Here is a 107,125-nt window from a genome sequence, read left to right as displayed (position 1 = left end):
GTATGGATTTCTTGGTCTATTCATGGAATATACTCGGTTATTAAGCAACATTTTAATGGATACCCGTACCCAATCGTAGGTTCTAGTCACACACGCAGTCATATTTACTTTTATACTAACATGGTATTTAGTATAAATTTAGTTTCGGGGAGAACTTAGCTGGTCGAGGGAGTATTTGCGTTCTGAATTTGTTTGAAAAAAAGTGTTTTAAAATTACTAAAAATTCTAAAATTTGAAGGGACAGTTTTAAAACAGGCAAGCATTTTTATTAGTGGAAGACCTTGTCGTGTTGGAAATTTCAACTTGAACCAAAACCCCACAAAATGCACAGAAACATTCGAAAAGAGTGGGGAGACATTTCATCTTCGAATTGTCAGGTTTGTTTTTATTTTCGGTTTGGCAGAACACCCACCCCGAATCTCGCTTGCATTTTCGCCACTGTTACTCATCCTCGGGCGACCGGTGAGCCGCCTACAACGATAGACTGGAAAATTAGCTCATAGAACTGTGTTTTCAGGGCGTTCGTGACACCGATTATCTGTTACTTAACCCAATTGAGATAAAGTAATCAAGTTATTTTTGAGTCATGTGGAAAACATCCATGGATCATAGATACATCAGATAACGTTGTGCATTCAAATGTTAGGAAATATGACTTTGTATGACATTTGTTTGAAATGAAATGAACATGGTTTTGGCGAGATAATATCACCACTAAAATTTCGTTCGGGGTGTTTGTTATTTAGTTGTTCGTTATTTTAAGGAATTATTAGAAATTATAATATTTAATGATATTTAGTAGCTTCAGAAATCATAAAATAATTATTATAATGTATATGATTGTTGCTTCCTCGGCGGTAGCCGGTAAATTCGACCATGACGAGTCTAAATAGCGCTACTGCGCATCTCTACACGGACTGCATTGCTACTGCGCAACCCACGAAGGTGCCAGAATAAAAACAACAAGTGCAGTGTTCATTATTCAATGTTTTGTCTGTACAAACTTTGAACAAATTGGTTAAAAGAGAACATGGAGAAATTATTATATGTGATCTTCATAGCTATACTTGAAAGGGGTGAACAGGAGACTAGACCATCGGCAACTTATACTGACTTCTGGGCTGACCCTCTTTAAATCAAATCTCACCGATTCACATGGTCTTATGCTACGTTTCTTGTCAATCAATTTGTTGGAGTAAATATATTATGAGCTATACCACACGTCATTCTGATTTTTTTCGATTAGCAAACGGGAATACTCAACAACCACACACTGCCACAATTATCGCGCTGCCGTTGATATAGGCTTATATAACTAATGGGTTTTCAAAAGGTGACAATGTTCACGTATGAATAGATTGTTATATGAAAATGCTAAACAAAGTCTTCATGTGCACTGATTGTTTTGTACGTACAATAACAAACACTGCATATACGCATATTGGTTACTAGTATTTTACTTTAACGAATATTGTGTGTGTACGATCTTAAGCTGGTGTTGATAAATGATTTCAGTTGTATGTGCGTCGCAAAATTATCATTACGACCGAGTGTGTAATACGAAAATAGCGCATATATTATCCTATTCACCGTGTAGAATACACTTTTGAATTATCACATAAAAGTCACTACTTAGACATCTATGCAGCAACAGTGATTCGTGTCTTGGGGATGGGCATGCTCATATACATATATCCCACAATACTGAGTGGTAATGACGTCATTGTAAAGGTTTGTCCTCTCCTCTAATTTAAAATTCTGCATCTGCCCCTGTTTTTTAAACACCTATGCGGGTAGAGAAAGGTTCGTGACTAAAACGATTTATTCATACTCAGTTTTACAAAAAGTGCAGGATGATAGCAAAGAATTGTTTCTATAAAAAAAACTAAATTCGGATTTTCAAATTAAATATCAATGGCCAAATGGCCAATATCGTACAGTTAAACCCGTAAAATTGATGGCCTGTGGAGCTTTAAGAAATTGCCATCTATATACAAGTGGGTAGTTAGTTGATTCATGAATAAACATAGGACAACAATTTGAGAGCGATTGTATCCCGAAAAGTGAGAGTAAATAACAATTCTTTTCTTAGATTAATTTTAAAATACCAGTGTAGCTGCTAATGCAAAACACTATCCACATTTTGGCCTTGGTACAGATTCACCAAACCAGCGTGAGTGCCAAAAAGTGCGTCACATTAGACAGGTGGCGTTCATATACATGTAAATATTGGGACTGCACAAAATTGATCAAGGGTGAACAGGTGGTCTTTATATAAAGATGGTCAAGAACACAGATTTGACTGTGATTGTAACGCCGAGGACCAAGCTCGAGAGGACTAGTAAATTAAATAATGACATCAAATGTCATATGTTTTTTGTTGGTTGAGAAAAGACTTGAAGACTATGTATAGCGATGGATATTCGTTGTAAGCAATGTACCCAAATACGTTTGAATTAAAAATAGTCATAAGATTGCCATCACCTGCACTATACTATGCTATTAATTGGTCAAGAGCTTCAGTTTGTATATATTGTGTCCAGTGCATTTTACTATTTGAAAGTTCAATTTGCGTCATGTGAATGCGAGAAAGCTAAAAGAAGAGTAAATACAATCTACACGTACTACACGTGTGTTAGAATGTATTTGACAGAAATCTTTGAGGCAGACCAGGTTTCTGCTATGGAACAGAAAGGGCAGTGACTGAGGGCAGTGATTTGGCTAATATTCTGGACCGCGGGGCAACAATATGTTAGTGGCGATATTGTCGCCGAAATCACATTTATTTCAGGCCACACATTTTTTTAGCAATATAAATAAATATTAGTGTTTTTATTCTAACATTTTAATGCAGGACATTACCGAAACGAAAGTAAATTAACCACCCATGTTTTACCAGTGTGTTTCAGACTCATGGACTTGCAAGGCGCGATCGTGAATATTCGATTGAGTGGGATGACACCATTTCAATATAATAACTAGTACATTTACGCTATTCAACTCACCGCTGCAGTCGTCACGTAAATAATGCGACATTGTAAATTTCAGATATGTAACTACAAATGTACAGGTTGGTCCTGGTAATGTTACTGCTATTTTCAATTACATTTCTTTAGAACCTCGGCAAGGTGCATTGGTGTACTTAGTTGCTGGAAATAAACATTAAAAATAACTTTGCTGGTTCTGTGTAAGTTTCAGAGCAACTAATCAGCGAGTACTACAATTCATAGCTAAACAATTCTTTATAATAATTACTCAAAAGTGCACATCAGGCCGAAGACGAGTCACATGAAAACAATTCAATGGTAATATTATGTATATTTTATGATAACAGCAATTGTGAAACTCTCTTGACTATTTTATAAATACATTCTGAAAATAATATGTTCGCATAAAACTGATGCATTTCATTTATTATCGTGGTAGCTGCTATTCTCTGTAGTGAACTTATTCATGCTATTTTTGCTGCGTGTCGGGGGATGTGTTGTTAACATTCGATACGTGAATAATGGAGCCGAGCATGCGTGGGTTAATTCATGTTTGTGGGCGGTTCTCCCCTGAACCAATTGAAATGCTTCCAAATGGAGGGATTAGACGGAAAACAGCACGTCAGCAAACAAAATCTTTATAATCAAACGAACTGGTCATATCTGTCAGTAGAACGATCACTTCACTCAAGGCTCTGCATACTATTTCACGTTGAAGAGTATTACACCGAAGACGACAACGATGTTGCATTTACTAGTCATCCTTGCGGCTACCAGTTTTACCCTAACAGCCTCACAATTGGTAAGTTTATTTACTTCTTAGTACTGTTCCTACTAGTAGGAACCTCATATATATTTCTGTTGACGCGTTAGCGGCTTTGGTACAGTAAGGTGTATCACATAAACAGTTATGTGATGATGCTCTTTGTGTTAACTGTTCTAGTTATAATGGTTCCCAAAAAATACCATGTGAAAAGAAAAGAGAACCAAAATCAAATGGGAGAGAAAATAACATCAGCGGAGACGGTGCTGCCTCCCACTCAGTTAATTTACCAAAATAACGGTTCCTGGTCAATTTGCAAGTACTGCAAAAATCGATATTTCGACTCTGTACAGTCTCTTACTCATGTTCAATTCTAGATACTACGTTTCACTTTGAGAGGGAACTTAGAAAAGTAAGAGGTTGGTTATTAGTTTCAAATTTCGTTTGTTTTTGCTAAGGCAGCTTCATGCTGGCTCTCCACTACCTAGCATAATATTCTATCGAACTGAATCAAATAATTATAGAGTAATTAATCTATTACAATCTGTCGCCCGTTTTCTATAAAATACGCACTTAATGTTTATGACAACATACATATGTCATCGTTATGTGTAGGCGAAGTTTACATTAATGCATTGTAGTTTGTAGTCATTGTTAATATAAAGGAGCTGAGTGCGTTACATGATGAATGATATGCAGTTAATTTTACCTGATCACATATAGCATATTATTAGCATCTAGTGCGCATATAGATGTTTCACGCCGAGTCCGAGTTAAAATAATTAAATAAGACTCGGACGTGGCGTTGTTATTTAAGCAATTAACAGAGAAAAAACGTTACCACATAATAGTGTCCTAGATCTGCGTTCATAAACAGCACTGCTGTAACCTTTAATGCCGTTCTCTGGGCAACTATAATAAATTAATTTCAGCTGTTTTTATGTTTCATTCTTCAACTAGACAATTGATGCTGCCCCGATTGCGAAAAATAGTGTTATTCGTCGGTTGATGCAAATCGTTTGCTGCGTTCTTATTTGTCTTCTGTGAGCGTCCCGATTCTGAATGAAAGTCGTTTCTATCATGGCATAAAGTCATAGAATCGGGATGGCCATTGGGTTTCTAGTAGGTGTTGTCATCTAGAGTCAGAACAGAATCTCAAATATAGTGGGAATATATTAATTCTCAAATAATTAGGAAATCTGATCCATTCGTCTCTCAACAAACCGGGCCGAATTTGTGTACGGCCCAACCGTATAAATGTAGAAGACATATTCTTCTGTTGCTGTTGCCGTGTAAACATAGTAATTAACAAAAATCTCATTTTGAAATACACGTGGTACTGTTTAATCACACTACTCACATTATGAATTCTCTCTACGGAAATTTATCTGACCCAATCTTTTGTGGTTCGTTGACAGATAGCAATTTCAGGTAAGTACAAATTATATATATATATATATATTGATATGCATTGAGTAGATACATTTTGGGCTGTAAATCACGTGACAGGTCGATTGATTTGTGGGTTGAATTTAGACCGGCCACTCTTACGTTGACATCTGATTTAGCTCCAAGAATTATAGTTCCTAACAGCTGCTAAATTCCAACAGTATAACGTCTAATCATGTGCAAAACTTGTTTTTATAACTGTGAATGGCACTGAAATCAGACATATGTATGTATATCCTAACAAATGTTGACATAAGTCTATAAACAAACTAATAACACATAAATAATACACAATATTTCACTATTTCAGCTTCGTTCAATACATGTACCATTGCAAAGCCAATCGTGACGACGCATAAAAGACAGAAAAAACCACCCCAGTATTTATCGCACTTTTTTTAGCAATAGACTAATATAGATATATATATTTTTAAATTAGCTCCAACATATACGATTTTAAGTGGTGATTTCACATGGCATGAGGCAAAAGGAAAGTGTGAACAGATGGGTGGATTTCTGGCGGAGCCACGCACGAAGACGGAAAATGACAAAATTGCGAATTTATGTGGGAAAGGTAATTTGAAAATGCTGTTGTAATTGTAAAGTAATCTGAAAATGTAACATATAAATACATGTATAGTTATGTATAGTTATTTATTAATTTTACTTATCTGATTAACATATATCGCTAGAAACATATTGGATTGGCATTACCGATTTAAACCATGAAGATACATTCACTTACGCCAGAGATGATTCGACAATTATATACAGTAACTGGTCTCCCAGTGAGCCAAGCATCTCACTAGGCGAACACTGTACACAGATGTGAGTAGTGTTTAATTTATATATACGTATATTTGTCTCATTTTCTTTGAAAAGGTCGTGTTCCTTCTGTGTTGTTGAGTTGTATTTGTAGATATCGAGCATTTGTTGTGCTTAATATTGTGCGGAATATTAATAAATACTATTCAATATTTGTTTTCTGAGGAAAGGGAGTATCCTAACTCAAATAAATTAATTGGCGTGTATGCACCTCTTGGACTATGGAGTCTGAGGAATGTGGTTAAAAACCAGAACATGTCAAAAGTCAAAGTCTGCAAACTATGCAGAAATCTTTCAACATATTTACTCAGTGGAACTAGCGAGCTGAATATGGCTATTGGGGAAATCATTGTTTAAATTCTTGTTGTTTATGTTGCATTTTACTAAATCAATTAAAATAAACAGGTATGTCGATGGTACATGGAATGATCAGAACTGTAACGACCACATGGGTGCAATCTGCCAATTCGGTGAGTTCGGTACTTAAACTCTATCTATATCGATAACATTTTCTGGAGTTATTTCTGCATAAACATCAATGTTGTCAGATGGCACATGTTTAAAAAAAGAAATATTTAACAGCATATCATCAGGAGTTCATGAATTTACATACACCAAATTTTATAGATGGTCTAAAATAGCAAGCCGGTAACCATGACAACGTTATACAGATTTTACAGATAATTGATAGTTATCGTACACTTGCGTTAACACAATTTAACGGCTACTTTTAGTGAAAGGTCTAGTGAAAGGCGCAAAACTATCTGACTAAGGCTATGAAAGTGGCCGTTAATTACCGGTAATCTACTTGTGGAGCTAGGTGACGTAGTTAAACTGCGAGTTCAGCAATGGATGTTTTTTCTCGTAACAGTGAAATATGGAGATTTTCATCGGAAGTGTTGAATATTCGCTGGTTAAAAACATTATATAGTCAGAATGAAGATTCAAACAAACGTCAACTGTTTAAATAATGAGTGATACTACACCTGGATCGCGTGTGAACAAACTTGTTTAGAAAAACAATCGTTTACTAGTGAATGTGGACAGTTTTTCAACGACGGAAACAGTTTTTTACTTGTAAATAAGCATTGTTTAAAACCAAGATCGGGAGATGGGTTATGATTGTTTTGGGAAGATATACATAGAACAATTATAAATATAAATCTTGATGTTTTACAATAGATGCTGGTTGTCATGGTGATCCACATTTGAAAACATTTGATGGTCGTGCATATACATTCCAAGGCACATGCTGGTACACACTGTTCAAGGACTGCGCCGACAAGTCTCGTTTTGAAGTCACAACTAAGTTTGAACCAAGAGAAGATAGTTCTCCAGACCAAGTCAGAACGAGAATTGTCGCTTTCAAAGTTACTGTTGGAGATGAATACTCTATAATTGATGGACTGGACATTACTACAGTAAGTTTTCAGTGTGTAGTATAATTGTATTGCTAAAAGTCATATTAAATTTAATGGTTTGTTTTCATAGAATCGACATACATTCTTTTCACAGGGACGTACTGGTGGACAGAAGACTGCAGCAAGAGTTATCACTGTCAAGGAGGAAGATAAGAATATTATTCTGAACTTCACTTCGAAAAACACAACATTTACTCTGAAGTGGACTCTGAGAAAGCATGCATTAAGTGTTACTTACGATGGCTCTTTTTATCACGGAAAACTATGCGGTCTGATGGGTAATGCTGATGGTGTTGCTGCCAATGATTTTCAAAAACCAGATGGTAGTGATGCAAAAGATGCTGATGACTTTGGAGAAAGCTGGAAAGTAAACGAAATGAAGTAAGTTGCTTATTTACTTTTAGATTATTTATTTAAGGTAGAGATGCAGTTTACCTGACAGGTATTTTAATTAGTTAATTAGGAAACCAAGATGACTCCCCCCTTGTCCACAAAACTATATATTTTCGGAAAGCTTATTGTATGAATTTTAAAATTTTGTTAGTATTTTTTTATGGACACTTTAGTTTGAAATATGCACAAAAATGTGTTTTTTTGGTCAAAAGTGATTTAAAAAAAATTATCTCCTAAACCATACTTCTGTTTCCTGTCAAAATTGGTTTATGGTACATCTGTTTATTATGAAGAAAGCGCCGTCTTGAAAACTGTCTACCAGTTGTCAGTTTTGCAGGGCAGCAGCCCAAATTTCACTTCTTCAAGTTTATGCATAAATTAACACCCAGGCTAGTTGTCTGTACGATTGTAACACTGTTCAACCAAACACAATGCCCCGACGGCGTTTTGAAGGTACACACATTGTCAATTATTTGTGAATTTTTTTTTAAAAGTTCTGGAATGTGCACTAAAAAGAAGCTGAGATAATTGCTAATTTGCATAACAATTCACTCAGTAAGAAGTTTGCTAATGCTCATAATTAAAATGGCTGTAACAGTTCCAAATGTATTATCTAATCGTTTTGTTAAAGGTTAAATGTAGTGCATATAGTCATTTCTTCTTTTTTTACCATGTTTCTTTTTTATTATTTATGTACAGCATTCAAAAGAGAGAATGTTTGCACCTGTTATCTATATTTTAAAATCGTTTTTTGAGTATGTTCCACTATTCACAATTCTACAAAATTTTAACAGTCTATAGCCAAGACTGTTTGGATAATAAAAAGCAAAAAACAATTCACTCCCAAGTGCCCACGAACCTGCATCTATACTTTAATATAGATAATCAATGAAACACAAGATTCTGCAAACATGAATTGAACATATTATATTCGATCCTTGTTTTTTAAATATTCCACAAAAACTAATAATTTTGTTCTTGTTCTTGTTATAGATGCTACTAGGAATATCCTGATGACTAAAATATGAACGCGACAACAACGTGTTCAATTCTGAATATTTTCAGCTGCACTAATGAACGGTAACGAATGGGAATAGTGTGTCTCTAGATTCAACTTGGGAAAAACTGAGGACTATACTACAATTATAATATTTCAATTTGAACTGAATGTTTACGATTTACGTAATGGTTAGTACAGTGCATCAGTGGAATAGTTAAATAAAATGTTCGCAAAATGGGAATTTTGTGTTTCTTTTGAATATTTTAAATCTCTTTAGAAATCGTCTGAAAAGTTGTAGTGATATCGGGGGAAAAGTTAGAATGTCTTTTATGACGTCAACAATCTTGCTTTTGCCAGATAGAAACAGTCACAAAAATTGAGAAATCAAGAAAGCCGTCTGTCAAATCAAAAAAATGTATTCGAAGGCATTTTAGTTTGAACTGTCCGGTAGTTTGTGTTGACTGGAAAGCTGAAAGGTAACGGTATTTTAAAAACCCACAATTTGTCTGCAAAGTCTAAATATACTACTTTGTAATGCGGGAAAGTTGTCTTACTTGTCGGACAGGTAGTTCCAGAACCCAAGAAGAAGTTCGTTCACGATGTTAGAAATGTTAATTTGGAATTCAGGAATGTTGTCTGAAAAATCTAAACACGAATCTCAGTATATGATTAAGACGTCTAAATAGTTGACAGGTTGCTTTGGAAAGCTAGATAAATGTATGAATAGTCCCAAAAATAGACAATGGACCATATGAACCATGGAAAATTATCTGTCAAATAAGAAATATTGCCTCAAGAAAAGGTAAAGTTCTGTCAAATGTTCTAAACGTTAAACTGAAACGGAGAAAATGGAAATGTCGCCATGGTAAGCTACATATTGTCTAAATAGTCACAATACCTATATCGAGTGATGTGCGTGTCACGGTGAGATACACTCACATTTGAGCAACATGTAAATAACACCAGTTCTAACAGAATATAGGTCGATTATTCTGAGTCGGGTGACTTGAAACGTCTGTTATGTGAGAGTGAACGGGGACTTGCTCACTCTACTCGGCTTCTTGCGGTATCGGAGTCAGTAAGACACATTTTTTATTTAAATTTCGCGCCTTTGACTACTCGTTTTCTTGGAAGAGTGGACCATAAAGAACACATATTATCAAGTTTACCGTACTGGGTTGAGTTAGATACGAAATGTGCCCCTTGTGGCTTGTCGCCGCGATCAACTGTGTACTGTACAATCCGAGTCACTTGTATTGTGGTCGATGAAGTCGGTTGAAGTGCTGACATCCATTGTACATGATCTTTATGTCCATTTCGATTGATTTTCCAAGTTTGTCAAAGTCGAGTTTGACGTCGATCTGGCTTGTCTTCTAGTTATTTGTCAGGTTACCGGGTATGTTCATACACCGATGTATTCCATCGATTGTCTGAGAGAGAAAAAAAAATCAAAATTAAAATGAAAGCATTCTAAACATTGAACTATAGCGATCAATGAAATAGAACAATAATTCAAAATGATATAATGAGTCAATGATTCATAAATCACAGTTACAAAATGATAGCCGCGTGCAAGTGAATCTTGTTCAAATAGGGGAACACGTCGCGTCACGGAGTGGAAAAGTGCGTGAATGGCGGCGTTTGAATGGATAATAAAAATAATTGGGAGCGAAATACAGCAAAAATTCTGAGAGTGATTCGAGTTATCGTGATTGTAATTTTTACGACATCACATTAAAAAGTATGTGGTCGTAATATATTGACAGCGCACTAATTACGCAGATAAGATAAGTTCACAGAAGTGTAAAGTCAAAGCCAATCGCAAAATAATTTATAAACTTTTAGACAGCGTAATTTAAAACAATTGTCAACGTCTGAGTGCTGCGTAATTTCCTGTTCGGCCGACGCTTCGGTTCGCGTCAAGTCATTTCTACCTCTGACATAACATAACTATATTAGTTTCTACAAAACGTTATTCTAGTTCTTTAAAAAAAAGTGTTAGTACTGTCAGTGCCAGATTTAAGTTTTCGGCACTTGTCTTTAAATCCACGTTGGTCTTTTATAAATAAGTAAATTCGTAAATTCCCACACTGTTTACACATTCCTGAGTCCTTCAAGAACACGTTAGTTAGTAGTATTGTTAAATGACGCAGTATTATAAAAGTATAACGCAAGATTATGGCTTCCTCTCATAAGACGTTTGGAAGCGCCCTTTTTCTTCGGCTAGAGACGGAAAGCCGGAAACTTCGACTGTTTCAGGATTGGTGGGTGTGGCTACAACATGAGAAATATCTCAAATTTTCAACCAAAAAATCAATAACTGTCTATTTTAGTGGAACACAAATCCAAAATTGGAAATGTGTGAGTGGGCATTTAACAGGAACTTTAAATATCACAAGCAAGCGTTATGCATGGGAAATCTAACAATGAGATGTGATGGTGATTCGCCGCAGTTCGTAATCTTCGTCAAGTCTAGCTTTATGGTATCTGCCATGCAAATAATTTTCCCAATTTTGTGATGGTCGAATCAGATCGAAGAAAGGCGATTCATATGTGAAATGCCGAAACCCGATGTGATTTCCATGGATATCTTGAAATTTTAATTGCTTGACAACGTTTACATGACTTCACATGATCATAAGAATGTCTGGCCCTATAGTATATTTCCCTCAGCAGTATGTAGTATAGCCCATTTTTCTGATTTTCAGTGTTAGTGATTGGTATGCTGCAGATACATACTAGTATATATTCATGGACATGTTTAGCCTTACTTCCTTTCGCGAGTTTAGCTAATTGTGAAGTGCGCCCTCAATGATGACAAAGTGGTCAGTTTGACGATCGTCCCCAGAAAAAAAACACTTTTTACATCAACTTCAAACCATATTTCAATATTGTATATTAATTTATTGTTTTTCTTACACCTTACTAGCTACAGGTTATAAATATGACGTAACTTTGTCAGGTTGGCATACTGAATATTTGTATATTTTTTAGTAGTGTGTTTGTGTGATATTTTTAGAATTATTATCAACACCTTGTTGTCAAGTGGCTGTTGTAAGAACTAAGTCACTAAATCATTTGAAACATTAGATTTCAATTGTGCGAATACTTTGTGGGAATGTAGGAAGTCTTGACCAAAAATGATGGTTTGTTTTAAATGTAGTACGATGATAAAATTGAGTTTGAACTTTTGATTGCTTATGTATGCTATAATGCTTAGAATATCCTCGACTGTGAATCTTCCTCATTTGCTGTGACTACATTGGAATGTTTGGTGGGCGTAATTTTAAAGAACGTGAAGCTGGGACTTGATTAAATAATAAATATATCACTGCCCCTGAATAAATGACATTTAACATTGTGTGTCCCACTATCCGTATAAAAAGAAGATTGTCAAAATGTATTTCACAAGATTCTTCGAGTGCGATTGAGTTTATGGGTTTTAGAAGAGTATTAGCCTGGTACCGCCCTAACGTCGGGAATGGCTATTGGAGTTTAAAGGTGGCGGTTGCTTGTTCGTTGCTTCTCTATAGCGACATTGTGATCCACAACGGTCACAAATTTGGCAATATATACCACAGCGGTAGTTTTACAGCGCTATCTGTATGTCCTTCAGACCTACATGATGCGCAGTATGGCGGCCTAAAGATCGATGTCGGATAAAAAACTTGATTCATTTAGTTTTTTTCATAAATATTTTTTGATAAATATTGGTCATGGCGTCAGACTATATTCACCATTAAATACAAATGGATAATCGGACAGTAGTATGGCATAGCAGTTGGTTGTCGGGTGGGTGTACAAAGACTTTGCAAATGCACCTCATTTGACACATATTTACACTCGTACCAAACAATTTTCTCGTCTTGGATGTGTTTTTTTTTTCATTTTCTGTTATTTCTGTCGATGATTGGATAGAAAAAAAATGAACTACAAATACTCCAAGATTTTTTTTGACTTCATTAAAAAATAATTCGTTTTTATAGGATGGAAACTTTTTGAGGTAATAATAATAATTTATTAAATTATTATTATTCTAACTTTTTGAGGTCAAACCAACCCCACCCCCACCCCCCACCCCCACCCCCAAACTAAAGCAAATAAGTTTTTTATCCGACATCGATCTGTTGACGTCGTCCCTAACACATACTCATTTGAATGAATATTGAATTTGCAGTCAAATGTTCTAGAAAATCTGTGGTGGAAGCCGAATTTAGTTGATCCTGTAATTCCTGATTTTCAGACAACATAGTTTTTATAACTTGACACATGGTAGGGTATAAGGTGTGATGAATTATTTGTATCTAATTCTTCCTGGAAGTCTTTTCTGTCAAAAAGTCCATTGTAAAGGGGTGAAATTGTTTTCTGGTGTTGATTATTCTGAGTCACATACATCCGAGTGATGAAGTTGTACGTATGAAGTTCCCGCAAGTCATACGGGTGTTAAAACCCTCCGCCAAATATAATTTGTATTAGAACACAGGCTTGCGAGGTTATTGTGAAAAAGAATGTTTTATAAGGAAGCGTTGTAAGTCGTATATGACGTGAAAGGTGGCAAATTGTGATTTGTGAAAATTGCGAAGCTATTCAAAACACATCATGGCAGGCTTAAATGGAAGTCAAGGCAAATAACATAATGCTCTCTAAAGAAATGTAGGAGAATGCAATTTACAGTTTTTTTATAGCACTTTTCGTTCTCCAGATTCTTTTTATCAGTTTTATGTAGTCCGCCATGTTGATTCTCCAGCAAAGGATTGTGGGTAGTGTGACATCAGATTTTCAGTATGCGTATTAATCATGTATATAATTATCGTAATGAAAATTAGAATGTTACAAATACACATAAAGTGAAGATATTGCCCAAAGCATTTGAGCATTTGAATACATACAAAAATAGTTGTCAAGACAACTATTTTTATATGCATGTTTGGCACAGGAGCATGCATGCTACCAAGTTCTAAACTTTCAGCCAATTTGAAGTTCGACTGAATTTGAAGTTATAGATGAAATCATTTTCTCAATGTCTGACAACAGTGGATATGATGTCATACTTTACCCATATCCCTTTGCTGAAGAATCAAGATGGTGGACTGCAGAAATAAATAAAAATTTGAATATCTTTTTTGAAAATTTGAAAAAACTGTAAATTGCATGTTCTTACATTTGGCGAGCTCTTCCATCTAGGAGTATTGTGTTGTTAGACTTGACTTTTCTTATAAGAACAAACATATATAAATAACTGATATAAGCAACAATTGATCTATGCGATATCTTTTGATTTGTTTCCGCAATCTTACCAGTGAAAACAGTTTAAATGTTCTTTCTTCTGTTGTCCACTAGATCACTCGGGGTTGTACTCTCCATTTTGTCATTACTGGAGATCTTTCTCATACTCGCAACAAGATTGATTCAGTTCAATGCTACGGACAAAACTAGGAACCAAAGCTCCCAGAATGCCCAGCACTGAATCTAATTTAATTTCAACAACTCAGCTCAAAGCATACAAGATTATTCTGATACAAACTTTTAAAAAAGCACTAGCCAACCAAATGGGAGTGTGTTCATCATATTCGGGCATTAAGCCGATATATACACTTCCGTTAGTACATGATGTCACCATTCAGGGTTTGGTTTGTATCCATCATTGGCGACCTCTGGAGTTCAGTTTGTGAAATTCTATATGTCAAGATAAGTTATTAATGGCGGACAGTTTCACAAATGGTGTCGCTTGCATTGTATATAACCATCAAAACAATATGTCGCACCTGTGTTATGTATTACCATTGTTGCAAAATGACGTTCTAACTTGTACAGTGAAAGTGAAGTTAGTTACGTCCCTGACACTCAGTACCAGTCTTCATGTGTTTTCTGACGTACTCTTGTGTGTTGATTGTAGTTTTAACCCTTTTCTTGTGGTCGCTGTTTCTCAAACTTGGAAAATTGAAAATCCAAATTTATACCAACTTAAAAATTATTTTGTTAGCTAAATTGTAGAAATGATTGGAGAGGTGGTGGAGTAGGTGCACCTGTGATATTTTGAATATCTACTTTTATGTATTACCATTGTTGCAAAATGACGTTCTAACTTGTGCAGTGGAAGTGAAGATAGTTACGTCCCTGACACTCAGTACCAGTCTTCATGTGTTTTCTGACGTACTCTTGTGTGTTACAACAAAACTGTCGATGGAGAGTATATTGACAAATTAAATTTTGTACTTGGAATAGCGGCACGTAACTCATGAGTAAAGTATAGCAACCTGTATCAGTTATATTTAGCACTATGACCAAAAGCGAAATTCACCTGCTACATACATCGTTTTTTTGTGGCAAACGACATTTCTCAGTTGCCCACGAAAAATTCTATTTTTTTAACATCGTTGGTCCCAAAATGTTTTATTTCCTGTAAAATGTATTGATGCATGAGAAACCAGTAGATACCACATACAATGAATTGCCGAAACTCGTAGTTATTGCTGAATGTCAACATTCACTGTTGTGGACTTACGAGGCCACGTTGAAGAAATTAGGCACTACGTGTGATTTTGTTTATAGAGTCAAATGCACTGTCAATGAACAAGGCTATGAAACTACGAACCGGTATCATCAGAAGCATAAATAAAGTAGTATCGTCGGAAACTGACAACAATAAAGGAAAATTAAACAATTCAGGTAAATATGTGAAACCGGAATGGAGGATGCATGGTGAATAAAATAGAAAGGGAACCTTTTGGCGATGTGGACAACATAATCACAATGCTTGTAGATTTAAAGATAGTAAATGTCATAAATGTTCTGAAATCGAAAAATTGCTACAGCTGTAAATATACCTTTAAGGCACACCATGTTGATACATGTACTATATCTGGTGAATCTTAATTGGACGATGTGCCTTACGGTATTTATAGTTGTTAATGTTGAAGGTTGTATAGAAATTAATATACAAGTTTTTGTAGGTATGTTTATGCTTGTGGGCGTCGTGAGCAATACTTTTCACACTTGCTCTCTTTCTCATGACTACTGTTGCGATTTATGGAACATTTGCATATATTATGAAGAGGTGGCTAATAATATTTTTTTCTAGGTATTGCTTTTCCTAATACAACACGTTAACTGTGGATCTAATCATGAATACCTTTAAAATATACTGTGAATGTAAAGCGAGAAGCAGAATATATATAAGTCAACACATAACTGTCTCCGGATCATCCATCATATGGAATTTATTAAAATGAAATTCACATTTTATAAACAAAATTAGTGTAAATACAAAGGAAATACAGCTTTTTAAGACTGCTCAGTGAACAAGCCGACTTAACTCGTTTTCAGGGGGTTCAATTTTGATTCAAAATCCCCACAAAAGCGGTTCTACTAGAGAGCACATTGGTGCCGAGTACCATAGAGATTCACCAGATTATTCTTGGGTGTACTTAGAATGGCTAGATTCCATGATAATACTTTATATGCAGTAAACAGGACTGACAATGCAAACCTTCTTGGGAACATACAGTGACCAGAAACATGTTTGTTTGCACTTTTTCATTATTACATCATTGACAATTTGTTTCACTTAATTACTAAGATAACAATTACAAGTCATTCCATTGTTATACTGCCTGCTACTTAGTGGCAGTTGATGTGTGTGTGTGAAGTAGAAACATTGTTTTAATTTGTAATTCGACGCTAAATGGCACTATCGCTAAATGGCACTATCGTTTACTCTATACCTAACTGTTAGGTAATCACACAAAATTGGCACCATACATAATAAGCAATGATTAAGCAAAGTTGTATTTTGTATTGTACAAAAATGCATGCCAACATAAAACAAAAAAGGATACCATCTGTTCACGGCGAGATCGTGCATAATGCGTGAAGTATGCGTAACAAAAGTTTTTTTACAAAAATTTAATGATTTGGTTTAAAACTGTAATTTCTCATTTTTTATAGCTCAATGTCGTAATACCGATCTTTGTGAACGGAATATTACATTGAGATATCATTACATCAACGGACATACACAAAAAATACTTGTCGAAAACCGTTTTGACGTCAGTGTAAGCATAACACGGGATCTCGAGTTAGACGGAAAATGAGTATATTCATAAATAATAAAGTGTATTATCTTATTATCTAGGACCAAACTACTTTTGTGTTGAATCCTGCTAAATGGCAATTAAGTTATAGCACCACTTACATTGAAAAGCAAAATAATGATCTATCACTCATGATCAAACATGGCAACTCTTATAACAAAAATCTACCGTGGTGTTGTGGTGCACATCGTCCTCAACCCTTTGAATGCCAGATATTTTTCCAGTCCTAAAGTTACATTTTGTAAAATTATACTAAATATCATAATTTTGTTACCATAAAGACAGTTTTGAATATTACTTTCAGTTGTTGATCAAAAGGTTTGTCAAATTTTATCAACATTTATGTGAAGAGAAGCAGATTATAAAATTGTGTAAATGGTGACGATAGTGTAACATGGCGATCAAAAGAAGTTTATTTGTATTTGTTCAGCCATATTGAATGTGGCATCTTGGGAAATAAATATCTAGACATATATTTCAACATAGATGGCGCTATATATCCCAGTTACCATAAAGTAAGATACAAGACTGCAGCATGTGCTATGTACTCTACCATCAACATATGCTGCAATAAATTGGTATTATATCTAAAAATGAGTTCAAACATTTTAAAATTTATTTTCAAACTACTCTGTGTATCAGAAATTTAATATATAACAGGCAAAATGCCTGGTCTGTTTAAAGATTTACTAAAAATATTTATATTATGTCATACATGATTATTAATAAAAACTAGAACACAATGTGTAAAATAATTGTAAAAACTAGTGTTTTAAAAACATTTGTACATCAAACATGTGTCTTACTTGAGCATTCCATTAAAACAAAAACAATTATAAAGAATGTAAAATACTGGTTAATGTTGCACTTCCAATTTTCCAATCATTACACGGACATAGGTTGAGCTTGAAGATGAGGAATAAAAAATTAACTGTAGAATATGAATTTAAGTGGGTTTCCTAAAATAAACTAGATTTGTAAGCAACAGACACTCACATAGTTTGGCTTTCTTTGTCCATGAATGTCAGTATACTGTGAGTATGTTTGTCTTAAAGGAAAAAAACCCTTGACAAATAATATATAATTTTTTTAGCTGAACGGCATCATTTGAACACATACATATTTTTATCATGTTGTGAAGTTTCACATAGTGGAAATGCAACTGTAAATAAGAATCTTAGTAATTCCCAAATATTTGTTTTTAAACACAGAAACTATCTATCACAAATAACATGTATTTTATTATCCTGACAAGTTGGCGTAGGTGGCGCTCTGGACTGCTGCGATATAAACACATATAAGTAGAATAAAAAATAAAAACTTACTGGATTACAAATTCCTATTCAATATGTAAATAAGGTAATGATGTCCCCTTCCTTTTCAAGATAGTTCCTATCTCTTATAATCATTTATGATTTAATTGATAGCCACTGAAATGTGTCAGAAACTATAAACTGTTTCATTTTTGCAGCTAACAATTTTCACGAATGAATTGTTTGAGGGCATTCATGGTAAAATTGTTTATGAAAGTCGCTGTGACTCCCTAGGACCCCAGTGAAAATCACTGCAACTCCCTAGGATTCCGGGGAAAGTCACTGTGACTCCCTACAACCCCAGTGAAAGTCACTGTACCTCCCTAGGACCACGGTGAAAGTCATTGCAACTCCCTAGGACCACAGTGAAAGTCGCTGCAACTCCCTAGGACCACAGTGAAAGTCACTGCAACTCCCTAGGACCCCAGTCAAAGTCACTGCAACTTCCTGAGACCCCAGTGAAAGTTACTGCAACTCCATAGGACACAGTAAAATTCACTGCAGCTCCCTAGGACCACAGTAAAAGTCACTGCAACTCCCTAGGACCCTGGTGAAAGTCACTGCAACTCCCTAGAACCCCAGTAAAAGTCACTGCAACTCCCTGGGTCCCAAGTGAAAGTCCCTGCAACTCCCTAGGACCCCAGCGAAAGTCGCTGCAACACCCTGGGACCCCAGTAAAAGTCATTGCAACTCCCTGGTACCCCAATGAAAGTCACTGCAACTCCCTAAGACCCCAGTGAAAGTTGCTGCAACACCCTGGGACCCCAGTAAAAGTCACTGCAACTCCCTGGGTCCCAAGTGAAAGTCACTGCAACTCCCTAGGACCCCAGTGAAAGTCGCTGCAACACTCTGGGACCCCAGTAAAAGTCACTGCAACTCCCTAGAACCACAGTGAAAGTCACTGCAACACCCTACAACCCCAGTGAAAGTCACTGCAACTCCCTAGGACCCTAGTGAAAGTCACTGCAACTCCCTAGGACCCCAGTGAAAGTCACAGCAACTCCCTGGGACCCCAGTAAAAGTCACTGCAACTCCCTGGGACCCCAGTAAAAGTCACTGCAACTCCCGAGGACCCTAGTGAAAGTCACTGCAACTCCCTAGGACCCTAGTGAAAGTTACTGCAACTCCCTGGGACCCCAGTAAAAGTCACTGCAACTCCATGGGACACCAGTGAAGTCACTGCAACTCCATGGGACACCAGTGAAGTCACTGCAACTCCCTAGAACCACAGTGAAAGTCACTGCAACACCCTACAACCCCAGTGAAAGTCACTGCAACTCCCTGGGACCCCAGTGAAAGTCACCGCAACTCCCTAGGACCCAGGTGAAAGTTACTGCAACTCCCTGGGACCCAAGTAAAAGTCACTGCAACTCCCTGGGACCCCAGTGAAGTCACTGTCACTCCCTAGGACCACAGTGAAAGTCACTGCAACTCCCTAGGACCACAGTGAAAGTCACTGCAACTCCCTAGGACCACAGTGAAAGTCACTGCAACTCCCTAGGACCACAGTGAAAGTCACATCGCATGTTTTTATTTAAAAGCTTATAAACTACAAACTAGAAGACTGATTGGAAAAGATCAATCCTGCATTCAGATCTTGAATACGATACACATGCAAATATGCCAAAATAATGAAATTAATAACATGATTGATATTCACAGCTGAAAAAACAAGATCTTGTATTCATGCAAATTAGTTATACATACTTCCATTAACAGATGACACACACACATACTCAAACAAGTGAGCAAACAGCAAAGCGGCAATACTGTCACCTTTCTGGTCTGCATAAGAGCTAATTAATGCTGCAAAAGTTTCTTCCAATATCTACAACTCTTATTTTATAACTTTACAAAGTCGAACTAAAGTACGATGAATTTGTTCAAAAGTTATTCTGTCTTGCGGGTGGTATTTCCAGCATTCTAACATTAATTCATGTATTTCATTTGGAGTACCATCTGGAGCTGACATTCTGTAACCTGCAATAGATCAGATAGAACTATCTCATTCCCAGAACTATCTCATTCACTGAACTATCTCATTCACTGAACTATCTCATTCACAGAACTATCTCATTCCCAGAACTATCTCATTCCCTGAACTATCTCATTCCCTGAACTATCTCATTCCCTGAACTATCTCATTCCCTGAACTATCTCATTCCCTGAACTATCTCATTCCCTGAACTATCTCATTCCCTGAACTATCTCATTCCCTGAACTATCTCATTCACTGAACTATCTCATGCACAGAACTATCTCATTCACTGAACTATCTCATGCACAGAACTATCTCATGCACAGAACTATCTCATTCACAGAACTATCTCATTCACAGAACTATCTCATTCACAGAACTATCTCATTCACAGAACTATCTCATTCACAGAACAATCTCAATAAAGGCATGAGGTGATTCTGATAAGAACCAGGTGACCCTAGCAAAACCTCCCTTAAACAACCATTTTCTGTCAGAGGAATGTTTTGGCAATGATGTGCTCCCATGAGTAAAGTTACAGTGCAATTCCCTCCCTCCATAGAGACATTTTTTTCTAGTTGTAGATCCTGGGCGTCAAGTCCTGATTCTTCAGATCAGCTAAGTCCTGGAACAGTCACTCTACTGACTAAGCTAAGCAAGCGACTGGTAAAGGAATGCACTGAGTTCATGTCATATACTCTCTAGTCAGTCACATAGCAAACATAGCAATCACACAAGATAATATTGATATGAGTATTAATTATTTCATATAAAGTGAACAGTGAGCAATAGGTATGACAGTATAAGTGTCTCCATCACGACCCAGTTGTCAATATACATATAGTAAATCACTTACCATTTTCTATTTTTTCTCTGGCAGTTGCATTATTCATTCCTGGGTATGGAATATTGCCACGTGAGAATATTTCCCACAAAAGGATACCATAGCTCCACACATCGCACTCTATTGTATATTCACCTATGAAAACAAAACATTGAAAAATGAGTGATCTGCAGAAAAAAAAATAAGGGGTTGACTGGAAGAAAATACTTTTAAAACAGAAAAAGCCTAACAAAAATTTGTCAAAAGCCTCTTGGAACAAAGTTACAGCAAAAATAATTTGCATAGTTATATTGGTTATTGAGATATCAGGAAAATGGTCAAATTTTTGCAAATTAGGTAATTAATATGCAAGCTTTCTATCATAAACTAATCATGTCAAAGGATAACAAAAGAGCACACACTGAAATCTGATAAGTGACAAGTAGCTTGTCGAATCTCTAAAAAAAATAATACTTTTAAGTTTTGTTACAAAAACAACAAATGTATTTTTATGACAGAAACCTAAGTTTAATGAACCATTTAACATACTAATATAACACATTATGTGAGGAGTTTTCTACAGTATTTAATATATTGTAATACCACCTCTGTCACCGTAACACCATGAGTTATAGCGTGACGCAATTTTGCAGTATTGCACTGGGTATTTTTATCCTACCATATTAGGAAACGCAAATTCCAAAAATGGAACGATTACGCACATAAGCATGTGTCGGTCGATACACCCGCTGTACTGTCTTCATACATACTTTTCGGTATCCTCATAATAACCTCATATTATCAGCCTTTCAAAACAATATTATTTTTTATGTATCCCTGCATATTTTTACAGATTAAAAGCATGCCAAGGCACAAAATGTGGTATTATATATATTCTGAAAATTTGTGAAAATGAAAACAAATATTATAAATTGAATTATCTCAAATATTTTGATAGAATGGTCAGAAGAATTTAATCCCTTGTTTGTGTTTTTCATTTTAAATTTGAGACTACCAATGACAGGATTTATTCCATTTTTATGTTAAAGTAAAAATATTATACAAGTTATCTATCAACATACCATAATTCATAGCTTCTGGTGCCGTCCATTTGATTGGAATTTGCTTCATTCCTCCAGACACCATATATAAGCCATCTTCTTCCTGCCTTGACATACCAAAGTCACTGATTTTCACAATATTATTGTCACCAACAAGACAGTTCCTTGCTGCTAAGTCCCTGGAGAGAAATGATAAATTGTAATGCCCCATTAAAAAATAATGGACATTGTTACATTCTTCAATTACAAACTACACCTATTTAAACCATATATTCACCAATAGCTTAAAAAATATAAGAGCCTGCTACACAAAAATTTAGCTAAACAGAGATTAAATTGATACTGATAATATTTAGAGTTTGAGAAAGAGTTACCAAAATAACTGACGACAAAAAAATGTTAACGACAATGACAACAATAACATCGTACGGTTTTGTATTCTGAAACTCCATTACAGTTATAGATGTAAAATAATAATGATTTACTCTGAATAAGTCAAGACTTGACATGACGCAGCCTAACTATTATAACATTTTGTTTTAATTGCAAGTATGGGAGCAATGATACATATTTTCAAGAAGGAAATGCAGTCACTCAAAATGTGTTGCAGATTAAAGGCTCAGCTTGCAAGTTTTTTTTGTTATGTATCTGATTTGAATAAAATGCATCCATGAATGACTAAAATCTAGTTCCACAATGGCTTGATTTTCATTGCATTTTTATGGTATTTATACTTTGTGTCAGCCCATTTTCAATCAAAACTATTTGTTTATGCTACGAGTCAGCCATCTTGAATCAAAACTACTGTATTTATGCTATGAGTCAGTCATCTTGAATCAAAACTACTGTATTTATGTTATGAGTCAGCCATCTTGAATTAAAAATACTGTATTTATGCTATGAGTCAGCCATCTTGAATTAAAAATACTGTATTTATGCTATGAGTCAGCCATCTTGAATTAAAAATACTGTATTTATGCTATGAGTCAGCCATCTTGAATCAAAACTACTGTATTTATGCTATGAGTCAGCCATCTTGAATCAAAACTACTGTATTTATGCTACAAGTCAGCCATCTTGAATCAAAACTACTGTATTTATGCTATGAGTCAGCCAGCCATCTTGAATCAAAACTACTGTATTTATGCTATGATTCAGCCATCTTGAATCAAAACTACTATATTTATGCTACAAGTCAGCCATCTTGAATCAAAACTACTGTATTTATGCTATGAGTCAGCCATCTTGAATCAAAACTACTGTATTTATGCTATGAGTCAGCCATCTTGAATTAAAAATACTGTATTTATGCTATGAGTCAGCCATCTTGAATCAAAACTACTATATTTATGCTACAAGTCAGCCATCTTGAATCAAAACTATCGTATTAGTCTACAAGTCAGCCATCTTGAATCAAAACTACTGTATTTATGCTATGTGTCAGCACATCTTGAATCAAAACTACTGTAATTATGCTATGTGTCAGCACATCTTGAATCAAAACTACTGTATTTATGCTATGTGTCAGCACATCTTGAATCAAAACTACTGTATTTATGTCAGAGATATGGCTTACCACGTTCTTCAATTTTGAATCCAATCTATAAAACAAAATGTAGTGCATCAAGGTACCATGACATTTAATGTTTGTACCAAGTTCACACAAAATAATTCAATCGAGCTCCAAAATGTTTCAGATATTTAGAATTTGATAGTGAAAAGTGTTATGTGCACATGTATGGCAGGATGTATGATATTTTATGTTTGAAGTGAAATGGCTGACATTTTGTATCTGATTTGTTAAACAATATGACATGACAATAGCTGACATTAATGTATGTAGAACATCTGACTTAAATCCTTAAATGACGACCAAGATCTAGTCCCAAAATTTCAGAAATGTTGAATTTTCATGCATTTTTAGCACTAAAATGGCTGCTACAGTGATCTTGAAACCATATATAAATACATATTTGTGACATAAAACGTGATGTCCAAGTTTGAAAATGTCCGAGGTATAAAAGGACGCATACATAGATGGAGGTGAATCTACAACTCCCGACTGACTCCAGCTACAGTGAAGACTAATAATTATTGATACTATTCTTACCTGTGAATACATTTTTTACTAGAAAGGTAAGCCATACCAGCTGCCGCATTTTCACTCATTCTTACCAATTGTGGGATTGACATTGAACCACCTTGATTCCTCAGAAAATTCAAGAAATCACCCCCTGTGGAGAAAATTTGAAACATAACTATTTGCTAGAAGGATTAACTGCATGCATTTACTGATGCCATGCAAGAAAATTGAGCACAGAAAATTTCATCTCAAAAGGAATAGCATGGAAGTAAAAGGAATGCTTCTCAAAGTGCCCAAAGAAAGATATTTCACAAACAGGGCTTCATTCCCACTTATGCAAATATATAAAACATCACTCCCAGAATAAGTTAAAAACAAAAAATAATGCTGTGTTACAAACTAACAATGTGGAAACTTCTCTTTGCATGCAATTGAGTATAAAAGACCAGAAACAATGCACTAACAATATTTAAACATTTTGTCAGAATACAGAACTCTGACCATGCATAGTATCAATGCAATGGGACTTGCTGTTTTCAACAAGAATTAAAAATATCATTTTTCACCATAAATGATTGCGGTTTTTAACAAGAAGTTGAAAATATCACTTTTTACCAAAAATGACAAAAATAATCACCAAAATTAGAAAATTAAAGATATCATCACAAAATGAACAAATCTGATAGAGGTCCACATGTAGTACCTATATATGTAATGTCAAAGCAATCTGACTTACAGTTTTTAACAAAGTGTCGAAAATATCACTTTTTACCAAAAATGACAAAAATATTCACCAAAATTAGAGAATTGAAGATATCATCACAAAATGAACAAATCTGAAAAAGGTCTACATGTAGTATCTATATTTGTAATATCAAAGCAATTGAACTATTGGTTTTTAACAAGAAGTCAAAAATATCACTTTTTACCAAAAATGACAAAAATAATCACCAAAATTAGAAAATTAAAGATATCATTACAAAATGAACAAATCTGAGAGAAGTACACATGTAGTACCTATATATGTAATATCAAAGCAATTGGACTTGCGGTTTTTAACAAGAAGTTGAAAATATCATTTTTTACCAAAAATTACAAAAATATTCACCAAAATTAGAGAATTGAAGATATCATCACAAAATGAACAAATCTGAAAAAGGTCTACATGTAGTATCTATATTTGTAATATCAAAGCAATTGAACTATTGGTTTTTAACAAGAAGTCAAAAATATCACTTTTTACCAAAAATTACAAAAATATTCACCAAAATTAGAGAATTGAAGATATGATCATGAAATGAACAAATCTGAGAGAGGTCTACCCAAGGTACATATACACCAAGTATCAAAGCATTCAGGCTTGTAGTTTTCAAGAAGAAGTCGAACAAGCAGCCTCTCACATTTCAATTAAAGAACAGAAGATATCATTAGAAAATGAACAATAAGTATAGTATCAAAGCAATGGGACTTGCTGTTTTCAACAAGAATTCAACAAGCAGCCTATCGGCTGAGATAGCTCCGCTGTTAGAAATGCACATTTCAATTAAAGAACTGAAGACATCATCAGAAAATGAACAATATGTATAGTATCAAAGCAATCGGACTTACAGTTTTTAACAAGAAGTCGAAAATATCACTTTCTACCAAAAATGACTAAAATATTCACCAAAATTAGAGAATTGAAGATATCATCACGAAATGAACAAATCTGAGAAAGGTCTACATGTAGTATCTATATATGTAATATCAAAGCAATTGAACTTTTGGTTTTTAACAAGAAGTCGAAAATATCACTTTTTACCAAATATGACAAAAATATTCACCAAAATTATAGAATCCAAGATATCATCACGAAATGAACAAATCTGAGAAAGGTCTACATGTAGTATCTAAATATGTAATATCAAAGCAATTGAACTATTGGTTTTTAACAAGAAGTCAAAACTATCACTTTTTACCAAAAATTACAAAAATATTCACGAAAATTAGAGAATTGAAGACATCATCACAAAATGAACAAATCTGAAAGAGGTCCACATGTAGTACCTATATATGTAATATCAAAGCAATCGGACTTGTGGTTTTTAACAAGAAGTCGAAAATATCACTTTTTACCAAAAATTACAAAAATATTCACCAAAATTAGAGAATTGAAGATATCATCACAAAATGAACAAATCTGAAAGAGGTCCACATGTAGTACCTATATATGTAGTATCAAAGCAATTGCACTTGCGGTTTTTAACAAGAAGTCGAAAATATCACTTTTTACCAAAAATGATAAAAATATTCACCAAAATTAGAGAATTAAAGATATCATTACAAAATGAACAATTCTGAGAGAGGTCCACATGTAGTACCTATATATGTAATATCAAAGCAATTGCACTTGCGGTTTTTAACAAGAAGTCGAAAATATCACTTTTTACCAAAAATGACAAAAATATTCACCAAAATTAGAGAATTAAAGATATCATTACAAAATGAACAAATCTGAGAGAGGTCCACATGTAGTACCTATATATGTAATATCAAAGCAATTGCACTTGCGGTTTTTAACAAGAAGTCGAAAATAACACTTCTTACCAAAAATGACAAAAATATTCACCAAAATTAGAGAATTGAAGATATCAACATGAAATGAACAAACCTAAGAGAGGTCTACCCAAGGTACATATACACCAAGTATCAAAGCATTCAGGCTTGTAGTTTTCAAGAAGAAGTCGAAAAAGTAAAACATTGACACGGACGACGGACGACGACGACGACGGACAATCACTCATATGATAAGCTCCGCTCGACAAAGTCGACAGCGGAGCTAAAAATATCATTTTTCAACATAAATGATTGTGGTTTTTAGCAAGAAGTCGAAAATATCACTTTTTACCAAAAATGACAAAAATATTCACCAAAATTAGAGAATTAAAGATATCATTACAAAATGAACAAATCTGAGAGAGATCCACATGTAGTACATATATATGTGATATCAAAGCAATTGGACTTGCAGTTTTTAACAAGAAGTTGAAAATATCACTTTTTACCAAAAATGACAAAAATATTCATCAAAATTAGAGAATTGAAGATATCATCATGAAATGAAGAAATCTGAGAGAGGTCTACCCAAGGTACATATACACCAAGTATCAAAGCATTCAGGCTTGTAATTTTCAAGAAGAAGTCAAAAAAGTAAAACATTGACACGGACAACGGACGACAGATGCCAGACAATCACTCATATGATAAGCTCCGCTCGACAAAGTCGACAGCGGAGCTAAAAAGTGAAACATTGACACGGACGACGAACAATCACTCATATGATAAGCTCCGGAGCTAAAAATTCACCAGAGCACATCAAGGTAATATGATTTCATATTTATATTTATGTTGTGGATAACGGTGCAACATTTAATTTTTGCTGCTTGGACAGAAATTCATGATAGTACTTGTGATCTCCAGTGAAATTTTGCAATTTCCAGTGACTCACAAATCCACAACAATCATTTTTTTGTGAAATCAAAACAATTGACAGAATACAATATTTAAATACCTGCTATGAATTCCATGACAATATAGACAGGTTGTCTTTCTGTACATACACCAACCAGTTTCACAATATTTTTATGATCATACTGCTTCAATATCCTGGCTTCCATTAGAAATTTTTGTCTGATTATTGGATCTACATTTTCCTTACACGTCTTGACAGCGACCGGTGTTCTGTCTTTCTTCAGATACCCTTTCATAACATCACCAAAATTACCCTGGGTAATTAACATAATATCATTGCATAAACCAATCAATGTAACATTGTTACAGAGTCCAGAGCTCAATCATGATAAATCGTCTTATCATACAAACAACCAGTGTAGGAATGTTTGTTTCTTTGTGGTTGTTTGAATGAATTTTTCTTATGCAGGGAATGAGTTTTTATGAAGGAGGCAATCACCAATGTTCTGTTGTGGTTGTCTGGTAGAGTAAACTTCACACATATCAACAGAGACTGGAGATGGAGCAGCCTTCTCTCTTTTTATAGAACTCTTAATACGTTTATGTTCCAGTTTTACACAACAAACTAAGTATTTTGGACTCCACTATGATTAAGTTTGCAAAAATATTAAGAAAATGGCTACCAGTTGGTCATCTTGGATGGGTTATAATATAGATCAACTACCAATGATGTGCAATACAATCCTCTCAACAAATTTAGACTTAATTGAACAGTGAGAATTAGAATATGAGAAGCAGAATTAGGTAGAATGTTGAGCAAACAAACTGGCTGCCAGTTGACCATCATGGATCAACTTTCAACGATGTGCTTGAAAACAATGGTCTTGTACCAAAATTACCGGTATAGTACAGTACAGTTATAACTGAACTTCCAATCTGGCTATTCCCTTTTCATAAAATTTACAATTTTTAAAGTGAGTATTATTGTTCAACGTATTCTTTGATATATATTATAAGTTTAAACAAAATTGGTCTGTGCAATTTTTTCAAGCTATTTTTTTAGTCAAATGTGGCTGCCAGTAGTAATATAGATACTTGCCTTTCCAAGGAACTCTGCTATTTCAATATCATCGTGTGTCAAGTCCCAGTGTCTCTGAATAAAGCTTAGGAGAATAGCACCAGATAATTTAGTAACAGGTTTATGGGTTTTCATTTGATATTCTATCAATTCGCTCACAGTTCCGTAGTTATCACCTTCAAGTCTGAACTGTCCCTGCAAATAAATATAACATACAAAGGTTAAAGGGCGATGTTCGTCGTGCCGCGTCCTGTTCGATATGGGACTCATAGCGACGTACACAACGCGTGTAAAATAAATTGTTTATTTACATAAAATTCGATCACGCGCTGCACGGCGACCACCGTGCTTTAATCATATTAATTAAAGAGTTATATGCCATAATTTTGACTTTTTATGAATGTACTCCAATTCAAGTTTATACTACCAGGAAATTTTTCACATCTTTAAGGCTGAACAATGTGTTTGGCATAATTGATGTGCACAGGTGAATTTTATTTTTACAATAAAATTTTCATAAATTTATAATTTGTCATAAATACATTTTTATAAAATTCTAAACCCCCCCCCCCCCCCAAAGAAAAAAACAAAACAAGCTGTAACGAGCATGTTTTTCACTGGCATGAGATAGGAATGTTTTGTTTGTCTACAAAATTGCATTTGATTATTTTAAAATATACCCTAATTAATTAATTTTACCACCAACACACTTTTGTTTTTTGCTTCTGTATTTGCATTTGCTTCATTTGTGGTAATACAGCCACAGAATACACCGCATCACTTGTGAAAAAAACTCCACAAGCATAAGGATGCGGCATGGCATTTTGTCATATTCATTATTTTTTCGAGAGATAAATGTCAGCAAGACGGTGACAATTTCACAGGGGTCTTAAAGGTTCTTATGGAGACCCAGACAGCAACACTTTTAGCTAAGTAGCTAAGTAGCTAAGTTGCTGACTGTAGGTGCGTCTCAAAATTATTACGTGATTAGAACTGGTTAGAGCAAATCATTTTTATGGTGTGATGAAGCTAAATATGTACAGTATACATCAAACGGGTAACTTTCAAATTATTGGAATGAAAACAACGATCCAGTGACAGAAATATCATCACAAAACTATAGCTACATTATGCTAAGCAAGACCAGCTTGCTCCAATCATATAGCGATCTTAAAATGGGCATGACAAACCAGTCAGCAGCTCAGCTGGCAATGCTGCCATCTGAAGAAATATATATGGTAGTGACTGTAAATCATCAACTTTGAAAAATTAAACATCGAGTCAATGTGATTGACTCGATGTCACCTTCAACACAGTCAAAGTGAAGACAGTAGTGTCTTACCTCAGCGTTTTTTTGTATTGGGAAATGTTTATGTTTTCCTTCCCATTTTACAGATAAAACAATCTGTCCCGAATCATCTCCTTTCTGTCGTACTAAGAATTGTCCGTCTTTTTCCAATAGTGTGACAGCTTCTGGTCTTGGAATACACCCATGATACCAGTCCTCATCAGTCAAGGATTTCTGCATAGCAATCTAATAATGGGACAATAACAGTGAATGAGTTGCTTGTTCACCTCTTATTAATGTTTGTAATCTTCCACAAAATAGTCCTGTTCTGGTTTTGTTTGACACAACAATAGGTGATTTTCTGTTCACTGCAAGATCATGCATAATGCGTGAAAGGCACAGACCGAACATCAGGTGCAAAAATTGAATTTTGTGATTTTGAGTCTGAATTTTTTTCATAGTTCAATAACGAAATGTTGGGTGTCCAGACAGCGATATGTCGTTGAGAAACACTTCACCATCAAATGTGTAGAGTGCATTATTAAGTATGAAAATATCAAAAAAATAGTTTCACATTTATCAAATAATGCTTTGTCTTGTTTTTATGTTCAATATCATGCATAACACAGGATCCAGCAGTGAACAGGAAATGGTCTATTAGAATTTACCAAAAAGTACCAAAAAATGTATTAAATTCACTCTATGTTGAAGAGGAAAAAAAAAAATTTCAGGGTTTTATCATTATTCAAGGTGTTATTTTTAGCATAACTATTATATTGTATAGACAGATAACAAACTTAAAATAAATGGCAACGGTCATTATATCTAAGCAAAATTTGGCAAGAGAAATATTAGCCAATGTGTTTCTCAATTAATACCATAAACTCTATGAATATCAAAGCTCACAAAGAGTGCTGCAATATATTCCGGGCCCAAAAAAATACTAGCCAAATTTTAAAAGCAGGGAAACACTGCAATGTTATACATGTATACTTAATATGTTCATAACATATTAGTTGACACATCTTAGAGAGCATATTAACTTCTGCTTCTCATTATCAGCAATTTAAATGTCTTCATGTAGTTCATTTATTTCCATGTCTAAACATTTCAACCAAATTTCAGCTTTATATCTTGAAAATTGCACTTGATTGACATTTCATAGAGATTGATGGAATTCACAAATTTGCAGATGATCAGATCAAAAATGTTTGAGTTATTGTAACTACAAGAAGACAATTTTAGGTGAAATTTAATGAACATATTGGAAAATGCAAGTCAAATTTTATGATGGAATTCAACAACGACAACAGCAATGAGATGAGACATTTTCCCTCTTATACAATGCCATTTATCTACAATGATGCAGACAAAGTAGATGCAGTAAACTTGTGACAAAATTTTACAAAAAACAACCGGTTTTTATTTCATTCTTGTTGTTGATTCAAAATATTAGACAAGCAGCCTCTCGGCACAGATAGTTTCGTTGTTAGCAATGCACACTTCTTTTGGAGAATCGAAGATATCATCATAAAAAGAACAAATCTGCGATCGGTTCATATGAGGTAGCTTTATGTATAATATAAAAGCTATCAGCCAAAAATATCACTATTCAAGCAATAGTTTGCAAAGTAAAAACAAAGAATATATTTTTGCTGTGGTAGTAATTATCCACTCTGCTATAGTATCTCAGAATGGCACAAAGTTTTCTTAATACTGTAAATGCACTAATTGTTCACTAGGTTTTAATTTCGCTATTTCCGCTGATGAATGAAATTCACTAAATTAAATCCAAAGGAACATGTAAAAAATAATAAAACTCATTGTTTCCTTGAAAAATCAAAATGGTGAAATTAAATTTCAGTGACACTATATGGTTTTACAGTATAAAATTGTATTTATCAGTACATTTACAATGAGGGTACTAAATACCAGTGTTCAACAATACTACGCTAATACATGTTAAAAATCTGTGAGAAGTGAACAAGTTTAACAGATGCGGATAAAAATATCTGAATATGCACATTGAACATATCACATTATGAGCAATGACTAACCCTAGAATTCATAGTCTACAGTGGAATAATCTAAGTACCTATAAGATTGAGAAAGGATATACATGCATAAAATGAGTAAGATAGGGGGGATGGTTAAGCAATAACAAACAAGATGAAGCATGAGAATAAAGAATGTGTCAGTGTAATAGTATAATGTACAGCAAAGTAATGCAAACATGCAGATTAAAACCATGACAACTTACCAATGTGAAAATTATAAATCATCAGACTCCTGGTCGCATGAAAATAAAATGACTAAGAACATGCTCCTTAGCTGCATGGAAAAAAGATGCTACAAGAGTATGACTCCTTAACTGCAGAATAGTTAGAGCAAGCAGGAAATGTTTATGTAGATGAACTCAAATGTTTATATCAATGATGGACTGTATTGATCATCACGTGATGGCCAGGCACAGCTGCACATGAAGTTTGTCATTCGTCATGATAACTCAAGACTCACAAATGGGCTTCAATTTGGTATATACGACTTCAGGAATTTATAAAATATTTATAAAACCATTACCCTAGACATTTCGTGCTTGATTCTAATACTTTCACATTATGGGATTTAGGCATGTGCCGAAATTTGTAATCATTTGTGTTTGTAGAAGGATTACAGCAGTTTTGTTCACGTTAGTCATACCCATTCAGCTCATGCCGAAATCACGCCCTCATTCGTTGATCTGCTGTTTGGCCCAAACATAGAAAATGATATGCATATGATTATAATAATAATTATATCCATTTGCTGTTATGGTATTTATTATGAGTCACCATGCAATGAACAGCAAAGAAAATTTGAAAAACGATTTCAGTCCTGAGGATCTATCAGGACCAAGATCAAGTTTTTTTCAGCATGTGTCAACTCAGACCCGAACATTCACACATATGATGTATTTATTTATTTATTTATTTATTAACACACAACATTCCCAAGTCTTGGCACGTACCAAGATCTTTAACGTGAACGCCACTTTTATCTATGCATGTGCATACTTTAAGTAGGTAATTTCAAATACCAAAAAGTGGACCTTAAAAAATTATACATGAATCTGATAAATCTTCACTAAAGATGCATAAACTGCATTTTTACCCAATTTTTTCATGTTACGAATGTAGTTAGGGATGGACCATTACAATCCCAGGGAGGGGCAATGGCAGAAAAACTATGCAAAATATTTTTCTGTAACTTTTTCCTCATAGATGAATTGGCTTGTATGTTTTATTCCATGCGTGTTCATTTGGTAGCACGAGTTTATTTTGAGTCAATATTACAGGTTTACAGATTAAAAAATATGAAAAAAACCGACAATAAATGTTTTTAGCAGGATTCTAATAGAGTAAATATGGAAGAAATAGGGAGATGTGCTATATTGTGCTGTGTTACTGATGACAATGGGTTAATATAGTGGCAGCATTTTGAGTATTGATGGCCAGTGTCGCTAGCTAGTCATGTGATACAGTTAAACCTGTGATAGAATGACATATAAAGAAGGCCTGCCTATAACTATTATTTTTAGGCAGCCCCAAAGCATTAAGTATTGGCAATCTGTGTATAAACACAATCTACATAAGTGATCAACCACTGGAAAATATTTTCGCCTTTTTTTTTAAGAGACCAAAATAATAATTAGTCAATCTTATTTGATTTTGATCAACACCAATTGAAATGTGTTTTCATTGAAACAGTACCATATCTCATTTTTTTTTCTTGGCAAACAAGTCATAAATGTGAGTTGGCGATCCTTAAAAAAATAATCAAACCTACCGTACATATAAAGACCATCATTTTAATGAAGTCCCTTGGGTGATCACTATACAGAGGTTTCACTGTATATGCAAATGTATGGTAACTACAGAATGTAGCACTGGATATGGGGAATTAATTAGGTTTCAACTCACGGGAAAAGACTTCAAGCTAAAGCAGCAAATGATTGTTTTTCTTATGAAATTATCTATTCCTTTAATAACTTAATGGTAGATACATGTAGGAAAAAAATAATTTTAGCCAGTAAAAAATCATAGCCAAAGATGAAAGGAATTTGCAGTTGGTGAGGAATGAAGTGTAACCCTGCCATATCAAGATACAATGCAAGGAATATGAAATGATATCTACATGTTAATATTATTGAAAACTAGATGAATTTATTAACCTTTACAAAGTACAACATTTTGTTATAAAAACTGAAATTTGTCATTTATTCTTAACACGTTGATAAAATACTGGTATTTGTCAAAATTACCCAATAATCTTTGCAAGAAACATTGTAAACAACTATATACATATAACATATTAAGTTTCAAAAAGTATGGTAATCATTGTAAGCACATGTAAAATACAGTGAAAGGCAGAAACATGGAGAAGTAAAAAACCTTTTATTTTTATAAAGCAAAAATTTAGTTTGATTCAAATTGACCAATCCAGAAATGTTATTGTAACACAAAAGTGAGTTCTGATTAATATGATTAATATTCATTTAGAGAGCACTTTAATTTGAATATGTGAATAGTCGCAGTTGCTAAGTCATGTAAGGGCATCATGGGCATAGACAAGCATTATAGGCGTAGACAATGAGCTCCTGAACCAATCACTATCAACTTTGAATTTGAATAAAAGCTGATGATCGTTATTTACACATTTATATAAATATGTAAACTAAGTAAAGTACAGCCTTCTGCCTTTCACTGTACAAGAGTGGTGAAGCAGTAATTATGTTAGCTCTTTCATATCATACCTGCATGTCACTATATTTAACCATACAAGAGTGGTGAAGCAGTAATTATGTTAGCTCTTTCATATCATACCTGCATGTCACTATATTTAACCAAGATTTTTGAGTAAGCTTTTCAGATTTCAATGCAGATGGCGAAAATATTTCTTCTTAAAAATGCATGCAGTTTGTGATAAAATGAGGTAAGAAGCCATAGCAGACATGATGTGGCCTGGGGAAGTCAAGCAGACAACTTGAAAGTTGTACCTATATTTGCAGTGTTGCAAATTTTCTACCTGTACATATCCGATGTTTCCAATGAATTTATGAATTTTACATTTTTAAAAAATAAGTACAATTGTATTAGGTATTGAGTCAATTCAAGTAAAGAACGGTGACATTCAATCAATATTATAAACTATGATGTGAAAATTAAACTGAAGATAGAGTAAAGCATGTATGCATAATAAAAACTAAATTTAGAAGTGTTTTGTCATTTCTGGATTTCCAAAATGTTCATGTATGTTATAAGTATTCATAATATTATAAATACTTGTCATCCTCACTACAAGCATGTCATTACACATTAACCCCTTTGAATGCCATACATTTCCCTGCTATTAATTTGAAATAGATTAGGAAAAACAATTTCTATTGGTCATGAAACTAAATAAAGTTGTGAAACAACCAATTAGCGACGGCCTTAGAGTTAGATGACAATTTTGGTTTCAAATACCCCAGGTTCTATGTTATTCATGTAATTAGGTGTTCATATTGCAAGGGATTTTTCCACAGAAAAACAATGAATTCAGGCAATTTTGTTAATGGTTATCCCAACGGATTGTTTGGCTGTGAAAGATTCATAATTTTTCCTGATTTGCAGGAATCTGAAAAACACGTTTCACAACTTGTCTCATTTAGTTTCATGCTGTATTCAAGATGCCCCCCCCCCCATTTGGTAAATATCGCCTTTATTTTATTCTCACTTGTGCGCCAGATGACTGAGGGTAAATGGCTCAAAAATGATGATTTTCATGAATGTTTGACTTGCGCTTTGTGCGAAAAGTAGTTTGTAACAATGTATCTGGGTTTTGTGGACAACAGTATGGAAATCAAGAAAATCTTATTATTTGTTCAATGGTAGCAAACATCCGTAAGTATATACTCAAAGCTACATTGATTTTGAATTATTGCTTGTGAAAGAACCAGGGTTTTGGAATATGGTGATCACTTCAAACTGATCAATGATGATAATATAATAAATACCCAAATAAAATAAATATTCTCCATATGATATATCACTTAAAGTAAATTTTATTTTGATCAACTTTTAAAACACTAACATTAACATCACCATTCACAAGAAACCCCTGCATAATTGTGTGCTTATATTCTTCACCAATTTTGTTCAAGATCTATAGTCAATAAGAAATTGTAGCTAATTGATCCAAAAAAGAATCAATTGCAGAAACATTTATAAAAATGTGTGAAATTTTGTCAGGTAAATTATAAGGTTCAAAGAATTGCTGATTTGGAATTTAAATTGACCAATTTTTACAAGTGCGGGAAAAAAATTAATATTTTGTCCTCATAACCTTTCAAAAGTTGCAAAAATGGGAATCACTTATGAATTGCTATCATGATAAGCAAATCAGAACAAGCAAAATGAATTATCAAATATGGAAATCAATTGTCATATTATGATAATATACTGTCAGAGAAATTACCAAACTATTTATTTCATCAAAACTGACAACCATTAAATGGAAATGGATATGCCCAAAACTAGTTTCACATTTGTTGAGCTACAGGCAAAGTTTTGACGTAACTACAATGCTATGACCTTAATTTATTTGTTTTTTATGTTCAATTTCATAACGCAAGATCTCACAGTTAACAAAAAATGGTCTATTACTAAATTGATTTTACTCCGCCGAAGGAAAGCTTATAATATCTATACCCAAAAACATAGAACAAAACAGAAATCAGAGAATTATAGTATACCAAACAAAACTAGGCTGAAAAATTAATAGAAAAACCCAGGCTTTATAACTTTTGGTACTGCACTTTGTAAAGTCTGATGATTTGAATAAATTGTTAGAGCATGTGTCATGGAATTAATGGGAAATAGTAAACAGAATGATGTTATTGTACTTGTGTTACCTGCTTGATCTTTACCTACAATACAGTTCGAGCGAACTTAACTTCCGAACTATCACCTGGCTTTGTTTTTTGCCTGAGTACAATTGTAATCAACTTATTCTTTGTATGTTACTAATATGAGACGTATTTCGGCAGATTACAAGTAGATGGCAGTTTTGAATATAGCCAAGCTAGCTTTACACCACCTAAATGTTACGTTCCTACCACACTGTACATCACCAACACCATGCATTTTATGCAGTACATTAAAATACAATAAGCCTGTGAAGTTTTAAGACTATAAGTACATGAATGTTATCATCACAAAAAGCCTTGACCAAGCCTAACAAACAACTGAGTTGAAATTTGTTAATTGTTTGTATTCCTAGACTCTCTGAGAATAAAAACACAGGTTTCGTAAAAACTGATTGCAAAGTAAATAAATATGTTTTGGTTAGCCCTCACCAAACACACAGTTTGGAACACAATGTCCCTTTAACCATTATCCAAGTACCAAGTAATTTTACATTAACATGACCAGATAAGGGTTAAATATTTATAAAAAACTGAATTCAAATTTAATCAAATGACCAGGCCATGGTTTTATGACTACCTTTCGGTGATGGGAATTTCTCTCTTTGAGAACTTTTCGAACTTGAAGATGAAGAAGACTTTCGTGAACGAGTTCTTTTTGAAGATTTATGAGAAGATATTGATACAACAGCAGGACTTATGGGAGGGGTACTAGAGGAAACAACGGTACCAACATCTGAACTCACAGAATGGGGTTTACTTGAAACACCAGGGCTGATATCTGAACTCACAGAGTTGGGGTTACTTGAATCAAAGAACTGTACATCTGAACTCACAGAATGGGGATTATTTGAAGCAAAGAAACCAACATCTGCACTAATACATGGAGAATCGGAAGACAAAAATACACTGTCATCATCAAAACTCTGAGTGTTACCTCGATCACGGAGACGAGGAAATGAAAAACTTTGATTGTTATTATATGTACTCTCAGCAACAGTTATTGTAAAGACTTTTTTAGATGTAGTAGAAGTTTCTACCTCAGAATATTCTTCTCCTTCTTCCTCTGGGATATGTACTTCACTCACATTGCTTTTGTTTTTCTTAAATAGAGTCTTGGGTTTCTTTAGTTTTTTGCCTTTGTCCATACTGTCATTCTGAAATCAAATATGCATAGAAGGGAACAGAGCTTGATTAGGATTTAACAATTAATACATCTCCTGCCGAACCCCCCCCCCCCCCATTTTGGCTATCAGTGGATGATTTAAAGGATGATGCATTGTGGCCTCATGCATGAATTACATAAATGATCAAGAATATTAAATACAATAAAAGCACCTTGAGGACGGATGATGAACACCTTACAGATATACTAAATAGTAAAAATGACAAAACAATCATTGAGCTAGGAAAATTCATCCACACTTGTTTCAAATAACGACAAGAAAAAATCCTAAAATGCCAGATGCTTCAACCAATCACCAAACAATTTAATTTTTTTCTTTAAATTTAAATGTCTGAGATTGTCTTTTGTTTTTGTTGTGTTACTTTATTGTATTTTCAACTAAGATCCCACTCTGGGATATGGTTTCAATAAAAATTATTATTATTATTACATGTACATTTGTCTGTGCATATTAAAGAACACAAGTAACAAACATTAAATGGTGCCGTGCAACAATTACATTGGCCTTAGTTGCCATGAAACATTGATCTCAGTCACTATAAACATTGATCTCAATTAATCTCAGGCACTATAAACATTGATCTCAATTGATCTCAGGCACTATAAACATTGATCTCAGTCACTATAACATTGACCTCTGTCACTATAAACATTGATCTCAATTGATCTCAGGCACTATAAACATTGATCTCAATTAATCTCAGGCACTATAAACATTGATCTCAATTGATCTCAGTCACTATAAACATTGATCTCAATTGATCTCAGTCACTATAAACATTGATCTCAATTGATCTCAGTCACAATAAACATTGATCTCAGTCACTATAAACATTGATCTCAATTGATCTCAGTCACTATAAACATTGATCTCAATTAATCTCAGGCACTATAAACATTGATCACAATTAATCTCAGGCACTATAAACATTGATCACAATTAATCTCAGGCACTATAAACATTGATCTCAGTCACTATAAACATTGATCTCAGTCACTATAAAAATGGATCTCAATTGATCTCAGGCACTATAAACATTGATCTCAGTCACTATAAACATTGATCTCTGTCACTATAAACATTGATCTCTGTCACTATAAACATTGACCTGTCACTATAAACATTGACCTCTGTCACTATAAACATTGACCTCTGTCACTATAAACATTGACCTCAGTCACTATAAACATTGACCTCAGTCACTATAAACATCGATCTCTGTCACTATAAACATTGATCTCTGTCACTATAAACTTTGATCTCTGTCACTATAAACATTGATCTCTGTCACTATAAACTTTGATCTGTCACTATAAACATTGATCTCTGTCACTATAAACATTGACCTCAGTCACTATAAACATTGACCTCTGTCACTATAAACATTGATCTCTGTCACTATAAACATTGATCTCTGTCACTATAAACATTGATCTCTGTCACTATAAACATTGATCTCTGTCACTATAAACATTGATCTCTGTCACTATAAACATTGACCTCTGTCACTATAAACATTGACCTCTGTCACTATAAACATTGACCTCTGTCACTATAAACATTGATCTCTGTCACTATAAACATTGATCTCTGTCACTATAAACATTGATCTCTGTCACTATAAACATTGATCTCTGTCACTATAAACATTGATCTCTGTCACTATAAACATTGATCTCTGTCACTATAAACATTGATCTCTGTCACTATAACATTGATCTCTGTCACTATAAACATTGATCTCAGTCACTATAAACATTGATCTCTATTGCCAAAAACACTAATCTTTGTTGCCAAGAACATTGACCTGTTGCCAAGAACATGAACAATGGCATGTTTGGCATCAAAGATTGAAAGAAAAAATTGCAAGTCTTGTCATTTGGGTCAACTGTTTCAGCAGGAGAACATTGAACACAGTGAAAATCTTTGATGGAGAAATAGAATGAACTGAATTCAGTGTTCTTATGTACATTACTGCATATTATGGCTTATTGCATATTAAAATGAAAATAGGGTGAGGTTATAAATTTATACATGCCTTCATAATATTTATATGATATTTATTTATTTATACTAAAATTACCGTAAATACTATAGGCATCACTTTTGAAATGTTACCATTTTACTGGAGGGGCTCATTCGGACCGAACAGCAGTTTTGCACTAGTGGAAAAAATTTCAGCATTGCGTTAGTTGCTTTTAAGTTTTATTCAGAAAATTTTGGACTGTGTTAGTCAAGACTTTTTGATACCAGCAAAATTAAAATTGTTATATGGTAATACAGATAAATTTATTTTGATGTGGACTGTGAAATTTTGAAAACTGTATGTAGTGCTTATTTTAGAACCAAATAAAAGCCTTCCAGTCTTGTAAGATGCCTAAATTCTAATAAATACGGTAATATTATTATGACATTATTATGATATGATGATGATGAATATGCCATGAATTTTAAACCATCAAATTTGCATATATAAACAAAATGGGCACTGTTACCGTGCTTGCAGCTTTTAATTGTGATTTTCTTCCATCTTTTTTCTGTTATATTTTCAAAAAGAACAGATGAATTAAATTTGCAACACTGCTGATTAATGGTGTTAGTATTCTGTGATTAGAATTACAATAAATTGTCCAAAGTAAGACCATTTAATGATTCATATAACTACTTACCTTATTTTTAGTCAAGTCAACTTCAGAAGTGTTAAAATCAATGCCAGAATGAGGAGTAGCATCCCCAAGTTCTGTTATTTTTTGATGGAATAATTCTAACTGCACTGATAGCTTAGCTTCATCACACTGCAACAGCCCAATACTCTTAAAACATTCTCGGTATTCCCTCTGCTTTGATAAAAGCCTGAGGAAAAATGGGATGATAAACTTTATTGTCAGAGTGGAGATAATTGTTTGTGACAATACATTTATTTCTCTCTGTATACAGTGACAGAGCAAACATGTTCACTAGTAAAATATACAAGAATTTCACAAAAATATTTTTAGCGGATAGCACATAATAATTGTACAATATTTTACTCTGAAAACTCTCGACATCCCGAGATAAATCTGTGGATTACGCACCCACATATTGGGAATCAGTTCTTTTTCTATTTTTCAATGTAATGGAGCATTTATAGTGTGGAATAATTAAACTTTGGACAGTTGGATCAAAATTGAAGTCAGATTTTTATTTTATGAATGAGACATGAAGCCCAAACCACAATGGAGCTTACTACACTGGAGAATAATTCCATCAATTGAACAAACGATTGAATTGAGTGGCTGGTATTCTTGACAGTGCCATGACCAAGTTTATTTCTAAATTTAACAAATCCTGTCACAGAATTATAACACAATGGTAAACACATCTTTCAATTATTTATTTATCAATGTCTTGCCTTCCATTATAATGCAAGGTAGTGAATTTCAGAGACGAGTTTGTTCATAGAATGGTCAATCAAACTGAGATGAAAACACAATATGCTTAGTAGAGGCACAATTATATGTGACTTTTATCAGTACTGTCAAGTTCTGTTATGTGCTAATCTTTTTATTGTGACCCATTGGTCACAAATACGACTGTTGGTCAAAAATGTATCTTAAACAATAGCCTTTGTCGCATATTCAGAGAGCCGTGTGCTGACCAGTATGGTGCAGATCAGATATTACTCACTCTTGTATCATTGAATCTTGTGCTTCTGTGGGACTTATAGATTTAATCTCAACATCCAGAACCGCTAATGCGTCTTCTTTTTTCTTAATATCTTCTTTACACTTCTCGAGCAGTTCAGAAACTTCAGTACACCTGTTATTGTAGGTAAATAATTGGAAAATACAGTAATATTGCTTCACTTCCATGTACATTTTCATGAACCATATTACCAGTAAAGACAAAATACTGAAAATCTGATAAAAATTAAGGAAAAACAAAAACATGCAATTGGTGGGCGAGATTATTTGCTTACTTCTATTTCATTCTAAACACAATTAGTGCATTACCCCTCCTTACCAGCTACACAACACCACCACGCCAAACCCACCCACCCACCCACACAAGCCCAATGTTTCTGTTAAAACCCTAGATATAGTTCGAGAATAGAGTTCCTTTGGGCACCTCGCCCATAATTGTAATTCTAATCATAACCCTGCACCTCTAGTGTCTTCTCCCAATTGTAATTGCATACACCTCTTTTCCTGACATGTAAAATTATCTGGAGGGAATATACAATCACATTAGAGCGAAAGTGTTAGGGTCAGGGTTTAAGTTAAGTATGGGGGTGGTGGCTTAAGGAACCCTTTTCTTTTCGAGGTAAAACACTGACTTGTGTGTGATGTCTTCATATGTCAGATTATCCATGGCAATATCACTGGTTTTCAGGTATGCATCTGTGTAATCATCATTTACTCGATGATCAAACTCAATATTTACCCATTCCTCTGCACCCCTGTAATTAATAAATACAAAAGGACATTTAATCTGATCTGAAATAATGTGTTAATCATTGTCTGTTCCATCATGTGTACTAAAGATTGGTATACATTTGCTAACACAAGATTGACACAATGTAAGCCAGTATTGGATATGATTGGATTGGATGAGTTACTGTTAAATGTGATTGCTGACGAAAATGCTCTCACATCACCATGTATTGTTCATTAACGGTACTCTCTTATTATTCTCTAGTATCCACAAACAGTCTACTCCCATCACTCTCTAGTGTTTACGAACAGTCCCCTCACATCGTCATCTAGTGTTTAGGAACAGTGCCCTCGCATCACCATTCAGTGTTTAGGAACAGTGCCCTCACATAGTCATCTAGTGTTTATGAACAGTGCCCTCACATAGTCATCTAGTGTTCATGAACAGTGCCCTCACATCGTCATCTAGTGTTTAAGAACAGTGCCCTCACATCATCATCTTGTGTTTATGAACAGTGCCCTCACATCACCATCTAGTGTTTATGAACAGTGCCCTCACATCGCCATCTAGTATTTATGAACAGTGCCCTCACATCGCCATCTAGTATTTATGAACAGTGCCCTCACATCACCATCTAGTGTTTAAAAACAGTGTCCTCACATTGCCATCTAGTGTTTAAAAACAGTGTCCTCACATCGCCATCTAGTGTTTATGAACAGTGCCCTCACATCACCATCTAGTGTTTATGAACAGTGCCCTCACATTGCCATCTAGTGTTTATGAACAGTGCCCTCACATCGTCATCTAGTGTTTATGAACAGTGCCCTCACATCGTCATCTAGTGTTTAGGAAGAGTGCCCTCACATTGCCATCTAGTGTTTATGAACAGTGCCCTCACATTGCCATCTAGTGTTTATGAACAGTGCCCTCACATCACCATCTAGTGTTTATGAACAGTGCCCTCACATCCTCATCTAGTGTTTATGATCAGTGCCCTCACATCGCCATCTAGTGTTTCTGAACAGTGCCCTCACATCACCATCTAGTGTTTATGAACAGTGCCCTCACATCACCATCTAGTGTTTATGAACATTGACCTCACATCGCCATATAGTGTTTATGAACAGTGCCCTCACATCGTCATCTAGTGTTTATGAACAGTGCCCTCACATCGTCATCTAGTGTTTATGAACAGTGCCCTAACATCGTCATCTTGTGTTTATGAACAGTGCCCTCACATCGTCATCTTGTGTTTAAGAACAGTGCCCTCACATCATCATCTTGTGTTTAAGAACAGTGCAATCACATCGTCATCTAGTGTTTATGAACAGTGCCCTCACATCTCCATCTAGTGTTTATGAACAGTGCCCTCACATCGTCATCTAGTGTTTATGAACAGTGCTCTCACATCGTCATCTAGTTTTTATGAACAGAGCTCTCACATCGTCATCTAGTTTTTATGAACAGAGCTCTCACATCACCATTCAGTGTTTATGAACAGTGCCCTCACATTGTCATCTTGTGTTTATGAACAGTGCCCTCACATTGTCATCTTGTGTTTATGAACAGTGCCCTCACATCACCATCTAGTGTTTATGAACAGTGTCCTCACATCACCATCTAGTGTTTATGAACAGTGTCCTCACATCGCCATCTAGTGTTTATGAACAGTGCCCTCACATCGTCATCTAGTGTTTATGAACAGTGCCCTCACATCGTCATCTAGTGTTTATGAACAGTGCCCTCACATCTCCATCTAGTGTTTATGAACAGTGCCCTCACATCGTCATCTAGTTTTTATGAACAGTGCCCTCACATCGTCATCTAGTTTTTATGAACAGAGCTCTCACATCACCATTCAGTGTTTATGAACAGTGCCCTCACATTGTCATCTTGTGTTTATGAACAGTGCCCTCACATTGTCATCTTGTGTTTATGAACAGTGCCCTCACATCACCATCTAGTATTTATGAACAGTGCCCTCACATCGCCATCTAGTATTTATGAACAGTGCCCTCACATCACCATCTAGTGTTTAAAAACAGTGTCCTCACATTGCCATCTAGTGTTTAAAAACAGTGTCCTCACATCGCCATCTAGTGTTTATGAACAGTGCCCTCACATCACCATCTAGTGTTTATGAACAGTGCCCTCACATTGCCATCTAGTGTTTATGAACAGTGCCCTCACATCGTCATCTAGTGTTTATGAACAGTGCCCTCACATCGTCATCTAGTGTTTAGGAAGAGTGCCCTCACATTGCCATCTAGTGTTTATGAACAGTGCCCTCACATTGCCATCTAGTGTTTATGAACAGTGCCCTCACATCACCATCTAGTGTTTATGAACAGTGCCCTCACATCCTCATCTAGTGTTTATGATCAGTGCCCTCACATCGCCATCTAGTGTTTCTGAACAGTGCCCTCACATCACCATCTAGTGTTTATGAACAGTGCCCTCACATCACCATCTAGTGTTTATGAACATTGACCTCACATCGCCATATAGTGTTTATGAACAGTGCCCTCACATCGTCATCTAGTGTTTATGAACAGTGCCCTCACATCGTCATCTAGTGTTTATGAACAGTGCCCTAACATCGTCATCTTGTGTTTATGAACAGTGCCCTCACATCGTCATCTTGTGTTTAAGAACAGTGCCCTCACATCATCATCTTGTGTTTAAGAACAGTGCAATCACATCGTCATCTAGTGTTTATGAACAGTGCCCTCACATCTCCATCTAGTGTTTATGAACAGTGCCCTCACATCGTCATCTAGTGTTTATGAACAGTGCTCTCACATCGTCATCTAGTTTTTATGAACAGAGCTCTCACATCGTCATCTAGTTTTTATGAACAGAGCTCTCACATCACCATTCAGTGTTTATGAACAGTGCCCTCACATTGTCATCTTGTGTTTATGAACAGTGCCCTCACATTGTCATCTTGTGTTTATGAACAGTGCCCTCACATCACCATCTAGTGTTTATGAACAGTGTCCTCACATCACCATCTAGTGTTTATGAACAGTGTCCTCACATCGCCATCTAGTGTTTATGAACAGTGCCCTCACATCGTCATCTAGTGTTTATGAACAGTGCCCTCACATCGTCATCTAGTGTTTATGAACAGTGCCCTCACATCTCCATCTAGTGTTTATGAACAGTGCCCTCACATCGTCATCTAGTTTTTATGAACAGTGCCCTCACATCGTCATCTAGTTTTTATGAACAGAGCTCTCACATCACCATTCAGTGTTTATGAACAGTGCCCTCACATTGTCATCTTGTGTTTATGAACAGTGCCCTCACATTGTCATCTTGTGTTTATGAACAGTGCCCTCACATCACCATCTAGTGTTTATGAACAGTGTCCTCACATCGCCATCTAGTGTTTATGAACAGTGCCCTCACATCGTCATCTAGTGTTTATGAACAGTGCCCTCACATCGTCATCTTGTGTTTATGAACAGTGCCCTCACATTGTCATCTAGTGTTTATGAACAGTGCCCTCACATCACCATCTAGTGTTTATGAACAGTGCCCTCACATCACCATCTAGTGTTTATGAACAGTGCCCTCACATCACCATCTAGTGTTTATGAACAGTGCCCTCACATCACCATCTAGTGTTTATGAACAGTGCCCTCACATCACCATCTAGTGTTTATGAACAGTGCCCTCACATCGCCATCTAGTGTTTATGAACAGTGCACTCACATCGCCATCTAGTGTTTATGAACAGTGCACTCACATCATCATCTTGTGTTTATGAACAGAGCACTGACATCGCCATCTAGTGTTTATGAACAGTGCACTCACATCGCCATCTAGTGTTTATGAACAGTGCACTCACATCGCCATCTAGTGTTTATGAACAGTGACCTCACATCATCATCTCGTGTTTATGAACAGTGCTCTCACATCGCCATCTAGTGTTTACGAACAGTGCCCTCACATCTCCATCTAGTGTTTATGAACAGTGCCCTCACATCGTCATCTAGTGTTTACGAACAGTGCCCTCACATCGTCATCTTGTGTTTATGAATAGTGCCCTCACATCACCATCTAGTGTTTATGAACAGTGCACTCACATCGCCATCTAGTGTTTATGAACAGTGCCCTCACATCACCATCTAGTGTTTATGAACAGTGCCCTCACATCACCAACTAGTGTTTATGAACAGTGCACTCACATCGCCATCTAGTGTTTATGAACAGTGCACTCACATCGCCATCTAGTGTTTATGAACAGTGCCCTCACATCACCATCTAGTGTTTATGAACAGTGCACTCACATCGCCATCTAGTGTTTATGAACAGTGCCCTCACATCGCCATCTAGTGTTTATGAACAGTGCCCTCACATCGCCATCTAGTGTTTATGAACAGTGCACTCACATCGCCATCTAGTGTTTATGAACAGTGCCCTCACATCGCCATCTAGTGTTTATGAACAGTGCCCTCACATCGCCATCTAGTGTTTATGAACAGTGCTCTCACATCACCATACAGTCTTTATGAACAGTGCCCTCACATCACCATACAGTGTTTATGAACAGTGCCCTCGCATCATCATCTAGTGTTTATGAACAGTGCTCTCACATCACCATCTAGTGTTTATGAACAGTACTCTCACATCGCCATCTAGTGTTTATGAACAGTGCTCTCACATCACCATACAGTGTTTATGAACAGTGCCCTCACATCACCATACAGTGTTTATGAACAGTGCCCTCACATCATCATCTTGTGTTTATGAACAGTGACCTCACATCACCATCTAGTGTTTATGAACAGTGCACTCACATCGCCATCTAGTGTTTATGAACAGTGCACTCACATCGCCATCTAGTGTTTATGAACAGTGCACTCACATCGCCATCTAGTGTTTATGAACAGTGACCTCACATCATCATCTAGTGTTTATGAACAGTGCCCTCACATCGCCATCTAGTGTTTATGAACAGTGCCCTCACATCGCCATCTAGTGTTTATGAACAGTACTCTCACATCGCCATCTAGTGTTTATGAACAGTACTCTCACATCACCATCTAGTGTTTATGAACAGTGCTCTCACATCACCATACAGTCTTTATGAACAGTGCCCTCACATCACCATACAGTGTTTATGAACAGTGCCCTCACATCGCCATCTAGTGTTTAAGAACAGTGCAATCACATCGTCATCTAGTGTTTATGAACAGTGCTCTCACATCACCATACAGTCTTTATGAACAGTGCCCTCACATCACCATACAGTGTTTATGAACAGTGCCCTCGCATCATCATCTAGTGTTTATGAACAGTGCTCTCACATCACCATCTAGTGTTTATGAACAGTACTCTCACATCGCCATCTAGTGTTTATGAACAGTGCTCTCACATCACCATACAGTCTTTATGAACAGTGCCCTCACATCACCATACAGTGTTTATGAACAGTGCCCTCACATCGCCATCTAGTGTTTAAGAACAGTGCAATCACATCGTCATCTAGTGTTTATGAACAGTGCTCTCACATCACCATACAGTCTTTATGAACAGTGCCCTCACATCACCATACAGTGTTTATGAACAGTGCCCTCACATCACCATACAGTGTTTATGAACAGTGCCCTCACATCACCATACAGTGTTTATGGACAGTGACCTCACATCACCATACAGTGTTTATGGACAGTGCCCTCACATCATCATATTGTGTTTATGAACAGTGCCCTCACATCACCATTTAGTGTTTATGAACAGTGCCCTCACATCATCATCTTGTGTTTATGAACAGTGCCCTCACATCACCATCTAGTGTTTATGAACAGTCCCCTCAACATCATCATCTAGTGTTTATGAACAGTCCCCTCAACATCATCATCTGGTGTTTATGAACAGTCCCCTCAACATCATCATCTGGTGTTTATGAACAGTCCCCTCAACATCATCATCTTGTGTTTATGAACAGTGCCCTCACATTGTCATCTAGTGTTTAGGAACAGTGACCTCACATCGCCATCTAGTGTTTATGAACAGTGCCCTCACATTGTCATCTAGTGTTTATGAACAGTGACCTCACATCGCCATCTAGTGTTTATGAACAGTGCCCTCACATCACCATCTACTGTTTATGAACAGTGCCCTCACATCGTCATCTATTGTTTATGAACAGTACCCTCACATCGCCATCTAGTGTTTATGAACAGTGCCCTCACATCACCATCTAGTGTTTATGAACAGTGCCCTCACATCGTCATCTTGTGTTTATGAACAGTGACCTCACATCATCATCTTGTGTTTATGAACAGTGCCCTCACATCATCATCTAGTGTTTATGAACAGTGCCCTCACATCATCATCTTGTGTTTATGAACAGTGCCCTCACATCATCATCTTGTGTTTATGAACAGTGCACTCACATCATCATCTTGTGTTTATGAACAGTGCCCTCACATCATCATCTTGTGTTTATGAACAGTGCCCTCACATCACCATCTAGTGTTTATGAACAGTGCCCTCACATCGCCATCTAGTATTTATGAACAGTGCCCTCACATCGCCATCTAGTATTTATGAACAGTGCCCTCACATCACCATCTAGTGTTTATGAACAGTGCCCTCACATCGTCATCTTGTGTTTATGAACAGTGACCTCACATCGCCATCTAGTGTTTATGAACAGTGCCCTCACATCACCATCTACTGTTTATGAACAGTGCCCTCACATCGTCATCTATTGTTTATGAACAGTACCCTCACATCGCCATCTAGTGTTTATGAACAGTGCCCTCACATCATCATCTAGTGTTTATGAACAGTGCCCTCACATCATCATCTAGTGTTTATGAACAGTGCCCTCACATCATCATCTTGTGTTTATGAACAGTGCCCTCACATCATCATCTTGTGTTTATGAACAGTGCCCTCACATCACCATCTTGTGTTTATGAACAGTGCCCTCACATCACCTTCTAGTGTTTATGAACAGTGCCCTCACATCGTCATCTAGTGTTTATGAACAGTGCCCTCACATCGTCATCTAGTGTTTATGAACAGCGCCCTCACATAGTCATCTAGTGTTTATGAACAGTGTCCTCACATCGCCATCTAGTGTTTATGAACAGTGCTCTCACATCACCATCTAGTGTTTATGAACAGTGCCCACACATCACCATCTTGTGTTTATGAACAGTGACCTCACATCACCATCTAGTGTTTATGAACAGTGCCCTCACATCGCCATCTAGTGTTTATAAACAGTACTCTCACATCGCCATCTAGTGTTTATGAACAGTGCTCTCACATCACCATACAGTCTTCATGAACAGTGCCCTCACATCACCATACAGTGTTTATGAACAGTGCCCTCACATCATCATCTAGTGTTTATGAACAGTGCCCTCACATCGCCATCTAGTGTTTATGAACAGTGCCCTCACATCGCCATCTAGTGTTTATGAACAGTCCTCTCACATCGCCATCTCGTGTTTATGAACAGTGCTCTCACATCACCATACAGTCTTTATGAACAGTGCCCTCACATCACCATACAGTGTTTATGAACAGTGCCCTCACATCACCATACAGTGTTTATGGACAGTGACCTCACATCACCATACAGTGTTTATGGACAGTGCCCTCACATCATCATATTGTGTTTATGAACAGTGCCCTCACATCATCATCTAGTGTTTATGAACAGTGCCCTCACATCATCATCTTGTGTTTATGAACAGTGCCCTCACATCACCATATAGTGTTTATGAACAGTCCCCTCAACATCATCATCTAGTGTTTATGAACAGTCCCCTCAACATCATCATCTGGTGTTTATGAACAGTCCCCTCAACATCATCATCTGGTGTTTATGAACAGTCCCCTCAACATCATCATCTTGTGTTTATGAACAGTCCCCTCACATCATCATCTTGTGTTTATGAACAGTGCCCTCACATCGTCATCTATTGTTTATGAACAGTGCCCTCACATCATCATCTAGTGTTTATGAACAGTGCCCTCACATTGTCATCTAGTGTTTAGGAACAGTGACCTCACATCGCCATCTAGTGTTTATGAACAGTGCCCTCACATTGTCATCTAGTGTTTATGAACAGTGACCTCACATCATCATCTAGTGTTTATGAACAGTGCCCTCACATCATCATCTTGTGTTTATGAACAGTGCCCTCACATCGTCATCTTGTGTTTATGAACAGTGACCTCACATCGCCATCTAGTGTTTATGAACAGTGCCCTCACATCACCATCTACTGTTTATGAACAGTGCCCTCACATCACCATCTACTGTTTATGAACAGTGCCCTCACATCGTCATCTATTGTTTATGAACAGTACCCTCACATCGCCATCTAGTGTTTATGAACAGTGCCCTCACATCACCATTTAGTGTTTATGAAGTGCCCTCAAATCGTCATCTAGTGTTTATGAACAGTGCCCTCACATCATCATCTTGTGTTTATGAACAGTGCCCTCACATCATCATCTAGTGTTTATGAACAGTGCCCTCACATCATCATCTTGTGTTTATGAACAGTGCCCTCACATCATCATCTTGTGTTTATGAACAGTGCCCTCACATCATCATTTTGTGTTTATGAACAGTGCCCTCACATCATCATCTTGTGTTTATGAACAGTGCCCTCACATCGCCATCTAGTATTTATGAACAGTGCCCTCACATCGCCATCTAGTATTTATGAACAGTGCCCTCACATCGCCATCTAGTATTTATGAACAGTGCCCTCACATCACCATCTAGTGTTTATGAACAGTGCCCTCACATCATCATCTAGTGTTTATGAACAGTGCCCTCACATCATTATCTTGTGTTTATGAACAGTGCCCTCACATCATCATCTTGTGTTTATGAACAGTGCCCTCACATCACCATCTTGTGTTTAAGAACAGTGCCCTCACATCACCTTCTAGTGTTTATGAACAGTGCCCTCACATCGTCATCTAGTGTTTATGAACAGTGCCCTCACATAGTCATCTAGTGTTTATGAACAGTGTCCTCACATCGCCATCTAGTGTTTATGAACAGTGCTCTCACATCACCATCTAGTGTTTATGAACAGTGCCCTCACATCGCCATCTAGTGTTTATAAACAGTGCTCTCACATCACAATTTAGTGTTTATGAACAGTGCTCTCACATCACCATCTAGTGTTTATGAACAGTCCCCTCACATCATCATCTAGTGTTTATGAACAGTGCCCTCACATCGTCATCTAGTGTTTATAAACAGTGCTCTCACATCGTCATCTAGTGTTTATGAAGTCTTCTCACATCATCATCTAGTGTTTATGAATAGTGCCCTCACATCACTATCTAGTGTTTATGAACAGTGCTCTCACATCACAATTTAGTGTTTATGAACAGTGCTCTCACATCACCATCTAGTGTTTATGAACAGTCCCCTCACATCATCATCTAGTGTTTATGAATAGTGCCCTCACGTCATGTCGTATTTATGAACAAACTCTCACCATCTCATGTTAATAAACCGTCGCCACAAAACCCCATTGAGTGTTCAGATCATATTATTAATATTACTACTTACTTGTTGGCATCAATAAACGCAACATATTCCTCTGTCGGTTGAATATTTCTAATGCCCTGCAGCAAGTTTTCATTCATATTCTGATAATCTAGATTACTAGTATTTGTCAGGCCAGCATAGTGAGTTAGCAGTTGTTTACTGTCATAACAAAAAAAAATGCTTAATATTAACAATCAAAATTCATTTTCTACAATAAGTTTACATGAAACACAAGCCATGAATGGCACAAGGTTAACATTTCAGAACTTCAATGAGTTTAAAAATGAGATAACACTGGTGCAAGATTGTTACGGTATGCATTTCAAAAACCATAATGATGTCAGCAAGAATCCTGGATTTGATGATATATCAGACACCCACTTTTCATATCAAGTTTGAAACAAATAGGCCTAAGTGTGCCAAGGAAAAGTCCATTTTAGTGCATTTCCTGATCAAAAAATAAACATAAGTCAGTCATCTTCAATCAGATAATAAACTCATTGAACATGCATATACCGGTACCTCAAGAATTGGTCCGAGGTACAGGTCCAAATTCACTGACACACAGAAATTAAACCATAAATGCCTGTTGTCAGAAACTCAAAAGACTGACAATGCATACATGTATAAAGCAATACAAGAAATATAATAGCATGATACTTAATCAGTAGGTATAATGGACAAAAGTACTATCACCAATTGCCAGAAAGAATTGCTCAGATGTCAGCTTATCCGATTATAGGTAGCAGTGCTCAGATGACACCTTCACATTTGCTTCACTTTTGATGACCACTAATCTTGGGTATGACATTGCCATGAAAGATACTGCCTGTCCACTACAATAACTGCTGTTAAAAAAAGACTCATCAGATACTGTGCCCTTTTTGAGAAAGGGAAAAAAGAGAATTGCAGATGGAGACCTACCCTCTCACCCAAGCACTCGCTAGAAGGACTGCCAAATATGCCTAAACTTCAATCATTGTTACAACCTTTGAAATCAACTTACACTTGAGATACATAACTTTCTTCAGCTTGTTGGTGTGCATCAAGTAACCTTGGTAATACAACTTCTTTGTAATGTTCTTGATGTGTTTGTGCTGTATGAATTGATACAACATAATCATTGTGTACTTTATGTAGCCTTACTGTATTCTTCCTGTATTTGTCTTTTAACTTCATCAAATCTTTATCACTTTTACCTATTATATAGATAAAAACAATTATTATACATCTGTCACAGCGAGTTACGTGTCGTAATTTTGCGGTATTTACAGGGGATTTTCATCCTACCATATTAGGAAATGCAAATTCCAAATATGGAACGATTACGCGCATAAGCGTTGTACAATAATAAAAACAAACATGGCTGCACACCAGAGTTTGACCGGACTCCACACAAAGAAGTTCGCTGATTCTGTTCTAAACATTTTGAATTTCGGCATTCCCATAGTGTATCATTGGAAGGAAAAGATGAATAATAATAAGGTTCTACCTCAAAGTATGCACTCAGACAGCACGCCGTGCATTGACCTCTGCTGCGAGTCGGTCGATACTCCAGCTCTACTGCCTTCATGTACACTTTGAGGTATTCTCGTAATAAACTTATATTACATTAAAATTGTATAGTCTTTATTATTTGTTGAAAGCCTTCAAACAACAGCATATAAAAGGTAAGATTTTAGTATGCAAAACATACTTGTGGTGATGCATCAGGTCAAAGTTCCCCTACAAAATCAATGTCTACAAAATCCTGAATGTCTAATCATGATTATTATGCATCTGACACTGAAGGCAAAAGAATTTACTCGCCGGTAAAATGGTGTACGGTCATGTTTGAATGACATTCTTATTTACATGCATTTAGCAGGGTATGTCACATTCATACACTGTTCTTTGTTTCTAGCACATCATGAAAAAAGAATCTTGTCACTGAGACCCTGTACTCAGTAAGGGAATGTAACTTACTATTAGGGCAGTAAGGGAATGCATTGACCCTCACTCTGTGTTGGTCGATACAAACACTGTACTGCCTTTGTGCATACTTTGCAGTATTCTCATAATAACCTCACAATATTTGACATAGCATGTACTATAAAATCTGTATTAAAAGTCGCGTTTTTATTAAAATGGTACAATACAACAGAGGGGATGCGGTTTCAATTAGAGCATCTACACATATGAGAAATTGTGATTTGATTGTGTGGCTTCTAATACAGATTTTACAGTATTAAAAGAAGTGAACATGGTTAACTTTGTTGATTGAGTTGTCAATAAATTATATTATATATGACAGTAGTTAATAGTTAAAATGCATTTAAGCCATAACCTAATAATCCAGTATACAATAAATTTTTGGTTTCTGTGCACTCCTATCAGAGACAAATATGACATTAAATATTTCTAATCAGATTGCATAATATTTCCATATCAGCAAAGATAAATTTCACTATTCATTATGGATGATAACTTTATTTTCACTTTTGATATAAAATGCATTCCATTTCTTTTTAAGTACATGTCACTAACTACAAAGACAAATTATTCTTACCTTTACTCACTGCCTCATCATATTTAGCTTTTGTATCACGGGCGTCTCGCGCTATTTTCTGATATTTGATGAAATTTTCGGTAACTTCATCTTTCATCTAAACATAAATGAAGTGTAACCAAAATATTAGACAATTATTCTTCCCAAACTTAAATGCCACTGCTATCTTCTGACAGTTGGTAGCAAATTTTTTTGTTAACCGGTTTATAAGAAACAAATTTCCATGAATTTTATGAGCAAGTGAAAAACGCAAAATTCTGTAGGTGTGAACATTTTTCTATTGTCCGAAGACGCAGAGCAAGTGACATTATGTCTTCAAAAAATGCGATAAAATCTTCAAATTGCAGTGAAAATTCATGATAATCATTATAATTCTTACATTTTTGTAGCAGCAAAAATTAAACAGTTGAATAATTTACAGTATATTCTAGGTGTGGGACTGCGTGACCATATTTTTATGATGAAAAAATTTACTTATTTATTAAATTGACTCTGTGAGCGAGGATTCCAATCTACAGCTTGTTCTTAATAAGCAGGTGAAATGTAAGGAAGACACAGATCATTTTGTAGCAATCCCCTACTGCATTAGAACACATCCTGTCTATAGCATGGAGGAGTAATAGAATTATCACCATGCTAAAAGGGAACACCTTTGAAAGTTGAATAATAAATTAAAGTGTAGAGTCGTCACATAGACATGTGGTAGGCCACCATAGCATGTCGCTGTTTACAAATGAGTGCCTAACCATAAGCCTTTACATTTTAGCATGTGTTGTTATCATCATTTATGACTCAACACTTGCACATGCACAGGTGACAGCCTCTTGGCTTTAAATGTACAGTGATCTAGATAAAAAGAAAACCTCACTAATGTGACCAGTGAGTACCAATTAGGTCAAAAAGTCCCTGATGAAAGAACATTACATGTTAGTGTTTTACGCTATAGACTACCGTTAAAGTCCTATTATAAACCGCGGTTTATATTACAATGTATCAATTTAAAAATTGGGATCAAAAGCTCAAGTTCGGGGTGCAGTTTCTATTACGTACATATTGCAATCACTAAATGGGCGTGGTCATTTTTTGTCCACAACACATGCACAAAACAAACAATACACCGTACAATCTCTTGAATAGGCGTCGGGGAAGAGTGAAAGGCCTTATTTTGGTTCTAAAATAGGCGTTACGAAATGTTGAAAAATTACAGTCTATCAAAAAAAATGTCCACATGATACAAAAAATACTCAGTATTTTTAATGTAATATGCATTTATTTTTTTAATTTTCTTGGTAACGAAAAGTATATTCTAACAGAAGTTTCAAATAAAAACATGAATGCACTGCTTAGTAGCAAATGATCACAGAACGGTAGCTCGATCCGACCATGCTGCGGGTCACAAGTGAATAACTTACTTGTTTTCGAAGTGTTGATATTGATGATTATTATTTAGTAGTGATTACAATAACGGACGAAAAATAAATCCGTTGAATTGTTATAAAATGCAAGTAAAATTCAACTTAGTTTCCCCGTAAGCGAATGATTTCAGTCACATGTAAACAGCCGATACGATATCCGCCATGTTTTTGAATGCTCACGTGACGTATTATTGACCGGATAGGTCAAGTTGCTAATTAACCAATCAAAATGCTGGATGGTGCCCACGTGTCTAAATTACATAGCTCATTTAAATATGTTAATGACAGTTCAGCGACCTCATGGTGAACGCAACACGGAAGAGATTTACTGATAATGTAGTGCGATCTTTTGCCTTTGATTTCCATAGGAAAAACAGCATGATTTTTTTTTTAAATCAAGAAATTATTTGTTTTCGAAAGATAAATTATTCTTCAATGCTCAGTTTAACACTTTTACGGTGATAAAAGCTCATTGTCTAAAACTTACGAAACACAGACGTATTCAGAAAGAGTATTGACAGTGGTTGCCGCCAGAACAAAGGCAGTTTCATTGCCTGTCTGACATCTTATCATCGCTGAACAATAAATAGGTGTGAATATTTTTAGGCATGTTGTCGAAACAAATGAATACGATTAGGAACAATGTCGTTTTGGAACAGCTGGTTGAAACAATGAAGTCAGTCATGGTCTTGTTGAATTGGGGGTGCGGTTAGTAATAGGTACTTTTCAAGTTTTCAATTTTTGTTAAGAACTCTTTAACCCCAAAGCCGGAATTGGGGGTGCGGTTAATATTACGTATGCAGTTTATATTAGGACTTTAATGGTAATAATAAAATTTTCTATTTAACCCATTGACTGCCAAATATTTCTTTTGCCAAAATTTCAGTGCAAATATTTTTATATTTGATACAGACAGTTCAGATATTGCTTTTTGTTTCTGACCAAAAGGTTTGTCAATTTTTATAAACATTTCACAAGAGGTGTCAAAAGTTGACAATGGCGCTCAACCAAGCATATTAATACAAATTCATTGGATTATAGCAATGACAGTAGAAGTTACAGAAATATACGTTTTAAAGTGTGTTATATTTACCTTTAAATAGTCAGTGTCTACTTGTATTCTTTCTTGGACATAACGTCTTTTCATTTCAATTTTTTCTCGTATTAAATTATTTAGTTTGTTCAGGACATTCTCATTAAGATCTTCTACTGATTTTTTCATTTTCTGGCATATGTTATCAGTTTCCTTTAGAACAGTTGACCATGCCTGAAAGTACACACCAATTGATTATGTCATAGTGAAAGTACACACAAATTGATGATGTTATAGGTACAGTGCACACAAATTAACGATGTCATATCAATAGTACACACAAATTATGATATCAATACTGTTCTATTTAACACATTCTAAATAAACAAAAGCACAGAAAATTAGGGAATTTCACTATTTCATCTTCATTGAGATGCTGTTTTGAAATATACTTTTGCAATACTGTAAAATGATTAATTTTCACTGGGTTTAAATTTCGCTGATTTACCATTTCAGGCATATTCAGTGGGTTTTAAATTCACGGATTTATCATTTAGATATTGTGTTCTATGCTAAATTTTACATAATCACTGGGTTTTAATTTAGCGCATTTTCCAGTCAGCAAAATAAGCTAAATTAAAACCCAGTGAATAATTAACCCCTTTACAGTATTATTTTCCTACTGACTACAATGACGTGTGTAATATCTTAACATCATACCATTGTGTCTTCATAAATGTACAATAGCAAGCACATACCAGTTATGTGTTATGTACATGTTAGTATTTAACACCAGTTGTGTCTGCTGCTAGATAATAACAAGAAAATAACTATCACCCACCATTTTGCTGTTACTATTAAAACAGAACAGAAATTATTGGTATAACTAGTGGTGTGATGGAACAACAATGCACAACCACAACTTAAAAATTTGAAAATTGTCATGCAATTAATATGCATGGATTTCTACCAAAACCCATATCAAATCTGCACATTAGCCCAGAGCATTTCTTCATCAAGTTTCATCAAAAATCAACATATGTCAGGGCTTTCATTAAGTTTAAGAGTAGAAGGTAAATGTAATATAGTAGGACACAAAAGGAAATTTATTTTTTTTGTCCGCATTGCACTACGGACAGGGGGGGGGGGGGTTCTTTTTAGCAAAAATGTCAATATTAGTGATGGTTAGATCAATTTTTAAGCTATGAATACATGGCTTTTGCTTCTTCAAACTGATCTGTTCATTCATAATGGACCCGTTTCAGAGAATATTAACGTGACAGTGAATATTAATACTGATAATATTATATTAAAATACACACATACCAGTTCGCTATCACACAATATAAGCAGAAAACATTAATTACAATTAACATAATCATTTTAATATAAGTTATTTTAACCATACATGTATGTAAAATCAGATTAACCGGTATTTCCATGACCTTGTGCTCATTTGAAATAAGCATCACAGTCAGAGTCCAAGTCAAGTTCATCATCTGTCCCATAGGCATCATCTTCAGACAGACTGAGATCCAACTCCTTCAAAGCTCTCTGAGTTTCACATCTAATTTCATTAAGTACATCTACATGTACAGGATTCAGATTGCTAACTTCATGCTGACTTGGACTACTAGCTGCAACATGAATACAAAGATTGTAAATATGCTAACCAATTGATGATCCAATTTCAATCAAGCAATTATTTAATTAAACTTTAGATTAGAATAATACTTATAATACTTGGTGTGGATGACACTAACAATAACTTTCTATTTATTGTAGAGTAATTATAAATGTATAAATATTATACCACACATGGTAATGCAGCACTGGAAACATTACAATATAGAATATAATGATAAATTTATTTGACATAAATTATAAATATCAGACCCCCACCCCCACCCCAAATAAAATAAGTACTAATACTTTACCAACACCAATACACCCAACACAATTTAGTTACAACTTACCCACTTCAAATATTCTATCTCTCAACTTTGATTACATCTAGAAATTAAATTATTAGCGGTAAATGATTAGCGGTAATATAAATCAAAATTGTTATTATTTATATGGCGCCGCTAACAGTGTGACAAAATATAAATTAAAAGTAGACTGATCACATTCAAAAAAAATAAAAATAAACGTTGACGTGAACCCAATCCATCCCAAACCCTCTCATGTAGCAGCACTAGCTATCAGAGTGTAAGTTGTTACGGCTGATGGACGCCGGTCACAGCAATTACGTAGCTACGTAAAACACCGGCGTACTAATTAGTAATTGACTTCAAAACAATAAAAATACAAGTGGCTTCCTATTATTTTCTGACAAATGTGATCGAACTCTGACTGTAACAATGTAAATACTTACCCTTGATCCGCTTAAATCCCGAATCCAAAAGGGACTTCTGATTTCCGGGACGTGACAAAGCAAACTTTTTTCTTTTGTCCTCCATTTTGATTTACCGTGGTAGTGCTTTGTAAATAGTACGCGAGTTTTGATTGGCCGATATTACGAGGCTGACCGGGAAAGAACCAATAGGACTGCTCATTTCGAACAATGCTCATTATGGCTTGCACAAAAGGTCGCCAAAGGTCAAACTGCGTAAATTTAATGATCACATTGCGTACGTAATTTGTTATATCTGGGGAAGCCTCAGAACGCATGTTTTAGTTCTATGGGACATGATTTTATGGTTTCATCTTCAAAGGAAAAATAAACATTTTGTTTTGATTTTAATAAAATATTTAATAATAAAGTAGCCGGCAAACCCGCAGCAAGTAGGCAGATACTTTGGCCGGTTGCCGGCTGTTAATGAAAGCCCTGTATGTTTCTTGAAATATCAGTGGAACAGACGAACACAAGCACACATACATCCATACAGACAATCTAACTACAAAAACTCCTATTGTGTGCTTCACACACGGAAGTAAAAAATGGCCACACCCATTTTTTTTTATTCAAGAAGCTCACAATAATCAGAGAGGGGTATTTACATATAAAACAAAGTTGGAATGTAAAACTTACTTGATAAACTTGACCATCATATATGCTCATCCCATCGAGTCTGCTACCCAAAGTTGAAAATCCTGCCAGTGATGTTGTGTAATCACGATCACATTTGATACGAAGTGTGATGCATTTCTTCATTGTTTCCAACAATCTGATTTCCTGATCACATAGTTTGAGCAATGCATCATGGGATGCCTTACTTTGTAGCTCTTTACCAAAAGCCATCATATTTCCACCAGGCTGAAAATTAGACAAAAATATTTTAAATGTTATAATTATCATCAGATAGAAAACTTGCAACAAAAGGTCACAATTACTGAATTAGAAACTTCAAAACATTCTAAATACCAAAATTTCTCACAATAAAATTTCAGGACAACATTTTCTAGCCATCTGAAAAGGAATACTTGGAGCGCAGTTATATAGTGCTATTATTTCATAATATTTACAAAACTAAACAAGATATATTACATGACTCTAGATTCTATGAGCCCATGGAGACTAGTAGTAATTTATTAAAACAACATACTAATCATTTAAATGCCTTTAGATGCAATCTTGGGCATTTCCCTGGCGTAAATCTCGGCAACCTCAAGGCAATTTTTCATCGTAAAATGCACTGGCAATTGAACAAAATCGATAAGATTTTTTTTATCTTATTTAAACTACAAAAACAAATTAACCGGCAGACTGCGCCAGTCTACTGCTTACCTAACGCGTTGACTTACGTTAACGCCATGTTAAGATTAGGACCGTGCCAACGCCTCGTTAACGCAGGTTAGCTTTGCTTTAACGCAAGCAGCTCATTAACTTTGATAGTTTTGTTTGCATGCAAATGAAGAGAACAATAGTGTTCTATATTACGTGATCGTGTGTGCAACAAGGCTGGCTGAAAAGACTTAGTCTGTAGACTCTAGTATTTGAATTTGTGCGAACGTTTTACATTTTTAATAAAAAATAAAACTATGTATTTTTTTATGTCCAATGTCATTTTGATTATATAAAAAAATGATGTAGTCACGTTGCAACAGTTATTAGAATGATACAGTACGACATACAAAGTATCATTTTTTGCTTATGTCATTGGCAAAAATGTGTACGATTCAGTAAAATACTGACTAACATAAAGTCGTACAAATTGTACTTCAATTTTTGTACAAAATCAGTAATCACGTGCGACATGATTATTAAAAAAATCTAACCTTGCAAACATAATCTTGCATTGACATGGTTTTTTTTGTTTGTTTTTTCAAAAAACAACGTTGCCCTTCAGTTAACTCTAAGTATTCATGAGTTAAAACATATTTGTGTTATTAAAAAAACAGCACACTTAGTAAACGATGTTGAAATATTCAAAGCCAAATCAGAGTTGCAGTACCGCCGGATATACCACAGGTAATAATTTTAGATGGACTTGCGTTTTGTTTATATAGTAATATAACTCGAACATAAATATGTCAGGAATATGATTATGATGGTTGTTCAACATTAAAATGATTGACATTTGTATCTGATCGTCAAACGAGTATTGAGAGATATTGCTCTGAAACAGCATTAATTAAAACAAAATCTGCCATTTTGAATTCATGTATAATGAATATATAAAATTTGAACATAATCAGTCAAAGCATGTCAGAGATATGGCACTAGAGCTGCATGCATTAATACAAAATGGCCACCAGTTGGCCATTTTAAATCCGATTTGAAAAATAAAATGACGTGCATCAGGAACCCATAATGTCTAATGTATGTACCAAGTTTGAACAAAATCCATCCATAAATGCCAGAAATGCTTGATATTTGGTGATTTTTTAGCACAAAAATGGCCACCATTCAGCCATTTTGAATAGGATCATCAAACCAATATATCTGTATATCTATGACATGATTTATAATGAATGTCAAAAATTTGAACATAATCAGTCTAAGCAAGTCAGAGATATGGCACTAGAACCACATTCATTAAAACAAAATGGCTGCCAGTCGGCCATTTTGAATCTTACATGTATCTGAAAAACAAAATTATGTGCATCGAGGTCCTATAATGTTCAACATATATACAAGGTTTGAACAAAATCCATCTGTAAACAGCTGGGAAATGCTTGATTTTGATGATTTTTTAGCACAAAAATGGCCACCAGATCGTGAAATAAATTGACGTGCATATGTATAATATCATGTATGATGTATGTGTGAAGTTTGATTGTGATTGGTCCAGGCATTTCTAAGATACAGGTCGGACGCACGCACGCACGCACAGACGCACGAACGGTCAAAACATAAGTCCCTGTTTTTGGACTGCATCCAAACGGGGATTAAAAAGGTTGCTCAGGTAACGCGCCAGTTCAGTGCGTGACTTGGGGTCAATACACACTTAATGTCAATTGCGCCCCAAAATGATGTCGACGATTACTCAATTGTCGCAGCGCATGTTGTACCAAGTCCATGATACACCCAGTTTCAACTCCGGCTTGCTTTTCCTTCTTAGTGCATGTTCTTGTTCATGTAAAATGCGACCTCTCACTAATGTATTAAAACACTTTGAATTTATACTTATGCAGGATTATATTTGGTCATTTTAGCATGGTGCTGAAGAATTTTAACCTGGTGGCGTGATATTTAGCCTGGAGACGTATGATATTACCATGGTGGCCCGCCCTACCAAATCAATTTTTGGTACGGTACTTTTTCAAACTTTATAAAAACATTAAATGAATATAATTTGATACTGTAAAATACTTTATTTTCGCTTGGACTTAATTTTCGCAATTTTTGCTGAAGGAATGATTCAGTGAAAATAAAATCCAGCTAATATACTTTTTTCCTATATTTTACATTCAACTCATCAAAAATCAGTGAAAATAAATTGCATACAAAACACTCAAAAAGTCTTTCAGCAAAAATTAAATCCAGCGAAAATAAAGTATTTTACAGTACATTGAAGCTGAAAGAGGCATATGTAAGAGGGAAATCTATTTTGTTCATTCTATGTGACACTTGCACTGAGTTATAACAATATGTAAAGCACTTTATAATTATACCAGGAAGTCCAGAGTTAAGTCTGAAATATATTTTGAAAATACAGAAATCTGTCAATGCACATCCTGTCACCATGCATAACAATCTACCTAAATAATGTAAACATGTGTCAAAGGTCATGTTATGGGGAAAACCCACATCTCTGTCTATATTTGAAAAGTATTTATCAGAAAGATCACCCTAGAATGTTAACATTGTTTTGTACAATCAACTGTTTCCATGTCCAAGTCAAGCATCAAACCAGATCAACATTCTCATACAGTAGTTCCATCTACATTCGGTACTGTAAAAACTATTAATTCGCAGACTCTACAAATTCGTACAACCAAATCAATTCCAAACAAGCAGCCTATCGGCTGAGATAGCTCCGCTGTTAGCAATGCACATTTCAATTAAAGAACTGAAGACATCATTAGAAAATGAACAATATGAATAGTATCAAAGCAATCGGACTTACAGTTTTTAACAAGAAGTCGAAAATATCACTTTTTACCAAAAATTACAAAAATATTCACCAAAATAAATTAATTAGAGAATTGAAGACATCATCACAAAACGAACAAATCTGAGAGAGGTCCACATGTAGTACCTATATATGTAATATCAAAGCAATCGGACTTACAGTTTTCAACAAGAAGTCGAAAATATCACTTTTACCAAAAATGACAAAAATATTCACCAAAATTAGAGAATTGAAGATATCATCACAAAATGAACAAATCTGAGAGAGGTCCACATGTAGTACCTATATATGTAATATCAAAGCAATCGGACTTGTGGTTTTTAACAAGAAGTCAAAAATATCACTTTTTACCAAAAATGACAAAAATATTCACCAAAATTAGAGAATTGAAGATATCATCACGAAATAAACAAATCTGAGAGAGGTCCACATGTAGTACCTATATATGTAGTATCAAAGCAATTGGACTTGCGGTTTTTAACAAGAAGTCGAAAATATCACTTTTCACCCAAAAATGACAAAAATATTCACCAAAAATAGAGAATTAAAGATATCATTACAAAATGAACAAATCTGAGAGAGGTCCACATGTAGTACCTATATATGTAATATCAAAGCAATTGCACTTGCGGTTTTTTACAAGAAGTCGAAAATATCAGTTTTTACCAAAAATGACAAAAATATTCACCAAAATTAGAGAATTAAAGATATCATTACAAAATGAACAAATCTGAGAGAGGTCCACATGTAGTACCTATATATGTAATATCAAAGCAATTGCACTTGTGGTTTTTAACAAGAAGTCGAAAATATCAGTTTTTACCAAAAATGACAAAAATATTCACCAAAATTAGAGAATTAAAGATATCATTACAAAATGAACAAATCTGAGAGAGGTCCACATGTAGTACCTATATATGTAATATCAAAGCAATTGCACTTGCGGTTTTTAACAAGAAGTCGAAAATATCACTTTTTACCAAAAATGACAAAAATATTCACCAAAATTAGAGAATTGAAGATATCATCACGAAATGAACAAATCTGAGAGAGGTCCACATGTAGTACCTATATATGTAATATCAAAGCAATTGCACTTGCGGTTTTTAACAAGAAGTCGAAAATATCAGTTTTTACCAAAAATGACAAAAATATTCACCAAAATTAGAGAATTGAAGATATCATCACGAAATGAACAAATCTGAGAGAGGTCCACATGTAGTACCTATATATGTAATATCAAAGCAATTGCACTTGCGGTTTTTAACAAGAAGTCGAAAATATCAGTTTTTACCAAAAATGACAAAAATATTCACCAAAATTAGAGAATTAAAGATATCATTACAAAATGAACAAATCTGAGAGAGGTCTACCCAAGGTACATATACACCAAGTATCAAAGCATTTAGGCTTGTAGTTTTCAAGAAGAAGTCGAAAAAGTAAAACATTGACACGGACGACGGACGACGGACGACGACGACGGACGACGACGGACAATCACTCATATGATAAGCTCCGCTCGACAAAGTCGACAGCGGAGCTAAAAAAATTATTAAACATATTTTATTTGATGTGTTCAAAAATAATCTCTTTATACAAAACATAGCATGGAAATCATTTTTGAGTATTGTTAAGCATGTTGTAAAATATGACATTCTGACTTGTGCATTACCTTACACCACCGATGATCCCTACTGGAGATTGCAAAACAACGTACAAGTGGCGATTTTAGCAATGGTTTTTTACCCATGATGTAAATGTAACTACATGTATAAGCATGTGGCAAGAAAAAAAGTGTTCTCAATAGTTCTAGATAAATTGATACTGTGAATGGTAATTTCCTGTTTGATACAGCTGTTTTGTTATTACTCAACACCTCAAATATTTTTCTATCTTATTTTTAAAGCAGATATAAGCAGTTTTACTTTGACATAAACTGAACAAGTCGCTGTTAATAATATAGTCTCCGCTGGAATTAGGAGGAATGTTATTCATGCCAAAAACAAAGTAAATTGCACCAAAGCATAGTTAATAATTTAAAGTGAATAATTGGCTGATCTAGTATCAACAGAAATTAGATGTATTAAATGACTCTTCCAAAAATCATAATATACTGTAAAGGGGGTAATTATTCACTGGGTTTTAATTTAGCTTATTTCGCTGACTGGAAAAATGCGCTAAATTAAAACACAGTGAATATGTAAAATTTAGCATAGAACACATTATCTAAATGACGAAACCGTGAATTTAAAACCCACTGAATATGCCTGAAATGGTAAATCAGTGAAATTTAAACCCAGTGAAAATTAGTCATTTTACAGTATGGTCAGAAATCAAACAGGATATGCTATAAATTTTGTCCAGGCTTATGTACAGAGATACAAAACATGAAACAAATAATTATGGACATGTATTTCAACATGTATGATGTTTGTATCAAATTTGAAAACTGACAACTCCTGTACTACCACACATTTTAAAAACAAGCAGGCTGTTGGCAGTGTTGGCAAAGGTAGCTCCACTGTTAGTAAGGCACATTAAAGAACTGAAGATATTATTAGAAAATGAACAATATGTATAGTATTAAAGCAATCAGCCTTGCTGTTTTCAATAAGAATTCAAAAACATAACTTTTCACCAAAAATTAAAAACAAGCAGCCTATCGGCTGAGATAGCTCCGCTGTTAGCAATGCACATTTCAATTAAAGAACTGAAGACATCATTAGAAAATGAACAATATGAATAGTATCAAAGCAATCAGACTTACAGTTTTTAACAAGAAGTCAAAAATATCACTTTTTACCAAAAATTACAAAAATATTCACCAAAATAAATTAATTAGTGAATTGAAGATATCATCACAAAATAAACAAATCTGAGAGAGTTCCACATGTAGTACCTATATATGTAATATCAAAGCAATCGGACTTACAGTTTTCAACAAGAAGTCGAAAATATCACTTTTTACCAAAAATGGCAAAAATATTCACCAAAATTAGAGAACTGAAGATATCATCACAAAATGAACAAATCTGAGAAAGGTCTACATGTAGTATCTATATATGTAATAAAGCAATTGAACTATTGATTTTTAACAAGAAGTCGAAAATATCACTTTTTACCAAAAATGACAAAAATATTCACCAAAATTAGAGAATTGAAGATATCATCACGAAATGAACAAATCTGAGAGAGGTCCACATGTAGTACCAATATATGTAGTATCAAAGCAATTGGACTTGCGGTTTTTAACAAGAAGTCAAAAATATCACTTTTTACCAAAAATGACAAAAATATTCACCAAAATTAGAGAATTAAAGATATCATTACAAAATGAACAAATCTGAGAGAGGTCCACATGTAGTACCTACCGGTATATATGTAATATCAAAGTAATTGCACTTGCGGTTTTTAACAAGAAGTCGAAAATATCACTTTTTACCAAAAATGACAAAAATATTCACCAAAATTAGAGAATTGAAGATATCAACATGAAATGAACAAACCTAAGAGAGGTCTACCCAAGGTACATACACACCAAGTATCAAAGCATTCAGGCTTGTAGTTTTCAAGAAGAAGTCGAAAAAGTAAAACATTGACACGGACGACGACGGACAATCACTCATATGATAAGCTCCGCTCGACAAAGTCGACAGCGGAGCTAAAAAATTCACCAAAATTAGAGAATTGAAAATATCATTACAAAATGAACAAATCTGATAGGTCTACCCAAGGTACATATACACAAAGTATCAAAGCATTCAGACTTATAGTTTTCAAGAAGAAGTCAAATTAAAGCCGCAAGCGGCGTCACCGGGGCCCAAGCTGACAAGATTCTGTTTCATAATTAATGAGGTCACATGTTAGACAATCAGGTAGCTTGAATTATCAGTAACATGAGGTCAAAATGAAGTTGGTACCATGTATTTACCTGGTTTGGTTATCGAAATATGGTTTTCAGGATATATAATGAGCCATGTTCTTATGCACAATAATGAGATTACATAATCATATATAGCCATTTCTAATGTCAGTTACATCTTTCATTGAATGTCTTCATAATGACACTAGTTACATGTCCTGCTCTGCGACAGTGTTTCAGATATGACTGCTATGCATATTAATGAGTTCACATGACTATATATGGTCATCTGTTATTTTAATCAAATCTCTTGTTCACTGTTGTCATAATAACACAGGATTCATCTTCCTAAATGCAACAGTGTTTAAGATATAATGGTTATGCATATTAATGAGTCACATGACCATATATGGTCATCTGTTATTTTAATCAAATCTCTTGTTCACTGTTGTCATAATAACACAGGATTCATCTTCCTAATTGCAACAGTGTTTAAGATACAATGGTTATGCATATTAATGAGTCACATGACCATATATGGTCATCTGTTATTTTAATCAAATCTCTTGTTCAACGTTGTCATAATAACACAGGATTCATCATGCTAACTACAACAGTGATTGAGTTATCACAGTTATGCATATTAATGAGGTTAGAAGCCCCCACCCCATGGGTGCCCAGTCACGAGGCCTAACAGTGTGCTATTGGGGCAAAATGATGCATCAAAAGACACAAATGCACATACAAAATTTGAAAGAAATCAGACTAATACAAAACATGTAGTTGCAAATTTTCTATTTTCACAAAATCCAAGATGGCGGCCAAACCATGTGACTGATCAAAATAATATTATTTTTCTCATATGGAGCTAAGGGCAGGCATGGCAAATATAAAAACATCTAGTAGATTGGTTGAATCGTCTCTGAGAAACAAATACCCAAACTTTTTGTCAAATTTGCTTAAAATCCAAAATGGCGGCCAAACCATGTGACTGATCTGAATTTTTTTTTAGATTTTTGAAAGGGTTTGATACACTGATGCCATGAAGCAAAATTGAAAATAATCCCTCAAGTGTTGCCAGAGTAAAAAACTACTTCCTGTTTAGAAGAAATCCAAAATGGTGGCCAAACCACGTGACCAATCGTAAAAAAAATGTTCAAACATAAATGGGATTTATATATAGAAGCTAAATACTACATATGAGAGCATTCTACTTGGTGGTTCTGAAGAAGAAGATTTGTAAGTGTTTTTTGCCATTTTTAGGAAAAACAAAATGGCGGGAAAAGTCACATGACCGCTAAAGTTTTTATTGCTGATATTTATTACACATGAGTTGTACTATATACCATAAAAAAATCTAGACGCCTAGACCCTCAGAAAGTGGTCAAACAGCCACTTCCGGTTTTATTTCAATCCAATATGGCTGCCAAACTAATTGACCAATCGAAATTCTGAAAGCATGTTGCACCAGTTCACATTAGGGACTATCAGTATAGAGCATTATCAGACCATTCTGTTCAGCGGTTTTCTCAAACGGCTTGACGAAAAAAGTTACGGAAGAAAGAAGAAAGAAAGAAGAAAGAAAGAAGAAAGAAAGAAGAAAGAAAGAAGAAAGAAAGAAGAAAGAAAGAAGAAAGAAGAAAAAACCGGACAATAAGAATAGGGGCCTCGCCCTTCAGGCTTGGGCCCCTAAAAAGTAAAACATTGACACGGACAACGATGGCGACGGACAATCACTCATATGATAAGCTCCGCTGTCGACTTAGTCTGACAAAGCATGCATAAGATACCACATTTAAAAAACAAGCAGCCTGTCGGCTGAGATAGCTCCGCTGTTAGCAATGCACGTTGCAATTAAAGAACAGAAGATATCATTAGAAAATGAACAAATCTGAGAGAGGTCCACATGTAGTACCTATATATGTAATATCAAAGCAATTGGACTTGCGATTTTCAACAAGAAGTCGAAAATATCACTTTTTACCAAAAATTACAAAAATATTCACCAAAATTAGAGAATTAAAGATATCATTACAAAATGAACAAATCTGAGAGAGGTCCACATGTAGTACCTATATATGTAATATCAAAGCAATTGGACTTGCGGTTTTCAACAAGAGGTCGAAAATATCACTTTTTACCAAAAATTACAAAAATATTCACCAAAATTAGAGAATTGAAGATATCATTACAAAATGAACAAATCTGAGAGAGGTCGACATGTAGTACCTATATATGTAAATATCAAAGCAATTGGACTTGCGGTTTTCAACAAGAAGTCGAAAATATCACTTTTTACCAAAAATTACAAAAATATTCACCAAAATTAGAGAATTAAAGATATCATTACAAAATGAACAAATCTGAGAGAGGTCCACATGTAGTACCTATATATGTAATATCAAAGCAATTGCACTTGCGGTTTTCAACAAGAAGTCGAAAATATCACTTTTTACCAAAAATTACAAAAATATTCACCAAAATTAGAGAATTAAAGATATCATTACAAAATGAACAAATCTGAGAGAGGTCCACATGTAGTACCTATATATGTAATATCAAAGCAATTGCACTTGCGGTTTTCAACAAGAAGTCGAAAATATCACTTTTTACTAAAAATGACAAAAATATTCACCAAAATTAGAGAATTGAAGATATCATCATGAAATGAACAAATCTGAGAGAGGTCTACCCAAGGTACATATACACCAAGTATCAAAGCATTCAGGCTTGTAGTTTTCAAGAAGAAGTCGAAAAAGTAAAACATTGACACGGACGACGGACGACGACGACGGACAATCACTCATATGATAAGCTCCGCTCGACAAAGTCGACAGCGGAGCTAAAAAATGGCTGCCAGTCGGCCATCTTTGATCTGATCATCAAGTGAATGGTCATAGACATGTATCCTAAAATGTATAATGTTATAATTTGACAAAAACTGACAAAGCATGCAAAAAATACATTTTCAAAAAAACAAAATGGCTGCAAGTTGGCAATCTTTTATCTGGTCTTGAAACGAATCGTTTCAAACTTCATTCAAAGGAGGATTAATAAAGTTTATTGTCATGCAAATTATTTCTTTCTTGAGCTGAAATGCATTTAAAGGATTATTTCATAATGTCACCAGTATTGACTCAGTGATGATTTGAGGAAAATCCAGTTTCCTATTTTAACATGTACATCCTGTTCTATAACAGTTATCTCACCACACATGAGACATCTGTTTTTGTCCCATTTTATTTTTTACTCTGTCTGAACAGACAGGAAATGTAAAATCTGTTTTCGTATTAAACATATGTTACCAAGCTATTTTACAACAGACAATTCATGAAAACTATTTCCTTTGTACAGAGAACCCAACACCTCCCTTCTCTGCCCCAAGACCAACGTTATTGACTATACAGATGTCTCCTACTCTCTAAGGCCAAAAAATGGTTTGGTTCTCATCCTAGATGAAGTTAAAAATTATGCAATGACAAGGTTTTTATTATTTATTTTTTCAAGATTAGAATTATTTCATGCAACAATAATAAAATATGTTCAACATTTATTAAATAAAACTTCATAATTATTAATTAAAAACAACACATTTCTCAACTCCACAAAAAAAAGTTTAAGGCACTGGTTTTAATTAACTAATGAGCATAAATGGGGAGAGGGGGCAAATTAATTAATTTTTGGAAAAATTCTTCCCACGTATTTGTACACGTGTTCTGGTGTATTTGTATGTCACTGTTGTCACTTTACAAACATGGCCAACTACAGCTACAGTAGCTACAAGAGAACTGGTGATGGTTGTAGAACCATAACTGCCTCAGCTCAAAGACTGTTATGTAATATAAGGGATGTAAAGGGAAATGTATTGTAGCAGTGTTCTCCCCAGAAAAATGTATCAGAGTGGCGGCTAATTTGCATATAATTTACATATCATTAGCATTTGTCTGAAGATAAAGAAAACAATAATGACAGGCTTGCATGGATGAAAATGTGTCTTTATTTTTTAACAAATTTATGTAGAAGATTAAATGAATCTGCTGCTGTGTGATTTCTATGTAATGTTGATTCTTCGGACTTTCATGGAAGCCCAGTGATCTGCAGCTTTTGAGAACGCCGTGATTTTCTTTGCTTCCCACTTCTATTAAATGACATGGCCTTCTTGTGCATCTCCGAGTGTGCGTGTTTATCGATAGCATATTTCGTAATAGTTATACATGGCATAGAATTCCATACCAAAGAACTATTTCTGGATGTTTTTAAGTTGAATTTTCCACATATGTGTCACAGCATTCCTAAAAGATAAGAAATAGGAGCGAATCAATACTTGTATTTAAAAAATATCGTCACGATCAACACGAAAATAAACAAATTGCCGCCATTTTGAAAAGTCGCTAAACTTAAAAATTGCCACGATAAACTTTACCCAACTATTTCAAAACACAATACTAGTATTAGTTACTTTGATAAATCGTAGCCAACAATTTTTGAACTTCCAGAAAGAAGGTCGTTTCCAAAAAAATGTTTCGACGATCGGCAAAAAATGAAGCCATACAAAAATTTACTAAACTAGGTCAAAACTCGCTTCCAAGTAAAACGCTACAAATAAATACTTTTTTTACCTTTGCCATCGGATGTTTCTCTCAGCCACGTATATTTTGTTGTCCATTGTGCATCAAATCTAGAGTTTATTTTTTTGCACTTTTCGTTGTAACATCATCTTGGACACGTTTAGTACCATTGCCGACAGGGGTACCGGTGACCGCGTTGCTGGTGGGTTTATCGCTCGCAACCAGGGGCCCAGCAGGGCGTTCTACGCGGAACCACAACGTAATATTTCTGCTGTTTGACATCGTTGCTTCTTCCAGCCAAATATGCTACTGAGAAAATACTCGCTATTACCCCAATTAAATAGGGCGAAAGTGTTTATTGTCGAAGTACGAAGCTGTATTAGTCCATTGTCTTTGCGTAATCACTGACATGTTTCCATTCACACCTGATTTGGCTCACAGTACCGGACGCTGATGACGCTGACTCACAGATTCGCACGTGTATTAACAAGCTAAAAGAAAGAGTAACAGGAAATGCCACAGAGTAGCGGGCAATCTCTCAGAGTAGCGGCATAAATAATGGAGTAGCGGCCCCGCTACGCTAAAACGCTTTGGGGAGAACACTGTGTAGTGTTACCTCTGTGTAATTTACAATATATCTGCATTACCCTTTACTGTTAAGGACAATGTGGAGTTCACTTAAATGACTGGTAGAAGCAAGGCTGGGCAAGTTTTGCAAAAAAAGTAGTTAGTTAGAATTACCAGGCACGCAATTGACACATTCATATCGAAATATGGATGATAAACGGCAAATGATATTTCTAGAGATATAGTTGGAATTGAAGCAAGGGAGTGGCCTATTATCCCATGAAGCATACTCGTGCATATCCGTACATATCACCCTGTCTTAATGTGTGTATGTGGGGGGAGGGGGATGTACACAATCATAATAACTGGAAATGGTTTCAGAACGGAAAACTGTTTTATTACTGTAAATAATTTAGAACAATAAAACCTGAAATTTAGAAAAACTATGGACAATAAATAATGAAAATCTGTGATTTGCTGTAAAGTTTCTAGAAAATTATAACAAGTATCAGAAGTATTTGGACAGCCAATTTGCAAGCTCGCTAGTGAATTGGCAAACTGCTTGAGATGCTGAATTGTTCGTGTTACGGACATCGAGTTACGAAAACATCGTGTTACAGAAATGAACACGCGCATATTTTTGAAACCACGCCTAAATTGTAACTCGATATTCAATCATTATTATCAGTTAACAGAACTTCGAGTTATGGACAACATACATTTTGGTTTGTGTTGCACGTCCACATTCAGTAACTTTCAAATTTTGTAACTTTAATTAGCAGTTATTCAAATTCGAGTTGGTAACTCATGTGCGTGTCTGTAATGTCGCAACAATGTTACTGTTATTATTGCAACAAAACGAGCCAAAATCGAGTAATGTGAAGATTTGAAAATATGGTTGCCTGATTTCACACGTTGAACTAGTGAATTTTTAATTTACAATGAATCGTTATATAATAAAAAAGAGAGAATCTGAGATGATGAAAATATGGAATGACGCCGATGAGAAAGTATCACGACTCTGGCCTCTGTAAAGTTGTGAAGATGTACAGGGACTAAGCCCATAAGTTGAAACAAGCAATCTCATTGCGTGGCAAAAAAATGAAAGACAGTATCTGGATGAACAATAACTACAATCTACGTTGCTTACTGTTCATTGCAATTCGAGTTAAAAAATTAGAAAGTTAAACAAAACAAAAAATATATGTTGCCCCTTATTCGAAGTTTGATTAACTGTTATTTAAAGTTCGAAATGTATGGTGCCCGTAACTCGAAGTTCTGTTAACTGTTAATTGAAAGCATGGTGGTCGTATTTTACACGCGTTGTATACGTCGCTATGAGTCCCATATCGAACAGGACACAACACGACTGTCACCCTTGAACATCGAGTTACAATTTGGACGTGGTTTGACAAAAGTGGGCGTGGTTTCAAAAACATGGGCATGGTCATTTCTGTAACTCAATGTTTTCGTAACTCGCTGTTCGTAATCGATGTCTTGATGGCTACCTCCAAAATGACGAATGAGGTCGAATATTATTAGTGGTTGGATGTGAAAATTACTTTTTCTCCTTCTTTGTAGGAAACTGTTTCTCAACTTGTCTCTTTATTCAAACCGTGTAAAAGCATTTTATATCACCTAAGCAATGTGGACTCGCCCCGAGTAGACGCGACCACAAATCGGCACCAGCGAGATTCGAAAGCCAAGCAGTTAGCAATTAGCTAGTGAGTTTACAAATTGGCTGCCCCAATACTTCCGAGATTTGCTGTAACAGAACCATAACATTTACAAGATAAACGTTTTGTTTACTAGAAGGAAAAGTCTTTTGGCAGCATTTCTTATATTAATTTTCATTGCACAAAAAAGCAGCAAATACTGTTACTGAAGCACAGAATTTGCATGTTTTTTTCCCGGCCATTCACGCAAACTGCAAATCAAGTCTTTTACCACATCCATAGTTGTTGTCACTTTGCAGCCGCAATGATGGATGCATTGTGACATATTGACCCGCGGAGTTTGACTTGCATTCTAGCTACATTTACCTCCTTTTCATACCAGCTCAATTTCCTTTCATTATTTCATCCAGATTCCATGACATTTAACATTTAAAACCAACCTTTATTTCACAGTCACTCTAGTTTTCACTTTTCTAAAATTATTTTGATCAAAAGAATTTTCACTCCCATCACGCAATCTCCCATAGTACTTCCGCAGACACAGAAGCGATCGCCAACATAACTACAAATAACCTCGCTCTCAGGAGCTGAGGAATAACAAGCAGACCCTACTTTCTAAGGCAATTGCTTATCCGTTGCCAAGATGAACTCCAGAAGAGCTAATTATAACTTTTCCAATTTATACAATTATGATTTTAATAGCACAACACCTTTAATCACTCTGTTACTGTGGATCAGACTTTTAAACTCCCAGTCTGTTTCCAAAAGACAAGACCTGAACAAGGATGTGGCCTCTATTAAGAATATCAAGATTAGGTTTCACTTTTATGTGTAGTATCCTGTATTCCATTTAAGAATAAAAAGAAATGTTAGGTACACTAAACTCAGCTATGTATTTTGACAATTATATATGCTCTAAGTAACTGTTTGTTTCAATGTAAAAAAACAAACACCGACTAACAATGTCAAAATTTATTATCAAAATACGAGTGAAAGGACCAATTTCACAATCACACTACTAGTAGTATAGTCTAATGTTGCTATTTTTATTATATATTTTTACTTAATACATTACTAATGTTTTCAGTTTTATAACTTCATTGATGTCCATAACCAAAAAAGAAATGTAATATTATCGTTACGGTGTCAATAAAGTACTGTGCTATGCTATTCTATTCTATTTTGAGACTGAACCTTTGTACATCATGGAACTTCTTGCCAAAATTTTGTAACAGTATGTACCGGGGGGTATATATGTATTTTTCTACAATTGTTTAGCCTAAATCATACCACATACTTTAAAACTATGGGGCTAGTATAAGAAAGAACAACAAAATTATGTAGGTTCATTTAATAGTTGACTGACTGACCAGTTTGGTGTTCAAACATCAAGGTCAGTTGTACACATGACAATACAGTAACAGTAAGATACATATTCATAAGATAGACAGCCATTCAAAAGAGGCTACTGGTAGTAGCTTTATATTTTGAGACATGATGTGCATAATAAATTCCAATTGAAAGACCTTGAATACACCAGTACTGGCAGGGGAGTTTCTACAATTAAACAGTGATTATAAATCAATATTAGTGAATAAAAAAATCTATTGTGAATGAAAGGCACCTCGGGCACCATGGTGCACTTTTATCAACCCTTTTAGCAACATTCATGTTTCCTGTTAGCAACTAAGACTGTTTCCTGTTGAACTATCAGACTGTTCACAAAGCTGGGGATTCTTTCCTGCCCAAGACATAAATAGAAACCATGTCAAAATGATAAATGGAATACAGGGGAAGAACAAACTCTTAGATTTACTGTATTTGCTATAACTTGTATAGCAAATACAGTGAATCTAAGTGTTTGTTCTTCCCCTGTGCCCACACAATCCATGAATTACTGATACAGAGACTTTTCTGTCGTCAAAATAAGTAATCTTTTAAGGATTCAGTATAACATATGTGCTTTCGAGGTATTATGGGTATTAACAAGCAGCCTCTCGGCTGAGATAGCTCCACTGTTTGCAATGCACATTATAATCAAAGAATTGAAGATACCATTATAAAATGAACAAATCTGAGAGAGGTCCATCTGTAATACCTATATATATATAATATCAAAGCAATCAGAATATCACTTTTTACCAAAGCGACAAAAATATTCATCAAAATTTAAGAAATATCATAATGAAATGATGAGAAGTCCACCTGAGGTACCTATATGAATGAAGTTGAAAAAGTCAACAGTTGACACAGACACTGACAGACAATCACTCATATGATAAGCTCCGCTCAAAAAAGTCAACAAGGGAGCTAAAAAGTGACGAGAAATTTGTTGGTAAAAATGGGATTTGAACCAGTTACCATGTATCCAACTATTGGAAAGAGAATAATAACTAGAGCATTTTTAAAAATTAATCTTAAATTTGATGTTTGATGTATTATTAAACTGATTAACACAAATTAATTAATTATGTGCAAGCCTAACTCTCTCAGCTTGCTTGCCCAGTAAAAACTTGAAATATTTAAAGCTATTTATATTTCATCTACCACCTGTGCACAAAGGGAATTGAGTCATAAGCGACAATAACAATGCATGCTAAAAATGCAAAGGTTCATGGGTAGACGTTTGTTTGTAAACAATAAAATGCTATGGCCATCTTTATGCAATTGACAACTCATTCTCATCAATGATTTCAACATATTCTTTGCAATATTACCAATAAAAGACGTATTTTGACAGATTTCATCATGCATTTTACACATAATGTGGTTTTCAAAGCAAGTTAAATTTAAGTTACATTCAAACTGTGATGTAGCTCATACATGTATGAACATACATCCCATGATGTACTGTGTACTATGTACATGTATGTATGAAGGTTTAATTTAATAGGTGATTTTCCATTCAACTGCGAGATCCCACGTATTGCGTGAAAGACACGGACCAAACGTCTGCCACAAAAATCAAACAATTTGATTTTTTCTTTCATAGTTCAAAGTCGAAAGGCGGAATATTGCATTTGGATACCCTTACTTCATTAAAACTGAGCATCATCAAATGTGTACAGAACGTTTTTAAGTGTGGAAATATCCGTAAAATACTTTGTTTCGTGTTTGTCGAATCCCTTGTGATGTTTGACGCTACTACAACGCTAAATTTATGATCGTTGTTTGTCCTGTTTTTACGTTTGATTTCACACACATCGTGAAATCTCGCAGTGAACGGAAAATGGTTTATTAGTAAATGTATGTTTGTAAATACAAAATGCCTGCCGATGACAGTTTTTGAGTCAGATCCATGATACTAAGTAATGTGTATCAAAATCTCATCATATTTTATGCATGTAGAGTCTGACCGAAATGTATGCCTACACACAATTAATTTTTTTAAATTGCAGACGAAATATCCCAATGGATTTCCACAGTAAAAATGTTATCTTGAATCATATTATATGGCTCTGCATAAAATTTTTGAAAGCTAAATGGTACCCAATTAGTGCTGAATTTTAATCACTGTAAAGAAAATTATAGGCATTAAGGTTTCATGAGGTTCTACATGTACATGTATGTACTAATTTCCAAAATGGCAAAAATCCTGCATTTTGAATAAAAATGGCCACTTTTCAGCCATCTTGGATTATTTGTGGAAGTTAAGAGGTATGAAGGATGGACCAAGTCCAATTCACAAATACACATTTGTACCTAGGTATTTTACATTATTATATCCACTATTGAATAATAAATAGTAATATATAAATTTAGTGGATATAAGCTAAATACTAAATATCGTACTTTTATACATACTGAGGTAACTAAACATATAAACTTTCCACTACATGTGAAATAAAATATTTCCATGATTGTTAGAATAGCAAAGAACAGGTGGTTGTTTTAACTAAGGTCATTTCAAACTCTGATGCTTTGAACTGGCAGATTTTTTTTACATGGACCTTTCATTTTATATAGTACCCGGTATCCATATTTCTCAGCCAAGTGCAATTAATATGGTAACATACTTGTTAAACTTGTGTCTGTGATTTAATAAAACCAGATTTGTTTTGGCACGATAATTGAAATAACACCTGTGCCAGATGAAAGTAATATAATCCTGACGGGGGGTGCAGGGTACAGCAGCCGGTAAAATAGTTGCACATTCAAAACCCATAAATAGGTATATAGACTCAAAGCAACACCCTGTTTACTTGCAAATATCAAATACTCAGCTTCAAGACGTCAAGATAAAAGTGAAATATTTGTTGTCGAAAACACTGATTAATTTACATGTAGTTAAATAATTTTTTAAAATTGGAAATAAATGACATTGCCCAACACAAAGTTATTTTAATACAACAAATTAGAACATTTGAAAAACCTTTGGATATTATATTCAGACACCAGTTTTTACATCAAAACATTCAATAATATAATTTTTCTATCAATAGTTTACAGCTAATATTTCAGTCACGCAGCTACTGTACATGTAAAAGAAAAAAACAAAAGTAGAACACCAAATTGGAATTAACCTTAATTCTGTATTGGATGGAAACATTTGATTTAAAAAACAAAACAAATAATTACATACACACCTTCATTGGATTTACCGTTCGAAAAGCATTATGACTGGTATACACAGCCCGATACATGTTTTCACAAAGACTGTACATTTTATTCATTTCATAGTGTTTTATATTAAATCTGTCACAGCTGGGAAACGATCCTTGATTAAAAATAGTGCACGTGGATCAACAAGCACTATCATTCAACAATACATGTAGAAGTAATGTACACTAGTAGTCTCCATTGACCCGTTAATGTCAAAGTCAACTTGTGTTACCTTTTACAAAATAAATCCATGTCATATTTTTTTCATGTTTCAAAACATTTGACAAAGACTTATACGCCGATGGGAAATTAGGATCATTTGAGGGACAAAAACACGTCTTGTGGCTTCTCAGGCCAAATAAAAAAAAATGTTTAAATAAATAGGTTTTTTTTTATTTGTTTATATATTTTTCTTGGCTATGGCTCTGTTTCATTCATTTTTCTTGCATATAAGGACTGTTTTAAAAATTGTTTTTGCAGATATTGCCCAGTTTTGCAATGTTTTGAATTTCTGTAAAGTCTCATTTAAAACCTGAAATCAAATTTGTGCATTTTCACAAATACTGCCAAAAAAGTTTAGTATTGGGCAGTGAAATATAGGAACCACACAATAAAATATCTCACTGACAAAATTTGGCCATTTGAGTCAATGGTTTTCTGGGATTCATAAATCAAAAACTATTCTGGCAAGCCCAATTTTTTTTTATAAATAGTCAGATACAGAAAATAACTGTGCAAAATTGTGTCAAATGTATTAGCAACTACATGCATGTTCACAATTGCACTGCTATAATCCTTATCTGAATTTGTCATTATTTTTAACTGAAGTGAAACCTATATCCTTGAAGTCATATTTAATGTGAGAAGCAACATGGTTCTTTAATCCTTTTAGTGCCAGAATTTTTCCCGGCAATATTTTGGAGCAAAATTTTTCCTATTTTTATGTATATTTGATAATTTAGGACACAAAGAAAATAATTTCCTAAGGGCTACATGTGCTGATACAAATTTTGAAAGAAGCACGAAAAAATGATAAGGGTTATATTTCATGGATGTGATAAAAGTTGACTTAGGCACTCATAGCATAAATTGAAGACAGGGAGTCACTGAGTGTAGAGTATATTACAGTAGCTATATAGTTTATTGGCACACTTAAAATTCCTCAGAAGGAATTAAAATGGTTACACTAACTGCTAAATCACATATACAAAACATGCAAATTTTACAAAAATTACTATCTAAAGCACGACAATGGTTTTAAAAAAAAAATATGGTGTTTTCACAACCACTCAAGGAATTAGCATTCCAGGAAATTCTCACAAACACGTTCATTTGAAATTTGCTTTGTTTTCCAATAAACATTACTGGCCCAAGGTCAACGCACATTGTTAACTTAGTTGCTGAAACACAAACTGATATATTAGCTTCAAGTGGTTTAATAAGGAAAACAAGTACAACATTTGCCATTTTGTTTTTGCTAGATTCTAACTGAGGCCAACAGTATGCCCCAGGAAATCTTGCTTTAAGTGTAATCTCAACAAATCCACTTAAGGCGGCTTGGGTTGAATAAAGAATTCCTTTGTAAAACTCCACCCCTTTCTTCATGCCTTCATTATTACGAGTTATTTGGGTCAAATGACAAATATTGGGGTCATCAGATAAATGTTTAAGAAACAAGATTCCAAAAATGTCATGTGAAATTGTTAACATTTGCATTCTGCAGTGGTGTCTATGGGGAAATTATTTCATCATATTTCAAAAATTTGCTTGGCGACATGGAGTGAAAAAGTCATATAATAATAATGTTAAAATATTTCAACAATTTTTTTATTTTAATTCGGTAAATTTTCAGTGTGATATATATACAAAGAGAAGTTGATGTGAGAAGTTGATGAATTCAAATCAGCTCCCTGAACAGTAAAATTACAAATAGAAAACAAAAGACAAACTAGAGGTATAAAGAATGAAGACAACGGTGTCACATGAATGCATGGTACAATCCCAGGAGCTGCTATGTATTCCATACAATAATACATTAGCAGATTTCCAAACAATTTTAGAAGGATCAATATTTTTTTTTATTTTAGGGATTGACCATCTGAAACTCTAGATTGTCAAAAAACTAGAAATTATTTCATTCCCTTCAATTATGTTTTTCTAAATAAAACTGCTGTGAACCCCAAACATGTCTCTTATTTCCCTGTAGTATTTCTTTTTTAAATTTTCTGTGTAGATTTTTTTTTTTCATTAAAATCTACCACCCTTTCCATAAGTTTCTATTGATCAAACTCATATCACTGTCAGGATAGAAATAGTATAATAACAAAAATAGGCAAAATCTTTTTAGTAAAATGAGTCAAAATACAGAGAAGGAAGTAAAGGAAATTCCTGACAGTAGCGGCATTCATCATTAATTAAAAAGTAACTGACATTCAGATGAGTCTTTTGAAAAAACAAATCAATGTGATATTTGCTGCAGGTTGTCAGTGAAAATAAATCTGCTAAAAAAATTAGACAGGTCTCAGCTCTTCAAATTTCAGACCTTCTTATTGACTTGTGAAGGCACAACTACAGTCAGCCACTATTGTCTTGCAAAGACGTTACCATTATATACAAATGTATTTGGAAGGGGGGTTATAAACACTGTAGGCAAGAAAAACAGGACTGGCATTTGAAATACTGTAAAATACTTTATTTTTGCTTGAAATTTAAGAAGTGATTCAGTGAAAATAAAATCAAGCAAATATAATTTGTTCCTATATTTTGCATTCAACTCATCAAAAATCAATGAAAATAAAAGGTATACAAAACACCCATTACGGCAAATTACTTCCAGCTAAAATAAAGTATTTTACAGTATCTAGAGTGACACCAACAGATTTAATTTCTTTCTCCTAATCAAACATGTTGTACGCCAGAAATTCAAAATACAATTGTAGTCATATTGTCCATATGTTTATAAACAAGACTACCTAACTAAGTACATTTCTCCTTCCTTAATCACCTGTAAGTATCAAAACTGAGATAATCTAGGATGAAACTAAGAGATCATTAGTGTTTCGTAGTCGCTGATGCCTAATCAAGGCTGTAAAATGTGACTAGCATGAATGGATGAACTTCGTTTGAAAATCAGCTGTTATCACCATAAAAAGTGTTAAGCAACTCTTTCTTAAAAAAAATTTGTTACCAAAATACTGTGACGCAACACAATCACTTCCGTGTTGTGTTACTTCACTATCCAATGCTATAAAAAAAATTCTAAAATATGTTTGGCTGGCACCACCCAGCATTCTGATTAATTAAGCCGACCGGGCTGGACCTATAAGATCAATTGACGCAGTTTCAGTTCATACATGAAACAAACATGGTGGATATCATTTCACATTGAGTGGTTGCATGTAACTCAAAACATGTGCTTTACAAAGAAAATATTAACTGTTACTTGCATTTCATATCAAACCAATAAATTGATATTTTGTATATTACTGGTAGTATAATCACAACTAAGTAATAGTCAACATTTGTAACAACTCAATAACAAGTAAGTTATTCACCTGTGGTTTACACTACTGTGATCATTTGCTACTAAATCAATGTGTTCATAGCAATAAACAAGCAGCCTCTCGGCTGAGATAGCTCCGCTGTTAGCAATGCACATTTCGATTAAAGAACAGAAGATATCATTAGAAAATGAACAATATGCATAGTATCAATGCAATGGGACTTGCTGTTTTCAACAAGAATTCAAAAATATCATTTTTGACTATAAATGATTGTGGTTTTTAACAAGAAGAAAATATCACTTTTTACCAAAAATGAGAAAAATATTCATCAAAACTAGAGAATTGAAGATATCATCATGAAATGAAAAAATTTGAGAGTGGTCCACATGTAGTACCTATATATGTAATATCAAAGCAATTGGACTTGTGGTTTTTAACAAGAAGTCGAAAGTATCACTTTTTACCAAAAATGACAAAAATATTCACCAAATTTAGAGAATTAAAGATATCATTACAAAATGAACAAATCTGAGAGAGGTCCACATGTAGTACCTATATATGTAATATCAAAGCAATTGGACTTGTCGTTTTTAACAAGAAGTCGAAAATATCACTTTTTACCAAAAATGACAAAAATATTCACCAAAATTAGAAAATTAAAGATATCATTATGAAATGAACAAATTTGAGAGTGGTCCACATGTAGTACCTATATATGTAATATCAAAGCAATTGGACTTGCGGTTTCTAACAAGAAGTTGAAAATATCACTTTTTACCAAAAATGACAAAAATATTCACATTTAGAGAATTAAAGATATCATTACAAAATAAACAAATCTGAGAGAGGTCCACATGTAGTACCTATATATGTAATATCAAAGCAATTGGACTTGCAGTTTTTAACAAGAAGTTGAAAATATCACTTTTTACCAAAAATGACAAAAATATTCACCAAAATTAGAGAATTAAAGATATCATTACAAAATGAACAAATCTGAGAGAGATCCACATGTAGTACCTATATATGTAATATCAAAGCAATTGGACTTGCTGTTTTTAACAAGAAGTCAAAAATATCACTTTTTACCCAAAATGACAAAAATATTCACCAAAATTAGAAAATTAAAGATATCATTATGAAATGAACAAATTTGAGAGTGGTCCACATGTAGTACCTATATATGTAATATCAAAGCAATTGGACTTGCTGTTTTTAACAAGAAGTCAAAAATATCACTTTTTACCCAAAATGACAAAAATATTCACCAAAATTAGAGAATTGAAGATATGATCATGAAATGAACAAATCTGAGAGAGGTCTACCCAAGGTACATATACACCAAGTATCAAAGCATTCAGACTTGTAGTTTTCAAGAAGAAGTCAAAAATGTAAAACATTGACACAGACGACGGACACCGGACGACGACGGACAATCACTCATATGATAAGCTCCGCTCGACAAAGTCGACAGCGGAGCTAAAAAAACACTAAAAGATCACCCTGAGCAATGTTTTGGAGACACCACTCTTCCATATACTGGTATATGACCTTTGCTCCAAAACATTGCCCTGGATGGGGTATCTATCAAATATGGTACATTGTTTGTCTACCAGAGTCAGTATATGTTTACTTAGATTTAACAGTTAACTATTTACCATCTTTTGTTTCAGTGTTATTTATTTACTTGCTTTACTTTGTAATATGAGAGCAGCTTCTACAAGTTGTTCAATATTAATACCATGAAACGTGTTATTTTAGCTAGCATGTTATTTAAGCTTATCTGAAATTTTGCTAATTCAATTTTATGCAAACCCAATTTTCCAAAGTTTTATGTTGTAAAAGATGACTAAAATAAAAGGATTACAGGGTACCAGGTAAGTAAATACTGTAGATTAAACACTGGGTTTGAATCTCAATTATAAGTTGAATTCATGTGTATCTCACAATTAATACATGTGACTTGATAATACATCTATTGTTGAATAAGAAAATTCTGCGACTTTAAAACCAAGTAAATATTGTAAAACATGTCTTTTTAGCTAGAATTTTATTTTAGCTAAGGCCAGACTTTTTTTATTCCTGTTTCTCGAGTTTTTATAAGGCGATTTTTTTGAGGAGAGCAATAAAAAAATAAAATTAATTCTTTTTTTCCCATTAGATTTGTGTGATTCTCAAAGAATTGTAAGTGAGATCATTGTGAGAAGAAATGAAATAAATTTTTATTTCATGTATTTCATCTGCGCGAGACTTCGCTACTTTGATCATGATACTCCCACGAAAATGCAACTTGGATTTGTTATGCGGCGGGCGAAAGAAAAATAAAGGCAGGCGCGAGAAATTGCGCTGAAATCAAATTTTATTTTTATTTCATTTTCGGCTCCTGTTCATTCGGCGGGTTCGCGAAACAAGGAATAATAAAAGTCTGGCCTAATCTAGCTAATCAGTATTTTTGCTAATTCAAGATGTCGCTAATTTAAAAGAAAGTATATTCTCACAATAAGATAGTGGATACTTTATCTAAATTAATTTGTGCATTGAATCAAATTTACTAAAATTGCATGCAGTTATTTCAATGTGTTTTAGAATACATTGTCTGCTGAAGGCCTTCACTAATAGCAGATGTGAATGGCACACTGTATCTCAGCATCAGCAGGCAATCCATTATCAAACGCTATATGTGTGGGATTTTAATTTTCACATTATCAAAAATTACTCCAGAATATGACAGACCAAATATAATTAAAGAAACCTTAATATTCAAATCTTGATTACTGGTAATTTCATTTTATGCATTAGTATTGGATTACATTTAAGTTAAAAAATTAAATGTTCTTATCAGTACATGTATGTACATGGCTACATTGTACCAACATGTAACTGACATCACAATCAGTGTTATTGTGTAATTGTCATAGTTACAAAATACCTAAGTCTCTCACTGATTTATACAATCAAGGGCACTAAGAGTAGACAGTTTTACTGCAAAATTTTTAATTATTCCCCAAGCTTTATTTTTGGTTCATTAATATATGCAGATACGTAAAAGTGCAAAATTATTTAAACTTGGTGAATATGTCAAATATTGTGAATATCTCAATTTTACCCAGTAAATATTTTTTATTTTCGAAATTAATAGTTTACAAAAAAATATATATATTAATAAATCTCAAATGACAGTTCAAAGTTAGTGCTGTTACAGCATACATTGTCATTAGGTTTTTAAAAAAATGTTTCTGGCATTAAAACATTAAAAAAATAGTGCAATGAATTTTTTCTTACAATTTTTGGCAGTTGTGAGTGGTTATTGTATTTTTTGAGCTGACAAATATTTATCCAAAATACTATAAACCAGATACATGTAGTTTAGAGTAATCTGAAGTATTGTACAGCCAGCAGTCAGTAATAAATATTCTACTACGGTAAATTAGATAATATGTCAATTTCATAACATATTAATCTTGAAAGTGACATTTCATATTTTTATGTAGTAGATTGAGTAAAAAATTTAGAAAAAAAAGAGAAATACAATGTGTATATATATATATATATATATATATATATAAATATTTTTAACATTTAGATAAGGACTTCCTGTACACAAAAGCTATCAAATTACAAATATGTACTTTCATTAGAAAAAGTTCACTATGAATTGTATATCCTATTCTGGGTTTCCACTAAGGGAGAAGTTTTAGCTGTTTTGGCTAAGGTTACTTGTTGTTCTACATAGCCTGTTATTATTTAAGTGAGAAAATACAGCATTATAAAAAAGAACAATATTTTTTAGCTATGTTTCTATAATTTTTTTATGTTTAATTTACCTTTCTGTGGGTGATGAAATGTTTTTAATTAATGACCATTTTCTGTTTGAAATGTCTCATACCATTAATGATGAAAATTACACAAATTTAAAATGAATTTGCTCTCGGTGACTGGTGAAGGAGAAGCACAATAATTATCAGCAAGTGTTCTCCCTAGAAACTTAAACCACTGTAGCAGTACAATCTGGTTACAAAATTGCATAAAATTTGCATGTCATTTGCATATTCATATCAAACAGTAATTGTGATAATTAATATACTGATTAAAACATTCAATTACACAATGCACATAATTATTTTATCACAAAACACTCAAACTAATGTGTCAACAGTAATAGTGTAATGGCATGTTATTTCACCTAATAATGTGATGACTTAATCTGTGAATTTGAGTGAATTGGTTAAATTAAAATTAGACTTAATGAACACTGTCAAAATTTTGAAAATGTTACGAAGGTGTTCAAATGTCTTCCTTATTTGGACGATGTGCGTCACATTCTAACACTCAGATGCACTTAGCGTGTTAAGGTAATAGAATCCTGTCACTGTATGCAATCATTGTACAATGTAAAACGTTTTTCATTTCCATTTCGGGCTAGCATCTCATTAAATTATCACAAAAAAAAGTTTTATACATAATAATAAGGCTATCATGAGAATACTGCGAAGTATGCATGCAGGCAGTACAGGAATGCATTGACTTCCGCTAAATTACACAAATTGCGATATCTGTAATTTTGAGTACTCAATCATTTTGTCTATTTTGTGTAAACTTTGATTTCATGAAATACAAATGCTACCAGGTAGTACCTATCTAGTTTTTCAATAAACTCCAGTAAAATTTGATTACAATAAAGCTAAAATTGCACACCCATGATCACAGTCTCTCCTCCATCTACATGACCTAACATCAATACAAGTTATGTTCCAGTCATCCACTGTTTATTCTGTGAAATTGGAAATATAGTAACTTTAAATGCTGATTCCTGGTATGAGTTACTAGAATTTTGGAATAATAAAACATCACAGAAACTCAAGTTGATTTTAAATAATAATATGCTAAATGAACAAAGTATTATATATTATTCTATATAACATTCAATAACCCATCTTTTTATGGTAAATCAGGTGTTTCGTTATGGCATGCCACAAGCCCAAATTGACCGTCTACTCTCTGACCCCCCCCCCTCGGCGACCACCCCCACACCCTCCCCCCACCCCCACCCCGCCTACGCTGGTCTCGATGCAGCGGGTCGCACTGCCGAGAGCCTTTTTATTTATTTTTTGGGTCGGTTGTTCCAGGATAATGGCCTGCTATTAAATGCATTTGTGAAACCCCTGGTAAATTGTGTAATCACATGCATGCTAATCTAACATAATGATACAGCAGCATAAGAAAAAAACAGATGTGAACATGTTGCACTGATGTAGAGACTTTGAACCTATTTGGGTATCAGCACAGGTGTTACTAAAAATTATGTAATACTTACACTTTTGTAACCATTGCCAATCCCTCCGGGGAATGTGTAAGTGTTAATAAAATTATTATTATTATTATTATTACACCAGTGTCTTGAGTAAAAACAGATGTAAACATAATATGAGGTGTAAATACTGTAACTTGGCGAGCCTTCAGAACATTTATATATCGAACCAGGAAACACGTTAAACAAAAACCAAATGAAAACATTGCCTTAACCACAGTCCCTCTATCATAGAGGGATTGTGATAGAGGGACTGTGCCTCAACACAATTGTGACAGTTACAGGAGTTCAAGGGTCCATAGATACAGATAACATAAATCTAAACAAAAAAATATCTAGTTATGTAATTCTATTGTCCTTGACAATATTACATGTTGTAACATATGACGTTATGATTACTGCGATATTACTTTTATGTTAATTAATGCACGTAATAACAGATTTACCAGTTACGTAATAATCATAATCTACCCACCATGTTGGAATTGCGTGCAAAGCCATTGTTGAGCTCGTTGAACAAACTAGAAAGACCAGAAAGTTCTGACTCTGGGATCAAGGCAGCAGGCAGTCCTTTGGGAGGAGGCTTTGGTTTCTCTTTTTTGAACGGAGCGTCTCCAAACGCGATATTCTTTCGAGGCGCCATTCCAGGCAGATTCGGGGGGAGTGTACGCGTACCCCCAGACATGGTTGACTTGACAACGCTTTACGAAAGACAGCAATAATCTTTACAGTTTACCAAAATGAACGAGGAAGTGAATTTCCCGTGCAATGGCGTTTTAGTTTGTATTGAAGTCATATGCAAATTAACACCAGTGAGTGGTGATAACGAGAGCTATTTGCATACATTGTGTTTCAACGTCAATCAAAAAAGTTACTCACATTTTGCCCGGCTTTCTGAAAATAATTTTCTGAGAAAGGGATGTTTAAATTCTTCTGATTTGCCACAAATATTTTGTATCTGGTCAGCAAAAAGTTCCCTGAAAGTTTTCAGGCGTTGTTCAATAGTGTGGAAGAATTCTGTCTTTCAACCCGGCCTACTTCCGCTTCCGTATTTGAGCAATACGTCATCAATACCGTACAGCCATTGCTATGACGTTTCCTACATTCACCTGCAGGTAAGTTTGTGATCTCTCGTGCATGTAACTGGAAATATTTTTATTATTATTCTGTAAACTCTGTTGTATTGGGGTTTTCATTTTGATGAGCTATTTGAAGGATGGGAATTGAAGCAGCTCACACGGTATCTCAGTCACAGTGTTTTTCTACTCTTAGCTGTGATTATTATGACGATGCTAGCGTGCCGTTGCTGGTTTTCTTTGCATTGTTTTGTGTTCAGTAGTATTTGACTGTTTTTGTGTGGGGCAGTTCACAAGGTGCCACACCCCCTAAATATACGGTACTTTCAGACGTGTGATTTCTAACAGTGAACCAAGGGCAAGCACCGAATAAAATTATTGTTTTCATTAGCAGATTCATGGCATCGTACATTCTCAGTTCGACCAGGAACGTACTAACTCGAACCACCGTCCCTCAATGCTCGAACACTGCGTATAAGGATAATTTTCGGCAAAATGTAGTACTCCTAACAAAACCAAACGTCGGTAAATAAATAATTAACTGGAATAAATAATTGTAATAATGTTATTAATATGCCATAATGAAAATTAACAATTCATTTTTGATATGAATATACTTCTTGTCACAGCAAAGGCATTCCCTCGTCTTTGTAAATATTTATAAATTTTAATCAAACCAGGTAATCAACGAGCATAGTGCGGTCATGTCCCGATGTTATTGAATCGGCCGATACAAATTTATCATTTTATATTATATATCATGTTTACGTTTTTTCAGAAACCAACTGAATGTGAATGGTTTACACAAAAACAGTACATGTACATCCTTTGTCATGGAAAATTCAAATCTGTCAAGAATACCAGAAAAAAGATATTCAGACTTTGATGATCAAGAGAAGGAAAAATCACACAAGTGTATGAAATTTGACCAAAATGAAAGAAATAGAAATCAAAATAACGCCAGTATGTATGACATGACAAAGTGTACAGAGACCCAGGAAGGTGGAGAATTGGTGAAGAGCGGAAATCTTAACCTTCAGAAACAAATTCCCAGCTCCAGTGGATCAGTAATTTCATGTATGTGTGGAAAAGCACCAAAAACTACATGCAATTTACATGCTGAAGACAGACAAAGCGATCGATATGTTCAGTATACAGAGCTCGAGAAGCTCCATGTGGATGTTGGAGGGTTGAACAATTGTGGAAATAAGAATACGATTCAACGTAAAAATAAAACGTTCCATATTAATGATCTGCCACGATTTTTATTTCTGCACATGCTTACTAATTTCACTGTTCCACAGTTACTGAATTGTGTCAGCCTGGTATGCAAATACTGGTATGAATTGTGTTATGACTCATCACTGTGGAGAGTAATTAATCTGGAAGATTACAAAATGTTACCAGATAAAGCCTTGTTAAAGTTGACTAATATCAGTGACAATGTGATTTACTTGAATGTTAGTGACTGTAGGAAGGTAACAGACAATGGTGTAGTTGCCATGGCGAGGCAATGTCCAAATCTACAAGAACTTGTAGCGATAAGGTAATTTAACAAATTATTATTATTTTTATTAGAGTGTTGGTCCTAAACGTTTTAAGGTAGAGATGCAGGTTCGTGGGCACTTGGGAGTGAAATTCCTTTTTTTTGCTTTTTATTATTCAAAAAGTCTTGGCTATAGACTGTTGAAATTTTGTAGAATTGTGAATAGTGGAACATACTCAAAAAACGATTTTAAATATAGATAACAGGTGCAAACATTATCTCTTTTGAATGCTTAGTATGATTTAGCAAGGCTGTACATAAATAATAAAAAAGAAACATGGTGAAAAAAAGAAATGACGGGATCTCCATATTATGCACTGTATTTAACTTTTTACAAAACGATAATACATTTAAATTTGAAACTGTAACAGCCATTTTAATTATGAGCATTAGCAAACTTCTTACTGAGTGAATTGTTATGCAAATTAGCAATTATCTCAGCTTCTTTTCAGTCCACATTCCAGAACTTTAAAAAAAATAGCTCCTAGACGCTTTGACCTTTTGTTTTGACATTTTCACAAATGATTGACAATGTGTTTATCTTCAAAACGCTGTCAGGGCATTGTTTTTAGTTGAATAGTGTTACAACAATCGTACAGACAACTAGCCTGGGTCTTAATTTATGCATAAACTTGAAGTAGTGAAATTTGAGCTGCTGCCCTACAAAATTGACTGGTAGACAGTTTTCAAGACGGCGCTTTCTTCATAGTAAACAGATGTACCATTAAACCAATTTTGACAGGAAACAGAAGCATGGTTTAGAAGCTAATTTTTTTTAAATCACTTTTGACCAAAAAAGCACATTTTTGTGCATATTTCAAATTACAGTGTCCATAAAAATAAAATACTAACAACACTTTAAAATTCATACAATAAGCTTTCTGAAAATATATAGTTTTGTGGACAAGAGAGGTCATCTTAGTTTCCTAATTAACTAATTAAAATACCTGTCAGGTAAACTGCATCTCTACCTTAAATACTGGAAGACGTTCAATTTCTAGATTCTTTTTTTTTTGCAAGTTGTTAATTTTTACCACCATAAAATTGTGTGATCTTCTCACAAAATTCATGAAAACTTGTCTCCCAACAAATTAAAGCGTTTTACAGTACCTGGTAAATCATATCGATGAAAAGGACCATAATACTGTAAAGGGTGTAATTATTCACTGGGTTTTAATTTTGCTTATTTCGCTGACTGGAAAATGTGCTAAATTAAAACCCAGTGAATATGTAAATTTGAGCATAGAACACATTATCTAAATGATAAAACCGTGAATTTAAAACCCACTGAATATGCCAGAAATGCAGCTAAATTCAGTGAAATTCAAACCCAGTGAAAATTAGTCATTTTACAGTATTCTCTTTGGAAAGTCACCTTTATGACAGACTTGCATATAGGTAAGAGTTTTAATGCACTGTCCCCTGTTGACTTCCTGTTTTCTCATTGATTTTTGTGCTTCTATGCAGGCTTTCAGCAGGCAGTATGTTAAGCAATATTTTTGCGTATTCTCCGTGAAGATTGTTGAAAACAATTTCCCTTTTGTATTTAAATGCACCTTGTTGTTATTCAAAGAGATTCTTAAGATGAACCACAAGGTTTCATCATGCCAAATTTTCATATAGGGATTTCTATATAGCATTCTTTCAGATGCGTAATGTGACATCAGCCAACCCCTGCTGTACAAGACGAAAACACTTTGGACTTGTTATGTACTCATAAGTTTCTTTCTCATACAAGATTCAGTTGTTTTTTGACTGTGACAGGTCTTTAATACAGTATAATGCACATTGTCAGATATATCATATATTTGTCCAAAACTAAAGTTAAACTTATATTTTCAACTTTTAAATTTACGTTTATTTTTAAATTTCAGTCCTGTTCAATATACTTTTCATCAACTTGCTTGACCAGTCTAATAATTGTGTTACATACGCAACAAACAAAACTGTTTGTGGTTGTTATTGTGTTTTTCTGTACACAGATGTACTCAGCTGACTGTTTTGTCATATAGTGCTATTGGAGAATATTGTCATAAATTACACTGTATTAATGTATCTGGGAACAAAACATTCAGCAATGAATGCTTGAAAAAGGTAGGAAATTATGCACTTTCTGATTGTGTTGACTTATTTTTTTTTTTTTTTCCCAAAACTCCTTTTAACTTGGGTTAAAGGGTTTGTAACTTCCAATCACAAAAGAAATTTCCTCGTTAAAGCTTTTTAATGTCTCAGTTTGTAATTGTTGGTAACAGTCAAAGACGCCATCTTTGTTGATATGAGACAGATATCTTCTGCATACATGGTATGACGACCACTGCCCTGTAAGGGTAGAAAGGATTAATGTTTAACTTCCCAAGCTTTCAGAGTAGAAATAAATGACTTGCCAATTGCAGAGTTCCCTTCAAGTCAATTTCATTAGTGAATGAATCTCAGCCTCCCAATTTCCGGTTGACCTTTTGGTATTCAACCAATAGGTACTAGGATTTAGACTGGGAATCATAGATCCGGTGCAACTAATACTCTATTACTACTGATTAATTCCTGGTACTATAAGATTGTAAAAACAATTCTAATTGGACTACCAGTCCTGTGAACACATTAAGTATTCACTGGTTTTTAATTTGACTTTTTCACTGACATTTGATTTACCAGAAATTACCAATATAATTAATAAACATTTTCCAGTGAAACAATTTAATTTCACTGGAAAATCTGTGAATTTAGAAATATGATCAAATATTCAAAACTGAAATTAATTACCTGTGACAATTAATTTACAGTAAATCTGTTTTTTGTTTCCTTCAGATTGCCATGGGTTGTCCTGATTTGACAGAGATCAGATTAAATAGTTGTATTAATGTTGACGATGATGGTATAGAAACATTGGCACATTTTTGTCGCAAACTGAAAGTTGTTCAGTTACTAGAAAACAGAAAGGTAAGTTACTCTGATCTCCTTGATGATGTTTTTTTTTGTTTTTTTCACTGTCTGTTCATTTCATACATTTTCGTCTGGGACATCAGGGTGTCATACAATGAATATTAACTAAACAAAAGAAATGTTAGTAATGATATTCTCACTAATAAATTGAAGTACCTATTCATATTTCACCTTGAAAGTGTGTATACCAATCATGCATACTGCCCTCTAGTGGTGGAACTATTACTTTAATACTGCCAATAAATTCTGTAAACATGTAATTTACCTCTTCAAGTGACACTCTAGTTGTAAAACTTGCTATCGATAATTTTCAGTTATTATGCATGAATGAGTAGCCGCACCAATCATGTCCAAGCCTTGACTCATTTCTGCAGTTGATGGCGTGCTTGAGGAATCCTGAATCAGTCTAAATCTGTAGGATTTCACATTGTTTAATATTTTATTAATCGCTTATCTGGTGCAGCCCCAAAACGGGGATTAAAGGATTGTAAAATGTCCATTGGATTGAGTGGGTGTGTAGATCAGTGGGCTAGTGGATAATTGTACAATGTATTCTCTATTGTGATAGATATGCTACATTAATCTGTGATTTGGATTGGGTACATTGATGACGCAAATGAATGCCAGATTTGATAATTTTTGCAAAGGGTGCCCTTTCTTGACATCGAATAAAAATAAATCTACGAGTGAAAAATTACATGAATATAGGTAACAGAATACATTTGACATGCATTGTACATTATTTGTATACAAAACTTGAACTAAGATTTCCTTGTTTACTAGATTTGGATTCTCAGTACTCATAATAACTAATTTCCACGAATACTATTTTATTTTATGGCCAAATAGTTTTTGTCATTGTTCTAATAATAATCATGAAGACTGTTCTGTGAGGAAGGTAATGCTGAGTCATTTGGACAGAGAGCAATGTCTTGAAATACATACTGGATACTGTTTGTAATTCTTTCGGATTGTCATTTTTTCTGTGATGATTGCTTTCTATGTGTAGCATTGATTCTGGGTCACTATGGAATTTGTTTGGTGATTTGTATTTGGTTTGAATATTTTTGTCCTTTTCCAATGCATCATGCCAAAGAGCCTTGTTACATACATTGTACTGCATACAAAAAGTATTGTATGCATTGATGTACATGTCTGTTACTGTACTTTACAAATCAAGTATTGATATTTTTTGTGATAGGTCACTGATGCTTGTTTACCTTCACTGACCACAAAGTGTAAACTATTAGAAATACTGTGTCTGCATGCTTGCAGTGTTACCAGCAAAGGTGTTATGGAAGTGGCAAAAGTAAGTGCAATAGTTTACACACACACACACACACACACCCAAATTTCAAGTGAACATTTCTGACAATGCCTTGGACTGATTTAAATCTGGTTTCTGAAGGTCTTCAAAACATTGAGGTGGAGAATGCTTGGCCTTTGTGACCACTGAATTTGGGCCACCAGATATTTCTTTTTGCATAACATTTTTTTTTGAAAGACATTTGACCTTATTTTTTTTGTTTTTATTTTTCAGTGTAACAATTTAACAAATCTTGATATCAGTGCTCTTTCTAATGTAAATACAAAGACAATTAAATTTGTGGTACAGCAATGTAAACAGCTGACGACATTGAATATGTGCTTGACTAAGCAAGTTGATGATGAATGCATTAACTCAATTGTGAAATCTGCTAAGAAGCTCAGAGAACTGTTCTTGGTATCCTGCTCTGTTACAGATGAAGGTGAGATTATTGATTGTCTCTTTTGGCTGTTTATTTATTTATGCAGATAAACAACAGTTTCCATCTTCTGAATGACACAAAATTCTGTAAATTGTGTCATCGTCAGTGAAAAACTACGAAAGAGTAAAACTTCAATCTTGAGATCATTAGTACAAGAGAATTAGTGTCACCGTACTCATCATAAGCCCAGGAGCCTCAACATGCAAAATCGGGGAAAGTAAGGGGTGGACCACTTCAGAAAAATTGATTTTTTTTATTTAACTTGGTAACCATCTTACCACCCACGAAAAATTATCCAAAAAACAATAGATTTTAGGCGACTAATCCGGCCAGCATGTTGAAAGTGTTACGAACGTGTTCTAAACGTGTGCAATGGAATCCTGTCACTGAACGCAAATAATCTTACAATGTGAAACGTTCTTCGTTGCTATTTTGGCCTGTTATCTCTTAATAAATAATTACTACTAATATTATCACAAGAATATTGCAAAGTATGCACCCAGGCAGTCAAGTAACCCATCAACCTCCACTGTGCATTGGCAGATATGATCACCATACTTGCGCATATTTCATGGTATTCTCATAATAACCTCATATGGTAAATAAAAGACAGTGCCAAAGGATTTTTTTATTTTTTTTGAGTAGATACATTCACTGAGTTTGTTTTATTTGACAGCATTGATCAGTATTGGAAAGCATAGTCACAGTATCACCCATGTAGATGTTGGTTGGTGTCATGGAATCACAGATAGAGGAGTGAGAGAAATCTCATCAACGTGTACACAACTTAAGTATCTAGGACTGACACGTTGTGATCAAGTACAGCACAGCACAGTAGAAAACTTGGTTAAGCAATCACCTCATATACACTATAGTACATTCTTGCTGGATAGTAAGAGATTGCTTGATGAGGCAAAGAAAAAAGGATTCGTATTCAATTCAGGAAACGAGGACAGCCAGTGATTCCCTGTGTTCAGTTGAATCTTGTTTAAAGATGTTATTTGAATTTTTCCAGAACTATGAGGATGATTGGACCATGTGACATGATTACTAACAAAGGACCTGAGATTGTTTCTTTGTCTTCTGTGGTGAGATTGATTACCGGCAATCCAGAATTGTAAAATGCATGAGAATGTCTCTGCAAGTCAAAAAAATGGGACTGTTTTGTTTACACAGTATTCATGCTATAATCCAAGCTTGCATATTATCAGAATTATCCAGTTTGATCAGAAACTTATTCAAAGTCAAACATGTGTATAGTGACCATTCAAATGTCTTTATAGACAGGTGGTCTTTATATAGAGATGGTCACTATACACAGGTTTGACTATATTTAAATAGCTCCATTTACTAGTGGTTGATTATTCAAGTATGCTAGAAATATCTTCATTGAAGCATTCTCCAAAACTAGATTATTAGGATTAATTTAAGCTGGATTAAATTGTGTTCAAGTATTGGGGCAACCAATTTGCAAACTCGCTAGCGAATTGGCTAACTGCTTGGGTTTTGACTTAACAGTTGGCTTTCGAATCTCGCTGGTGCCGACTTGTGATAGCACCCACTCTGGACGAGTCTATATTGCATTAGGGGACATAAAATGCTTTTACTCAGCCTGGTATTAAAGGGCGGCAGTCGTCGTGCCGCGTCCTGTTCCATATTGGACTCGTAGCGATGTATACAACGCGTGTAAAATACATTGTTTATTTACATGAAATTCAAACGCGCGACGACTACCGCACTTTAGGATTAACATTAAGCCAACGGCTATTACAATTTGACTTCGTGTATCGTTTTTTCGTGGACAACCCCTTGTATACGAACACCTCATTATCAGAACCTAGTACACTGGTATATTTGAAAACAAAATCGCCATCCAACTGCTAGATCATCGCTGATTAGCTCCTGAAGTATGACAACTGTCCCCTACTGTTAAATAGATTGATCCTGAGTGGGCGTGACCACAAGAAGGCGCCAGTTAGATTTGACAACCATTCAGTCAAAACCAAAGCAGTTAGCCAATTCGCTAGTGAGTTTGCAAATTGGCTGCCCAAATACTTTTGAGACTTGCTGTTATCCCAAAGAAGTATCAAAGGCAATTGCATCGATCTCCAAGAGTTCACCATGGTCGCCTTTGAAAATACAGATTTCCTCCATATTATTTCACTAGGCTAAAGCAATTTAATCAAATTTGGTCTTAAAATTGGTTATTTTGTCTACTCCCATTTGGGAAGGAAGCACTGTTTTTTTGTCTTGGACCCCTTTTGAATACTATAAAGTACATTATTTTCATTCAACTATAAATAAATTAATACAAAACGGCATAAATTAAATGCAGCTAAAATGGTATTTTACAGTATGTGATGCATTTATTAAAAAAACAACTGTTCAATAATTTGAAGTTATTTTGAGGATATCACAAGTTTGACTCGTACGGTAGTCTGTGTTTAATATGTGCTGTATTTGCTGCATTTAGAGGCATGGATCAGTTATAAATGTTTGTGTGAATACTTCATGCTATTTACACTGAAAGAATGATTCAGTGAAAATCCAGCTAATATACCTTTATTCTATGGTGAAAATGAATTCCATACACCCAAAAAGTCTTTTCAGTGAAAATTAATCCCAGCTTAAATAATTTAAGTATTTTACAGTAACCTACCACCTATCCATTTGATGCTAACGTTATGCGAGTGTACGTGTTTCTAATGAAGCAAATATGGTACTATGGGCTGCCTCACAATATTCTTAAAATATATATTGTTGCTCTTTTCCAAAAGAAGTGTATTTATAGTTAGATTTAAAAGCACTGCCGTTGTGTGACATTGTCTTATGAGACTTATTTGTGTTAAAAAAGATGTAAATTTTATATTTAAAGTATACTTGTTGTATTTATGTCATTAAAGTTATCTTATTAACTGAATTGACATGTGATTTCTTTTGGAAGATTATCCTTGATGTTCTAGATGGGTGATCAAGACAAGTCTTGGTGAGATTCTGAGCATGCTCAAACACAATTTTACAGACGTTTCAAATTTTCTTCAGAAAAAATTAAACATTCCTTAAGATTAGGAAACTTTTCTTTTTGAAAATCGAATATAAGGTAAGGACATCTAAAATCAAAGGATGGTATTCTCAGAATAGCGCAAGTTGTTAAAGAAACAAGGTTACAATTTCACAATTTGTTAAGCAAAACTAATCATTTACATTTGTATACCAATTTTGTGAACCACTTTTTGCAGATATCTCTCAGACTTCTCATCTTATACATCTTCTGGGTGTGCTATAACAGGTGGTTCTTTATAAGTGATGTGATAATAGATAATGACGGCAATAACAATACTGAATAAAATAAAAAAAGATGATACTGTAACCCCGATAATGAGGCCTCTGTTTCTTTTATTATTCTTCCTCGCTAAAGTGGCAACCCAATCTGCAAATATAAAGTAATGACATTGAAATTTAGGATGTAGAGGAACATTTTTCTAATTTTCTTGATAAAGATATATATTGTAAACTTTTTCTGAGCCCTGGGAAAGAGTTAACCAGACATTTTGTGACATTGAAATGGATTGTTTTCAAATGACAAATAATTTTTTTTTCATTTAAAATCAAAAACCTTTTTCTGTTTATTCATTAGGCAAAAAATTTCATTTTGTGTGAAATATATGGAAAGACTCATCCCCTTTAAAGAGACAATGTGAATAACTGGAGGTTTTTTGAGTAATTATAAATAATTGTTTCCAAAACTGTTTAAGATGTTAGTTCAATGAAATACTGAAAACTCTTTTTAAAACTTGTAGTTTTTCAGTTTTTCAATGAATACCGCAAAAACAATATTTTTTCTTACAATAAACCTTACCCTAATATCTTTATCATTACAGAATATCAAACAATAGTACTTAAAGTTGTCTACATTGCCTCGTTTAAATATTTTCAACTAAACTCATGAACGAAAAAAGTTAATATAAACATTTGGGTTTTCATTTCAACAAATTTCACTGAAAAACTATGAGTTTAATGAATGCACTGACCAGCACACTGTCTCCTCTGTTCAACTGGGAATGCATCAAGCATTTTACAGGATTCACAAGTCGATGTGTGTCTAACACCATGATCCAAGTTGACAGTCCGCTTCCTTTTCACAGAGGCCTTCACCAGTTTTCCCAGATTTAACTCTAGGGGGCGCACTTTGAGAAAGCAAGTCTGTTACGGGAAATGATATACAAATCATAATTAGAATGGACATTATTTTTCTCAAAACCAATATATATCTTGCATGTAGCTAGAGATGAACCATTTAACATTCGGGTAGCTGGTATGTTTCTCCTCCATTGAAAAAATCTCAGTAAAACTCTAAGAGGTCAGAGGGACTGTGATTAGATTAAAGGCCGGTGGTCGTCGCGCCGCGCATGTGCGACATTTGTGTTGATAAACAATGATTTTCTCACAATCAAATGCGCTCTTCAAATGGAAATTACAAGTATGAGGTTTGACCTGGGTGAGACTTGCACTGATTACCGCCGGTGACTCCTTCGATACTTTCCAATCAACTAAAAATTACCTAATTAATGCTTAGAAACGTCCCAGTTTATACTCTTTGATCTGTGCAACAGTCAAAATGGTCATCTTTGTTTGTATGAGACCCATATATCTCGCACATGCGTGGCGCGACGACTACCACCCTTTAAGATATGGGCGTAGAATTGAATTCAATGCTCGATGATTTAAATGATACTGATTATCGCGATGGCTCCTTCGACACCTTCGATCAAATCACCTAAACAGCCAAAGTCGCCATCTTTGTTTATATGAGACCCATATATCTCGCGCATGCGTGGAGCGACAACTACCGCCTTTTAAGTGACAATAAATTGTCTTACTTTTGCTACCAGTGGCTAGAGGTAATTTTAAACAATGAATTCTTATGCAAAAATGTTCACCTTAAAGCATGTGATCACCCATAGAAATAGAAATTAGACACCAGGAGAATGATAGAATTTAGAAAGTGAGCATTTAAGTTTTCTGGCAAATTAATGATATTTCATATCTCTCTATTTACAAAGTTGACAAACCCTGTTTTAAATTGGATATAAAAGACAATGCAGTATTAGCCGATGTGGCTAAAACAAATTTATCCTTTGCGGAAACCCAGTTAAACATATGCTAAAAAGATTATAGTATATAGCAATGTGAGACAGGCTTATATAATATATCAGGAAACAACACAGTACGTTGTGGTATTTATTGATGTACATAAGAATTCTAAGAGTTTTTTTTATATTTATCCACGCACGCAAAATATTTCTGATTTTTAAGACTGTTCTCGGTACTTGTTATCTAAAGTGTTCTGGTCATCTTGACATAGTGATAGTTATTGCGCCCTCGTAAGTTGCGTTTGGCTGGTTACTGACTCAAGTGTCATGGCGCACCAAGCCAACCGCAAAGGTCACCGGGAACCAGCGAAAGTTTGCGTCCGAGTGAATCTGTCGACGAGGGCGCGATGACTGTCACCGACAATCTCAGGCTATGGTCATCGTTGTAAAAACAAACATTGTATTTTATACGATTTGAATATGTTACCATGTTTCCAATATTATCAGACAAGATGTAGCATAACGACCACGTTCAAACCTTTCAAGTTGAACACCAACATTGGTCAGTGCAACGTTTTGCATATTTTTATTGATGTTTCTATTTTTTTTTGACAAAATATACGTTATTTCTACCGATGCTGATCTGATTTTTTGAGGTTTTTTGATGAAAAATTATGTGACATACGTTGATTGTGGTGACATACGTTGATATGGTGCATTGGTTAAAGGGTGGTGGTCGTCGCGCCGCGTCCTGTTCGATATATGACTCAGAGCGACGTATACAACGCGTGTAAAATACATTGTTTATTTACATGAAATTCGAACACGCGCTGCGCGACGACCACCGCGCTTTAATACAACTATATTACCTACATTCACATTTGTATGGTACGTCATCTGTGTTGTTCCATGCAATGCAACTCACACAAGTGTGTAGCCAGCATACCGTTCCATCCGAACAGTCGCTATCTTCAATGCATCTGTAGTCACCATTGCTTTGGAGTACACCAGTCGTCGTGTTTACCGCCGTGTCTGCTATTTCTGTAGTTGATCCAGTCGTTGATAAGTGGGTCGTAACGGTTAAAATCATAATCCATATCTGCATCAACAACAAAAAACAATACTGAATGGACGTTTTAACTATGACATCGACGTGTTCAAATAATTGTGGACGACGATAAGGCCGACAAAGCTTATTAAATGGACCAAACGACAACAGCGCTGGCGTAAATCATTAACACGCATACACAATGACATCGCTAAAACCATGGAGGTTTTACCTCCAAACTGAAACGCACGCATACCTCAGACTAATCATACAAATATATTACTAGTCTGAGCGCACACCAACCCACGATCACACCCACACACATGGTCCCTGACTGAATTAGATATTCATTTCAACGAAAATCACAATGTTATCGTACTGACTAGATATGTTGTAATGCCCAGTGGTTTCGAAATAAGTGTAGTACCTTCCTAACTGCGAATTCACAGTTCATGAACACCATAGTGTATCCAAATAAGCGGAACGACATCATGATAAGAACAAAGTGACTTTATACCGGTACTTACTGCCTTTTTATCGTCTTTGAGAAATAGTTCTATTCTGAATAAGCCTGAAAAAATCCCTGGAATATCCCATGATTGGTGATTGGTGACGAGGATAGGACCGTATGAGACTCGGCTGAAGCTAGCAGACACTCCCAGCAGACAGTGGAAGCTAGCAGACACACTAGCAGCCACAGTCTATAAGGCATAATAATGCTTTGAATCAAAGTTTATCACATCTTTTTGCATCACGTAATCATAGTTTGACATCAATATATTAATATAAATGGCTAATATTCATTTAAACAGAGAAATTCTAACAAATGTACTCACTCCCCCTGAAAGTGTATCTCTATGTGAGTGTATATAAACACTATTCCCAATATTTTTTGGGAAATATTGAGTGTGCATCTTATCCACATATATGGTATGAAACATACATGTATTGACTACAATTTGTGATAGGTAACATTTAATAATTAGCAGACAATTTTAAAATATGGAAATCATAATTATGGTAGAACTGCTCTTTTTGCTAGCAGACACTAATTAAATCACAAATTACAGTTAAAATATTGAGTGTGCACCTTAACCACCTATGTGGTATGAAACATACATGTATGGACTACAATTTGTGATAGGTGACATTTAATAATTAGCAGACAATTTTAAAATATGGAAATCATAATTGTGGTGGAACTGCTCTTTTTGCTAGCAGACACTAATTAAGTCACTAATTACAGTAAAAATATTGAGTGTGCACCTTAACCACTTATGTTATATGAAACATACATGTATTGACTACCATTTGTGATAGGTGACATTTAATAATTAGCAGAAAATTTTAAAATATGGAAATCATAATTATGGTAGAACTGCCCTATCTATTTGCTAGCAGACACTAATTAAGTCACAAATTACAGTAAAAATATTGAGTGTGCACCTTAACCACCTATGTGGTATGAAACATACATGTATTGACTACAATTTGTGATAGGTGACATTTAATAATTAGCAGACAATTTTAAAATATGCAAATCATAATTGTGGTGGAACTGCCCTTTTTGCTAGCAGACACTAATTAAGTCACAAATTACAGTAAAAATATTGAGTGTGCACTTTAACCACTTATGTGGTATGAAACATACATGTATTGACTACAATTTGTGATAGGTGACATTTAATAATTAGCAGACAATTTTAAAATATGGAAATCATAATTGTGGTAGAACTGCCCTATCTATTTGCTAGCAGACACCAATTAAGTCACCAATTACAGTTAAAATATTGAGTGTGCACCTTAACCACTTATGTTATATGAAACATACATGTATTGACTACCATTTGTGATAGGTGACATTTAATAATTAGCAGACAATTTTAAAATATGGAAATCATAATTGTGGTAGAACTGCCCTATCTATTTGCTAGCAGACACTAATTAAGTCACTAATTACAGTAAAAATATTGAGTGTGCACCTTAACCACCTATGTGGTATGAAACATACATGTATTGACTACAATTTGTGACAGGTGACATTTAATAATTAGCAGACAATTTTAAAATATGGAAATCATAATTATGGTAGAACTGCTCTTTTTGCTAGCAGACACTAATTAAATCACAAATTACAGTTAAAATATTGAGTGTGCACCTTAACCACCTATGTGGTATGAAACATACATGTATGGACTACAATTTGTGATAGGTGACATTTAATAATTAGCAGACAATTTTAAAATATGGAAATCATAATTATGGTAGAACTGCCCTATCTATTTGCTAGCAGACACTAATTAAGTCACAAATTACAGTAAAAATATTGAGTGTGCACCTTAACCACTTATCTGGTATGAAACATACATGTATGGACTACAATTTGTGATAGGTGACATTTAATAATTAGCAGACAATTTTAAAATATGGAAATCATAATTGTGGTGGAACTGCCCTATCTATTTGCTAGCAGACACTAATTAAGTCACTAATTACAGTAAAAATATTGAGTGTGCACCTTAACCACCTATGTGGTATGGAACATACATGTATTGACAACAATTTGTGATAGGTGACATTTAATAATTAGCAGACAATTTTAAAATATGCAAATCATAATTGTGGTAGAACTGCCCTATCTATTTGCTAGCAGACACTAATTAAGTCACTAATTACAGTAAAAATAGTGAGTGTGCACCTTAACCACCTATGTGGTATGAAACATACATGTATTGACTACAATTTGTGATAGGTGACATTTAATAATTAGCAGACAATTTTAAAATATGGAAATCATAATTGTGGTGGAACTGCCCTATCTATTTGCTAGCAGACACTAATTAAGTCACTAATTACAGTAAAAATATTGAGTGTGCACCTTAACCACTTATGTGGTATGAAACATACATGTATTGACTACAATTTGTAATAGGTGACATTTAATAATTAGCAGACAATTTTAAAATATGCAAATCATAATTGTGGTGGAACTGCCCTTTTTGCTAGCAGACACTAATTAAGTCACTAATTACAGTAAAAATATTGAGTGTGCACTTTAACCACTTATGTGGTATGAAACATACATGTATTGACTACAATTTGTGATAGGTGACATTTAATAATTAGCAGATAATTTTAAAATATGGAAATCATAATTGTGGTAGAACTGCCCTATCTATTTGCTAGCAGACACTAATTAAGTCACTAATTACAGTAAAAATATTGAGTGTGCACCTTAACCACCTATGTGGTATGAAACATACATGTATTGACTACAATTTGTAATAGGTGACATTTAATAATTAGCAGACAATTTTAAAATATGGAAATCATAATTATGGTAGAACTGCTCTTTTTGCTAGCAGACACTAATTAAATCACAAATTACAGTTAAAATATTGAGTGTGCACCTTAACCACCTATGTGGTATGAAACATACATGTATTGACAACAATTTGTGATAGGTGACATTTAATAATTAGCAGACAATTTTAAAATATGGAAATCATAATTGTGGTGGAACTGCCCTATCTATTTGCTAGCAGACACTAATTAAGTCACCAATTACAGTTAAAATATTGAGTGTGCACCTTAACCACTTATGTTATATGAAACATACATGTATTGACTACCATTTGTGATAGGTGACATTTAATAATTAGCAGACAATTTTAAAATATGGAAATCATAATTGTGGTGGAACTGCCCTATCTATTTGCTAGCAGACACTAATTAAGTCACTAATTACAGTAAAAATATTGAGTGTGCACCTTAACCACCTATGTGGTATGAAACATACATGTATTGACTACAATTTGTGATAGGTGACATTTAATAATTAGCAGACAATTTTAAAATATGGAAATCATAATTGTGGTGGAACTGCCCTATCTATTTGCTAGCAGACACCAATTAAGTCACCAATTACAGTTAAAATATTGAGTGTGCACCTTAACCACCTATGTGGTATGAAACATACATGTATGGACTACAATTTGTGATAGGTGACATTTAATAATTAGCAGACAATTTTAAAATATGGAAATCATAATTATGGTAGAACTGCTCTTTTTGCTAGCAGACACTAATTAAATCACAAATTACAGTTAAAATATTGAGTGTGCACCTTAACCACCTATGTGGTATGGAACATACATGTATTGACAACAATTTGTGATAGGTGACATTTAATAATTAGCAGACAATTTTAAAATATGGAAATCATAATTGTGGTGGAACTGCTCTTTTTGCTAGCAGACACTAATTAAGTCACTAATTACAGTAAAAATATTGAGTGTGCACCTTAACCACTTATGTTATATGAAACATACATGTATTGACTACCATTTGTGATAGGTGACATTTAATAATTAGCAGAAAATTTTAAAATATGGAAATCATAATTATTTCCAGCACTCGTCCCTCCCCTCCGCCTTGTTCGAGTGCTAGAAGGTCAGTTAGACCTTCCAACACTTGTTCCTCTGCTCTCCAACGTCCAAATACAGGAACCTCTACTCCTATGTCTTGTAGTCAACTTTTTCTTTCAAGATATTTTAAGACTGACATAGGAAATGGGTTCTCAGCTGCAATCAAGCCACCCAGGTGCAGCTCTTTGTACAAATTGCATGATTTGAAGTACAAATGCAAAAACAGTACTTGTAGAGTTAAAAGGGTAATTGACATTCATGACGGTTTATTGGGTGGTGCCCCTGAATCAAAACAATCACGTTTTGTGAACAATAGAAAAATTAGAGACTACAATTGTTTAGCAGAAGCTATATGGGTACAACTTCCTTTAGATAGTGAATATCCGGACATAACAGACAAAACATTTTGGACTAGAGTAGCTAAAACTGCTGCATGGCCTACAAACAAAAAAACAGTGAAATATTTACAGGAGATATGGAGAGCAAACAGAGGGAATATCCAACATCTTCTATCATCCTTAGTCAATACAGTGGATAACAAGGAAACAGGCCTAAATAACAAACATAAAAAGATTAATCTTAACAATAAATCTTCATTTGATAAATCACCCAAGCTTTCGAATGAGAAAAAAGAAAAACAGGCCAGACCAAAACGAAATGCTAAGCTACCAGAAAAGTTTCGCCGTCAATCATGGTTAAGTACTGAAAAAAATTCAAACAAAAGTGAAAAGTTATATTGTGTCTGTAAAACAAAATATGATAAAAAAAAACAATACATCAAATGTCAAATGTGTAATGAATGGTATCATTATGATTGTTTGCAATTGAATTCTGGTTTTAAATCTGGAAAAGGGATTACATTTGTGTGTGGTTTAGAAAAATGTAACGATAGTAGTACAGTATTTGAGATTAATGGAACAAAAATGCCAACTAGTGAAATAAAAGAAAATATTAGGAAAACAATAGAAGATAAATCACCAATACTAAATGCAATAAACTCAACAGATTCAACCAGAGATTTAGTTCTATTTGTAAATAATGACCAGTCTCAATTATGTAATAGCCAGGAAAATATAATTATAGATACACAAGTACAAAAACAAATGTCAAGCAAGGTTGGTCACTTTATAAATAGTAACAATAACAATAATACAAAATATGAAATTGAAAATAACATCAGTGATGACCAAGAAAAGGAAAGTGGTAGTTATAATGCAAAGCTTGGAGAAATACCAAATACAGAATTAAATGACAGTAGTGTCAAGTATGACACAGAATCTAGTGATAGTGAAAATGAAATTAACCAACATGAGCAGGAGAAGAAAATTTATTCTCCTTCACATGAACCAGCCAATAAATTACTAATTAGAGAATTTATATCTCCTAATACAATGAGACATGTGTCTGGCTGTGACATGCCTTCTGGATTTGTAGAGAATGATATACCAAAATCATCCTCTTTCATTTTCCCCCCAAATACATGAGAACATCTTCGAAAACATCAAACTGGGAGACTATTTCCAAAAGGTGAATGGCAGTCAAC

The 107,125-nt window shown here is 34.6% G+C and overlaps 4 protein-coding genes and 1 long non-coding RNA gene across 7 annotated transcripts; 2 read left to right on the top strand and 3 right to left on the bottom strand.

Moving 5' to 3' along the window:
* Positions 1-3,664: 3,664 nt before the first annotated feature.
* LOC102806290 (zonadhesin-like) lies at positions 3,665-9,079 on the top strand. The gene is made up of 8 exons (XM_085494857.1): positions 3,665-3,789; positions 5,169-5,181; positions 5,639-5,773; positions 5,892-6,027; positions 6,430-6,494; positions 7,207-7,445; positions 7,540-7,826; positions 8,832-9,079. Exons 1-8 carry the CDS (start codon positions 3,730-3,732, stop codon positions 8,839-8,841), a joined length of 945 nt encoding a protein of 314 aa, XP_085350983.1. The 5' UTR covers positions 3,665-3,729; the 3' UTR covers positions 8,842-9,079.
* Positions 9,080-16,034: 6,955 nt separating this feature from the next.
* LOC102806410 (tyrosine-protein kinase Fer-like) lies at positions 16,035-88,521 on the bottom strand. Of its 2 annotated transcripts, XM_085494830.1 has the most exons (18): positions 88,180-88,521; positions 60,132-60,356; positions 57,158-57,331; positions 54,650-54,746; positions 53,108-53,300; positions 52,123-52,260; positions 42,451-42,573; positions 41,802-41,933; positions 40,805-40,988; positions 40,631-40,672; positions 37,989-38,105; positions 30,060-30,251; positions 28,739-28,912; positions 27,740-27,953; positions 24,217-24,340; positions 22,128-22,285; positions 21,079-21,201; positions 16,035-20,224 (listed from the first exon to the last, which is right to left on the bottom strand). In XM_085494830.1, exons 1-18 carry the CDS (start codon positions 88,387-88,389, stop codon positions 20,082-20,084), a joined length of 2,763 nt encoding a protein of 920 aa, XP_085350956.1. In that variant the 5' UTR covers positions 88,390-88,521; the 3' UTR covers positions 16,035-20,081. The 2 variants fall into 2 exon arrangements, with proteins under 2 accessions (XP_085350956.1, XP_085350957.1); XM_085494831.1 differs by lacking the exon at positions 40,631-40,672.
* LOC146729601 (uncharacterized) lies at positions 58,461-59,615 on the bottom strand. 2 transcript variants are annotated; one of them, XR_014928009.1, is made up of 3 exons: positions 59,475-59,601; positions 59,074-59,110; positions 58,461-58,734 (listed from the first exon to the last, which is right to left on the bottom strand). It is a non-coding gene; the product is annotated as an uncharacterized LOC146729601 (long non-coding RNA). The 2 variants fall into 2 exon arrangements; XR_014928008.1 differs by lacking the exon at positions 59,074-59,110 and having other exon boundaries at positions 59,475-59,615.
* Positions 88,522-88,728: 207 nt separating the features above from the next.
* LOC100369625 (F-box/LRR-repeat protein 17-like) lies at positions 88,729-98,393 on the top strand. Its single transcript, XM_002736302.4, has 7 exons — positions 88,729-88,819; positions 89,559-90,326; positions 92,309-92,420; positions 93,132-93,263; positions 94,468-94,575; positions 94,807-95,014; positions 95,691-98,393. The coding sequence occupies exons 1-7, from the start codon at positions 88,794-88,796 to the stop codon at positions 95,975-95,977; spliced, it is 1,641 nt and encodes a 546-aa protein (XP_002736348.1). The 5' UTR covers positions 88,729-88,793; the 3' UTR covers positions 95,978-98,393.
* Positions 97,561-101,785, bottom strand: LOC144355210 (uncharacterized). The gene is made up of 4 exons (XM_085494832.1): positions 101,683-101,785; positions 100,981-101,206; positions 99,046-99,217; positions 97,561-98,444 (listed from the first exon to the last, which is right to left on the bottom strand). Exons 2-4 carry the CDS (start codon positions 101,002-101,004, stop codon positions 98,275-98,277), a joined length of 366 nt encoding a protein of 121 aa, XP_085350958.1. The 5' UTR covers positions 101,005-101,206; positions 101,683-101,785; the 3' UTR covers positions 97,561-98,274.
* Between the last annotated feature and the right edge of the window lie 5,340 nt (positions 101,786-107,125).

Source organism: Saccoglossus kowalevskii, chromosome 21 (genome assembly GCF_978046115.1).
Source record: "Saccoglossus kowalevskii chromosome 21, keSacKowa6.1, whole genome shotgun sequence".
Lineage (NCBI taxonomy): Eukaryota > Metazoa > Hemichordata > Enteropneusta > Harrimaniidae > Saccoglossus > Saccoglossus kowalevskii.
The sequence above is the reverse complement of the archived record's forward strand: the minus strand, read 5'-3'. Positions and strand labels throughout refer to the sequence as shown.

Excerpts from the sequence above, each read along its gene's own strand:
- LOC102806410 (XM_085494830.1), bottom strand. The coding sequence starts at position 88,389 with ATGTCTGGGGGTACGCGTACACTCCCCCCGAATCTGCCTGGAATGGCG. Across the intron at positions 42,574-52,122 it reads GCGTTTATTGATGCCAACAA|GGGTGCAGAGGAATGGGTAA; the intron begins GTAAGTAGTAAT and ends TATTAATTACAG. Across the intron at positions 22,286-24,216 it reads AGTAAAAAATGTATTCACAG|GGACTTAGCAGCAAGGAACT; the intron begins GTAAGAATAGTA and ends ATTTCTCTCCAG.
- LOC100369625 (XM_002736302.4), top strand. The coding sequence starts at position 88,794 with ATGACGTTTCCTACATTCACCTGCAG. Across the intron at positions 90,327-92,308 it reads CAAGAACTTGTAGCGATAAG|ATGTACTCAGCTGACTGTTT; the intron begins GTAATTTAACAA and ends TTCTGTACACAG. Across the intron at positions 93,264-94,467 it reads AGTTACTAGAAAACAGAAAG|GTCACTGATGCTTGTTTACC; the intron begins GTAAGTTACTCT and ends TTTTTGTGATAG.
- LOC144355210 (XM_085494832.1), bottom strand. The coding sequence starts at position 101,004 with ATGACGTACCATACAAATGTGAAT. Across the intron at positions 99,218-100,980 it reads CGTACCATACAAATGTGAAT|ACTTGCTTTCTCAAAGTGCG; the intron begins GTAGGTAATATA and ends TTCCCGTAACAG. Across the intron at positions 98,445-99,045 it reads ACAGAGGAGACAGTGTGCTG|ATTGGGTTGCCACTTTAGCG; the intron begins GTCAGTGCATTC and ends TTATATTTGCAG.
- LOC102806290 (XM_085494857.1), top strand. The coding sequence starts at position 3,730 with ATGTTGCATTTACTAGTCATCCTTGCGGCTACCAGTTTTACCCTAACA. Across the intron at positions 5,774-5,891 it reads TGCGAATTTATGTGGGAAAG|AAACATATTGGATTGGCATT; the intron begins GTAATTTGAAAA and ends ATATATCGCTAG. Across the intron at positions 6,495-7,206 it reads GGGTGCAATCTGCCAATTCG|ATGCTGGTTGTCATGGTGAT; the intron begins GTGAGTTCGGTA and ends GTTTTACAATAG.